This window comes from Acomys russatus, chromosome 12, assembly GCF_903995435.1.
Source record: "Acomys russatus chromosome 12, mAcoRus1.1, whole genome shotgun sequence".
Lineage (NCBI taxonomy): Eukaryota > Metazoa > Chordata > Mammalia > Rodentia > Muridae > Acomys > Acomys russatus.
Window position 1 is genome coordinate 54,750,616 of NC_067148.1, and position 144,179 is coordinate 54,894,794.

The 144,179-nt window shown below is 48.2% G+C and overlaps 1 protein-coding gene across 2 annotated transcripts; it reads right to left on the reverse strand.

The window, feature by feature from the left end:
* Window positions 1-7,912: 7,912 nt before the first annotated feature.
* On the reverse strand, window positions 7,913-118,231 carry Mtcl1 (microtubule crosslinking factor 1). 2 transcript variants are annotated; one of them, XM_051154459.1, is made up of 16 exons: window positions 117,160-118,231; window positions 104,874-105,098; window positions 102,739-102,897; window positions 57,308-57,367; window positions 50,929-52,230; window positions 49,702-49,857; window positions 42,490-42,612; window positions 39,069-39,299; window positions 37,436-37,600; window positions 29,073-29,240; window positions 24,547-24,801; window positions 18,771-19,052; window positions 16,918-16,949; window positions 13,369-14,881; window positions 11,092-11,148; window positions 8,704-8,845 (listed from the first exon to the last, which is right to left on the reverse strand). In XM_051154459.1, the coding sequence occupies exons 1-15, from the start codon at window positions 118,186-118,188 to the stop codon at window positions 11,110-11,112; spliced, it is 5,739 nt and encodes a 1,912-aa protein (XP_051010416.1). In that variant the 5' UTR covers window positions 118,189-118,231; the 3' UTR covers window positions 8,704-8,845; window positions 11,092-11,109. The 2 variants fall into 2 exon arrangements, with proteins under 2 accessions (XP_051010415.1, XP_051010416.1); XM_051154458.1 differs by lacking the exons at window positions 11,092-11,148; window positions 42,490-42,612 and having other exon boundaries at window positions 7,913-8,845.
* Between the last annotated feature and the right edge of the window lie 25,948 nt (window positions 118,232-144,179).

Consider the following 144,179-nt stretch of genomic DNA (forward strand, 5'->3'; position numbering starts at 1 on the left):
TGTAGATATGATTTTTATTAGCACTTCCCTGAGAGCCTTGACAGCTTGTCCATGGAGTGCAGCTCACATGGTCCCAGAAGCGGACTGTGGGTGTGGCTGCCTGGGTCCCTAGCTTCCACTGGCAGTAGACTGGAGGAAGTAACGTCATCACAGCCTGACTGATGTGGGCATTCTCATGGGACTCCATAAAAAGTAACCGCTTCCACACAAAGTCAGACCAAGCTGTGGCCAGGAGGTAGTAAGAGAGTCCCAGCCACCTTAATATATGGCAGGGTCCCAGTGTCACCGTAATGATCTTCATATCCTGATTTCTTTCTTTCTTTCTTCCTTCCTTCCTTTCTTTCTTTCTTAACGCAGAGCTAACTACTATGATGTTGCTCTTTATTTTTTTAATTTATTTTAAGATTTATTATTTATTTGTTATCATTGTAGACAGTGCTCTGCCTGCACATACACCTACTGGACAGAAGAAGGCATCAGATCTCATTACAGATGGTTGTGAGCCACCATGTGGTGGCTGGGAATTGAACTTAGGACCTCTGGAACAGCAGTCAGTACCTTAACTGCTGAGCCACCTCTCCAGCCCCATTTCCTGATTTCTTTACAGTAAAGCTTACACGGGACCATATTTGGTTAAAACAACAACAACAAAACCAACCAACCAACCAACAAAACCCAAAAACTTGTCTAACAGTAAAAAACAGTTGACAATAATTTTGAACTTATCTTGGACAAATCCCAGAGAAGTATGAGACTTTTTTTCTTTCTTCCCTCTTCCTTCCTGCCTGGAGAAGGCTTCTGTAATCTTCAAGACTCTTGCCAAACAGTGTGAGGTCTTCCTCAGTCTGAAGCAGTCCCCTCAGATGTTCATGCTGCGCTTGCCTGCACTCTTACAGCACTCATCATGTCCTGCTTCTTACCTAATGCTTTATTTAAGCAATGTACACAGTTCTCAGTGTGATGCTTACTGTTTAACCAGCATCACTTCGCCCAACCCTGTGACCTGCCCATGAGGTGACCGCTGCTATTTCTACTTAGAACACGAGATGCTCAGCCCCAGAGGAGCAGGTACTTTCCCTAAAGTGGTTGAGGAGATAACATGGAGGCTGGAGCAGACCCAGATAGTTGGATTCTCTTGACTGGGTCAGGAGCCTTGGGGTAAGAGGGAGGCCGTCATGAGCTTAGTATTCCCAAAGGCCTGGGTCAGGGCTTGGCATCAGGAAGGGCTGTTAAGTGAATGAACCTGCTGATGTACTGTGGTGGCCAATATTGGTTGTCCAGATGACTCTATAGGGAATTAACTAAAACCCAAGCAACTGGACATGCAAGCAAGGGATTTTCTTGATTTATTTGGGTGGGCAAGACCCACCCTAGATGTGGGCCACACTTTCTCATACAGCCCGCATAAAAGGACACGGGAGGAGGAAGTGTTTGCTTTTTGCCTGCTCGCCCTCACTCTCCTGCTTCTTTAGAACTAATCCTCCAGGATTCCAATATAGACTGAAGACTAACAATCTTCCAGGAATCCTCCAAGACTCCAGCTCCAGATTGGAACAACTGAGACATCCAGTCTTGTGGGCTGATCAACTCCTGCATTCCAGCCTTTCTACTGGGCAACAGCTTTGTTGCGTTACCTGGATCAGTCTTAAGCCACACAAATATACATATATACACACACACACACACACATATGTATATAAATATGAATGAATGTATATATACATCTATTCATTCATTTATTCATTCATTCTGTTCCTTAGAGGACCCTGACTAATCTATGAACCATCACCTGGTCAGCCTGCCCCACATCTCACTGTGTTTGATGCCATACAGACTCATTTCACAGATTACTTTAATCTCATTGGGGTTATTTGGGAACATACACTAAGTGAAATGACATAAAAATAGTGTGTTAGGTGAGATAAACCTTTATCTTAATCAATGTAAGATGGTGTTTGTAAGGGACAGAGATAGGCTGGGGTTGGCTTGTGAACCTGGAGACACTGATGGATGTAAATTCATTCCAGGGTCACTGTGGGAATTCTGGGATTTGTGTGTTTTTCTGGGGCCTTGCTGAGGGATTAGTAGCCTGCTGGGAAACCAGGGAGCTTTGGTCTTTGCAATGGGACAGGCTGTCCCAATCCCACGGGAACTGGACTAGGGAAATAGGTCAGGATCCCTGCATTGCCATTTCATTCACGTTGTGCTGTGCAGCCCTGACAACTGGGCCACTGTAGCCGTCTCCAACCAGTTCTGCATCCAGGGACCTCAACTATCCCCTTACAGAGCATTGTTTTAAAACAGACAGACAGACAGACACTTACTTTGGCTAAATTACAAATGTCCAGTGATTGCTTACAACTGCCTAACCTTGAAGAAACTCAGCACAGAAGTCCCGGGAACCCAGCTGCATGTGCTTGCACCTTGAGGGAGGGACTTAGAGAAGAGCAAGATTCTTAGCTGCACGCCTAGGAGGGAGCAGAAGAATAAATAAGGGCTTTTACCTGAACAACCAGGGGTGGCTTCTGGGTCCCTAGTCAGTGTGTGGGTTCTCTGCAGCAGACCCCACTGCCCTGTTCTTTTGTGAGTCTGACTTGCAATTTCAGAAACCCTGCCCAAGCCGCCCTGAGTGCCTCCCTGCCTCAGCACCACAACCTTAGAGCTGGAACCCTCCACCTCTTCTTCCTCTGATGTTTACAGCTGGGGTGGGGGGGGGGGGGGGGGGTGGGCTGCACACACATCTAGAACTCTTTTGCTTATTACCTGCCAATGCCTTTGTTTTCTTATCTAGAAAACCCAAACCCTTCCCCGTGGACCCCAGGTCTCCCCCCACCCCCAATTTCTCCTCTGTCCTTCTCCAGGGCCCTTTACGAGTCCCTCTAGCCACAGTGCCCTTCTTCACGTCTGCAAACATGCGGTGCCCATCCTGCCTCACCCTGGTGACTTTTAAAAGCTCTTCCCTGCATAGAGAGGGCATTCTGCTGTTTAGAGCACCCCCACTCCCACACCTACCCCCATCTCCACTCCCCCATCCCCCCACCCACACTGCACCCTCACCCCTACCCCGCATCCCACCCAAATGGCACCTGGGGAACTCGCTTAGTCATGTAGCCAGGTCCCCACAACAAAATTAATTTATGCTTTTTCCTTTTGTAAGAAGAGACTTGATCTTCTTTCCTAAAGTCTAAAGCGTGGAGAGTAAGTAGTTTCCTTTGAAACTCAGAGAAGACTGAGAAAACAACTCACTTGCTTTCAGAGCCTTGTTGGTCACTGGTCTAAGACGTCACTTAAGGCGACAATAAAGTGGCCAAGCCCTGCCAGTTTGGTGAAGGAGGTTTTTTGCTTATTTTGTATTTGTATTTGAAGATCGCTTTCCTTGTCTAGCTCAAAACTGTCCGAACCACTGATTCCTTCTGTCGGCTTATAAGAAACGTTGGGTGAATGACCTTTGACATCAGTGGGCCAAAAGCTCCACCCTTGAGGTCACGCTTATGTGCCATCTCCTGAACATCCACCCTTACCCTAAGAAGTGTCATTAAGTTTATGCACACTGATTTCTTTACGTCCCTTACCTCCATCCCTGACCCCTCCCACCCCAGACCACCTATTTCTGCACTAGAACCAGGGAAGGCAGAGTTAAGCCCAACAACTTTGCTGCCTGCTTGGCTGCCTCATGCACAGACTGGCTTTGAGGACTCGCATAATAAGTGGCAGGCAGAATGGGCTGCATTTGGTAACAGCTGCTCTCTATGCCAAGCAAACTTTCCTGGCTGCTCCGACTCACCAGAACAAAGGCTCAGTAAGAGTGAGGAGCTAATCTGTCTCTGCTGCTTATAACTCTGCACACGGTGTCTTGCATACAGTAGGTACAATTGCAAACCTAAATCCCGACGCTATCCCAGCAAAGCATGCATTATTGCTGTTTCAACTGAGCCTTAGAGAAATGGCCCGATGCTGCATGTGTCAGAACTAGGAGTTGGCCCCAGGTCGTCAGCTCTCAGTGCCTATGGATTCTGGGACCCCCTACCATTTTAAATATGTAGTGTCTTCAAATTTATTCAAACAGTTTGCCTAACGCAAATCTCTGTGAGTATGAGGCCAGCCTGGTCTACAAAACAAGTCCAGGACAGCCAAAGCTACACAGAGAAATCCTGACTTGGAAAATCAAAACCAAATAACTCCAAACAGCTTGCGTATGACTCAGCCTATGCTCCTGTTATACAAGACTCTGATACACACTGTGTTCAGAGAGAAAGAGAGAGAGAGAGAGACAGAGAAGGGGGGGGAGGGAGAGAGGGGGGAGGGAGAGAGAGGGAGAGAGAGAGAGAGAGAGAGAGAGAGAGAGAGAGAGAGAGAGAGAGAGAGAGACACAAAGAGAGAGGCTGAAAGGCCAGTATGTAATCAAAGAAAATCACGACAAATATAATTATGGGGTCTCTTGCAACAGGGAAGTTTAAAGACTCATCGTGCCTGCTTCCCAGCACTCACTGCCAGTCCTCACCTTTGGAGGGAATGCTCCAGCCTGTTTAAAGGTAACCAGAGGCTTTCTTTTGTTTCAAAAATAGACACACGCCACCAACTACTAAACGGACACAAAAAATTCAGTGTATTATTATCCAGCCATGAAAATGAATGAAGTCAACCTGTCGGTGATGGCTCACGCCTTTAATCCCAGCACTTTGGAGACAGCGGCAGATGGATCTCTGAGAGGCACGGCTACCAAGCAAACCCTGCCTTGGAAAACCAAAAGCCAACATCAAACAAACAGAACGAAGTGAAATGTACCTTTTAAAATGGTTTAAATGCCAAGTGTGGTGGCACATACTTTTAGTCCCAGCACTTGAGAGGTAGAGGCAGAAAGATCTCAGTGAGTTCGAGGACAGCCTGGTCTACAGATTAAGTTCCAGGACAGCCAGGGCTATATAGTGACCCTGTCTCAAAACAAACAAACAAAAACAAAGAAACAAAAAACAAAAGAGCATTTAAATGGTAAAATTTATATGACATATACTTTACACAACTTTTAAAAAAATATTAGAAAATACAACAGGCAGTCCTACTTTCCAGGTGCTTTTTGAAAACATGAGTAGGAGCAAATACTCCTGTTTGAAAAGTCTACAGTTCCAATACTCGATATTAAGGCTAGAGTGACAATGTTGTGTTGGGACTTTTGCTAAAACAATTGGAGCTTAGAGCCAGATGTGGTGGCACACGCCTGTGGTCTCAGCTCTGGGGAGGCCAAGGCAGGAGGACTGGGTTCAGGACCAGGCTGGGCTACATGGCGAGATGTCCTCAAAAGACCCAGAGGGTAAAAGAGAGTACAGTTCAGGAGCTCTGGCCGCCAAAGGAGGTACCGTGTGAGCTTGGAACGCTGACTTGCTTGACACAGTGACGTTCACTATGCATAGCAAAACCATTTAATAAAAATGTAAGAAGTATCTGAAAGTAAAGGAAAATAATGAAAATTATGTGCACAGATATAAAAACTAGATGCATAATACGGAAAACCTTAACATAGCATGTTACCTCCTGGAACAAAAACTGTGGTCTGAGCGTGCACCTCCTTTGCCGGTAGCTTGCTGAGGTTGCCTGCTGCCATCTCCCATTGGGAAGGCCATGCTGGGGCGGGAGGGGGCGGTGACTCTTGATTCCTGGCTCTCAGGAATCTGCCACATCTTTCTTTAGGACACGAGAGCAGCTGGTGCGTGAATGGCGGCTGGCAGAGATGCTTCTCTGGGGCCCTTCCCTGAAGACAGCTGCTCTGCCTTCAGCGGACCCCAAACCCACAGAACCGCCGCAGCATCCATCTGGACGGACCAGAGGAAAATGATTTCATCCTACTGCCCTGCCTTTTAAAGCCTGAGTGGCTCCATAATAGACCTAAGTATTTGGAAGTTCCAGATGGCTTTGTTCGTGGTAGCTCTGCAGCCAGCCAGCTGCCTGATGGGACTGTTCTTATTAAAGCCTCTCATATGGCTCCCTTATTTGCACTGAAGAGAGAGGGGCCTGGGAAGTTTACCTCATCCAACCAAGTGGCAAGATCCTGCTGACCAGAACTTGTCCCCGCAACTCTGGGGTGTCCTGTAGCAACAAAGCCCATGAAACCTCCCAGGAACCCTCTTCGCTCTATTCCAACAGCATTCAGACTCCTTTGCTAGGTCAGCCTGTCACCATGGTCGGCAAGCAGGCTTTGGAATAACACTGTGATGTGACTTATTCCAGTGCAGTAAGGAGCGTCAGGTTTTTTTTTTTTTTGACCGTCTTGGCGAGAGCCTCTTTCTCTAGATGCCCTAACTAACAGAAGTGCTGGGGGAACCATCAGCACCAATACTTGGGATGCTTCTCTGAGAATAAAGACCGAGTGCGCCCAGCTGGAGACAGCCGTCCTGCCTCCTGCTGTGAGGCTCCCCTCCCTTCCTGCTGGCTCCATAAGAAGGAACACTGGGGTGCACCTGTCAGGGTGTCTCTTCCTGTCTCCTAGGCTGGAGATTAAGCCCAAGGCTTCAAACATGGTAGGACTACTCTCCCATGGAGCCATACCCTGTCTCCAAGAAAACACTGACTTTCCCACACATTCTTCCTGACTGTATCTAGTGTGGTTATGTGAAATGATGCTTATTTTCTGCATTGGAAAGGTTTTATTGTGGTAAAGTGTGCCAAAACTTTACTGTGCTGGCTCTTCTAAGTGTTAATTCAGTGGCATCGAATGTATCCTCACTGTTGGGCAACCATTTTCACTACCCACCTCCGGGACCTTCTCTTCATCCTAAATGGAAATTCTGCCGCCGTTTCATCCTGGCTCCCTTCTCTTCCTGACTTCAACCCCGAGTCACCACTACTCTAATTTGCCTCTGTGAATGACTGTTAGCAAATATCACGAGTGGAAATCATACAGTGACCAGCTCATCTCATTTACTAGGTGCACGGAAGAGTGCACCAGTGTCCCTCTTTCTCCATGCTGGCCAATATTCCACTGTGTGTATGCATACTGCTTTTCCACTCACTTGTGGGTGAGCATGGATGCTATTTCTGGTTTTGCCTGCTATACATGCTGCTGTGAAAAGCAGTATAGAGGTAGGTTATCTGTGAGTCTTACTTCAAGTTAGAAGCTTTGTGCATCCACCATGGGAATACCTGGTTATACAAAAACTGCGATGGATAAAGGCCTGTTAGGCTGTCTTGCACGGTGCCTGCACCACTTAGTTTCTCCACTGACAGGGCACCAGGGCTCCAATTACCCCATCTTTTCATTAGCACTTGCCTTTTGAAACTATTTAAGGAGGAACTGTATAATCCTGGGAAAAGGCCTTAAGACCTCATCTTTATAAGAAGAACTCTTGAGTTAATGAAACATCAAAGCCAGAAGCTTTGGTCTTTTTAAATAGTTCTGTGATCTTCAGCAGTATCTTCATGACTCTGCCCTCATACCACCCCCAACACCAAAATGCTGGGCTGCATATCTGTAGTGACAAGGACACCCAGAGCTGTGAACTACTCTTCTTTCTGGCTGTGTGCAGACCCCGGGGATATGTGGCCAGTACCTTCCTTTGCATGCCCGTTCCCTGCACTCTGCCAGCTCCAGGAAACTCAGTGAAACTTTTTCCATTTATTGCTGAGGAAGACGAGGGGGAGGAAGGAGCCAGCGAACTGTGACACCAAGACCTTGCTGCCTCCTTATAAGGACTTTATTTCTATTTATCATAGTCTCAGACAGACTCCGAGGCACCATCATTTGTCTCAATTTGGCATCCTCATTTTTTTTTTGTAGTGCTTTTCCTTAAACAAGAAAACATTGAGTGAGCTTTGCACACTGCCAGTTAATGTTTTAACAATAATTTAAAAATGGTGCCATTGTCTCACTGGTACAGGGGGGACCGACGGCAACAGCGCAGTACAAGGAATTTCACAAGTGACAGTGGACCAGACCGACACACACGTGGGTGAGGGCAGGGACAGAGCGGTATATGTACAGGCGCCCGAGGACGTGCGGCCAGGCCGAGCGCGAGATGGGTCATACAGCGATTGTTAAGTCCACTGAGGGGCTCCGTACCTTTCCAGAAACGGTAAACTGCATCCTTCTGGATTACAGACTCTCTTGTCTTCTGGCCTCGTGGCCTTTTCACTACAAAAAGTTCACTGAGTTAGACAGTCTGAAGCATTAAAAAGAGTCCTAAAAAAATCAACACTGGACAAAATAAATTTTAACTTAGAACACGCAGAACTCAATATGGAGCAACCGAAGCAAAACGGAACAGTGCAAATTTAACAGAGACAATCGGGGCTGAGAACAAGCGTTTGGGATCTCTTTAAATGTACATTTTAAAACTCTTAAATCTATTTATACCTTATTTACCTTTGTTTGTTTGTCTGTTTAATATATTGTGTGTAAAAAAAGATGGAGACAAAAATAGTTTTCTGAGCTATGAAAAAATTATTACAGGCACGTTTACTGTTTCATTCCCGAAACATCTCAGTGTACCAGGGTGACCATCCAGCAGCTGTGTGTTTTTAGAACACACATCCTTTGACCTTGAGAAAGCTACATCTCTCCTTGGGGGGCAGAGGTTGGTGGGTAGTGATGGTCAGGGTTATGCCAATTAAAGGGGATTATTCCGGTGACACTCCATGCAAGCTTGCATCATGTCCCTCACAGGTGTGGCTTCTCCTCTGGCGGATCCTCCTCACGGTGTTCTTCCAGCGACACTGGGGGGTCTCCGGGTGACTGAGACTGTGAGGCAGTGGGAGAAGGCGGGGCCCAACGGGATGGAAGGCGGCGGTTTGCTGGTCTCTCTGGCCTGGAGAAGCAGGGCTCTAGGGATGGCGCGAGCGCAGAACAAGGTAGTTCCTTCAGAGCCGAGAAAGGGAGACAGCATTACTCAGACCAGCAAGTGTCATGTGGGCAGTGGCCCCCAACATACTTCAAATGCGCTACAGTCAAATGGGACGGACCGAGAGGCGTCATGCATGGAGAGTAACTTAAAATGACCAGTAAAACAGTCCACATGAATGATTAATGATGTGACGTGACCTATTACACTGGGACAAAAATACAGCAGCACAGTGACATGGTGTGCTGGTAAGGCATCTCCAGAACTGGGCTGGAACACAGAGAAGATGAGGTAGCAACTTTGTCCCAGTCCCATCCTTGAGCCTCTTGAAAGACTCCCTTCATCTACTGAGCTGGTCTGGCAGGATCTCAGTCTACTGAGGTCCACAGAGACCTAGGGCTGCGTGCGGCTGTATTAGCGACGAGATTCAAACGGAACTCCACCACTGTTTATTCCAAGCTGACTGGCAGTAGGCTAAACAAACTCCCACAGTGTAGGGAGGGGAAAAAAACGTTGCAGACAGAAATCCTAATTGAGGTCTAGTTTTCTTTAATGACTCGTCACCTTGGCAGAAGTCTTACAAGCTGGAACTACACTGCACTTGTGCCTTTCAGCCCCTGTAGCGTTCTGAGGGCTGAGCATGTGACACACAACATTGGGCCGCCGTGATGCAAACTGTCTGTAGCTGTTTGCCCGTTTAGAAGGAAAGCTGTGTCACATGCAGTGTGAACCGTGGATGACACACAAAGCTCGAGGTGGTGTGCTACTGCGGTGAAAGGCACGAGGAGGGCATCATGGGATAAGGCCCCACACGGAGTCAAGAGGTGAGCTAGAAGAGCGAGATGTGAACACACAATGAAAGACCCAGAATGAAGAGATGGTAACAGTGGGGATGGAGGAGCAGATGCTGTGTCCAGCGAGCAGGAGCTGGCTCTTGGGAGAAGATGAAACATGACAGATGAAGCTTGGAGCTGGGCAGTGAGGATGGCATGGCCTGAGGGCAGCAAGGGACCCACTGGCTTCTGCAAGAGCCATGGAGGAGTGAGGCCGTCTTTCCCTTATCCCTGAGGGGCCAGGAGAAAAGCAACGTTAACACTGCGAGCATCCCATCGGATGTCTCTTTTTGATAGGTATCTTACCTGACCTAGGAGGAACCTCCCCGGACCATCTATGCCTATGATTATCATGAGAGCCAAGATGCGCCTTCGGCTACCATGAAAGTGCAAACGAAGTCGAGGTGCTGCTGTATCTGCGTCTCATTACCTCACCTCATGGTGCCAGAAGGAGGGCGGGCGTGGCCTGCAAAGTCCATGTCCCTGTTCCCACTACTGTAAGAATGAGCACGGGCATGCATGCTGCATGTTGGGGTGCCTGCGGCTACAGGTCTATCCGGCTCCTCTTCACACGGAGGCTCACAGGAACAAGCTTTCCTCAGGAGCCATCAAGCCCTCCTCACTAGCATCGGTTTGTGTACGAGAAAACACACAGCCACAGTATCAAGGAAATTAACGTTTCCCTCAGTAAGCGCACACAAAGCAACGCTGTCCTCAGCCAGAAGCCAGAGAGGGGGCTGTGTGGAAATGACTATTCCTCCCACTCCAGGGGGACCCATCTTTTATCTGATGGTAGCTATGTCTCCCCCTAAGACAGGTGGATTAAGAAGACAACTACAACTCTGACTCAGCCCAAAGGGTTCAGGCTCTGATGGCCATGCCCAGAGTTCTCAAGAGACTGGCAACAGGGACATCTCTGTTATTAACTTAGCTAATCCTTATTAAGAACTTACTTTTTCACCAATAGACTCACTTGGAAGGACAAGAGACATTTGGGTTCATTCTTCCTGGTGTGATTGGTGGGGGGTGGGGCGTGGGGAGAGAAGGCTCAGCACATTGTGTATGCTGTACACCAGCACACAGCAACACATACATGCAACTGAACCACCAATGAGCTGTGGTGGGGTGAGTCTAAAGCCAACAGAGGCTGGGCCTAAAGACTCTCACAGGCAAGACCTGAGACGTGCCTGAGATGGTCCCTTCTGGCTAATGTTTCTCTTCTTCTTGAACTGCAAACTGTATGAGGAGGAACTTTAGCAGAATCTACACACCCCAGAGGCACGCAAGGCTAGGTATCTGAGCTCAGCGTCTGTCCCTGAGGGTGAGAGTGGATCTCCACAGATGATGATGAATGCCAGGTGCCAGCCGTGAACACAGCAGCTACACACACAACTCTTGGGACAGGTGGAAGGGTGGAAGAAGGCACTTACAGTGTGAGGCAGGCAGGGCTAGAGTCCCCATGGGGCAGTTAGTAAGACAGTTTGGTTCTGGACAGACAGACAGAGAAAGAAGAGAAAAACAAGTTGGTTGGAAAGTTTGTTTCTGACAGAACAGTACAAGCACAGTCCCTGCTCCGAGATGGCCTCTGGGAGGGAACAGTGGCCCCTGTATTCAATCAGAGGCATGCCTGGTGGGAGGAGGCCATGGCTCTCAGCTCACAGAACCATCTTCTGTCATGTGTCACCAGATTGAAGAAGGAAGCAGAACCAAGGAGGGGTAGCGGCCTCCCAGCTCTCTGACAACACTTCATGGCGACGGCACGGCTGCTTATGTAGTTGGCTTTGTTCTGATCATCACGATCTAGCGCTGCCCGTGCTCAACCGCCCCCTCCAGGGGACAGCTAGCTCAGCAAGGGAAGGATGCCACCTGACGTCAGATCATCCTCCTCTCAGCACAGCCTTAGTGCCAAGCTTCAAGAGAGGCCAGAGTCACTTGAGGGGTGAGAGGGAAGCAAGGTGGAAACATTTCCCGTCCCTCACGCGTTGAGATCGAAGTACCAAGGCCACATAGGGAGCTTGGCATGGGCTAGGAAGATACCAGCGACTCTGTGCATCTGGGCGTGAAGCCAGACCCATCACAAATTCACCAAGAAATGAGACTTGGTTCCCAATGGGCCTATTATGTGGGGGTCAATCCAAACAGGAATGACCCTCCTGGCATCCAGAACAGGCAGTTTTGTGTGAAAGGGGCAGAGCCACACACTGAAATGCCGCCCATGAGTCCCCCTGTGAGTTCTTGGGTCCTGAAGTGGCTTGTGCTCCTGTTGTGGCACATTGTGACACTCAGCTTGTTTGGTGCCAACAAGGGAGGGGGTGAGGGGGAACCTACACACATGCTTCCCAGATGACAAGGGCAGCGCTGCAGTGACCTGAAGTGACAGGCTAGGTTTCACACTGCAGGGCTTTGACTCAACCATTAAACCATGTCCGTTGTGCTATCTGGTTGCTCTAAGCATTCACTGTCAAGAATACAAGTTTTTAGTCCCTCAAATTGACTTCTCTAGTCTCTAATACAAGTAGAACCTGGTTTGAACTGTATGTTGAGGGCTGGACTCAGAGGGCTGGACCACTGGGAACCTAATGATTTCTCCCCTGTGAGCAGTTTGAGGCAAGTGGCAAAGGAAATACATCCTCCTCCTCCTCGTGTCACCCAGGAAGCCAGGGTTGCTGACATGCAAGGAAGCGGTGAGTGGCCTGGAAGCACCTGCTGTCTCCTGCCCCCGCCCTCGCTGTCCACGGGCTGGGCTTGGACTGGGCTCGCATACATGTGCACATCCAGGCTCCCAGGACTTGCAGTCACGTGATGACTTCCTGGACAGACCTGCTCCATCAGCTCTGTACTGACAGTGAGGTATAAATCCCCACTGCTCTCACCACGCTCATCGGGTCGCTTCATTTTGCCATGGATATACGACTTTCCCTCTATTGAGACAGGCTCTCATTGTGTAGCCTTGGATGGCCTAGAACTCAAAGAGATGTACTTGCCTCTGCCTCCCGAGTGCTAGGATTAAAGGTGTGCCTGTGGGGTTCCTGATTTGCTTGTGGTTCTTGTTTCCAGTGCAAGGATGCACGTAGGCAAACATATCAGAAGGGAATTCAGTGCTGACAGATTTGTGTCACCACTCGCCACGTTCTGTTAGGGCACAGTTTAGACCTTATCTATTACCCGATACCAACGCAGAAGGGTGGTTTATCAGATGACAAGCCGCTGATCTATACTGAGGCAGACCGAGAACCCAAAAGCTATGTTTCCAATAAACGAATTTGTGCCCATGTGCTCCAAAAGCACTGTAACATGCACCTCATGCAGCTGCACATAAGGAGCTGCAGCATGTAGCAGTCTTGACAGACAGATGTGCACGAGCGCGCGTGCAAACACACGCACGCACGCACGCACACAGTTTCCACCCACTCAGTTTTCACACTTGCACCAAGCCCCACACCAAATCCTGGATCAAGAAAAAACAGCCATCCAGACCAGGGGACATGAACCAGACCCAGACCCAGACGCATCCTCATGATTTTGAGGGCAGATAAAGTAAACTTTCTTACAAGTCGCTTGGGGTTTGTCTTTCAGTTGGTTCCATTGTACTCTACAAGGACTCCTGGAATCAGCACCCAGGACCCACCCTAGGACCCACCCCAGGCTTCCTATGCTAGACAGCCTAAAGCAGAGCTAGCGAAGCCGGGAACAGCTACCCAGCTTACCTCCATGGATCCTGGCTCAGCCGGCACTGCTTCTCCGGTGTGGCTGTCGCTGGTGAAACCTGAGGAGCTGTGGGCGGCTTGCTTCCTCTCCTCCTTTAAGGCATGCTCCAACAACTTTTTGTTGAGGATCCGGGCCACATTCTCAGTGAGTGTGTAGCCAGGGGGTGCAGATAAGTCCTGCCTCACTGGTGTGCTCTCTCCCCCGTCCTCCCTGCACATCTCTGAGCCCACTCCCAGGGGACTGGGCGACCTTCCTCGGGAACAAGCGCCTGTTTCCTGGCCTGGACCCAGCTCTTGTCGAGGCTCTGCCGAGCGAGACCGGCTCCCAGCCCTCAACCCCACGGGACTGTGGTCGATGATGCTGAAGAGGCTGGAGAGGCCATCGTTGATGGTGGTGTGCACAGGGCTCTCCCGTGTGGTGGTGGAGCGGGCCCAGGCCGACTCGCTGAACCCTTTCTGGGTTGTGCCTGGTGAGGTCCTGCTATTTGGCTGGTCAGCTTTTGAGAGGGGCTTTCTCTGAAGTTTTGGGGAACCGTACTTTGGGGAACAGCAGGTGCGCTCAAACTTGGCTTGCACCTTCTCGATGGCAGGGGCCACCTGTCTGCTCCTAAGGCTTCGGGAAGGAGAAGACACAGGTGTAGTGCCACCTCCAGCTTTTGGTGTGAGACACTTGTGGGGGCTGCTGGTGGCACCGCTGGCACGGAGGGTCTCAGTCTGCAGGCCCACGCTGATTGTCTGAATGGTCTGTGTCCCTGATGTCCTGGACCCATTGGTCTGGCAGGCCATATCCCTGACTTGTGGCTCAGCGGGACCAGAGCAGATGGCATTCCTGACAGAGAAGGCCACCTCCTTCATGTCATCACTCATGTTCTTAGACATATCTAAACTGTTCAGGGGGGCAAATCCCAGGGAGGGGCAAACAGGTCTGTCGAGGGGTCGGAGAGACCCCTCTACATAGTCTCGGAGGTGTCTGGGTGGGGTGCAAGGCCACCTGTTAAGTATGGGTTCTGGATGACCTCCCTTGGCATCTGCCAGGTTCCCTCTTGCTCTGCTCATAGGAAAGTGGCCCTCGGGGTCCACCCGGCTCCTGCCCTCGCCACCTGACACTAGACTGTCAACCCGGCGAATGGCAGGTGGGCTGTGTAGTACATGCACCCCAGACTGCTCAGTAAGGACGTGGCTCCGCAGTGGCTGCTTCTGGCAGTGCTCTGGGCTGGTCATGGTGTCTGTGGTCATGGTGACACTTGTGGTCAGGTACCAGGAGGAGTCAGGGAAAGGCTCCGTGGTGGCTTCATGCCCTACCCGCCCCACCTCGGTCCTGTCGGCCCCAGCCCTGGGAGATGTGTAGTCCCAGTTTTTGCTGTTGAACTCCTCGATGTACTTCAGGTCATCAGGAGACAGGGGTGGCGTGACATCCTCCTTGCTGCTGGTAGATGGTGGCCCCTTCTCAGGCAGGAATGGGGAGACGTCCATCAGACGCTGGAATTCAGACATACAGGACACAGACACAGCCCTGGGGAAAGATGGAGAACAGGTGTCAGCTCCTGGGCTAAACATGGAGGAAGCTGCCTCTACTTGACTCTTAACACTCGGAGCAGCACTTGATATACTTTGAGCGGCTGATATATTCACTGCTTTGTTGTCCACTGTAGGAGCGAGAAGCTCCCTTAGATACATGAAAACAGGAAAGGGGGAGACAGGCAAGACAAAGCAATAACTGGACATGGGCAGCCAATGCGCATGAGTGTGGGTGTGGATTCCTCAGAGGTAGCATTTTAACTTCTCGCGTTTCAATCTGACATAAGTTTCTTGAATGCTTCCCATCTGCTCATCCGTCACCACAGAGTTGGTGGGGCGGAATACTGGACAAGTCAGGAGGTGCCGCGTTTTCATGCAGCTTGTCTACCCACCGAGGCAAACAGATGTTCAGAGGCTGGCGGGGACTGGACGTACCCACCAACTCAGGTGACAGCACCTCTGTAGCCTGGAAGTCCAGCTGCACCTCAAGTGGGAGGCGAGGTGGCTACCAACTTAGCATCCCACTAGTAGTTTCCTCACTGTGACGGACAGACCATAGCACAGGCTCTAGCTCAGCACTAGCCATCCCAGAGGAGATCCCAGACCTAGTGCACAGACCACTCCTCTACAGAACCTGTTAACAGCAGTTGGAGCTCTGCCGGGAGTAAGTCTGTACTGTACGCTGTGGTGGCTTCGCATAACCACCAGTGGAGGCCACGGTGGGGCTTTGTGCCTCTGAGGTTAGCTGGATAAAGGAGCACAGAGATGAGAAAGAATGGGGGGAGCGCGGGCTTAGAAACGGCCATGTTGATGAAACAGCAGGACTTGGGATGCGCGGAGAACATCCAAGTGCTTCCTGATGCACGAGGTACCACAGGACCCACTGTATAGTTAGAGGTAGGGCAGGGCCCATCACACAGTCAGAACTCAGACAGCACATGGCCAGGAGAGCGCTCAGCACATTTGTGCTTTTCTATTGGACTTTTTGATACTACTTAAAAGTTATAACTGTCATGCTGACTATTTTTGAAATCATTAGACACGAATAAGATTTTTAAAAACACAGTTATAGGGGCGGGCATAAGAAAAAAAAAAAACAGTTATAGTGCAAAAAAGAAGCAGAAAGGTGGGAGACCTGGCCTATCAGAAGCAAATGGCTGAATGATGCTAAGAAGGGGGCAAAGCAGTTGGAGTGACAAGTGAACTGTGCGGGGTTCTCAGTCTCAGACTCCAGGTGCCTTCCTGTGTGCTCACACATGTAAACAGCACAAAGAAAGTAAACAGAAGCTTCGAGAAACTCTGAGGCTCCCCTGTTTATGGATGAGGCAACTGAGGCTCAAAGGACTTAAGCCTCAGACCCTTGGGGACAGATCAGGAAGAGGCACGTGTAAACTCCTTCCAGAGCCCAGGGTCACAAGTGCACTTTGCATCGCCTGGGGGAAGACCTGAGAAGGGCAGATCCATGCCCAGGAGATATCAGTCGGCTGTGTGGACAACAGATGGCACAGGCTGCAAAGGAGATGGTCACTTACAGCATCCAGCTTCCTGGGGAAATAAAGGCGGGGGGGAGCTGAAAGTGTCAAACTGCTGGAGAGATAGCATGTGATGGAAACAAGATGCATCCATTTACAGAGGGAAGAACAGGCAAAGCCAGAGGGCAGGCTGGCAAGCAGGAGGCTCGTGTGTGGCTAACGTGAGGGTAGCGGCTCCAGTGTCTTTCCTGTGGGGATTAAAGCAGGAAAGGGCTAAGGCGACAAGCCCCCTATTGGCGTGTAATTAAGGCCTCATAGATGGAGAACTTTTCTGAATGTCACGAGAACAAAGTTTCCCACGGTCCATTTTATAACTGGGCTTTCCAAGCACTTCTTTGGACATAGCACGCAGAGTTCTTATCATAAACATATAAGCAGTGTTGCGTGGCCTTTTTGTTGCTAAAACTGAAACCCAGTATATCTACGAAATGAATAATTTAAAAGCAACTACCTATGGCTAAGGCGAAAGATTTCAAATTTAGCAATCAGTTTCACTTACCTTTGAAGATTTCCCTTGGGACTTTCTTCTTCCTGAAAAACAAAAACAAACAAACAAACAAAAACAGGTATTTGTGGGAATCAGTCAGTTTTGGCTTCCTAGGGATCCTGTCTGCACTGAAGTGCCTTGTTCTGCTCTGGTCCCTTAAGATGTGGTTTGAAATGCTCCCTGAGGCCAAGTGCTAAGCCACTGCCCTGAGCCCTTGGAAGTCTAACAGTAAAAGCATCATCTGTAGCATCGTGGGAGGGGAGGAACCCAGGGAGGGAGGGGCTTGCCTGAGCGAGAAAAGTGGACCACAAAGCTTGCTGGGTAAATGGTTCTCCTGCATTCCCGCGGAGACTACCCCTGAATGGGATTCAAAGCTGGCACATGCAGCTGGCAACCCTGAGTAGGTCTAAGTCTGAGCACGTTGGGGCAGGAGTAGAGGCCAACAGAGTGAGTAGAGAGTCCTCCGATCCAAATCTGGCCATGGAGGTTGGGGGTGGCAGCCTTGGGCCCAGGACTCCTGCTTGCTTTTAAACATTCTTAGGATCCAAAGCAGAATAACAGAGTAACAGCGACTCCCCTTAAGAGCAGAGAGAAAGAGCTATGCTGGCAAGCAATAGCGTGAACGAAGAGGTTGTGTGTCTATTGAGAAAAGACTTGAGTATTGACCTGGTCTGGAAGAAACAGTCACTTGGCAGTAATGAAACAGTCAGCCTGAAGGGCATCCTTCCTCGCAGGCAGCGTGACTGATTCTGCCACCAGATTTTGTGCCCTCGCTCCTATGAAGCTGGACCACAGAGACTGCCTCAGATCTGTGGGCAGGGCGGACCTTCTGCCAAGACATTCTCCTGACCTGAGACACAGCTGAGAGGAGGGCATTTGACGTCACTGCTGTGACTGGTGTACACGGCAGAGCATCCCTTAGTCCAAAAATTGGTAATACTTCAACCTTCAAAAACTTCACACAGGAAATATACATATTGAATAAAATTTACTCTCAGGCCACGTGCGCAAGTTATATATGAAACTGAAATGGTTTCTGTGTTTAAATGGAGTCTTACCTCCAAGATACCTAACTATGTATAAACACCCCAAACTCTGTAGGCCCTGGGAAGCTGAAGCTCTATGGTCTCAGCATTTTGAGTCAGGGACATCCGAGTCATACAGCGTCCCCATATTTCAACACTATCTGAGGCAAGCCCTTATGAGAATGAAATATTTGAAAGAACAGCATCCAGTTCAGCCACTGTTAGCTGGTTCACACAGAATGATTCCTGCATTAGTGTTGTGCCCGCCCCCAGTTTTATTCAGACAGGGTCTCAGCACCCCACACTAGTTTTTAAAATGAAGTTTTAAAAAACATCACCGGGGGGTGGGGAGTGGGGAAGAGTGATATTTTGCCACAGTGGTGGCTCTCTTAATTCACTCATTTGGCAATCTGATGGATGTGTTTCCTTTTTGCCCAGAATAACATATTTATAGTGGTTGCCAATTAGTGATATCTACTAAACATTAAGAAAATTCTTAGTACAGAATTATTTCCAGGCCATTAGCTATCTAGAATCAGAAAGCTGTATTCGAGTTTCAAGGAAAGCTGAAAATAGACATGCATTTCCTCTCTTGTACTTTGTTTAACTACCCGTGTTCTTCAGAGCTTTCATGGGACCCAGGACCCTAGTCCAGCATTTTAGCAGTAGGATCAGGTCCACCAAACAAAACCGTCACATAACCATTGGCAAGAGGTCATTTGGGTCAGTGCAAGGTTGTCTGGGGAGCTTGCCGGGAGGGGACTCTACCAGACACTGGCTGCATCTAATGATGGCTCCCCCCCTGCCACTAGGAACTTCAGGGGACAAACTCAGGCTGACCTCGGCAAGGCAGTTCCTGAGAGGTGGCGGATCCTCCTCTGGTTCGTCATCCAGCGACAGTGTGTCTAAGTACAGGTTCTCGCTGGCTGAGCACCTGTCGGACTCCTTCAGTTTGGAGAGCGGCCGGTCTTCAAAGGGGATGGAGTCGGCGTCTGCACAGGGCCACATGGACACAGGTCGGGGTGCACGGAGGCCTCCTTGGTGTGCAAAAGGGCGGGCCTCGTCTTCTTTCTGACTGCAGAGGAAACTGCCGCTTCTCCGGGGGCTGTTCTGTTTCTGTAACTGAGAGTGAGCAATGGAATGGTCAGCCTCCCTCCGCAGTGTGACAACGTTCCATAGCACCGTGGTGTCTTCTGTTGAGGCGCCTGTGTCTATATGAAAAGACTTGGCTGGAAGCAAACGTTCTCACGGCTCTGACCTCATTCAAACTGTCCCACAATATCAGAAATGCTTTCTAAAGAAAAGCACATTTTACCAGGACTACAGACTCTACATTTACCATACAAGGCTTCCTAATGTGAATAGTTCTGTTTTGAGGGGTCTTTTTTGTTGTTTTCTTCATTTTTGTTTTAGTCATATAATTTGTTTATCAATTATTGTGCTCATAAAAAGTTAAACTTAGTTAAAGTTTTGTTTTCAAGACAGGGCTTATCTGTGTAGCCTTGGCTGTTCTGGACTTGACTGTAGACCAGGCTGGCCTCGAACTCACAAAGATACACCAGCCTCTGTCTCCCTTAGTACTCCATTACAGGCGTGTACCAGATCTGGCTGACTTGTATGTATCCTGAGTGATTGACCATATCTCCTGAGTGATTGACCTGGATTATAGCCACATGGTGCTAATGACTTTAACTGTTTGAGGAAGGTTAAAATTTAGCTATAAAGACAACTAAAGATCTGGCACACTAGTTGGCCTGGCTTGGTAAACTGACGCATTAACAGGCAAACACAGATCACTTAGGGTGAGAAGATAGGAGATGAGGAGCTGGGGGTAAAGCCTGTGAGAGAGCATGTGCCTGGCAGTGCAAGGCCCTAGTCAAGTTCCCAGCACTTCAGACGGCAAGGCTGGAGCTGCGAGTGTGTGCAGGCGTAATCTCCCAGCTGTTGCTCAGTTCAATGGAGCTGTGTGAAAGGCGAGCTGGCACTGGGGCCTGGCATGTACAGCTCACTGCGCAGGTAAGCACCTTTCTTCCAGGGGAGGATCTTGCGGGGGGCGGGGGGTAGTTTATCAGAGAGCTATGATCGATGGCAGAGGACCAATGGGACATCCCAGGGGTGTGGCTCATGAACTTTCTTCCTCACTCTCGCTTTCTCTCTAAACACGATAGAAAGTGCAATTGAGGCCTGGAGCTATTTCCACCCAGGACTTTCCAATGAGATCTTTACTGGGTGATAAGTGCACTCTTTCCTATTGACTATTCTCTTGAATAAGTAAATTATCTGACAATCAAAGCGGCATTTGGGTTTCACTGGAAGGAGTAGCCAACTAAAGATTCGCAGTCTTCAAGTGCTGAGATGGTGGAAGAAATTTTCCAAAAATCCCTCAAGCCAGACAGATGGTTTTCAAAAGGAACTTTACAAGCTGTGTTTCCACAAGCCGGCTTGAGCCTACATCTGCGAGCTAGCAGAGTGTGGCTCATGAGCTGTCAGGAGGACGAAGAATGGGAGAAAAGGACCCTCTACTCATTTTTCCTAATTTTGAAGGTGACAGAAAGGTCTGAACATTATTGTTAGCCTAAGAAACATGGGGTGCCTGCAGCAAAATCTTCGACACCAATCTCCAGCAGGCTCACTGTTAAATTAGGAATGAACAGATCACTGCAGGTTTGAGCTTGGCCCCCTCTGCTCTCTCCTCCCCCGCCCTGACGACACATTTCTTCACAGTTTCCTTAATGATGCTAAATGCTTTACTTTATAAAAATTAAAAAAAAAAAAAAAAAAAAAAAAAATATATATATATATATATATATATATATATATATATATAAAAGCTTTTTTATTATATTCCTCTAACGCATGTCAGCGTGGTTGAATTTCAACACATGATCATCTCCCAAGTTATTTTGGGCAAAGAATTAAAATGCAAGAATCACACTGGAAGCTGCAAATGTGCACCGAGGGTGTGTGTGAAGGGACAACTAAAGAGGAGGGCTACGAACAAACGCGTTCTCACGCAGTGAAGTGGGGTTTCAAAAATAAACCTGGGCAGCCAGCAGCAGTTTGCACTGCAACTGCTAAGTGTTAGGTTTCCTTAAAAAAAAAAAAAAAAAAAAAAAAAAAAGCTGGAGCAGCTAGAGCTGGCAGTCCTGCTGCAGAGATGCCGATGTGCTGCTGTAATGGTGTCCATAGCAGATAGGGTTCCCCAGGGCCGCACCCCTACTGTACTTACCATTTTGCGGCAGCACAGACACTTGATGCAAAGAGAAAACTTAGAGTGTTTGTATTTCAGACAATCGAGCACAACAAAATCTCAAAGAGTGTCACCTTACAACTGAGGGAAAAGAAAAATGTTGCCCTGCGAACACTTTTTAGAGGCTGGGCCGGCTGTTCAGGTTCTGAAGGCAGCTAGCTGGCCTACGAAAGCTGACTGGAAGGAGTCTACGTGGTGCACAACTGGGCCTTTTTAGTTCTCAAAGTTCACATTTCGAGACACTGGGCTTGTGAAGTGAGAGGTGATCGATCCTATGGAGAAACCCACAAAAGCTAACTACCCCCAAATCAAACGTGGGTTGGGATGAGAGTTCTCGCGCTGCGTGACCTGAGCCACATTCCCACAGGCATTCATCATGCAAACTGCCTCACGTGGCACGGAAATTATGCAGGACTGTAAGGACACTGGACAGGTACGAAGCAAATGTTTTGGAAGTGGAAAATGGATTTGGTGCTACTTCTTTGACTGTCCGGATCAAGTTATCACAGCCAAGGTTACACGGCTTCCAGGGGAGTCAAATATCAAGTGGACGCTGTGAGGAATATACAGTTCCACTTCTTGCTCATCCATGGAATGTGCAGCTGGACATTAAACCAGCGAGCAACTGGGTGAGTGATGACACCCGTGCGCGTTCCCACTTGTGCACATATCCCCATGGGCACCTGAGCCAACCTCTTTCGGATAATGCTTGCAGCTACTGCCTTAGTTTTTCACGTGCGACAGTGAGGTTATAAAACCCTTTTAAGATGCTCAGTACTTAAGTGGAAACTAGACCTATTTCTGAGAGCCATGTTTGCATGTATGCAGAGTCCTTTCAGCATGGATCGATTTGATGAGCAGGGAAATCCTGCATAGATGCTAGGGTCAACAGCACAGAGGTGAGGGCCAGGTGGACGCCTGAAATGCGACACCGAGGACGTGGAATTCAAAGTGCAGGTCTTGGTTCTTGTTATTATTCCCCAAAATAGTCTCAAAGTGAGGTGACAGCTCAGCCCTGGGTCACTGCGGAAACTGAGTCCCATCAGATGGGTCTGACCAAGATTTTCCTTGCTAGATTATTCCTCATTCTCCAAAGAAAAACAAAAGTGTCAGATACCTGCCTAACTTACAGCAAGTATGACTTTCAAACTAAAGAAGTCCAGGGCGGGGTCAAGAGGCAACACTGACTAGGCAAAGGGGATCCCCTAAAGGCCCATGACAGAGAACACGATGTCCTCCCTGGGGTGTGGCAGGGACACTCAAGGTGAGCAATCCAAAGCAGTGGCCAAGAATAGATGTCCGTAGTACCAGGCTGCCATGGGTTATCTGTTGTTTCCTGGGAGATGCGTCACTGCCTCTTGGAGGGAGGAGAAAGCTTCATGCAACCCAGGTCCCAGGAAGCACAAAGTTAGAAGATTCACTAAACATCTTCCCTGAGGTTATAGAAATAGGAACAGTTGTGGAAGAAGGAGACACCGGTTGGCTGAGCTGACTGAGATTTATGCTGCAGAGATGTAGCCCTCACAAAGCATCGTGCTGCAGAGGGCTTTCCATAAGGTGTCCCTGTAAGTAACCCCTCATCCATGGTCCTGTAAGTACCCCCAGTGAGCTCAATGATTCACTAAACTGGATTTGGGCAGAATCGTTCTCTGGTCTGTAGTCAAAACTCCATCTGGGGCAGAGACATCTGCTCAAGTCTCCTAAGAAAAAGTCAAATTGGGTGTGATAAATCAGTGATCATTTTATAAGAAGACACGCTACTGCTAGCTCTGGATTTCTGCCTCAAGGCAGACCCACTCAACGGAGCACACAGATGCCAGGCACAATCTGGCAGATTCTTCCCAGTGCTGCAATCCCAAACCAAACAGGAAATGATGACTCTCCTCTCGGTAGTATGTGGAGAATTTTGAAATGGAGCCATATCAAATATTAGCAATGTGACTCATTGGTGATCAAACCCAGAAGAGCCTCTGCTCCTTCTGTCTGTAGTGTGCTGCCTTCCTTTCTACTGATCCTAAGTCAAAGGCTCTCGGTCTTTTCCCAGTCACTTAGCCCCTCCCTATGCAAACTTAAAACTTGAATTCACCACTGCGGTTCAACCTTAGCACGGACACCGCGCCATACACACAGGTAGAGGAGCAGACCTCCCAACAGGCTCTCTACGAATGCAGGAAGTGTGGGTATTTGTAATGCTGCAGTGATGCCCTTTATCCCAGTTACTGTTACGAACTAACTGATACTTCCTGAGGTTTTGTGCATTTGTGAGAGCGATGGGTTGGATGGGTTGAAAGAAGCATGGTATCTGTGGATTGAAAATCTAGCCAGGGAGGAATTAAAAAACCTCTTCTCAGTGTGATATGAACAACTGGATTTGCACATCACGGGGCCTGCTGCAGCCATGTAAACCAGGCCAATATGGAGAATGGTTATCCAGGCGGCAGGAAAACAACTCCCTCCATACTCCCCACACCCATCTGAGTTTGTTTATCGGAGGATGATGAGCTACCAGATACCTCCCTTGATTCTGGTCCTATCTAATCACAGCTCAGCAACTGCTCAAAACAGACACCATCACCAGGAAACAACGGCTTCTAACTCAATTTGCTAATTATGTCGCTAAGGGTAACAATTCCACTCCGGCTGCAGCCATCACTGTGACCACATCTTCCTAAGTGTTAGTTTATTCTGGGGCACAACTCAATGAAGACAAGCCAAAATAACCTCCTCTTTCAAGTTTCATCTTCAAATACCTTTAGAGGGTCACTTCCCAGACCCTGCATGTCACCTGCAAACTGTACAATGAAAGACGTGTGTGATGTTAGGGTGTGATGACCAACCTTAACTGTCAACTTCATCGGATTGAGAAGTACCTGACCTGGGTGTGTCTGCGATAGCCTTTCAATTAATGACATCCCGGGGCTCTGACCTAATAAACAAGTTAGTTCCTAGGTGAATTCTCAGCTGATGGCATTACTGGGAGGTGGTAGAAGAGGTGGGGTCTAGCTGGATGAGGTAGGTCCCTGGGTTGTGTCCTTGCAGCTACAGCTTTCCCAGCCCTTCTGTATCGCTCCGTGTTTCCTGTCCACCATGAGATGAAGCATCTTCTCCACCAGCCACCATGAACTTTCCAAACACACAACACTAAGCAACCATGGACTGACCCAAAGCTAACCACACCCTTTAAATTGTTCTCATGGGTCTTCCAGTCTCAGCTACACAAAAGTAACACATAAGTAGCACAGGAAGCCTAGCAACTCTCGATGCCCTCACAGACTGCAGGTGACAACGGCAATCTCCCGGGTGCTCCTGGATCCTGGGGCTGTGCGCTATCTGTACACGGCACTACGGTGGCTGCGGCTCGCCTACCTGCTCCACCCGCCACAGGAGCTCCTCCTTCTGTCGCCCCCACTCCTGCCGCTCGCTGTCCAGACGCTCGAGCAGCTCCACCTTCTCCCGGTTCCAGCTCTTCTCGCGGTGACGGATCTGCCAGCGCAGGTCCATGACCAGGCCGTGGCTGTCAGCCAGGAGCTTCTGGTGTGCCTCTCTCTCCTTCTTCAGGGCCCCTTTGCCCTCAGCAGAGGAGTCAAGCTCTCCCAAGCTCTTCTCAGTCTTCTCCTCCAGCTGCCAAGAAGAAAAGACATAGGAGCACCCTTCCTGGGAGTCGAGCATTGGAGGGAGAGAGAAAGCTCAGTGTGTGTACACATGATCCTGGGGTGGGAAGGACGCTGTGGGGAAACAACACAAATTTCTTTTCTTTCTTTCCTTTTTTTGTTTGTTTGTTTGTTTGTTTTGAGACAGGGTTTCTCTGTAGCCCTAGCTGTCCTGAAACCCACACTGTAGAGCAGGCTAGTCTTGAACTCACAAAGATCCACCTGACTCCAGAGTGCTGGGATTAAAGGTGTGCGCCACCACTACCCTGCTACAATTTTCATTTTTAAAGGCAGAAATATGAAAAAATTTAAAAGATTTATTTACTATGTACACAGTGCTTTGCCTGCATAAACACCTGCATGCCAGAAGAGGGCATTAGATCACATTATAGATGGTTGTAAGCTACCATGTGGTTGTTGGGAATTGAACTCAGGACCTCTGGAGGAGTAGACAGCGCTCTGACCTACTGAGCCATCTCTCCAGCCCCCAGAAATAAGAATATTGAAATGAAAAATCTCCTTCTTAGCCCCATCTCCCAGTCTAAGTTTCTCTGTCTTCCATCTCTACATCTACAGCCCCTGGCCCAATATTCTTGGTCCCTATCTGAGATAATAATAGAACCCAGTATTCTTTAATAAGTGCTTGTCAAATATCTGGCGGTAAAATATAGAAAGCAAACAAAATATACTTTACCTCTGATACAGTAAAACTGGTAGAAACAGAGTGAAAAGATGCATGCCCAGAGGCAACAGCACTAGGACATCCATGTAGGCCTTCCTTCCCCTGGGTACCCATGAAGCATCCTGGTCCCTAGAACCATTGGTCACTGCACATGACGCTTAAGGATCACACAAGAAACACCAGAAGCTTTGCAAGTCAAATAATGACGGGTACCTCTAAATGTGCTGACTGGTTCCTGTCAACTCGGCACAAGCCTAAACAGATCTGGGAAGAGGAAGTCTTCTCTTTTCTTTCTTTCTTTCTTTCTTTCTTTTTCTTTCTTTTGGTTTTTCAAGACTCTCTGTGTAGCCTTGGCTGTCCTGGACTCACTTTGTAGACCAGGCTGGCCTTGAACTCACAGCGATCCACCTGCCTCTGCCTACCGAGTGCTGGGATTAAAAGCGTACGCCAGCCACCATACCCGGCTCAAGAGGAAGTCTTAATTAGGAAAATGCCTCCATAAGACTGGCCTGTAGGCAAGTCTGCGTGGAATTGTCTTGATTGTTGATTAATGGGGGAGGGCCCAACCTGTAGGTGGGTGGTGCTGTCCCTGGGCTGGTGCTCCTGCATGCTTTACGAAAGCAGACTGAGGGAGCCAGGAAGCAGCATCTTCCATGGCTGCTGCTTCAGCTCCAGCCTCCAGATTCGTGCCTTGAGTTTCCGCCATGACTCCCCTCAGTGACATGGCAGTGATGTGAAGTGTAGGCTGGAATGAACTTCTTCCTCCCCAAGTAGCTTTTTTGGTCGTGGTGGTTTATCAGAGAAGTAGAAGCCTAACTAAGACAGTAAAATTCTACATTTCTTTGTGTGTGTGTGTGTGTGTGTGTGTGTGTGAGTGTGTGATTTATTTTTTTATTTATTTTTTATTAATTTATTCTTGTTACATCTCAATGGTTATCCCATCCCTTGTATCCTCCCATTCTTCCCTCCCTCCCATTTTCCCATTATTCCCCTCCCCTATGACTGTTCCTGAGGGGGATTACCTCCCCCTGTATATTCTCATAGGGTATCAAGTCTCTTCTTGGTAACTTGCTGTCCTTCCTCTGAGTGCCACCAGGTCTCCCCCTCCAGGGGACATGGTCAAATGTGAGGCACCATAGTACGTGAGAAAGTCATATCACACTCTCCACTCAACTGTGGAGAATATTCTGAAGGAAAATTCTACATTTCAATACCGAAGGAGAAACCCTTTCTAACGCAGAAATAAAAACACACAGTAAAACCAGAAACAACCCTTGCCAGCAGACCTGCCCTCTCATACAGACAGACAGACAGACAGACAGACAGACAGACGAGGGTCTTCAAATAGAAGGGATATGGACCAGTCCTTTGAACTATGTGAAAATGCACAATGGAAGTAGCAGATATGAATAAAAAGCTCATTCCCTCCCTTACACATCCCTTACACATCCCTTACTGTCTACAGCAGGACCATTCCCTCCCTGTAACTATCCCTTACACATCCCTTACTGTCTACAGCAGGACCATTTTCTATGCAGAGAGCCAGCTGTGTGCCAGGGCAGCTCGGATTTACTCGGCAGAATAAAGAAGCAGCCGCGGCCCTCAACATGGCGGGCAAGTGCTTTTATTTTGAAATTGATTCCAGTTTGTTACCAAACTGGGATCCCCCTGCCTCAGCTTTCCTCTAGGTATGCGCACACAAAGTCCAGATAAATGAAAACTGTCTCATCTGTTGCTGGATACTCCGTGTTTAGAGCTAGACTAAGTTTGGGAGAAAACAAAACAAAACAAAACGAAAATGAAAACAAAATAGAGATTTGAGCTCCACTGAGGATATCTTGGGTTTTTGTTTTCCTTCTAAGCAGAAGAGGCTCAAACGGGGCTCACAACAACTCAAACAGCGTGAGCTGCTGATCTCACTGATCTGGGCTCCGTATGTTGGAGAAACGCTCTAAACGGTTGGGGCTGAAGAGGAATGCTCTGTGGAAGCACCTGGCCTCTAAACTTCAGGTCCCAGCTTTTTCCTGACATGGAGACCCTCTTCTCCCCTGAGGCTTTATTTGGAGCAAGCACACCGGTGGATCTTAGGCTCCCCTCAAGCCGAGGTGCAAAGTCTGACCGTGGCTCGCATCCTTCTATCTACACAGATCCCTAGCACCTGAGATACATTCTAGCTCCTGGAAGAGCATCCTTGCACATGTCTCCCGGTGGCTCAGGACTGCATCAGCTCATATACTTGGCCTGGAAGCCTCTGTTCCTTTCTCCACACAGACTATGAGCCTCAAACCTGAGTCTGGAGCAGGTGAAACTGTGGACTCTGATGGCAGCGGGGGCTGCACAGGATTAGTGGCTGTACAGGTGAACTTAGAGGTACTTAAGTTCATGTGACAAAACAGGTGAACTTGAGGAGTACCTGGGGCCAGTGGTAACAGGCAAACTTCAGGGGTATTAGGAATACCTGGAGGTCATGTGGCCTAACAGTGAACTTGGGGAGTCCTAGGTGAGCTGTTTTCTTTGAATTGGCAGGGCCTTTTCATCTTTCATCACAATTGAACTTATCTATTTACAAGATAGCTCCTTTTTATGGAATTTTTCCCTTCATGCCTGAGCCAATTCATATAAAATTTTAATTACTTTTTATACTTTGCCTTACAACTAAAAAGACTAGAAAACAAACGAGCAACAACGCACAGACCCCTGTTCCTGCCTATGACCTGAGAGCACCCTGGAGCAGCTGACGCTGTGTGGGAGACACCCAGAGAAGCTCGCTCAGCAAAGACTGCTTCCTACAGGCTGAGCCACACCCTATGGGCTGTGCTGTAAGTCCTCTCTGCAGGTGGGGCTCACAGGCTCTTCCCATCCTAACACGAACTCAGATTTGATGCAAGCTATCCTTCCTGGGCCTCAGCTCCCTTGGTATAAAAAGGAAATTGTACTTGACAAGGTTTCTAAGCCATGGGTGGACGCTATTTCCAATATCCTGAAAATTCTACAGGGCAGCAACATGTCATCTTTTTCAGAGGTCACACAACCACAGTCTGAAGACGGGGTGGCGATGCACATTCGTCTCAGCACTTGGAAGACAGAGAGGCAGGTGACTGACTCTCTGTGAGGCTAGCCTGGTCTACTAGGCAAGTTCCAGTCCAGCCAGGGCTACACAATGAGACCCTGTCTCAGAAAGGGGGGTGGGGTAAGGGGGTCTGCTCTGGCTCTTTGTGGTCCAGAATAGTCAGCTCTTCCTGGTGGTGGTGACAACTTCATGGTGCCAGACCTTCAGTGGGCCTTCTCCACAGCCTTGCTTAGCATGGAAGGGGCAAAGGACACAACAAAAACGCTACAGGAGAAGGCATATTTCAATTTCACCCCTGGGAAGGAGACTACTGTGAACAGGGCGTGGTGAGGCACTTCACAGTCAGCCTCGGGGCCCGCTCTCCCTGCCGCTGCACCAGGGTTGCTGAGAAGGACCCACATGTGCCTCTTTCCCACCCATCCCGGCAAGGGTAGAGGGGAACAGACACAGTGTTCAGGAGGGAGGTGGCCTGGGGGGGGGGGGCGGGTACCTGTTCCAGGCGGCCCTTGAGCACAGCCCACTCCACATCCCAGGCAGCCTTGTCGCTGGCATACTGCTGCTGCAGACGCAGCCGGGCATGCTCGTCTTCCCGCAGCTCGGAACGGAAGTCCTCCAGCAGGGCTTTGAGGGCTCTGAACAGCTGCTGATTTCCCACCACCTGTGGGAGCAGAGCCAGGTTAGACTACCTTGTCTCCGCAGGGTCCCTGAGGAAGGCACAGGTGATGTGACCTACGATCGCTGAATAATGGCAGGATGGTCCTGCCCTGGTCAGAGACCACCTGAGGCCAAGGCCCTGAGCAGCTGTGTTCAGAGGCTGGACCGTGTGGTGGTGCTGTAGGCACCTGCAGCACAGGTGCTCTGAACCCCAAAGGCTAGAATCTGAAGCCAGGCTGTCGCGATGCTCTGTGAGACTTCACAACCAGGGCTCTGAGTTGGGCTGCTATGACACACCATCACTCCATTGCCAGCTATTGAACTAGAAGTAGTCGCTGAGGGCCTAGTGGCTCTCAGGGACACAGGGCGGCTGCTCTTTTGACTCATGCTAAGAGGCTGCAAGTAAGACAAGCAAGGCGGGGCGGGAGGGGAGCTTCTGGGAGTTCCCGATTGAAGCTGGAGGTGAAATTTGCAGTTTACTCACACAAGATTTACTGATCCAAGACTGAACTATTACCTTGTTACTACCAGGCTTTCCAGACCCTGCCCAGCCTTTGAAGCACACTTTAAAACTCTGATTTGCTTTAGTGTGTGTTGGTGTGGGCATTATATCACAAAGTCTGGCACATTGCACCATAAGCCCAGCACTGGGGAGGCTAAGACAGGAGGATTGCAAGTTCCAGGCCAGCCTGGGCTACACAGTGAGAGTCTGTGAAGAGGAGAAAGGAAAATGAATGAGGGGAAAGCCTCTCTGAATTGATACCCTAAGTTAATTATAGTTCTTTGGTAATATGAGCAGCCATGAACCCAGTTAGGCAAAAGGCACTGAGTTTATAAATTATTGATTGGATGTTCTCAGGGTGTTCTTGGTTGTGTTTACTCAGGAAAGCATGGGGAACTAAGCACTAAATCCTGCCTCGTACCTCAGGACATTGGAGCCCGAGGCTCATACAGAAGCTCTGTGTGGTGGTTTGAATAGGGACAGCCCCCATAGACTCATGTGTTTGAATGCTTGTCCACAGCGAGTGGCACTATTAGGAGGTGTGGCCTTGTTGAAGGAAGTGTGTCACTGTGGGGGCGGGCTTTTAAGTCTTATATGGTCAAGCTATGCCTAGTGTGGCACACAGTCTCTCCCTGAGGCCTTAGGAGCAAGACATAGAACTCTCACCACCTCCAGCACCATGTCTGCCCGCACACCTCCGTGGTTCCCACCATGATGATAATGGACTAAACCCTTGAAACTATAAGCCAGCCCCAATGAAATGTTTTCCTTTATTAAGAGTTGCCTTGGCCGTGGTGTCACTTCACAGCAATAAAACCCTAAGCAGAGCCTGGGGTGCTGCTGTGACAGGTTTTTGTTTGCAGTAATGTGGACTTTGGGATTTTCCATTAGGAAAGCCATGGAATGCTTTCAATGGGCCTTAATGGGCATCTATTGGGAGCCCGGGAGACAGTGGTGCTCAGGGTGATTTGAGCTGTGGGGCTCAAGAGGCCTCAGAGGGGAAGAAGTTTGGTTATGTGACCGCTTTTTGCCCTGAGTCTGCCTGAGGCTAAAGTGAGGAGATTTAGATTAATTGCACGGGCAGAGGAGATCTCAAAACAGCCTGGCATAGACTCTGCCCTGTGTCTCACTCTTGTGAAGAACACTTTGATGAAACTAATGAGCAAGCTTAGCCTGGGAAAATACAAAATATATGGTTCAAGGATTAAAGGGGCAGGGAAGGAGAATGGAGTTAAACCCTGTGTCCAAGGAGATAACCATATTAAAAGGAATTAAGGGACTGATGACCTCGGGGCAAGATCCTACCAGTTAAGCTTCCATCTTGTGAAAAGGAATTAAAGAGAACTTTAGGTACAGGCGTGTTGGCACACGCCTTTCATCCCAGCACTTGGGAGGCACAGGCAGGCAGATCTCTGAGTTCAAGGTCAGCCTGGTCTACAGAGTAAGATTCAGGACAGTCATGGCTACCCAGAGAAATGCTATCTCAAATCAAATGTGTGTGTAAAATAACCATAATAATTTTGATCTAATCTTGGGGGTAGTCAGCCATACTGTTTACGTGGAAGAGAAAGCAGTGAACCATGTAAAAACTTTCTTGCACGGACTCAAGTTTCCCATGAACCCCACGTCAGATAAAGGCTCTGCCTGTGATGGCTCAGCCTCTGTACCACGACTACTAACAGCATTAGAATCTGAGCTTTACAGCCTTTTTGCAGATTGAAATTTTACTTTCCCTGGAAGCAAAGCTGGTGCTTTTTAGCATTAGCAGATACTGAATCCAATAAAATTAAGCCTTGATGTTTCTGTGCACATTTGGGTCCAAGTCATCAACATTAACAGCCTATGATCCCAGGGCAGTACTCGTTACACAGAATGAGCTCCGAAACTGCTCCGGGGTGAAGGCTGCCAATGAGAACAAGCAAGCTCAGAGAGACAAGGTGACAGCCACTTATTATACTCACCTAGGAGCCCCGTGTGGGGTGGCAGGAAGCCAAGGCAGCCTCCGCCATGAACACACAACATCCATGTCAACATAGTTCTCCTCAATGGTTGTGATGCACACACACAAATCCAGTAATGATAGTCTCTACTACTCACAATTTTTAATTTATGTGTATGTGTGTTTAGCCCACATACTTGTCAATGAATCACATGCATAGTTAACAGGTGGTTGTGAGCCACCATGTGGATACTGGGACTCGAACCTGAGTCCTCTAGAAGAGCAGGTAGTGCTCTTAACCACCAAGCCATCTCTCCAGCCACTGTTACCATTTCTTATGGGCTAGGATATGTGCTAACTTACTCATCCATATGACCTTATATTTCCTATCAATCTTAATGCCACTTTTTAAAAGTATTTATTTGTTTATTATTATGTATACAGTACTCTATCTGCATTCACACGTACAGACCAGAAGAGGGCATCAGTTCACATTATAGATAGTTGTGAGCCACCATGTGGTTGCTGGGAATTGAACTCAGGACCTTTGGAAGAGCAGTCAATGCTCTTAACCTCTGAGCCATCTCTCCACCCCACTTGATGCTTTTTAGAGGAAAAACTAAAGCTTGGAGCAAACAGCTATGCCAAGCCCCACTCTCTAGACAATAACTTAGGGTCCCCATCCAACAAGGACAGACAACCCAAGCCAGAAACACAACTTCACATTACACTGTGCCCAGTTTCATTTGTGGAAAGCCATCCTACCCTTGAGACAATGTCATCCTCTTTCTCGGGTCTTTCCAGATGCCTCTTGCTGGGTTAGGGTTTCAGGGTAAAAAGATCATTCAAAGCAAGGTAAGAGGCAAAAGCGAGGGTCTGTGGGTTCAAGGCTATTCCGGGATACTTAGTGAAGACTCTGGTTCATACAGTTTCTTGATCCACAAAGACACAGGGCTGTTTGAACGTTTCATGCCAGAGCCCAACACATTCCAGTCCAGGTGAGTTGTAACCCAAACAAAACTAAATAAAACAAAAACACGCACGACTTTCCAATCTCTTCAGACTGGATGGCTGATACCAATGGCTTTACCATTCCCTGTTCCTTTAAGGCCAGTCCTTCACAACTCATCCCTCTTGGGTGGGGCGCTTTCAAATCCAAAACTGAAGTCTGTGCTCATGGGTCACGCTTTAGGGCAAGTTCGAGGTTGGCCTTCAGGCACCCAGACTGCCTTGCAAGCCTGTGGTACCATGCACAGCAGGAGTGTGGCTAAGGTGATATACCAAGATACTTGTGACGCAATGGCAGCTCTCAGACTCAGAGGCTTCTGGGACCATGCATCACGTGGCACTGTAACTGTGTGAAGAGGGAAACCTTCATCAGCCCTGCTGGGCTTAATCAAAAGGTGAACGGAATACGCTGACCAGCCACTGTGGGGTGAACTCACAAAACGACAGTCACAAAACAGAGGTGGTGGCCTCTGTCTCCTATTTATTTCCGCTATTCCGATAGGCAGTGAGTTCCGCGATGTGGAGGGAGCTGTCCTGATTGCCTGACCCACGCATGGCTGGTTTCTAGTTGACAAGGAGGAGAAGGGAACTTATGTGGCGTTAAATAAAAGCAAACAAATCAGTTCCAGGCACTCCTTGTCTGTTGGCAGGAAACCCAAACAAGACCTTAAAATGATAGATCCAAATATCAGCGACATTTTCCTAAATAAGCCTTTTGTCACTCCTGCCTTCATTGTTACACTGAGATTAAACTCAGCATTCTTTTCTGGAACCATTATCTTCCTGATGGTAAAAAGAGGGTGAGACACAGAAGCCTTGAAAGCATAAGCCTTAGTGGGAGCTTCTAGGAATGATAGTCTCATTGCCTTCTGGCTGGGAATGTCCTAGGGGCCCATGGCCAGGAGGGCTCTCTGCCTACAGTCTAAGAGTCCCCTCAAGAATAGACTGGCAGGGGGCGATTAAGAAGAACATGCTTAGCAGATAACTAATAAATCAGTATGTATAACCTGAGTTGGGAAGTCAAGGCAAGTCAGGCGACACAGAACCATGGTTCCCCTTGTGGAAGGGCACGTTAGAAACTACTGAGTGTGGTGCATTCTGGGAGGGAGGCTGTGGGTGTTGAGAGAGTCCTTTTACAAAGTAAGTACCTTAGGTACCTGTGAATCTTTACCTGTGTGTACAGTTTCCAGAGACAATAGCAGCAAAGACCAACATGTGTGATCATGTGCTCTGGTCTGGCTCCTATCGAAGCTGCAGGGTCTAAAGAATAAACCAGGCATAGTATACAAAGGCAAAACATAAATACTATCTAAGCTCAAGAGGGGAGCTTTTTCTTTTTATGTATTTATTATTTTTTGGAGGCAAGGTTTCTCTGTGTAGCCTTGGCTGTCCTAGACTCGCTTTGTAGACCAGTCTGGCCTCAAACTCACAGCAATCTGCCTGCCTCTGCCTTCCTGAGTGCTGAGATTAAAGGCATGAGCCGCCATGCCCAGTGAGGGGAGCTTTTTAAAGAATTAACTTTTTGGAGAGAGCAGAGACTGAATCCAGGGCCCTGTGCACTCGAGATAAGTGCCCTACCACTTAATTTCACTGGCAGCCTGTCATTGAAGTTTGTTTTTTAATAATTGATCTATTTTATTTTATGTGCACTGGTGTTTTGCCTGCATGTACCTCTGTGAGACTGGCTCAGATCCGCCAGAACTGGAGTTACAGACAGTTGTGAGCTGCCATGTGAGTGCTGGGAACTGAACCCGGATCCTCTGGAGGAGCAGACAGTGCTCTTAACCACTGAGCCATCTCTCCAGCCCTCATTCATTTTTTTTTTTTTTGAGAAGATTTTGCTATGTAGCTCAGGTTGGCCTCTGACTTGAAACCTTCCTGCCTCAGCCTCCTGTGCACTGAAACCATAGGTACATATGACCGCAGCCAGCAAGAAAAAAGAACAGAGTGGCGGCTCATGGCTCTGATGTGCTATTTTCATCGAGCAGAAGTACTCTTCCCAGACATTTCTTTATCTTGGGAAAAACAAACGAACAGAGGGGCAGCACGGACAGAGAGAAAGCAAGGCTTCAAACGGTAGTGCTAGCCAAAGCAGATTAGCGGACCGGAAGGCCAGCTTCGGGGCAGCCCCTTCAGGCTTTAACACTGCAGCTGGACCGGGATGAAAGGCTCTGGCAGCCGGGTGAATGAAGTTTTAGTGATCAGTGTGAAATCACATTCTTAAGCTTTTCCTGAGAATCTTATGTTAGGCTCTCTACATGCACGGTGCATGTGTCATTTCTCTGAACGTCAGAGTAACTTTCCTTTACTTAATTATTCTGATGCCAGAAAAAAACGAGCTCCTTTCTCTCTAGCCATCCAAGCCACCCTTTGTTTTGCCCTGTCACCACAGGGAGGCAATTCTGGCAACACGAATCACCTGCATTTCAGAGATTACTAAGAAGTACAAAATACATAAACAGCCAAAGGATGCTGGCCTCGGATGGCAGCGGGGCAGCTGGCAGCAAAAAGCTGCCTTTCCCTGCTTCCAGCTTCAGCTTGTCCCAGCAGCAAGGAAAACGAAAGTGCGCACTGTGCTTAAGAGCAAGGTCCTGGATTGTGTGACTAAGGACTGCGCAGCAGGGAGCACTGGCATGGCCAAATGTTTGCCAGCCTGATGGATTTTGCTTCTGACCTGTACTCAATGTTGACTGGAAACATGCAATATTTTTTTTTAAAACTTCTCTGCACATGATAATTGCAGCAAAACAACAAATCCAAGGCTGGGGCCTGAGAAATTTTGTTGCTTGCTCATTTATCCTGGAGAAAGCCGTTTGGCTATGTTCCCCGGGGCTACTGAGGTTCCCAGGGCTTTGAAGGGGCCAGGGTTCTTCACAGAAGCTTTAGAACACATGTAGTGGCTCTCGCGTCCCAGCTGCCTGGTTACTAACCTCGCCACTCCCTGAGAGGCACAGCTCCTTAGCGGAGAATGCTCACTCTCCGTGGAGCAGCTGTTGCGTCCCGTACAGTAGAGCTCATTAATCTCCTGTCCTCATGTGTGTGTGCGCGGCACATTAATCTGACACACATTTGCTTTCACTACTGCAGGCTGGTGCATTCAGTTGAGAGGCAGGCCTGATTCTGACATGCGCACTACCCCACCCGCCCATCATCCTGAAAGCACGCTGTGTGCCGTGGAAACTCACATGTCTGCCCTACTTCTAACAGTAACCGCAGAAGGCAAGGGGAGAGGAACGCTCAAACACACTGATGGGCAGTTCTGGCTGAGTGACTTTACATTATTTCTCACCCCAAGGGTAATAGATTCCATGATGGTTTACACCAGATGTGTTACACCTCTTCCCTTTTCCAGAGCGTTTGGATGCACTCCTGGAAGATGCCCACTGCATTGTAGTCTTAGCACTGGCAGCTTTCTGGGTTGATTGGAGGCACAGACACTTCAGGTGACTGACAATACCTCTTTTCAAAACAATAAAATGCCTACATCGAAAGCTTTATTCATAATTTGTAACATTCTGGTTTCTAACTAGATTGCTGCTGGAAAACTTATTCCATGACCTCAAACCGCCCCAGGGACTGTGCAGCTCTGACGCACTTCCTGATGACTGTGAGGAAAGGCTCCTTTGAAGGTTATTATCTCCGTCCTGAGTCACACTGCTTGGGGGGGGTGGGGGGATGAAGGTGGGTGGGGTACAGACAACTGTTCTGATGTGTGTATGAAGAAAAAGTGTTGGGAGAGATGCTAAATATCCTCTTGGCCTGTGCTCCAAATAGCACTAAAGTCCTGGTCACAGCCATCTCCCACTTGACCCACACAACTGGGCGGAGAGGACAGGTGAGAATAAAGCAACAGCCGCCAAGAGCGCTGCAAGAGGAATCCAGAATGCCTGGGGCTGGAAGGCTGGGCTGTGCCCAGTGCCCAAACCTGCACCCTTAACCCGGCAAGCAGGCAGCCAGGGTGGCAACTCCAGGCTCTCTGTTGGGACCCTCTGAGAAACCAAGGAGTCTCAGAAAGTACTCAGATCTCTCAGGACCTCAAGTCTCCAAATGAAACACTTCCTTATAGGAATGCAAAATAAATAAACAAAAGCAATAGCGTTTATGTGGGTTTTTAGGATTTCTGTCGGTGGTACTAAGCGACACTAAACATCTAGTAACACCTAATCCCCACCCTTCTGCATACTGTGACTTTTCCCAAGTATCATTATGTATTTCCATTTGGGTGTGTAGGTTTTAAGTGGCCAAGGAGAAACTCGGAAATGCTCCATGCATGCTGGGAAACTGAACAAATACTTCTTTATTTTTCCTCATAAACTATGTTACCAATGCAGTGCTGTTGACAATGGCTCCTCAGCTAAACACTAAGCAGAACATCCTGCAAGGTTGCTAACTTGCACGATAAAAATCAGTTATTCTCTCTTCTTGAAGTCTGTTTGTTGAATTTCTTCCTTCTGAGAGCAATGCTCTGGATCCAAGCAGGCACAAGCTCCATAGGCCTGGTCTTACTACGGTCCTAAGCTATGGGTTAACCCAATGAATAGATGAGCTGGCACCAGAGTGACTTCTGGTAACATTCCAGGCCCCGCCCCCTGTGCCCTCCTACACTCCCTAACACCTACAGGTGGACAGAGTCAGTCAGGACTTTTCTGCAGCCAGGAGCATCAGCATTTGGAGTAAAGTGACAGATACCCAGCTCAGGAGTCACCCCTCCTCCGTGAACAGAATGTTGGGCTCAGGGCTAGGCACCCACCTGCCTGTTGAGTGGTCCCCCATCTGCAGGCTGCAGCCGTGATCCATGCTCGCTGATCTGTACCGGGGAGTGTGGGTCAGAATCCTCTAGGTCGGCTCCATCTGTCTGGTGACCCCCCTGGACTCCAAGCTCAGCAAGCCCGGGAGCACTGTCTGGATGGTCGCTCTGAAACCAACAGACACAATGATCAGAATTTCACCTGTGTTCTTTTGTGCTACAGACTGACTTTCCGCCTGTGACAGAGTAGCCAAGACTAGCCTTAAGCTCTTGGTCTCACAAGAGCCTCCTCACACTAGAACGCTGTGTGTGGCCCGACAGTGTTACTGCTCACCTTGCAGGCGACCAGTCTTTCCCCCTGAAAGGCTCATTTCACCTATTTGCACTTCATTCCTTTAAGCAGCACAGGGCAGGTACTTTTTTATTAGAAAAGATTAATGAAAATGTTTTCATTTCTTTTTGTAAATCACAACTGCTTATAGTGGCAGTTTTACAAGTGGTGGGAGGAGGAATTTCAGTGTATTGATCAATAAGAAATCTCACAGCCATAGGGTAGCTGAAGATGACAATGTGCACTGTCCACTGGAGTTAGAAGAAGACAAAAGGCTAGAGCAGCTCAAAGGGTTCTGAGCCTTCACCATGCGGGAGCTGCTAAGGAAGTAGTTTGTGTGGCTGCCCAGAAAGCAAGACTTGGGCATGGGACCCGCAGAGCCACAGGGGGACTCACTCAGGCAGTATGAAGTTGGTCAGTGCCAAGTATGGTGGCTCATACCTGTAGTCTCAGCAACTAGGAGGCTGAGGTATAAGAATCTTGAGTTCGAGGCCAGCCTAGGCCATACACAAAGATCCTGTTTCAGAAACAAAAACCAAAGGGGCAGAATGGATGGTTCAGAGGCTAGGAGCTGCTCTTGCACCGAGGGACCTGCGTTTGTTCCTAGTACCCACATGGTGACTCGAATTCATCCATAATGCCAGTTTCAGAGGGATCCAACACCGACTTCTGGGTGCTGCAGGCACCAGGAATACACATGGAGCATAGACATACATGCAGGCAAGATGTTTGTATACCAAGCATACAAACAAAAACTAAACAGAAAGCAACAAGCCCTGCTCTCTAAATCAAGAACTGAGACATAATAGGCAAACATACACAAATGTCCGAGGTGACAAAACGACCCGTGTGAGGCTCAGGTGGAATCCTTACAAAGCTGGCGGCATGGGCTTCAGCATGTGAGAATGGGCAGGGAACATTGTGAGCCTGGATGAGCCTGAGAAGACCGAGGGGTGATGGCTTTAAAGATTTACATCCACCCACAACGAAGGGTATGTGAGAACAAAACTGATACAGAGTGGAATTCAAGATGGTGGGGGAAGAGGGGAAGCTGCATCGAGATGGCGGGGGAGGGGGAGCCACACTCTCTCAGATCCAAGTCCAAGCACAGACTCAGCTCATTTCCCTGCAGGCCTAGATGCCTAGGCAGGCCACTCTGTTTCTGTGGCTTGGCTTGCTACAGAAAGATAAATAAAAACAAGAGGACACAGCGGGTGAGACAGTGGTGTGCGGGTACAGGGGTGTGTGGAGAATAAAACAGATGCAAACGAAGTGGCCGGCACGGGTGGGGGAGGCAGGCGCTACCTCCGCGAAGTCCTCTCCTCCGTCCTCCATCCGCTTCCCTTGTCGCCAGTGCTTCAGCAGCCACCTGAGCTTGACGTAGAAGAGGAAGATGTTCTGCTTCAAGGAGCGCAGTTCCTGCTGCAGCAGGTTCTTCTCGTCACTCCAGGTCCGCTTGTGGAGGGTGTTCTGCAAGGCCAGGCTGTGCATCTCCAGCTCTTTCCACCGCAGAGCATAGAGGTGGTCTTCCTCCATCTTGAACAGAATGGAAGAGGAGGAGGAGAAGCTGTGAAAAGCAGCCGGTCTGGGGCGCCATCCACACCCAACCAAGCTTCTCTACGGCAGCCTACCGTCCGATCTTGACGGCGCACACGGGATGTGAAACAGAGGAATCCTTGTAAGTTTAGGGCAACTTAAGGGCCTGATGTACAAGACCTCATGAATTTTTGTGACCTAGAAGCAAGTGCTGCCTCAGAGAGAGGCACTGCAACCTCCGCCACCATCAGCAGCTCAGTGCTTCATTGAAATCTCAACATTCCCCGTCAGGAAAACTTGCACGCATGGCTTGCGACTGACTCAGATGTCCCTTAAGAAGACCCTACTTCCCCTGCTTGGCACACAGGGTTCATGACAATGGCAGAAGATGACAAATCTTCCTGAGGTTTCTGGCTTCTCTCAAGCCCTAATGGAGAATACTGAGACAATGGGAAAACCAGGGCAGTTGGGCGAGAAGAACCTCTTCCTGTGAGTGTGGGACCCAACTGCATACACCAGTAAGCAAATGTGATAACCCGTTTCCATACTTTAGGCTTAGGGTGCCTACTAAATGTCTCCATTCTCTATTAAGTTCCTGAGCTTTTTCTTTTTTAAGACGGGGTCTCACTATATCCCCAGACTACCCACCTACTCCTCGGTTAAAAACAAATCTCTTGCCTCACCCTCCAAAGTAGCTGGAACCACAGCCATACGCCACCACACCTTGCTAGGTCCTTTTTTAAAAAATAGCTAGCTATATGGAGCTCTTCCAAACAGGAAGCAATTACTGTGTCAGTGCTAAGCAAAGTGGTGCAAATAAAATCTTGTTTATCTAAAGGCTCAAGGATAACCTTCATTGTAGTGAAAGTGACCCTGGAAAGCAACAGCTCCTGAAGCAGACCAACAGGAGGGTTACACGACAGCCCTATCGCTAGATCCCAACAGCTCCAGAGCCAGCCCACATGCGAGTTACAACAGCAACCCTACTGCTGCCTTTTGACTCAATACACAGAGCAAAAGCCAAGGAAGTGGGGTTCCCGCCCCCATAAACCACTAGATTAATTCTCAAGAACCATTTGATTATAACGATGGCTGTCCGGTGAAGACAGCAGTATGGCCCATGTGCTCCATGAGGGTCGGTACCTTCTGAGAAGGCCCACTTGGCTGTGCAGTGTGGCTGCACTGGCTACTGTCATAACACCCGCTCTACGTTGGATTTCAAGCCACCAGTTTAGTCACCAGTGCTGAGTCCTCAGAGTTGCAATGTTGGTTATCCCCATAAGGACATGACAGCATGGAGTGAACAACAGCCTGGTGGACTGGAGACCCAGCGCTGCGTCTCCTCACTGCTGCCCCAACACCACCAAGTACTTCCATGACGCTGTGGAAAGATGCCAAGACTCAGGGCCTCTGAGTGCTCCCTGGGTCCTCAGCAGCACCCTGTCCAGACTCAGGGCCTCTGAGTGCTCCCTGGGTCCTCAGCAGCACCCTGTCCAGACTCAGGGCCTCTGAGTGCTCCCTGGGTCCTCAGCAGCACCCTGTCCAGACTCAGGGCCTCTGAGTGCTCCCTGGGTCCCCAGCAGCACCCTGTCCAGACCGTGGGGACCTGGGGACCTCCGTCCCTCCATACTTCTCTGTCTACTTTCTTTGTTCCAGTCCATTAGGGGCCTCTAGAGCACAGAGCTTGGCCTTCTGACCTCTGGAGACACTGAGAGAAAACATCCTTTCCCTTCTCAACAAGCTGAAAGACACCGCCTCCTTCTTTGAAGTCTTTTCAGCACACTCCTTTGTTGTAAGCCCAAATGCTGTGCACACCAGGGACTCTGCCACTGTGTCATTAGCATCTCCAGGGACAGCCTCGCCTTTCAACCCATTTTTCAGAGCAATGCAAATGCCTGTGTGCATGAACATGCATGTGTTTGTATGTGCACCACATTGGGGAGGGGGGGGTGACAGCGTAGATTTCTCTCATATGTAATTTTTTTTCTCCTTGGTAACAATATGTGAAATTCACCTCTACAGAAAGCATCTGGAAAGGAGTGTGCAGCTGCAGAAAACACAGCGAGAGCGTGGCATTCACTTCTGCCCTTTGTAAGCTGCAAGGTATGGCCAACGCTCCCTTAATCAGCCTGTGACCCATTTAGAGCCTCTTGGCCTCAGTCACCAAGGTATAAGCCTACAGCACACATTCCTGGCCAAAACAAATTCTTGGATATAGCAAATGACTCATTTGCGTAACACGTGTCTAGGGCATCAAGGTATATCATCCAACTGCTCTGCCTTGTCTCCGTTTGAAGCTACAGCGGTCCTTCCAAGAGCAAGCGTAAGGGGGGAAGATCCGCCACTCTGCATCTAGATAGCTGCTCACAACTTAATTAGATGCGCAGTGGCAGGGCAGCATCCTTGGAGGCCCAGGGCAGGAGTACCTGGATCCGGAAGTCCCTCAGTGGATAAAGGATAATTAGCCGGTAACACACAATTTTTAAAATAACTACAAGTTAATTAGGCCATAGCTCAATTAGTGGCAGGTTTTCTTGTAGACAACAGTTTAGGGTGAGTTGATGTTTCTACTGGACAACTCTCCCTTCACAGTGACAGATGCCCTTACTGCCTGATTCCATTAAAGCCTCTGTCCGTGTTAGTTTACTGTCACAGCAGCAAAGTTCAACCAGATCTGAAGTTCCCTGAAACTATGCTTTGCTTTCTGTGGTTTGTTCTTTGTCGGCCAATCACGGTCCAAAGATATTAAACAGGAAACCCTCAGGTAGCTAATTAATTCATCCATCTCGAATACTGTCTATTGGAGTGCATTGTTGTAATGGCTTCTTTTGGATTAGAAATCGCTGTCCCTCTCCACTGTGCCTGATCTGCAAGTTAAGCAGTACAGGAATAGACAGCACACGAGATGTGTGCTTCTCTCTGTGATTTCAAGGCATCTACGGAATGTTCTAGAATGGCCTCCCTGCCGATTAGGAGAGGCAACTGCAAAGTGTTCTGTAGTGTGGACAGTCTTCTTTGGTGCATCTGAGAGGGAGCCTCCCAACCCAGTGACCTGTCTGTAGGCTTAGCGCTCTTGGCACCTGCAATCAGCAGACAGTGCTACTTTAAAATGCACCATGGCGCTGCTCCAGAGGGGCTCGCTTTGCCAGTGCTCAGAGCAGGCGTGCTGGAATCCTCACAAGGAATTTACCTTCCGGATCTTGTTTGTGTACGTCTCTGTCTCCTCCTGATGCAGTCTGGCCGCCTGCGCGAGCTGACCCTGTAGCTCTTCTACGGACACACTCTGCTCAGGTAAAGTGGGGGCGCCCCTGAGCTGATCGGCAGGATAAAGCAAAGGTTTAGTGGAAGCGACAACTCTGCCTCACGTGATGACACAGGACACACATCTGTGACACACAACGGGGGAGACACAGCACAGGGGCTGCAGCAGTGGAGTGACCAGGCAACGTCCCCTGGGGTTTCTCAAAGGGAGGCTTCTGCTGCTCTGAGCCCCGTGGCTAGCTGAACTGCTCTGTATGACTAAGCAGGTAAGCAGGAACCTCTAACCACAACCACCATAAACCAGACTGAGAAAACAAAACAAAAACTCTTGAGCATGCAAGAAGGCTCTCTGCCACCACAACGGCTTCTTGTGGCTTGAACCATTCAAATGGAAGGACTTGGTGACGGCACCTTAATCCCCCAGGGCCGCCATCGCACAGCCAGCCTCCTAGGAGCACTTCTTTGAGCCATCTGGGGCCTTCCAAGGCTGCATAACTAATCCGTCCTCCTGCTCGCTTATTGGAGATTTTCCTACCCCACCAAGGGCGCCTTCCTGTAATCCCATGGCACAGGGTGGTTGCAGGGAGCTCCTTCCAGGGCAATGTCACACTATGTCCAGGAACCACACGGATCTATTAGCACTCACTACATTCCACCTAGGGATAGGTCAAGGAGTCTACACTATTATCCTTATTGATAAAGCTTACACTTTATGGCCAAATGGCTGTGAGAGAGATGAGTCGTTACGTTTCAAAGATTGTTTCACTAAAATTGGAGGCGCCATTAAAATTTAAGCAAAACGTTTACCCATCAAGTTTGTGCTACCTAAAGGAAGATTTAAAAAAAAAAGGGGGGGCGGGTTCTCTTTGCAGCTCCTGGCTGTCCTCGAACTCTGCATGTATTCCAGGGTGGCCTCGAACTTACAGAGATCCTCCTGCCCCTACCCTCGCCCCTGGGATTAAAGAAATGTGCTATTACTCCTGGCTGGGTAGATGATTTTTGAAACTGGGAAGTAGAGTGGATTATTGTAATAAAGACACGTCATCTCACTGGCTCTTTCTGCCCGCCTTTAACTAATTTCTACTTCCCACTAAGGACTTGGCTCTTCTAGATGCTGCCGTTACTTGGCTTGGGTGATGACCACACCTCCAGGACAGAAAATACAGAACTCAAAAGGGCAGAGCCCCTCTTCTTTTAATACACTTAGAGGCAGAGACAGCTGGACACTGTGGGTTTGGCAACTTTGCAGTAAAACCACTGAGCACCGAGAGATTCAAACTCACAGGCTTTAATTCCAGCACTTGGGAGGCAGAGGCAGTTAGAAGCCATTCTTCCTGGCCTACATAGTGAGTTCCAGGACAGCCAGAGTTCCACAGGGAGACGCTGTCTCCAAAAACAGAAGCTGGGGTGCAGCTCACTGGTAGGGCACTTGCTGAGCCTGTGTGAGGCCCTAGCCTCTCCAACATTAGACCCTTAAGTTTCACCCAACTTCATGAAACTCAAGAACAGGGGCCCTGAGATGTCCCTCTGGTTTGTGAATTGTTGGGCACTGCTGTGGATTCTCTTTGAATTTATCACAATGACTAAGTGTAATTATTTTGAAAATGTGTGCCTGTCTGGAGCAGTGCTCGACACACTTACTGTTTATTGTTCATGTAATAATCTTATTTGTCATCTGAAGATCTCAGAGTTGAATCCCTGTGTTTGCCTACTTGTGCTCTTTCATTTTTATTATTATTTTTACTATTTTGAAGTTTAGTTTTTTTATAAATAAAAATTCTTTGCCAGTTTCATATATGTATACAATGTATTTTTCACATATTCACCTCCTATATAATCAACTCAGTTTTCCTCTTCCTCCCTCTCCTTCTCCTCCCTCTTTCTTCTCCTCATTCTCTCCCCCCTCCCCCACCTCCCGACAGACAGGGTTTCTCTGTGTAGCTCTGCCTGTCCTGGAACTCATTCACCACTAACTCAGAGACCCTCTTGCCTGCTGGGATTAAAGGCGTGTGCCACCACAGCCCCGGTAATCCACTTAGTGCGTGGCTGAAGGGCTATTTGCCTGCTCTAACTTGGTGGGCATTTTTAAACCGTGTGTTTGACCTCTGCACTGTGAGCTCACTGCCAATGGTCTTGCAGATCCCATGGATATCAGCGTGAGTATGATCACAAGGTAAGTTGACATCGTTTTTGCCAAAGGCAGCATTATGGACATAACCCTTGGGGACCCTTAGAGCACACTGGTAACATAAGTTCAAGTCTTTATTCTGAGTAAGGTTTCTGGGTAAGCTACGGCTCCTTTTCCTCTCAGCCCCACAGCCTGAGCTGGTAGACAGGTTCCTGCTGCCCCACTTCTGCCTACCCAACCTGCAGGCAAATGTTTCTCTTGCTCGGTGATGTTGTCTCCCGCCAGTGGTTGGCCCAGTGCCTTGTACCCTGTTCCCTTGGAGCTACTGAAGCCAATGTCACCACCTCTGGCAACTGCCACCCAAAGGCACATGTCTAGGTGACTATTGCTCTGTCCACTGTGGGATGAGTTCCAAAAACCAGAAGAGGTGTGACAATTCATATTCAAAAGGAAGTATGGTGTGTGTATGTGTGTGTGTGTGTGTGTGTGTAAAGTTTATGTGTATATTTACATGTATACCTGTGTGAATTTATGTGCACCTGTGTATGCAGGTGTCTGCAGAGGGCAACGGGAACCAAACCCTCGGGAAGAGCAGCAAAGCGCTCTTCACCCTTTATCATCTCTCCAGCCACGACATTTTATATTTTACGCAGTGTGGCTGGGTACTTAACTATGCTGGGCACCACACACAGCCCTGGGGTCAGAGCGGGGATCTGCAGCCCGGGCATTTTCTATACCTTATTTCAGGAGGCCTGGGTGCTGGCTGCTGTCTTCACTTCCCAGTTACACGTTAAGAGATTCGAAATGCGGACACCCTCTAGGTTTCAGTGCACTAGATACTAGCTGACGTTGTCTTATTAGGCAAAACATTCTAATTAAGTTCATTGTTAAGAAAAGCACATAATACAATACACTGGGAACCATACCCAAGACTACATACGAAATTCATTTATGTTTCATATGCACTTTACACCCATAGTCTGATGGTAGTCTTACACAGTATTTTTTAATAATTCTGTGTGCGATGCTGCACGCGGTATACAGCTTTCTGTTTATGAGTTATGTGGATACTCAAAAGCTTCAGACTTTGGGGCACTTCAGGTTTCAGTTCAGATACTCTCAATCTTTTATGTTCCTTTAGTTTTAATCTTAATAAATATTTTACGTGTTATAAGGAGATAAGCTCATTCTTCAGCACATCTGACTGACAGCACGCCTCTGGGATTGAGCCACACTTGTGCAGGGTCACAGGGCAGTCCTTGGGGTCATCTGAGGGTCCTCACCTGGGGCACCAGGTTTATTACAGGGCAGCATTGTCTGTCTGTGCAGACCGTGCGCACTCAGAATCCTGCGTTCTCGAGCTCCCTTTTCATGCAAGGCTCCTTTCGCTAGTGGCACACTAGAACACTTGTGTGGTCACTCCAATGTTACAAGGAACAAAATACAAACATACTGTGCCAGCAACTCCTCCTAGAATGATTGTGCTGCCACAGAACTGCAAACAATCACATACACTTAGGGGACACTTTAACACAACACACAAATTTCCTGTAGAAAAATTAGCAATTTTTTGTTATCACCAACCCCCCCCCCAAGGTTTGAATTTAAAAAAAACAAAAACAAAAAAACCCTTCCTCTGCTCACTCACTTCTTTTTGGTCATAAGAACAAGTGAATGCATCCTGAATTCTCTATGAAACTGGGTTTATTGGAGCAAATATCAGCTGCGTGCGCCTTGGTGTCGGGACGCCCCTTCCGCTGTGTCAGCCTTCTGAAGCCCACAACTCAGGGCCCTTCCCCACCAGAGGCTGCGCCTCACACTCATCCACATGGCTAATGTTTGACCAGCTCCAGACACAGCGGCTTGTCAATTAGTCCAAGGCTCCGGGACAACGGGCAAAAGGAGCATGGCTTTCGCTGAGATCCCTCTTCTGCCCCAGCAACTCTACAACCACTCGAGGGCTGTGACTTCATCTCTGGAGAATTCCCACTTTGTCATGGCTGCTTTTTCCACCGCTTCCTTCAAACTCAGTATATGCACAAACACTTGGCGTAAACCCCACATGGTTTTCCTGGGACTGGTATTTCACAGCTGAGACATGAGGGACCACAGATGCTGTGTGCTTCAGTGATTAAAGGATCGAAGGGAGGAGCTAGTAAGAAGAGCCCTTTGAGATCCTGACACAGAAACTCAATCCTCTGGGCGACGGCTTGGTTTCATTTATATATGAAACCCGACCAGTGCCCATGCTTGGCCACTTCTCACTCGGGACTATTTTTAAGGCGCCTTGCACATTCCATATGAAATGACCTATACAATTCTTGCTCTTAAAATAAGTGAATCTCTTGGCAGATTTAATGGGAGGCGCAGGGGGCAAAGCCAAGCAGGAGTCCGGGGCACAGCGGGAGCCTGCTGCCAGTAGATACTGAGATGGACGAACAGGCAGCAGCAGGAACGTCCATCCTCCTAACCCTGGTTTGTTTTGAGCTGTCAGTTTCTGTGCATTAGTGAGGTTGCAGATGTGGGTGGGGTTTTGACTTCTTTTTTAGAGAACACTGGCTCAGGGACACATGACACCTGCTTGCTGCCCTACTAAGTGACACCTTTCCGCTGCCCTACTAAGAGTGGACTTTCCCTTTTCCTACTTGCTGTAGACAACATGGCCACCGGTGTTAGTAGCTGTAATAATAGCTTAATCCCAGGGGGGGAAAAATGCATCTACCAAAGCAGCAACTTGCCCTCTCTCTTCCAGCCTGAACAGCAGCACTCCAAAGGAGGCTCACACGAGGAGGCTCTTACCCATCATCTCCCACCCCTTCCCTTTGAGAACTTAGGACCACGAGCTAAAGAAGGCTTATACACGGATGCACGCTGGCTCGAGGACAAACTCGGTGGGTATGTAAAGGGCAACGCAAGACAGGGCGGCTGCCAGCGGGACACATCCCAGCCGCACGCCAGGCCTCACACCCTGGACCGTTGTCTACACTAGGGCTAGGATATGCATGGCTCGATGGTAGAGTAGTTGCATGGACAAGGCCCTGGGTTCATCCCCAGCATAACGAAAAAGAAGTGGTCACATTTGCTTTATCATTCCTCTCCCCACGCCAACCCCTTTACCCCCACCCAAAGCCTGGAGTCTGTGGGAGTCCTCAATACACCTCTGTCGTCAAGATGCCCTGCTACCTCCGTGCTGCCTCTGTGACCGGCAGGAATTGAGGAATATCTTCAGTGGGAGGCCTTTCTTGCTCCTTGGAATTCCCATGTACAGTCTTTTAGCATAATGTAATACTGCAACCAGAAAGGCTTTGGCACACCAAGCCTGGGTGGGGCCCTACCCGGGATGACACGGTCTAACTAAACGGGAAAGTGCAGCAGGACCAGCTAACTAAACTTTTAAAAGTAGAAGTGCTTACACACTGAACCCTTTTTCTATTCCATGTGAAATGCCTCTGTGAATAAAAACATCAGAATGAAGGATGTGAGGTTCTCACCCCTTCTAAGAAAACATGCTCCTTTGACCTCGTTCTCTTGGGTCTCCTCACTTCCCCCCATAAAAGGAGCTTGAGACAATGACGGTGCTGTGGTAAGGTAGCTGGCTGCCGAATGGCAGCGGCTGGAAATCAAGCTGTGCAGTGTGTAGGCTCTGGGCTGCCTGGCCCTGCTGCCGCAGAACACTGGGGCGGGCAGAGAAAACTGTTCTGGACTCAATTCCGTTACCAAGTGGCTTGAGGGGGATGGAGAGGAGGGACTTGGGGGTCACTTCTCTTCAAAGGCCTCGGTTTTGTCATTCATTGAACAAGAGAGTTAAGGTTAAAGATGAGATTTTTCCTCTGGGCTCTCTGAGCAGTTGGTGAGACGTTGACTCCCAGATTTGCTCATCTACTTTCCTCGGAGATCCACGACCGTGGAGATCGACGACTGTCCTTCTGTATTTGACTTAACGCAGTTTTCTCTCCACAACCCCGCGGCTGGTTTCTGAAGCCTGTGAGGCCTGTGTGCATGCAGTACTTTGCCATCACTTCAGCACCAACAAGACCCAGCAGGTGTCCAGCTGGTGAAAAGCTGAGGCTTACGGACCTTCCTTAGCCATGCCATGCTAGAATAACCAGCCTCCTAAGATGGGGCATACAACTCTCAAATAGGAAGAGACCTCTACCAAGTGCGGCCCAGCTATGGTTTTCACCCAAAGACCAGGGAGTGACCTGGAACATTCTACCCCTTGCTCTTAGTTCCTCTAATGCTGTCCACAGCCTGTGGTACCTGGAGAGGCAATCGTCCATTCACACCTTAAAGAATCACCTAAGATTCACCACCTGTAAGCCAGGAGGCGAGCAGAGCAGTAAAGTGCTCTGACCCACTTCATAGATGAGAAAGCGATACAGAGCCTTGCTCAGGGGACCAGGCTGGTGACACACCCCTCGGCTAGAACCCTGGGGCGCACACCGTCCTCCACAGGAATAGATTAGCGGCGCTACATTCGCTGAAGGCTGGGCAAAGTGTCTTCCTGAAGGCGAGTCACCCAAGAGCCATTCGAAAAGTGTGAGCTTGAGCCTATCCGAGCAACTACCAACCTTCTCCGATGGAGACCCTGTGTGCGGTACAGGCTGACGAGGGTGTTTCTTGTCAAAGTCCTAAGGCACTACACCTCTTGACATCCATGAGGGGATGAGCAAGCACCTCTAGTATGTGGCCACTCTGTTAGACTTCAGTCATAGAAGTGCGGAACATCTAACTGTCATTTAAAGCGCACACACCTAACTCTGTCCAAAGACTGCACTGGGGGAACCTCACAGGCAAGGTACAGATGCTTAGGCCCACTCTCTGAACCTTGAGAGAGCATACGGTGACTCCATTTGCTTCAGGTTAAGTCGGCGCCAGTGTACGCTCTGTTTTTTGGTAACAGGAGCTTCCTGTCACAGGCCTGAGGGTCCAGGGTTAAGTCCCTCAGGGCATGGATCACCTTCTCAGGGAAGGGCGGTTGAAGACCAGCAGTGAGCCCGGCAGCTCACTTACCTCTAGGTTGAAACAGCTCTGGCCTCCCAGCCTGTGGCTCCCGGAATCCCCATCAGCACGCTGGTGCAGCTCCCGAGAAGCCTGGAGGCGCAGGCCCTCTCGCTCGTCCCCACGATCCTGACTGAGCTGCCACTCCAGCTGGTCCCTCAGTTTGGACTGTTAGGTGCATGAAGGGGGTTTAATTGTTTTGCTTTTAATTTTCAAATGAGACACAAAAGACAAAAGGGGTAGGTAAGAAGTGGAGGGGGTGGAGGGTAAGAAACGAAGTGGGTAGACAATGGGGGGGGGGAACACTACTACATGAGAAAAGTGTGAATGAAAAATTAAAAAAAAAAAATCAATGTAAACACTTAAGGGAGTGAAGAGAAAAAATCAAAAGGAGCAGAGGATGAGCTAACGTGAGAAGCTGAGTGGTGGAGGGGGCCGCTACGCGTGACACTGGCTATAGGACACATGCAATGGGGACACAGGCACACTACCCATGAAGGACGGGAGGAAGAGGCTCTGCCTTCCTTACTTGTGGGTTGAGCAGTCAAAGCTACAGTCCGGAATAGCAGCTGGGCCGTGCACCCAGGGCGAAGCTCCCCTTGGCCCTCACCCTGGGCGGCGAGGGCGGGTGGCAGGAGCGAGTGAGTGGCAGCAGGCTTTTCCATCAAAACCAGCCTTCTCCTCTCCCCCATCCTGGCTTATCTTCCAGAGGGAGAAGGTGTGCCTGGGATACCTGAGGGTCCTCAGAACTGCACTTGTCTCTCTGCTGCTAAGCCAGAGGGAGTGGGGCGCTTGTTACTGAGTCTGCTAAGTGTCCCGAACGCGACCGGGAGTTGGTATTTTTGTCTTAAGCTCCTCATAGCTTCTTCACCGGGGTGGCTGGTTGGTTGAGACACCAAGAAAGGAGCAATGGAAGGCTGCTTCGGTCCCTAGCACCTCCACTGGGCTTGGCCTTGTCATGAAAAGCCCTCTAAACCACAAATAGTGGCGCACTTAAAATAAAACCGGAGAACAGGGAATAGGACAAGGAAGTAAAGGAACTTACAAAACAAACAAACAAACAAAAAAAAGAGAAACCAACCAAGAGAGAGGATTTGGTTGACGCCGAGGCTTTAGTACAATGCAGGTCTGAAATTAAAACCAAGCAGCCGTGAGCAGTGCGAGCCCCAGAGCAGCAATGCCAGCGAGGAGGAGGAAGAACGAGACGGAGCAGGAAGGCCAAGCTGGGAGCCCCCTTACCTGCAAGTCTGGGCCCAGCTCCTTCCCCAGGGTCCCGATGGGGGAGTCCCGGGACACGGAAGTCACAGTGGACAGAAAGCTGGATGACTCTGTGAGTTGGGATAAGGGCGACAGCCCATCCACAATCCGGGTCATCTGCTCCAGGAAGGCCTGCAACTCTTTCCTGAAAGCCTTCATCCTCACGTTGATGGTCTCCAACAAGTAGGGCTCACTCGGGCTACCCTCACCTTGGCCTTGGATGCCAGGCGAGGCTGATTCACCACCCCTTGGGCCTGAATCATGGATGAAGCCGTCTGTGTCGGCGATGAGGCGCTCCACGGTCCGCTCAAGCCTCTGGGCCTCGTGTTTTATGATCACCAGGCACTCGGCATCCTCCCGGACCCTGAGCAGCTCTGCCGGGCACGGCTCGCTGGCCTCCGAAGGCTTCCCGCTCCCAAAGCCTGAGGTCTTCTCGAATACGTCCTCGGAGTCGCTCTCTCCACCAACAGGGCCTTCGCGCTTTGGCTGAGGCAGGCGGTGGCCCTCCTCGCCGTCGCTTTCTTTCTTGCCTGCGTCGCTATCGGCGTCGCTGTCTCGGGGGCTCGGGGCACGTAGGCCCAGATGTGCGGCGAGGTCACACCGCTGGGCATTGGACAGCAGCAGCCGGTTCTCATACTGCAGCTTCAACACTTTCCCACTTAGCTCATCGATCTGTACCTTGGCTGACTGCAGCTCCTCTTGTAGAGGAACACCGGCCCCGGGGCCCTTAGACGCACCGTCCCCACGCCGCCCTGACTCCTGGTGAGGCTCGAACTTGAACTTGCTCAGCTCGTGGGTCAGCTGCCGATTGTGGTCTTCGATCTCTGATATGGATCTCCTCAGCAGCTCAGCTTCCTCCTCCACGAACTGCAGGTGCCGGCGGAGCTCCGCGGAGGACTCCACGTTGTCTCCGAAGGGTGAGGTAGGAATGCTTGGCACGTGGTCCCTGCCTGTCCCCTGCTCATGCTGAGCCCGCATGTCCTCCATCTCTGCCTTGAGGCCACGGTTTTCCACCTCCAGTTCCACGATCTTGCGGCCCAAGATGCTGGCTTCTTCCTCCACCAGCTTTAGCCGCAGCTTCAGCTCCGCCTCCCTGGTGCTGGGGGGCCCACCAGCCTCCCCTGTCGGGAGGGGACTGTCCACATCACCATAGAGGGACTTATACTTCTGCAGTTCCTGCTCCAACTCGTCCTTCTCCCGCCCCAACTTGGCCATCTTTTTACGCATCAGGGAGGCTTCCTCTTTGGCAAACTGAAGCTGGCACTTCAAATCCGCACTGTCATCCTGCCAGGCAAGAACAGCCCAAGGGAAGGTTATCTGAAGATACTAGATGTGTGTTTTCACGATCCCCTTACCCCTCATCCCCCAACACGCATGCACGCACGCCCGCACGCACGCCACCCAATTCTTCCTGTTGGTGCCGCTGGCTTATGGAGAGAAAGAAGCCACGACAAAGCAGCGCTGAGCCCGGCAGCCTTTGCAGGTGGGCCCTGAAATGACCCACAGTCTGTTGCTTTGTCAAGAAGCTTAACAGTTAGCTTTGCTGGGGGGCGGGAACCATGCACAGTGAAACCATCACATGAGCTACAGATGAAGGAGAAAGTCAAGTGAGATGGATGATCCATCAGTAACACGGTGGCCCGGTGGCCCGTGGCGACTTTGTGGATCCAACCTAGCTCATCGTCAGCCTGTGGCCACCATAAACTCCTCACACGTCTGATTATCCAGAAGGTTCCACCGGGACAGCGAGGTTGAAGAGCTCCAGGTTAGATCCTAGGGTTTCCACTGACTGGCTGAGGTACATGAGACAGAATAATTCATCTTCCCTGTGGGCACAGCTTCTTCCTCAAGACTCCCAAGAGAACATGAGGCCAGAACAAGGCAACAGTGGACATCAAGGAGGGCCCACATATGAACACACAGTGATACCAAGCACGGTTTCGCTACTGCAAGCAAAGACACCTGGGCTCCTTGCCATGCAAGAGCCACTTTAGAGCCTTTTGTCCCGGGCCTCTGTTTTAATTGCTGTGACATGGCAGGAAATTAAACACAAAGACCAAAGAAAGAAGCTAAGTGTTTGAAAATCTGAGAAGTGGTTCTCGGCAGAATACCAGAGAATCCAGAGGGGTTCTGAGGCAGGAACTGCTACTCATGGCCCTACTGACTTGCAGAGGTTAAGAAAGTCAAGTACCGCTGGACGTGGTGGCACGCACCTGTAATCCCAGCACTCGGGAGGCAGAGGCAAGCAGATCTCTGTGAGTTCGAGGGCAGCCTGGTGTACAAAGTGAGTCCAGGACAGCCAGCGCTACACAGAGAAACCCTGTCTCAAAAAACAAACAAACAAACAAATAAATAAGTAAATAAACGTCAACTACCTTTTCGGCCTTCAAGCGATCTATACTACCTTGGCTTAGGAAGTTGTTTTATTCTGTGTTCAGTACATAGGAACAGTGAATTTCACAAAGCAGTCATGTTTGACTGACGAGGTCAGGGGTGATGCCCACAAAGGCTTCCATCGCATGATGGAAATACTGACACCAGCTCTGAGACTTGCTGAACTGCTGCTGTCCAGTCTGCCAACCACATGACAGAACCAGTCAGCCTCCCATGCGCGGCTGGCTACTTGTGTTCCCATTGTCCGGGAGGATAGATTAAGTGCTTGCGCTCAGAGAACTGTAGCTACTCTCTACCACACCCGGGCAGCCCTAACTCATCTGACGGTGAGATCCAGGAACTGCTTCCTTGGTGCTATCCGGCTTCTGCCTTGCCCACGTCTCCCTGACCACAAACTATGGAGGGAGAGCTGGGTGACCTGGAAGCCTCACAAGAAACCGACAACTGAACTGCTGAAAGCATGATCTACAAAGTGTCCCCTGTGAGTGACAGACTCCCATCACTGTCCCCTGGGACCTCTTCCCCAACACACACCCTTTGTCACTGTGGAGAGTGATCTATACATGTCACCATCTTCAAGTTCTGAGAATTTTCACATTAAGGATTAGTTTTGGTTAGGTAGACCAAAAAGAGGTTCCATGAGTAACTTGAAGCAAGGCTACCAGCCCTAGTTCTTTTCTTGTTTTATTTTGTTTTGTTTTTTCATGACAGGGTTTCTCAGTGTAGCCCTAGCTATCTTAGAGCTCACTATATAGACCAACCTGGCCTAGAACTTACAGAGATCCACCTGTTTCTGCCTCTTGAGAGCTGAGGCTAAAGTCATGTGCCACCATGTCTGGCTACTCTTTTTAACCACTAGCAAAATGGGTTCATAGATTGTGGGACTGCTATTTCTTCCTCAGATAGGACTTGATGCAAATAGTAAGGGCACGGTGTGCTCGAGCCTGGCACTAGCAGAACCATGCCTGCTCCATCGCCTGTTCAGTCACACATTCCTCCCTCCTTCAACCCCTCATTGTCTGTTGAACGTCTGAGGAAGAGTAGCCGCGATTGGCATACATTCTTAAACAGCCGTGATTTTTCAGAACATTCTAGAACAATGAAAATAATTCTCCTGGCTTCCTGTTAGGCGAAGATGTGCACAGAATCCATGCATACTGACAGCTCTCTGCCATTCATAGGAAGAAAAGGAGTCTAAGGGAAGCTACAATACTTATCAGTGAGGACCAACTGTAAGTACTGAATTCACTTGGGGGCTAAATGCAGGAGGAACTGGGAGAGAGAAGGGCTTCAGTCTGTCCTTAAATGGGTGACCAGAATGTCACCCACATTGCCTAAATGACTTCATTGCTACTGCTGAGGCAGACAAATCCTTTAGCAGAGACTACTGACGAGACTGTCGCTGAACCACAGACATCCATCCTCGGCTGGCCTCTAGCCTGAGACTCCAGAGGGCCGGACCCAGAGAAGCGTGGGGCCACCTGCTGTAACCTGTGTGAGGCCTTGGTTGTCACTGAGGGCAGACAGCGTCCTTCTCGGCTCAGTAAGCAATTGTCTTAAAACAGGAACATAGATGGGGACTCGGGGCGATCTCTCCTGGGGGCCAAGGTGAACTAAGTGATGGGGGAGAGGCACCTGGGCAAGCTCTGAGAAGGAAGCTCCTAAGTGTTTGGCATCACCTGCTTATGTGCAGAGAACATCCCACAAAGCCCTACAGTCACCCCAACCCTCGCACTTCCTCCATCCACCACCTCCTACAGGGTCATCATCTCCCTAAGCCTAAACTAAGAACAGTCACAGCAGCGATTCCACAAACTGGCCAAATGACTGGTCCAATCTGCAGGCCGTCTGCAGGTCAGTGTCCAAGCTGAAGGCTCATCATCTTCCGGTCTTCTTTTCCTTGAAAAAAGAAACTACACGAAGAGCAGGCACTCCGACGCATGATGACGCATGCTGTCATTCCTACCGACACCCATGCACACTACGTGGCCCGCCACCAACACTAAAGCAGGGAGGGGGACGGGGAGAGAGACTTTGAGAAGCCAGGAAATGGAGGAAGTAGGGGAAGGAGACCACATCTGATGTCACCGCAGCTGAAGCAGGACCCACTACTCCGTGAGGTCCATGTGAGAGAGGGGTCCCTTCTACCCAAGGGAAGCTGAGCTCGGCCTGTTCTGAGGAAGGACGCACACCTCACAAGACAGGTTCGACTCAAAGAGCTGGCAGCTGTGTTATCGACTTGTAATCAAAGACTTCTCGAAACACTGCTGCCAAGACTCTGGGGGTAGGGGGGGAATCTAGGTTGAATCCTGAACTTGGGAGTGTCAAGCTTGAGTTCCAAGAGCCCGTGGATAGTTCCAGACACAGTGTGAGAGCACAAGGGCAAACCCATCTTTCCAGCGGGAACTACTTCAAGTATGGGCAGAAGATAGGAGCGCGGCGTGGGGGTCAGACAGGCGGGACCAGCACCATCACCAGCGAGGCTGGAAAGGCTTGTCAAGCAACAGAGATATATCACTGCTGGTATATATTCTTTGGCTTGCAAGTCGGCCATCTAGCCAGCACCCCAGCAGCCAACTGCCCGTGTGCCTACCTTGCGCCTCGGTGCCAGTTTCCTTTGGGTTTTGGTGGCCGACCTGCAGTTCCCAGGGCGTTCCAGTCCACCATTCTGCTGAACAGAAACTCCTTTCTCAATCACCCTGTGGGCTCTGTGGGGCAACCCCACACGGCACGGGTTGCTTTTACATACCCAGGAATCTACCGCGCGCGCGTGTGTGTGTGTGTGTGTGTGTGTGTGTGTGTGTGTGTGTGTGTGTAACTGCACGTTGAGGGAAGAGCTCTTCGCTGGGCAGGAGACAGGGAACTAGGACATATTCTAAACCCTGGATACTAGAGACACCTGGCAGTGGGGTGCCTTCAATTTCCCTGTGATCAGTGGATTCAAAAATGAGATTTAGGGGAACTAGTGGGAAGAGAAATTAGTCTTGTGTTGTGTCCTCAATTGACACGGAACTTCTGGAGGATGCAGGATCCAGCATGTGTTAGTTTGAGTAAGTCGTTCCCCACGGTCTACTGCATTTAAATGCCTGGTCCCTAACTGGTGACACTGCTTGGTGAGGATGAGGAGGTGTGTCGCCTTGCTGGAAGGCCTACATCGCTGGGGACTGAAGGCCTCCAGTCATGCCAAGTCTTGTTCTCTGCTTCCTGCCTGCAGCTCAAGACGTGAGCCCTCAGCTTGCGGCTCCAGCAGCCACGCCTGCCTACTGCCTTGATGGTGACGGACTCTTACCTTCCAGAACTGTCAGCCCAAATAAACTCTTCCTTCCAGAAGTTGCCTTAAGTGTGCTGCTCATCGCAGCACGAGAAAAGTAACGCATGCTCAGGGCAATCATGAAGAGGAGGCTTCCAGGGGCGGGGTGCACACAGGCCCGAGAAGCCCTCCAGTTACCCTGACTCACTGCGCCTCTAATTACCACTTGCTGCTTAGCGTCTCCTGAAATGATAAACCAGTAACACCTTTGTTCTCCTCAAACACCTGCTACTAAAAGTAATCTTAAAAAGAGAAAAGGAATCCAGAAAGGCAACTTCAAAAAAGCTAGAGAGCCTGGAAGGACACATCCGCTGTATGCAAAAGAGGGCTGAACTCTCCCAGTTTTTCCTGCTAGAATGTTCTGCTTTCCAGTGAGCTGATATAAAGCACTGTTCGCCTACGCATTTAAAGCACACACATTCACAAAACAACGGCTTATAAATGACCTAGCCATCCAGCGGCCGCATTAGTTCACTGTGTGGATGACTGTGAAAGCCACAACACTTTCTGGCAGCTAGGAGGGCAGCCAGACCTCTGGACTATGCTTCCTATAGTGTCACATAAAGCCAGTCTGTTCTCTTTCCTAAAGAGCCAGCAGGTTATTAGAGCAAGAGCTCCTTGTTAGGAGTAGAACTTGGGGGTGAAACCTCAGCTTACCTGGTTAACGGTTTTCTTCTCTTTGTATATTTCCCGGCTGCCTCTTCTCTTCAGAGAGCTCTGAAAAAGATGACACAAGTAATAATCTGTTACTGAGGGGTCACATACGACAGTTGGAACTTGTTACTACTGGTGGAGCTACCTCATAACTCCTGAGAAAAAGCAAACAAACAAAAAACAAGAACAAACATCAAAACAAAAATCTGCAGCTCAGTCGGCATTTAAATGAGTTTGTACCTTTGGCAAGTCTCTGACTGCTAAGATATTTTATATTTTAACTACTGTATCTGAGGGTGCCTCCCTCAGTTCCTCTGTTTAATGCAAAAAGAGGGTGGCTTGGACGAACCAACAGTAAGAGAAGGCAAGAAGGCAAGTGCAGGAAGTTTCAGAAACAGATACAAAGTAGATCCTAAGTTGGCTTATTCCCTAATTACACTTTTTAAAAAGCTACTGTTAAAATTAATTCTTGTATTCCGAATGGACAGATTTTTTAAATGGCAGGTTCTTTAATTTATGGAGAAAACTACTTAGCTTGCAATATTATTGACAACCTGACACCATTAAAGGTACGTCTTAAGGGTCTCCTCCTGCTCCCAATTTATTCTTACAAAGTGGCCTTGGCTGTGTCCCTCACTGGGTTATACACCTGCCTAGATTCAGTATAGTCACCTCTCAGTCACTGGACAGGACCTGTTTCTGTATCCCGCAGACACCAAACTCCACGGGTGCCTAAATAAGATGCTGTAACGTTTGCATATAACCCAGGAACATCCTTCCATATACCCCGAATCATCTTTAGATTACTCACAATGCCTAATATAATGCAAATACTATAAACACTACTGTACTATATTGTTTGGGTGGCAGTAAGAAAAGGCCTCGTGTGTTCTATACACTTATGCAATCTTTTTTTCAAATATTTCCAACGTATGGTTGGTTGACTGTGTGGATGCAGAGCTCCAGGAAATACATCCGGTTAGGGCCAGCTAGTGACGCTGTAGGAGACCTTAGCCTCAACAAACTGCATGCATGTATGAAACACAAATGTAACTGAGAGGATCCAGGGGCACCTGGAACAGACAGACAGGGATCTGGGATGGCTCTAAGATAAACCATGAGTGGGGATGGGATAGACTGGAGGGAGAGCAGCGTCCCTGAGGAGCTGGAATCTCATGGTCTGAGGAGGTTCCATTAGTCGTTCTAAGGAAAGCTGGAGCGAGCAATTGGGCGCCAGGCAGGGGTGAAGGGGGGCGGGTATGGGCGGGCGGGGCGGGGAGGAGGATAAATGACCCAGCTGGCCAGCATCTGCATCCCTCAGACCATTAGATTCTCCTGATACCTCTCTCCTGGGTTCTCTTGGCCTGTCTTGAAGTCAGCCTTGTCCCTGTGCAGCTCCATCTCTTTGTTCCAGAGTCACTGTGTTCATCACATGTCACCTTAGGAAGTGCCCTGAGTTCAGTAGCTCATCCCAGTTCCCACTTGGTGCCTCTCCCGAGTGCCAGGCCACCGTGTTTACCGTAGAGATTTTAGATTGAAAATGGCAAGTCTAGCTATCTCTAAGAGGCTAGAGACCCGGGAGGAACGTTAGCCGAGACCAGCAAAGGCATCACAGAGGCATCGCGGAGGCTAGCAGAGCAGGCTGAGGCACTGTCTGTAAATGCCAGCTAGAGTTGATTTTTGTTCCCTTTTCTAGTTTTGAAACTAGATTGAAAAAGAAATGTCCTTGTATTAGAGGTGTAATCCAGGAGAGTGGCTGAAGGAATACAATGCTGGTGAACATTAAGGTGAAGGAATCACAGTCATTTATTCCTCCCTTTAATGGCTTTTTGCGGTGCCCCACTTTACCTACTGTATATGTCATTGTTTGAAAATAACAAAAGGCTAAGGATACTACAAGACGGTTGTGTGCTCAGTGTATGTAAGACCCTGGGTTAGTCCAGTATCTTAAAAAAAAAAAAAAAAAAATAGGAGAAAAGGCTAGGAAATTAAAATGTATACTCAAAGAAGAACAGCAAAAAGGGGAGGAGGTGCTCTAAACTCTTAGGCAGTTTTAGTTACTCAGCAATTTTTGGGGGTTCACCCCACAAACTGCTGGTATTTTAATGAGCTTGGTCCTTCAAGTATTACATACACATGTGAGGTTGGAAGGATGGAAGAAACTGGCCAGGTACCTCAGTATTACTGCAGATCTCAAGGCAGAGAGAGGCAGGCCACAGTGCTAACTGAACAGTGAGTGATAACTGCTGCCAGCAAAGGTGAGTCTGGTCCAATATGGAGTACCAGCGATCTCTACGGAAGGGCCCCTGGGAGTCTATGGGGCATGTTTTATGCCCAGCTGATTCCTGAGCATGACCCAGTAATCCAAGTGTCTTCTAAGTACAGTGAAAAGAAAGGGTAAGTGTGGGAGCACAGTAAGTGGAAGGCAGGACAGGGTAGCCCCTTTCAGTCTGGTCAACTGCCAGCAAACCCACTCTGCATTATAATTTAAAAAGCAAAGTTTGTGAATTCCAACTGAATCCACCTAAGGCCTTTGCGGTTTTGTGCATACTCAATACAAAATCATGCCATCATTTGGGCTTCTTTTCCTAATTAATGTATTTATTGGAGGATTTGCATACCATGGCACATATGTGGAGGTCAGAGAACCACCTGTGGGAGTCAGTTCTCTCGTTGCCACCATGTGGGCTCCAGGGCTTGAACTCAGGCCATCAACCTTGACAGCAAGCCACCGTGCCGGCTGAAGCATCTTGCCAGCTCAACTGTCTGGACTTTGATATCAATTACCAAGACTTTCTATTTAAGTCCATTTCTTTCAAGCAATTTCAAAAAAACTGGCAAGGTGGTTGCCAAAGTGTTTCAGAGGCAGGCTAAAGTTTAAAATGTGAATTGTTAGTAAGTGGAATCAAATAAAAATGAGGACACTGTAAAATGAGCCGTGTGGGGAGTTGGGTGCAGAGGCAGGCTGATGGCTCCAGAAGCCTGCAGACTTTAATTATTTAGAAAGCTTTTTTTTTTTTTAAATTTTCGGCACACAGAAAGAACATCAGACTGAGACAAAAGGGTGCTCTGGCTTCTTTTCTGTTGGTATGGTAAAATACGCTGACAAAAAGAAAGGGTTCTTGGTCTCTCTGTGTAGCCTTGGCTGGCTTGGACCCTGCCAGGCTCTGTAGACCAAGCTAGCCTTGCCTGCCACTGCCGTCCTGAGTGCTTCGACTCCAGGCATGCGCATGTGCCACCACACCTGGCTCACTTCAGCTCTTAATCCCAGATTATAGCCCATCACTGTGGGAAAGTCAAGACAGGAACCTCAAACACCTGCAGTCAATAAAACAAACACTCACTAGTTATAAGTCATGCAGAAACTTACCTAAAAACAATCCTGCTATACATAGGATTTTCCCTTCTATTAGAGATTAAGGCGAATTTGCATAGTAATGAGGCACATTTATTTACTTTTACATAATGAACGGCAAGACTGGATATTTGGTTGCACGGGATGTAAAGCATCTTCAACATTTTTCATAGTTAATCAATATTTTGATTTTGTGATTGTCAATGCTAAGAACACCACTTGGCATGAATATGTAGTTAAAAAAAAAGAAAGAAAAGAGAAAAAGAAAAACAGAAGTGTATTTAGGGCCATTTCAGAAATAGTTGGAAACTGTAGCCTAACTCTAAAGCAAATTCACCAAAAAGAAAACTTTTTATAAAACTTAAATCAGCAACTTAAACAATCAGTCTTCAAAATCAAACATTCTAACACAATATAATCCAAAGTTACACTGGTATGAATTTATATGCTGAGGAATGAGGTGAGAAAACATTAAATTTTTTTACTTCCGTAACTAAACCATTATGTTTCTTAGGAGCCAAAAGTTCTTTATTTTCAGTAAAAACACTGAAATTCGTAACACAACTTGATCCAAGGTGTCTGAGATGGCGCCCTTTGACGTCAGGTTGTGGGATAGCACAGTGACCGTGCTCACGGTAGGTGTTCAGCACCGAGGCTGCGGAGTTCATGAAGTGTGTGCTACCGAGCCTGGGACATTTTGTTACAGCGGCCCAAAGTAACACAGCTGAATGAGAGAGGGAGGAGAGACAGGGAGGGGAAGAATTACAGTGGGGCACTGACTACAACACTGTAAAGTCAAGTGATGTGGGCACCCTCAAAAGAACAGCAGCTTAGAAATCTCTCGCTCTGTTGTAAGAGCAGCCGCCCAAGGCTCACAGAGTCTCGGTCTCCCAGATTTTGGCTCTTTCTCCTTACTTTTATTTTCTGAGCCCCTGACTGGCAAGTTTTCTCATTCCCAAACTGTCTTGCCTTCCTTTAGCCAAAGAGCCCAAGGGACTATTCTAGGAATGGCTGCATGCCGCCGATCTCAAGGTGCCTTGTGCACAGCTATGAAGGTGACTTCTTGGCATTCTGGAGGATTCTGAAAGATCGCAGCCACAGACAGCACGCACCCTTATTTGGAAAAGTCAGTCAGAAAACTGTCACCAGCAGGTAAAAATACCACAAAGTCAATGAGGGAAATTATAAGAAGACACAATGGGCGGAAGAAATATATAGTAATAGAAGCTGATTCCCGCTGGCCAAACCTGAAGAGGTGAAAGGGACAGAGCAGGGCAACAGCCTTGTGTCAAAACCCACATGGCCCAAGAGCGGACAGAGCCCCCCTGCCCCGTAAGTACACCCAACCTGTAGAATGCAATTGACCCCTGCCCCCGGGAACTCAGTGATGAAAGTGCCAGGGCAGAACACACACAGCCTGATGCCTCCTGATGCTGTGGTGTACCAGGCACACACGTGGTGCACAGACATGCATGCAGGCCAAACACTCATAAAGGAAATCACGTCTTTTACAAATTAATTAAAAATTAAAATTCCAACAGTTATCTGTTAATGAGTAGTCGAATCATGAGTGACTACAGACTTTCACAAATTCCATTTTAAGAAATCTGAATTAATTGATGCTCTCTGAGGCACAACGGGATTATGTCCTGATAGAAAATATTCTACTTCAAAAAAAAATTCCTTAATACATTTTCTCTACCAAATGGCAAAGCTGAGCCTGACAGCACACGGAGGGTGCTGGTGCTTGCCGCTGACTGCGAGCTGCTGTAGTACCTTGCATCAAAAATCATCGGCCCAGGAACATATCAGAAGCCAGAACTCCAAGAGCAGCTTCTACTGAGTGCAAAGCTGATGAATTCTAAGTCACAGCACCCTCAGTCGAGGATGATATATATTATTCTTTCAAATCAGAAAAGTCTTCTGTTTTAATGATAATGGAATCAAACAATCAACATCCTAATTAACGAGCCTTTGTCTTCCCACCTACCAGGGATGGGTAGGACCAAGGGACCCCAAGCCTCACACCATGCAATATAAACAGGAAATTAAATGGAGGATGAACTCCCAGGCTCGACTACCTAGCTCTGTGTGGCTGGGACTCCCCATGCACATCTTTGCCGAGGGCAACCCGGGGTCTAATGGTCACTTGGGGCTGGTACACGGAATTCCGAGTCTCTGATTGACTTCCCAGGCTCGGAGCTTCCTATCCGGAGGCTCTCCTAGTAGACAGACCAAGTGCAGCGTCCATCTGACTTACTGACCCGAATCTGCCTAAGATCCCTGTTATCTGGAGTCACAGCCTGGTTCCACTAATCAGCCACCACGCTGCTCAAACACTGGCCTGGCTGGCACCCATGCAGAAAAGCCATTCCAGCTCTATGGGTAAATCTGTAGCACTTCCTGTTCCAGGGCAGTGGCTGCCTAGGTCTTTTCTTCCAAGCATCAACTCAGGCACACCCCAAATGATGTGTGACAGCTGGGGGTGGGGAGAGCTTGGCCCGTAGCTTTATAATTCTCTCTGCTCTCCATTTGCTTCCACGCGTCCTGAGAAGCATGAGTGATTTAATTAGGCTAAGGCAGTAAGTGGGCTACAGGGGAGGGGCAGGATGTGTGAGAGGCCCCCAGAGGCCCCTGGGCAGCTCTGACACCTCAGAAGGGCTAGCCAGCCCTCGGGAGGCTTAGGAACAAGCCTGATCCCAGTGAAAGGAAGCCTGGGAGCAGCAGGCCTTCAATAACCATAGCTGCCCTCGGCTCTGAGGATGGGCAGAGGGCAGAGCCAGCCCTGCTTGTCCACGGCTGTCTTGATCATGCCTTGATGAGGAAGGTGGTTTGCTCTGGGAGTGGCGTTCTCCCGAGGCACACAAACAACATAAGCTTTATGTGGTGAGAATCAAAGAAGGCAGTGTCATCGTCTCCAGGGCCGGGTGCCTTTCTTTAAGTGAATGTTCCAGGTAAGCGGCTTGACAGTGCAAACCACGAACGTTTCTGCTATTATATTTATGAGGAAGAATAAATATCTCACAACTTGAAAGCATGCTCAGTTGCCAGACCAAATGTCTCCAAGGCAGCCCCTCGACATCCAGTCAAGAAGGCCGCGATTTGAGCCACCATTTCCTGCTGGACCCCCACTTGGGGGTACCCAAGGCACCAGCCTCTGATGAGATGACCTCACAAAGGAGCCCAGAAAGCATGCTTCTAGCAGCCCGGCAGCATCAGGTAGCTGCAACAGCCGGGGCCTTGCTCAGGCTACAACAAGGTGGACCAACTCACAAGACAGAAACCGCACAGACCGGGACAGAAGCAGGCGCCCACTGAAACGTGTCTCCACAGGGGCAGATCTACCTGTTCCATGCACAGCCTTATTTGGGGCCTTCTAAATGACATCAAATCTATAGGCAGCTCTTCCACTGCTGTGGTGAGGCCATGGCCAAGGCAACTTATAGAAGAGTGCATTGGGGCTACCGCCCTTGATCGCCAGGACAGGAAGCACAGGCAGGCATGGCGATGGAGCAGTAGCTGAGAGCTGGTACCTTGAGGCAACAACCCAAGTCAGTCAGAGGGAACTAACTGGGAAAAAGTATAGACTTTTGAAACCTCAAAGCACACCTCAGTAACACACCTCCTCTGACGAGGCCACACCCCCTAATCCTTCACAAACATTTCCATCACTGGGGACTAAGTATTCAAACACATGAGCCTATGGGGTCCTTCTCATTCAAACCACCACAGCTGCGACGGGAATTTCCTTATTTATAATTGGGGCTAACAGTAATGACTGGCTTTGTGGGTGGGGGCACACACCTTTAATCCCAGCACAGTGGAGGCAGAGGCAGGGGAATCACTGTAAGTTCAAGGCTATCCTGATCTATGTAGTGAGTTCCAGGACAGCCAGGGGTACAGACTGTGTCAAAAAACAGAAACAGAAACAATAGCAATGGCCGCCTTGGAGACAGGGTTCCTGTGGGGAGGAAGTGGAGCCATGTGCTTAGTAAGTGACAGCTACCACAAGCAAAACCTAGGCTAAAGCAATCATGCCCTTTCTAGGTTAAAATTTTAAGTGCTAGTTGCCAGGCAGTGGTAGTGCACGCCTTTAATCTCAGCGCTTGGGAGGCAGAGGTAGGTGGATCTCTGAGTCCTGAGGCCAGCCTGGAGCAGAGCAAGTTCTAGGATTGCCAGGACTATACAGAGAAACCTTGTCTCAATAAATAAATAAATAAGAAAGAAAGAAAGAAAGAAAGAAGAAAAGACAAAGAAAAAGAGGGAAAAAGAAAAATTGAAGAGATATATTTTTTTTTTAAAGCACAGAAAAGAGCATGAGTCACCCTAGCCCTCCTCTCTAGGAGAAACTTGATGTTCAGAAAAGTGTTTTCCATCCTGCGTGGGAATGTATACTTGGAAGATAAAACTTCAACTCTGCGGGTTTCTGGATGATTCCAAGCCCAAGCAGTACCTCACAGTTCACACAACATCTTCCCGGTGAACGTCTTACTGTTACTTCCTGCTCATACTCAGAGGAGAGATTTTAGCATTAAAACTCTCCCACACGAGCAAGGTATTGCTTCCATCATGGAGGGAGGTAAGTAGCCCACAGCTGGCTTGATGCTGCTGAGTACAGGCGAGAGCCGTCACAAGCAACGATTTCACATGCCACTTACAGGCTACGTCAAACCCTTAGTACGTAAGTAGCAACAATGCTCTCTCCCCACTGTCCACCCTAAGTACCAGAGGGGAGTCTCCTGAGAAGGCTGACGCTGTCCAGACTAATCAGCTTTGTGAGGATTCAAGTCTGGGGTGGCCTCATTGGAGAGCCCCAGGTGGCCTGCCTTGCGTCTGCTCCACATAGCTCTCCCATGGCTCTGCCTCTCTCTTCGGCATTTTAACCAACTCCTTTCTTTCCAACCCCCTGATCATTTCCTAGTTTCTACCTTTTCTTTTCTTCTTCTTCTTTTTTTAATAATTTATTTATTTATTTTTGTTTTATGTGCATTTGTGTTTTGCCTGCATGTATGTCTGTGGAAGTCAGATACTGGAGTTACAGACAGTTGTAAGTTGCCATAGGGTGCTGGGAATTGAACCCCGGTCCTCTGGAAGAGCAGTCAGTGATCTTAACCTCTGAGCCATCTCTCCAGCCCCCGACCTTTTCCTTTCCAAAACTGAAAATCCAACAGAAGCTGCCCCTTCACGCAGTAGGAGCATCTCCTGTTTTGTTGTAGATAAGAGAACTGAGAATGAATGGGCTATGTGTTAGCACTCCAGAGCAGAGGATTTCTTTGTGTAGCCATCAAGTCTCTTCAGGCCACAGAACATACAGATTTCGTAGGTACCCCAAAAACAATTACGGAGAAACCGAAACACAAGCAGACAGGAGCATAATGCAGAAGGCGCAGGGACTACTTTCCACTCTCCATTCTCTCGTGTTGTCTCTGTAGATCCTAGATCCTGTGCTTTCCTGTCACCTGTGGGTGACCCTTATTTCCCCACGGCCGCCATCGTTAATGCTCAATTCTCCATCTCTTTGGGGCCCCAGGAGCCTGCGATCTAATCTCAAGGACACGTGTCTCCTGTCACCACTGATTTTTCTCCCTCTTCCCCCCACATGTGTCCCCTCAGCCATATTATCCTTTCCTCCTTCTCCCCTCCCACAGCCTAAGGAGGACTCTGTCATCTGGACTATTTCTAGAGAGGCTCCACATGATGGCATCGCCTTGGCGAGGCTCTCGTCTATCCATCCTGTGGTATTTAATAGCACGATGGTTTGGGAAGCCACGGTGATACCTCTACCCACATGTACGTGCACATGCCAGGAGTCCTGACATCCTGTTTCATCACTCTCCATTTTATTCCCCTGAGACAGGGTCTCTCACTGAAGCTGACAGCCAGCAAGGCCCAGTGACACTCTGTCTCTGTTCCCTACAGTACTGGGGCTGCGGGCCCACGTGATCACGCCCAGCGTATTACATAGGTGCTAGGGATTTGAACTTGGGTCCTACTGCCTTCTTTCTGCTCCCTCTTTCCCAGTGTTCGCTGAGCCATGGAAGGAAGGTCTGCATCTCATACTCGGGGCCGAGCACTCATCCATCATTTACTCTCAGCACCATAAGCAGTCCTGAGTCTTCTGAATTCACTGTCATCCTCTGCTCCCCCATCTACACCTACGGTATTGCTTGCTACTTCTCTGGCTGAGGTGCACCTTCTGCGCTGCACAGCCCTTGTAGGGACGTGGGCATTGTCACCTATGGGCAATGTGCAACCCAATGCCGTATGCCCGTTCTGCTAGTCACCAATGTGTCCTTCCACGTTCTCTCTCAATTCTCAACCCATAGAAACATTCTTTTAAAACATGCATTGGAGTTTTGCTTCCATATATGTATACATGAGGGTGTCAGATCACCCAGAACTGGAGTTACAGACAGTTGTGAGCTGCCACGTGGACGCTGGGAACTGAACCAGGATACTCTGGAAGATCAGCCAGTGCTCTTAACCACTGAGCCACCTCTATGTTTTTTGTTTTTTGAAATAGGGTTTCTCTGTGTAGACTTGGCTGTCCTGGACTCTCTTTGTAGACCAGGCTGGCCTTGACCTCACAGCGATCCGCCTGCCTCTGCCTCCCTGAATGCTGGGATTACAGACATGTGCCACTGCACCCGCTATAAAAACTTTTTAGAGCACTGATTATTGGGATTGTTGGGATTGTTTCAATCACACTGTTGACAGCGGGCAAACAGTGAGTATATCCGAAGTATCTGTCAAGAGATGGGTGATGCCCAAATGTAGCTCAGGCCTACAGTGGACGGAGAGAAGAAAGCAATTCTGAGATGTGTATTAACTTTGAAAACACCACGTTAAGTGAAATAAACAATACAGAAACACAGACAAACACTGTATGAGCCCACTAGTGTACTACACCTGGAATATGAAAATTCACAGAGCAGAGCAGCGAGCAGGGTCACCAATGGAGGGCGGTGGACCAAGGGATTTAACTAAGTACTGCTGAGAGGTGCAGAACACCTCTCTGGGATGGTGAAAATGTTCAGGAGATTGTAGTGACAGCTGCCCAACACTGGGAGACCTCCGCTGAATTAAGAGTTAAAGTGACAACTTTGTGTCCATTTTCTATAATACAAAAAAAGTTACATCCAGGTTAGTCTATTTCAAGAGTCTGAAAGGCACGCACACAACTCCCCTATGGGTGCCACAGCTGACTTTGGGTGTCATGATGGACCCTCAGGATTTACTGCCTGTCCGCTGGAGAAAGCTATACATTCCGCTTTCTCTCCTTTTATGGCCACACGGCTAAGATTAGCCAGCTCTGTTTTCAATCTGTAAAATACACACTCAAGCGGACTCATGCTGTTTATAAACGTTGTGAAGGCAGCTTTTAAACAGACCAAAGCTTTAGGGGAGGGTTTCTCTGATGGCCTTTAAAAAAAAAAAATAGTAATGTACTTTTTATAATTTGTATCTCCTTGCACCTCCTAATACTTCAAGTCTGTCTACTCTGGTAACTACTGTGGATATGGTTTCTTTCTAAACAAATCATTTCTCCTCTATTCATGAAAAGGTATTCCTAAAATTTACTAAAAAAAAAGAAAAAAAATACTAGTGGAAGAAATACTTCATGGAGTTCTCTTAAGATTTGTTGGAGGCACAGGTTTTACATTACAGAAAACACTTTCTGGCGAGTCTTATAATGTTGTCTTACAGGTATACATGCATTTACTTGCACATGCATGCACACACACACGCACACGCAACACTGTCTCATGGAAATACGGGAAGAAGAAAGTGGCAGGCACAGAAGCAGAGTTGGAAAGCCTAGAAGTAAGAAAACAGGGATCTAAAATGGGGGAAAGTGTGAGTCGCGCCTTCTCTTCCTAGCACATCTCTAATGTGTGCTCCCCTTAACCCCTGAATTAACTGAGATTGTTTGATTTTACGTGGCTCTCAGGAAAAGATCAGATGACAGTACCAAGGGCTGTGGTTTCTCGTGTCCAGTCACTTACTCCATCAGAGCCACACACTTCAGAGTCGAAACACCTCCTGACAACAGGAGGCAGACAGTAGACACAGAGAGCAGCTGCTGCCCCACAGCTGCACTGGACCTGGTCCCTTGGAAGCCCAGGTCTCCCGCAACCCCTCACAGGCGGGAACTCCAGGGACGGACAAGGCCTTGGAAGACCGCTACCTCTGTGCTGACAGCACTCTAGATCGGGATGAGCAGGTGAGGTCAGCCTGCATCCCACAAGGGTATATGACTGTATGATGCTGTGACTTGGATATTTGGGGGGACTCCAAGGAGGGCAAGATGGGGCTATGCACTCCTTACAGCGCAGCAACAGCTCCGCCCTAGAGGCCCCAAGGCCCTAAGACTGCATACTCTGTGAATCCCTGGAGAGACCTAGAATCCCAAGCCAGGCACTTTCCTGTCAGTCGCTCTTGTGTGCCAGTCTTATATTCCACCTCCTGAGCTCCAGTCAGCACAGGACAACGTCTAATGTTTCCTGAGATACGGGTAGAAACAGAAAGCCTGTTTTCACAACAATCAGCCATTCATGACCATTGCACTTTTTCTAGAAATGCGTGCCAATTACAAGCCTTTCCAAAGGTCCCCTGCTAGGGCAGGCAGCTCGCCCTCAAATAAGGGCCTCATTATGGCACTCTGCCTTTTGAAATGTTTTCTTCTCCTGAGGCAGTCGTGCTACTGATAACAAATGAAAGCTCTTCAGTTGTTCTAAGGGAAGGTTTTCAGAGTGCCTTTTGGGGAAGCGCTCTCTCGCCCTGATTCAATGGTGGAGGGAAAGTTCTAGTATACGGTCCTGGCTATATACAGGCAATGTAAGCAGCGCTTCAACTGCAAAAAGCCAGAGTTCCAGCTCAAACTCTCTGAAATCTGTGGGATTCCTTCCGGGCGCCTCCTTAATGCGACTCTGCCATACGGCTAGAAACCTGCCCAGTGCTTAGAACAGGATGCATTGAGCCTGAGGAAAGATGCTGATTGACAGCGCTGCAACACTGAGTTCTGCTTTGAGCACAGCGTTAACTTGTGGACACCCAGCAGCTAGGCTCCTGCAAATGATCTCAATGGACAATTTAAAAACGGGTAACAGTTGTCTACTCTCCCCAACATCCCAATGCTCACCGGCTTCTCTCCCTTTTCCCTCGTAGTCCATGGCAGTGAAAGAAGGCTGCCCCAGACGCTAGGGAGTTTTCACAAGGTTAGTGTAGTCTATTCTCCTCAACTCTAGTTTGAAAACCTGTTGTCTGGTTCCCCCAGTGTCAGCAAAGCCTACAGACCTTTGTTATCTACTGTCTGATCACAGACACCGGATGACCTAAACATGCATTAGCATGGGCAGGGTCTCAGGAAGCCTCAGCAGAACCAAAGGCCATAGCTTTATGCCAACCACATTTGTATAGATTTACCAAGTCGTATGACTTAAAACACCAGACACACGGTCTACCCGAAAGATTTACCCACTGTCTTCAGATCACCCCCAAATCCCCCAGCTGAAGGAACACTCTATAAATTATCTACAGAACAAGAAAACGCGGGATTATTTTTCCTGGGGAAATATAAGGTGAGCCATTCCTGTTGGGTAAGTGGGGAAAAAAACAAAAACAAAACCTCGCAGTGGTACCCCTCGCCATGCTGAGAAGGGACGCCTACGGCAAGCTTTGTGAGACACTGCCACAAACTTTCACCAAAGGCAGGTTGGCCGCTTTTATCTTCTACGTATGGAAAGCCAGCAGGCTGGGCAAGCTGGCCTTTCAAACCCCTGTAGTCAAACTCACATTTCGGAAGTCAGTTGAGGGAAGATTCATCTCAGTCAACAGAATGAGCATGGCTTATCACCACAGCGAAACAGCATCGCCTTTCAAGACTTAGAAAATTCAATCGGGCCATCCCCTCAGAAGAGACCGGAAAACCCTCAGAGACACAGCCGGCCTCTTCTGCTGTCCATGCTGCTGGAAACACTCCTGTGTGTTTGCGCTGGATTAGAGTCTGCAGAAAGACCCAGGCCATGCAGAGACTTAACACTCCTTCCTGTCCCAGGCCCTCTCTGCAGTATCCAGACTTCCTCAAGACTTCCGACCCAGGGTCAGTGGGCAGAAATAGTCTCTCCTTGCCTCTCCACAGATCTCCTGCCTCCAGCTACTTCTTCTACTTTTGCATTCTTTTCTAGTCCCGTATTTCGGGGCCTTTCCCCTGAGAAGAGCCCTTCAGGACACGGGCCATCAATGCAAAGTCAGCGTTAGTTACTATGGAGATAGATACAGACTCAGCAGAGACACCTGAACCTTCCCTTTGAAAACAGTAGAAAATAAAGACCACCGCTAGAGAAGGCTATGGCAGACTAGACTCCTGGACGTCTGAGGGCAAAGGTTAGAAAGTTTGCCAAGGGGGTCTGTGGTACCCCATAGCAATTAGAATATTCTTTTTCCAAAATGCTTAGGATCTGAAGTATATGAACACTTCATATTCAGGGCTGTTCCCTTCTCCCAGATATTTGAATATTAGCATGTATAAAATGAAATATCTTGAAGGACCAAAATCTGAATACAAAATTCATGTATGCATTACACACATAGGCTGAAGGTGTATTTACAGGCCATTTTAAACATAATTTTGAACACAAAATAGGTTCGGGCATGGAATTTTCCATTTGTGCTCAAAAAGGTTTGAACTGCATTGGAGCATTTTTAACTTTCGCATTAAGAGTGCCTGCCCACTCTTTCAGAAAGACCGCTGGACTTGCTCGTTCTTTCTTTCTTTCTTTCTTTCTTTCTTTCTTTCTTTCTTTCTTCCTGTTTTTAGTGGCATTTGTAGAATACAGGTTAACTTGTCCTTGTTTCTCAGGCTCCCTAAGACCTCTACTGGAAGGCGTGGCGGCTGGTTACTCCATGGTGCGGATTCCGTTCTTCACTGTAACTGGGGAGTCAGCAGTGCTCCTTTGTGCCCTGTTAACGTTAAATCATTAGAGCACTGGACACTAGACAATTACATCCATTAGAAATGGGTGAAAGCCAGCCACCTTCGTGTGTAGAAAGGGTCTCTGAGGTATGAACACATCCACTGAATATTTAAGACTTTAAGAAGATACTCAGGTCGGGCGTGGTGGCACACGTCTTTAATCCCAGCACTCAGGAGGCAGAGGCAGGCAGATTGCTGTGAGTTTGAGGCCACCCTGGTCTACAAAACAGTCCAAGGACAGCCAAGGCTACACAGAGAAACCTTGCCTCGGAAGGAGGAGGAGGAGGAGGAGGAGGAGGAGGAGGAGGAGGAGGAGGAGGAGGAGGAGGAGAAGAAACTCAGACTGTCTGACCATGCCACAGATGTTAAAAGCTAACAACACCTATATGCTGGAGAAGCAGAGTATCACTGTCTAGCATGACAGAGGCCCTCTTAATTTTGTTCCCCTTCCTCCCTTGCAAAGGATCCAAATAGTTTCCTTCTCTTGGACAAGTTTGCTTCTATCCCTCAGTATTGGTGAAAATCCACCTGCACACGAACTTGAACCCACCGCCTTGGGCAGGTGCCATACGCCACCACAATCTCCAGGAAAGCCAAAACCCCCTCAAGAGACCCCACCCCAGTATTGTATGCCAAAGCACAGGCACCCACTATGCGGAGAAAGCTGCCATCCCACTGTGTGCATGGTAATCCTTAGTCTTCATGTTAACCCAACCCAGGATAGTTGTGTGAAAGCTGTGCGCCATAACTCGCCGTGCAGCATCCAGCAGCACGTCCTGTTCTGTGCAGGAGCGTGTGCTCCCAAGGAGGATGAGGGTTTGCCTTTAGATGGGCGGTTTAGACATTAAAAATAGTTGTAATCTGTCACAAATGGGTCAAGTTAACCTGGAGCCCCGAGGGATGTTCTGGAAGATCAGGGCTGCACTGGTTCAGGATGATTTTTCTGGGACAAGGTCAGTTGCAGGGAAAGCAAGCAGGAGGAATGTGCATGTCCTTGACGTGTTCCTGGAAGAAGGGACAGCTGCCCCTACTATCAGACTTTCATAAAGCAAACATGTCGGAAAGAGGCTTCCAGAAGAGAGAGTCAAAGAGTAAACACTAGCAGCTTGTATCGGTGTGGCCATTTTCATCTCAAATGTACCAACAGCCAGCAAATCCAAAGACTGACTGCAAGCTTGGCATCCAGATGTCTGGGTTCTAGAACCTCCTTGTCTGTTACTTGTGTGATTTCCAACAAGCCCTTTGGTGGAATGAAGAGATTTATGAAGCTGCCCCCCTAACCCCAGACTGGGGCTGAGAAGCAATCATAGCACCGGTGCCTTTGGCAGGCCAAACAGTTAATGTGGCTACGCCTGCCCTGCGTGACTAACCACCCCGCCCCCTGAAGGCCCCCCCCCCCCCCCCCCGCAGCAGTGAAGGGCTGGGCAGCTCACACCAGGGGGCCCCTTTGATGCTGGACTGCAGACTGCATCAAAGAGAAAGGAGTTTAGAGAGACTTTCAGATGTGCTCCACCTGTAAACCCTCCCTGTAAATGCCAAGCCTGAACAGCTCCCTTCCCACAAATACTCCCGGGCTTCACCTCAGAGAGCCAAAGATGACATGGAAACAGACAACAGGAGAAAACCCAAGGCAGAGAAGTGGGGAAGGTAACGTCAGGTATACATCCTCCTGGGATCCTAGGTGGGTGTGGTTACAGAGGCACAGAAAGGTGAAAATGTGTGATGTGACACGATCCCCATAGGAATCCCTAGGCTGGTTCCTTGTTCTCAGGTTACAAAGACCAGGCCAAGGGCTGAATCATCTACGGCTTCCAAACTCACAACAGCTCTGAGAACTCACATTAGCATTGCTTTAAAAAGATGATTGATTGGAAGCAGGTACAAGTGTCAGCAATGGTAATAGTTGGAAATAAAATCAACAAACTTTAGAAACTAAAAAAACAAAAACAAAATACGCTGGGCAGTGGTAGCCCATCCCTGTAATCCAAGCCCTCTGGAGGCAGAGGCAAGTGAATCTCTATGAGTTTGAGGCCAGCCTGGTCTGCAAATTGAGTTCCGTAAGAGCCAAGGCTACACAGAGAAATCCTGTCTCGAAAACAAACAAACAAATTTAAAAACCATTGCCAGATAATATGCTGTGAGAGGGCTTTGAATAAGTCACAACTCACAAGTCGCCCCCAGATGTTCTTATATTGAACGGCACTGTCTGTGCAGGGCTCACGTGCTCTGCTGTGTGTGCCATGAACCCAGGGCTATGGCCATCTTTACATGGACCATTTCTCGGGAATGTTTACATAAGCCTAGAAAGAGGGAGCTATGCATCGTCCCTTTGCAAAGGACAGGCTGAGTCAGCTGAGACACCAGCCCTCTACAGATAGCATCCACCAGGGCCCACCAGGCCACGCTTCCTGGATGTGGAATACAGGGGCAGCTTCCCTGGGGTCACCTGAGGGATAAAATCCTTTGTCCCCAGCCCAAAAGTCTTATGTCTTCTTTTGCATCCTGAGAAATACAGCAAGTTCACTTTAAGGCTTCAATTAGGCTAAAAATCTCTAATTCCAACTGCCAATAACTTTATTTTAAATAATAACTCCTTCCATTTTTTTTTTTTTTAAATGGCTTTAGGGGCTATAGTTAGTTGTTAAGCCTGCACACGGCTCTAGGGTTTGGTTCTGTTCCCAACACTTGTGGGTGGGTGGGTGGCTCACAAGTGCCTGTAACTCCAGCTGCAGGGGCTCTCACACTAGTCTGGCCTCCACAGGCATATATACATGTGGCATATATGTATACATACATACATACATACATACACACATGTAAATAAAAATAATGAAAACAAATCTCTGAAAAAGTTTGGCCTTTACAATTGAACCAAAGAAAAATAACTGGGTTAGAAAAGAAAGGAAAACAAACAAAAAACCGCAGGCTCTTAAATGGGATTAGTCCAGAACCTGACATTTTTTTAAACGACTGCCCTTTTATGAAGACCATCCTTCCCAAGTTGTGCCCCTGAAACCCAATTACAAGCGTGCGTAGTGACGTCTGTCTGAAACACACATTCTCGGCCAGGAAACCCCACTGACTGCTTACACATTTGGGCTATTCATCCAACTCTCACTCTTGAGGCTTCCTGGGCTTCTGTTGAAGTCAGTAGTAAAAGTTGGAATTGGGGCTGGAGCTCAGGCCCTGATTTTAGCTGCGGGCCACCCTCTCTTTCCCGAAGCACAGAAGAAGCGTGCTAGAAACGCTGAGGTGGCTGTCTGCCCAGCACTGTGCTTATGCCTCCCTACGGTAACCTCTGAGCCTCTCCACGTTTTCAGAGAAGGCTGCACACCCAGTGTTGGTGCCAGCATGTGCTGATGATGGATCTTATTCAATATCCTTTCCAGCTCTGTCTGTGACCGCATTTTCAGGGTCATTCTCCTGGGATTAGCAATTGAGATGTTAGCAAGGAAATTCTGTTCAATGGTTACTACAAGAACCTTGGAAGCACTGTAAGTGCCTGCAAAATAAAAATTACATTTAGTTTTTTTTTTAAATGTGCCATCATATTGTCCCGGCGTCTATAGATGTGCAGCATAGGACGTGAGTCTGGTGCCTGTGGAGGCCAGAGGGGGCCTTGGAGCCTTTGGAACTGGAGTTACAGGCAGGTGCAAGCCACCATGTGGGTACTGGAGACCCGGGTCCTCTTAAGTGCTCTGAACCACAGAGACACCTCTGCAGCCCCCGACCATGGGTGCCTTCCTCGGAGACAGAGAGCTAACCTAGTCCTCTCTTAGGCTTTTCTTTCTCTGAGACAAATAGTTAGGCCAGCCCTTTCTCACCCTTTCCTCCAAACCAACACAGAGACAATTCACAACTGCTAAAGACAACTATAAAACTTAGACATTACACTGGAAACGGATCCGTTCTCTCAGTCCACATGCAACCAGCGTGCAGAAACTAAAATACCAAGTAAGCAAACTTCTCAAGATCACCATTCAAGTGTCCAGGTGATTGGTTTTTTGTAACTAGCCATGAGATGTACTCATCTTATTGTTTAATTTGCACACCAACTGTTTAATGCTCTCGCTTAGCACATGTGACAATGCTTTTAAAAAATCTTGCTCCATAGTCACTCTGTCGCCTTCACCAGCTCACTTCTCCCCAGACTGATGCCCTCTGCTTCTGCCCCCAGGATGCTGCAGAGCAGTTGGTGAGCTCCACTGCCCCCTCCCCTTGCCTTCAGCTTAGGCACTTGTGAACAGCCTCCACTCAAAGCGCTACCGTGCTCACTTTTCCTCCAGTTCCTGGTCCGAGTGGATCTTAAACACTATGCCCAGGTCAGTGAGCTCCATGAGCTGCCTGCCCAGCTCTGGGTATTTCTATTTTAACCTAGTCTTTCATGATGAACGACAACTCCTACCGGCAACGCGAGCGTGTGCCCTGGCACGGTGCACGGTGCCAATGTTACTTCAACCACATAATGCAGTTTTGCTCATAAGCCTGGTTCTGCACTGAGTCACTGGGGTTCTAATTTTGACAGGGTTCATTTCAGGCTTCCTCCGTGGTAGAAAGGCGTAACGCCAGGGCCCAAGAACACAGCACGGGTATCAAACACAGCATCCCAATTTAAAAAGAGAATGTAGCTGAGAGGTCAGGGTTCTATTCTGGAAAATTTTACATAGCCACTCTTTAGCATGGCCCAGAACAGTAGTGCTAGTGTTAGTTACATCCTCAGAGGCGAGGATGAGCTATCACGTTACACCCCTGGGTGTGGCCGCTGGAAGAGGCATATTTAACATCCGCGCCTATAAAATTTGAAGCATAGAACCTATTCCTTGGCACAATTCCCTTCCGGGGCCTTTTATGATAGAACCCACACGAGCTATGTCCAAACATGTCAAAAGCCTTTTTAAACATTTAAGCAAAAGTGTAGAGTAGCATCTAAGCCTTTTTTTGCCCCCCTGTGTAAACTTTCTTCTGCACGAAATCCAGACAGGCACAGACCCAGTAGTGATGGAGAGATAGTCACAGAATGATGGACGAGTGTGGTCACATGCCTGTGCCCTAGAGCATCTTCAGGGCACATGAGGGCAGTGGTGACCTGGCACAATGACCTGGCCACAAGGCACCCTGCAGCTGTAATAGTGTCTGCCCCACCCCAGGGCTACACTGCTCACTAGCAACTTTCTCAACACATAAACAGAGAACTCCACAGGCCTTGGCCTGACAGAGCCAGTGGGCACCTCTCACGACTCCTGCAGGGAACTTGTTTTATGTGCAAGTCACTTTACTGCACTCTAAGACCAGCCCCCAAAAGTCAGATGGGCCGCTGCAGCATGTTAAAAGTATGTTGATTAATAACCTTGTAGGTCCAGGAAAACATTTAAGAGCCACTTCTGGATGCAGGCACGTGGGGTCGGAGCATGTGACCTCAAGAGCACACAGTGGTCAATCCTTCCTCCCTGCTCCCCATCTGATGTAAAGATGGACACTTCCTGCTTTTGCACATCCAGCCAGGGAGGTGACAGCTACTGTCTTGGTACTAGATAACCGGCTGTCTTTGAGAAGCTAGGGACACCGAGAAAGCAGTGGGTACAGCTTTAAGAAGGCAGTCTTGGCTCTGGGTTCTTTCCAGCACTCTTTGTTCGCACAGCCACACAGGAGACATAAAATGTCATTGTCACCAAGCTAACACTGGCTTTACTATCCCACACCATGGAGTTACAGGAGCAAATTTCTATCGTTGCATCACTCAGAGCAAAGCTTTAGCTCACAGACACAGAGCAACAGTCTCAGAAGGGGGCCACTGGCATCTCTACTTTGCAGCTACAGATGCTTAAAAGCTCGGTTCATCGAGCCACTTGTCCACAGCCACCTCGCTGCTAAGTAACAGGCCAGCACTTGTGTCTAAATAATGCCAAGCTCATGCTCTGGGCACTGGGCACTGTGGAAGGTGCTCTGAGTGGAGGTGCTGTTTTCCGGGTGTCTAACAGGCAGCCATGCCCTCCACGGCATCTCCTGACTGTGGAAGCCTGCCATTGTCAGAAACACCGTTGCGTAGGTTGCTTCCTTCCTACATAGGTCTTGCTATAGCATCCTAAACAGCTCTCTCTCCATTCTGTCCCAGTGTCCACTCTCTTCCAAAATACAAAGACTGAGCCATGCTCCACCCTAAAACCCTGCTGGAGCCCACTGCTTCCAAATGCCTCAGCCAACCCAAGCAGGGCGTGAGACCCACAGGGCTTGGCCTTGGCCTGCACAGCCTCCCTTAAGGTCACCTGTGACGTTTCTGCATCCTGCATCCCTTTGCTACAGTGACACTGCTTTACAGCCCTAGGTCAGAAGGCTCTTTCTGAACGTAGGCCTCTCCAAACCTGATGTAACAGTATTACTGAGACCCAAGGCAGCTGGCTGATCCAGAAGCCCCGTGGCGCATCAGGCTTTCTGTCCACTCATCCATGACATCATGCAATGAGTGAGGAGATGCTTCTCAAGGAACCCCAGGAGCTGAGAATGCTGCCTAGTAGCTGAAAGCTGCTAAACAAACACAGTTAAGTGTCGAACGGGGGTCATCTGGGGCAAGTCCAGGGTCTCTCTTTGTAACAGAACTAAAAGCTGGAATGACGTGTGTCACTTGTAGGACAGCATTGCCAGCTGCCGGTGCCATCAAAGGACCTCATTTGTCCTTATATGTTAAAACTGCTCGAGAAGATTTAACTCTTGGGTGACAGTGAGGATCCCAGAGGCAGCCATGAGAGCTTGGTGGAGGATGGGAGGATGCTGAGGAAGGCCTGCTTTACCGACCGCGCAGCCTCCTTCACCAAAAGCTCCCCTTGGTCAATCTACCAACATTTTGAAAGACAGGGGAAAGCCTCCTGAACTAGTGTAAAAAGTAATTCTGAAGAACACATAAACATGCCAGTAACTCCTCTCCCTCCCTTCGGTCCCCCAACACACACACACACACACACACACACACACACACACACACACACACACACACACACACACACACCTTGCACTTTCTCTTCAATCAGACTCTTCAGGCACTGCGGAAATGGCTTGGTGGGTAAATGTGCTTACCTCTAGGTCTGACAACACAAGTTCAAGGCCCAGAACACATGTGGTAGGAGAGAACTGACCCCCCCCGCCTGCTCCCAGGTTTTGCCTTCTGACCTCCACACGTGCACCATGGCACATAAGTAAACAAATAAATAAAAACAGTTAAATGTGACTTTTGTTTTTCTGGTTGTCTGAATTTCCATTCTTCCTTCGTTATAAATCTATTAGCTATTTTTGTTTTCTTAGCTATAACTATTGGCTTCTTTAAGTCTGCTGGGACTTTTTTGTTTAATATTTTCTCCAAATAGGGATTGGTAAATTACCTCACTGTCAACAAAAAAAAAAAGGGAGGGAGGGCAAATGTTTTCCTAAACTGAAGCAGACATGTTTACTATTGAAAGAATGCTTTTTGGCCAACCTCCTTTGTGCAGAGCTTACTGGAGGGGAGGCCCTGAGGCAGAATTCTGCTACACAACCACCAAAGTAGTGAGGTCTTGGGAGTCTTAGCTCCATGGAGGCAGAGAGAAGGGAGAGACAAGGTGACACCAGGACTCTTGGTGTGGCGGCTGACTGGGGTGCCTGGTCATCTTCTGAGGAGGCGTGGCCGAGGTTAGGCCTGAAGACGCAGAGGAGGATCAGAGGAGGATCGATGGCCTTCGCAGCACAACTCAGGCTTGACAAAAGGATCATTCAACGCCACAAACCCGACTGGGGTCAGGGGCACTATAGCACAGAGCCCATATCAAAAGGCAGAAATAATAGAGGCCCCTAGCGTGTTGCTCGGGCTGTCTACTGTTGGGGAGAGGCATGAGAGGGGGGCAGGGCAAAAGTCGCTGCAAACAAAGTGCCACCAAAAGGAAGGAGCAGTCAGATAGGAACAGACAACACAGGCCACTGATTCTGTGCTTGTTGCGTGCTGGGTCTCAGATCAGGTCCCATGAGGGCACGGGCTGGTGCACAGTTTAATGTCTCTGCCCTACTGCAGTGTCGTGAGTGGGCCTGTGACCCTGTGACCTGTGAGGAAGATATTGTTCAAGTCCTTACTCCGACAGCACTGATTGTAACCTTGTTCAGGAAAAGGGGTCCCAACGGTGCAATCAAGTTAGGATGGCGCTCTGCTGGAGGTTGGTGAACTCAGTCCACCGTGGCTGAGATCCTCAGACACAAAGGGAAGAGAGACGCACACTTGGAGGTTATGCAACACCGTGGGCACACAGAGAGAAAGGCTGAGATTCAGTAGAGGCCGACACTGGAGCGATGCAGCTATGGTAGGAATGACCAGGATGGCTGGCACTAACAGAAGCAAAGAAAAGCATAAACTCTGCTGTACAGCCTTCAGTGAGCACGGCCCAGCCGCCACCTTGACTTCAGGCTCCTAATCCCCAGGACTATTGTCTGGTTTTAAAGGCCACCAGTTTGTAGTTTGTTGTCCCAGTAGCCGGAAAGTCACAGAGCCGGCACCGTGAAGCAGGTAGCGCCTGAGGAGCACGCTAGGGAAGGTGTCAACAGTCCAAAAGCTGACTGTCCTCTCAGATTTCCATCGGGAAGGCCAGGCCAATGTGGGACACTAAAATGAATGGGTGCTGTGATCCAAAGCAGGCTCTGGCAACAAGGCCAGGGTGAGGAGAGAGACGGGGGCTGGCCCCTGCAGGATCTCCTGCTTGGTCTTCAACTGGTTGCCCTGTTCCCAGAAGAAAAGGGGTCCCTATAGATTTAACCAGCAGTAAGAGGAGGCCCTACTAGAGTAACTTGGACCTGTCCCTTTGCGGCCAGGGTCCTTCTATTTAGCTGCTGTCTGTCAGTTATATTGGGCCAGAGGCTGAAGGTGATGCTCCAATGTTATAGAGAATTTTGGGTGACTGTTCAAGGCAGCAAACTGTCTCTGTCATCTTCTCATTTGGGAAGCTGCTAACCTGCACTCCATGTCTACTCAGATAATTAATTTTATTCCTTCTCAAGTCTCTGATGGGGTTGAAGACCAGATAGTTTAGTTTTACAATTAAGTTTAGTTATTTAGGGGCTAAGGTGTTTTTTAGGTCTAGATAGAGGTTTTAAGTTGATAATGATGAGATATGATAGATATTGATTTACATTCAGAATTTTACATGCATCAAGATAGGAAAGATGTTTTCTTCAAGGCTGCCAAATGCAAATAGCCAAAACACTAAGATTGTAACATTTATATAATTCCTGATTGTTGCATGGTTCTTCTTTCTGTAAGTAGTTTATTGTATATATGTGTAAAAACACAAATTTATATGTAAAAAATTATTTAATAAAAAAATGTTAGGAGGCAGAGGCAGGCGGATCTCTGTGAGTTCAAGACCAGCCTAGTCTACAAAGTGAGTCCAGGGCAGCCAAGGCTACACAGAGAAACCTTGTCTCCAAAAACAAAACAACAACAACAAAAAAATTAAACTTGCCGGACGGTGGTGGTACACGCCTTTAATCTCAGCACTCGGGAGGCAGAGGCAGGTGGATTGATGTGAGTTCAAGTCCAGCCTGGTCTACAAAGTGAGTTCCGGACAGCCAAGGCTACACAGTGAAACCCTGTCTTGAAACCCCCCCAAAAAAATATGTTTAAAAAAAAGAGAGAATACCTGCCTCCACTGCTGTGAGCGTGTACCATTGCTTTTTGCTCAGCTTTTGCATTTACACAAAACTACACTTAAAGTCACTAAACATCAGAGGTTGCCTATAAGAGTCCTAAAGAGGTCAGCCCAACTTAAAAAAAAAAAAAAAAAAAGTCCCACTGTTTGTATACCTAACCCTTAGTAATTCATTTATTTAGCAAATTGCCTAGAAAGCGGATCATCCATACAGGAGAAATAGACAGGCATTCTGCTCAGACTGATAAAGCCTATTTGATTCAAGAAGCTAATTGCGTGAGTCAAACATTCAATTGCATTAGGATATAGTCTTGATCTTGCAGCATATAGCATAAGGATGAAGCTCATAAGTTTAAGCACAATGTAATTTTTTTTTTTTGTAAAGTAGACAAACCTTAAGCTTATAGCTTGATAATCTTTTTTTCTGAGACAGGGTTTCTCTGTGTAGCCCTGGCTGTCCTGGACTCACTTTGTAGAACAAGCTGGCCTCGAACTCACAGCAATCCATCTGTCTCTGCCTCCCAAGTGCTGGGATTAAAAGCGTGCACCACCATGCCTGGCAGCACAATGTAATTTAAAAATCTATTCTTTAAGATTTATTTATTTATGTATATGAGTGTTCTGTCTTTCTGTATATCTACATGACAGAAAAGGACATCAGATCCCATTATAGATGCCCCATGGTCATGAGGTACCATGTGGCTGCTGGGAATTGAACTCAGGACCCCTGGAAGAACAACCAGTGCTCTTAACCATTGAGCCATCTCTCCAGCCCCTGAGTCTCTAGTCTTAAAAAGTGTCATGGAATGGTGGAAAAGGGCACCAACTGACAGAACACAATTCTCAGCATGTGTAAGTGACATACGTAATGCCTTGACTGTGGTCATAAGGATATCCCAATTAAGAAAAATAAAAGGATTGGACATGGTAGCACATGTCCTGCAGAATCATGTGGATCTCTATGAGTTCCAGGCCAGCCAAGGCTATAGTGAGACCCAAAACTCACCAAAAAAACACCAACTATAAACACAACAAGACACAAACACATGGCAGGGCGCTCTGGTCAGAAGCCAACTGAAGGAGAACGCAAGGTGAGATCACAAGCATGGTCTCAGCAAAAGCAAAAATTAAAGTCTAGAAGTCGCCACTGTGAAAAATTATCTGCCATTACCTAAGAAAACAGTGCATATAAACAACTCGACTGGACATTTCTCCAAAGATGAGTAAATGGTCAATAAACACAAACATCAGTAGACACCAACAAAGTATGAGACCTTCACAGTCACAAAACTGGCTACCATTCAAAATGAAAGAAAATAAGCCAGGTGAGAAAGTACACGCCTTTAATCCCAGCACTCAGGAAACAGAGGCAGGGGGATCTCTGAGTTCAAGGCCACCCTGGTCTACATAGATAGCCACAGCCCAGGGCTGTCTCAAAAACCAGTGAAACAATATCAGTAAAGGTTTAAGCAGGATGTTGGAGAAATTAGCACCGTGGTTCGCCACTGGTCACAATGTGAAATGGTACAGCCACTGTGGAAAATATCATGTATGTCCTCCAAACTTTAAAAGCAAAGCTGCCGTAAAATCCAGCAGTTCCACCCCTAGACAGACAGACAACAGGATCAGAAGTGGGGCTCCCTCGCCCACTCTTGCTCATAGTATGATAGACGTAGGGGCAATTCTTGTGTCCATCAACTAACAGGCACACAAAAATGTGCCATAATCACCAATGAGTCGTCATTAGTCCCTGAAAAGAGTGGTAACACTGATCCACGGGGCCACGTCACACGACTGCCCATAGAGAACACTACGCCGAGCAGAATAAGCTAATAAACCCCCAGGCGGAGCACCTGCTGCGCATCTGCACATGTGACGGTACAATCCCAAGCATTTTCAAAAGCAGCAGCAAACCTTCAGGTGATGGAAGTCTACCACAAAAGATACCTGCGCGCTATGACTGCGTAGCTTTGCCTACTCAAAAATAAACAATATATGCAAGCTGCATGAACGGAAGACTTTATGAATTATTATGGGCTCCCCCTGCGCTTGCTATTCTTTGTTCCACGGTTTGTTTGAAAAAGCAAAGGATTCAACTGTGCTAAATGGCATTTGTGTGGCTATCTGACGTTTGCTTTCCAAAAGTCAACATATAGGGTGGGACAGTGATAACGGGGAGGGATAGACAAGCAAGACCGGAACTCTGACAGTAGCTGGGCATGGCTGCAGGTCCTTGCACGTTCACTGTGCTGTTCTCTCCAATGGTGTACAAATTTGAAAATTTCCATGACTAAAATAAAAAAAAAATAGAATAAAATCCAGTGAACTTCCACTTGTGTAAACTACTCCTACCTCTCTAACTGTGACCCTGAGAAGGTTGGGGGCAGGGGTCTTTCGGTGGCATCAGCCCCTAGGGATGAGCTGGCTCACTGGTTCAGTAGCAGGGATTCTGAGCTACTTCAGAACTCCCAGGTAACCATGGCAACTCTGGAGAGGTCAAGGGAAGCCGGACTTCCCAGAAGGCCCCACACTGCTTAGCAGCTTCCCTGTGACCTCACATCCTCTGAGCAAGCTCACCTGCCGGAGCAGGCCCAACTCAGAGCTCCACCAAGCCAAGAGCGCACAACCCTGGCTTCTAGCTGCCCCAAGCCAGCTTGTTTCCAAAGCCATTTAAGTCTCCATTAACTTGATTTGATGAGTTCCTGGACGGCCACCAAGTGCTCTGAGAAATAAAGCCTCAAACAGCAAGCACATCATAATTTAAGCACAGCCATTACTGGTCCCTGCGTCTGTGTAGCTTTGGCAGCACAGTAAATCACTTCTGTTTTTGTCTGTTCCCCTCGCATCCTGCCTGCTTTCTGTGTGCATTGCTTGGTGTTCAGTTGCGGTTTCTCTGCAGCTGTTTTTCCATATACTTTCTTTACCCAACGACCTTTTACCTGGTTGCATAATCTGCTGTTGCGATCCATACTGGTCTAGTTCCTTCTGTGAGTGAAGCTAACAGTAACCCACCCTTTAAACACCTGGAGTGCTAACAATGGAATCAAAGGTACTTGCTATATTCTAAGTAATTTCTTTCAAGTTAGGAAAGCAGAGGATGAACCAGAGGACACTGATGAATGGCTGAAATCAGTGTCCTCATTAATTCTCCCTGGAAGGTTGGGAAGGGGACAGCCAGACACAATTACTATGGGTTAATTAACACCACTGTAATTAGCCAGGGTCTTGGAGACCACACCTCTGACTTCATCAGACAACCCCAAACTCCCTTACTCATCCACATCAAATTCTCTGCTAAAACCACATCAAAAAAAAGCACATCAAACTGTGCTGCACACTGGACACCCTCCTGGGGCTTAAGAAATGCTTGGCCCTGCTGCCTAGTTCTGTAAAAGCAGAGTTTAGGGTTGTTCCCGGAAATGATTCAATCAATGGTGAGAAACCCTAAGAGGAAAAGACAACAACAAGAAAACAAACAAACAAACAAACTGGTTTCAGGTTCCCTTAGAATGCAATGAACAGAAGAGCAAGTACAAAAGGCATTAAGAACAAAAGGGACCACAGTGCCTGCCCTGAGCCACCCCGCTTCCTGCAACTCTGCTACTTCCTAAATCAATTATCCAAGATTCCCCGCTCCTTAATCTCCCTGGGCCCTCGGGTATCTGACTGATAGGGGTGATAAAACAATTGATCAGCAGCCAGCTTGCCTCAGAGGGTTGTTAAGTGCAAATAAAGCCAATACTGGGCCATTATCTCACTCTCAAGGAGTTCTCCCAGCTTAAGCTGATTCTCCAGAGCTGAGCACATTGAGAAAAGCTACACCTAGAGTTTAAAGTTCCCAGCACACAGGAACGACAGCATTTAAGGAGAGGGAATGCTAACTGTTCCACTATGGAAAAGCATCAAAGAATACTATCCTCCATAAATACATATAAAATATTATGGCAATTTTTAAAAAGAATGCAAGACTAGAAGCTCATACATCTCAAAGTTTGAAAAATAATTTTTAAAATGTTCTGTTTTTTAAAAAAGAAGAAGACAACGACTGGAAACTGGTGTGGGGGCACATGCCTTCAATCCCAGCACTGAGGCGACAGAGGCAAGAGGGTCTCAGTCTGGAGTCGAGCCTAGTTCTACACAGAGTTCCAGGACAGCCAGGGCTACAGAGCTACATAGTGAGGCCCTGTCAGGGGAGGCCGGGAGTCAACAACTGGATTTTAGTTAGTAGGACCCAAAATATACAAATGTGGGTTAAAAGTATACCATATAGTTAAAAGTTGTTGGGTTTTTTCCCCCCAATTTATTTATTTATTTATTAGGTATACAGTGTTTTGCCTTTATGTAGGCCTCCAGGCCAGAAGAGGGCACCAGATCTCATAGATGGTTGTGAGTCACCATGTGGTTGCTGGGTATGGAACTCAGGATGTTTGGAAGGGCAGTCAGTGTTCTTAACCTCTCAGCCATCTCTCCGGCCTGCTACTTAGTTGTTTTTGTTTTTTATAATTTATTTTTAGGGGGCTGGAGAGATGGCTCAGAGGTTAAGAGCACTGGCTGTTCCTCCAAATGTCCAAAGTTCAATTCCCAGCAAACACATGGTGGCTCACAACCATCTACAATGAGATCTGGTGTCCTCTTCTGGAGAGCAAGCACACATGCAGGCAGAATACTGTATAAATAATAAATAAAATCTTAAAAAAAAAAAAAAAAAAGATTTGGGGCTGGAGAGATGGCTCAGTGATTAAGAGCACAGTCTGCTCTTCCAAAGGTCATGAGTTCAATTCCCAGCAACCACATGGTGGCTCACAACCATCTGTAATGTGATCTGATGTCCTCCTCTGCCTGCAGATGTACATGGAGGCAGAGCACTGTATACATAATAGTAAATAAATAAATCTTTTTAAAAAAGATTTATTTTTAGAGTGTATGCATGTATATGCAAGCATGTATATATGTGTGTGTGTATCTGTGCATATGCGTGCAAGCATGCGTGTGTGCGTGCGCAGGTGAGCACAAGGCAAAGCAGGTCACAGTGGGTGTCAGATCCCCTGGAGTTGGAGTAAAAGGCATTTGTGGGGCACCTGGTATGGATGTTGGAAATCCATTTTGGCTGCTATGGAAGAGAAGCGAGTGAGCACCTTTAGCCAAAGCGCCTCTCCAGCGCCTCCAAACCCCGCCGAAGGAGACAATGTCCATTTTATAGGGAGACAGCATTGTTTTAAGTGCCATGAAAAAGAAGCGTGACTCCAGAGAGATCTTAGGGTGGCCCTTTGTACTGGCATACAGACTCCCTTCTGAGCCCAGGCCTGGAAAACAGGGCTCCACAAGGCCTTTTGTTCCCGTGACCTTGGCTACTCCTGAGCCACAGTCCACAGGGGGATACAGTCAGGTCATCCCAGCAACACAGTGACAGATGCCTGAACTCTCAGGAGCACCCACAGCCACGCTTGTTGCCCATACAGTTTAATTTGTAAACTGGACACACTAAGAAATTCAGAACAGTAAAACAACAGGTTGGACGCGGTGGCACACCAAGTCCCAGCACTTGGGAGCCAGAAGCATGTGGATGTGTCTCTCTGAGTTCAAAGCCAGCCTGGTCCACACAGTGAGTTCCAGGACAACCAGGTCTACACAGAGGCTCTGTCTAAGCTTAACTCCCTGGCCCATGTCCTTTATTACATGTCCAGACGGAGCCTTAATGCATGAACTCAGAAAAACCCTTTTGTGAACACTGGCTGTTCTACCATCTGGTTTGTAAAATAAAGGTCAGCCCCAGCATCTTGTATGTGAACATTGTGGTTCCAGAACCTCAGGTTCTCAGGAAAGAGAACAAGAGTCCAGCATGACCCCCTCAGCGTTGCACGGCCATCACACCTGCCTCCAGCCTTTTAAAAAACAAAAAAAAAACAATGTCCTAATTTTTTTTTTTTAATTTTGAGATCTGTGAATCTTGCTTTCTTTTTTCTTTTCTTTTCTTTCTTTTCCTCCTCCTCCTCCTCCTCCTCCTCCTCCTCCTCCTTTTTCTTCTTCTTCTTCATTTTATTTATTTATTTTTGGGGTTTTTTGAGGCTGGGTTTCTCTGTATGTAGCCCTGGCTGTCCTGGAACCCGCTTTGTAGACCAGGCTGGCCTCCAACTCAGACTCTACTGCCTCTTTCACCCACGTGCTAAGATTAAAGGCATGCACCACCACCACTGGCTGCATTCATTCTTTTTTTATTAAATTGCCATAATATTTGCACATATTTATGGAGTATAGGATGATTTAGTGTGTTTCCACAATGGTACAGTCGGCATTCCCTCTCCTTAAATACTGTCATTTCCATGTGCTGAGATCTTCACAGTCTTAGGCCCAGCTCTCACTATGCTCAGCTCTGGAGAATGAGCTTGGAGAACTCCTTGGGCCCAGTACTGGCTTTATTTGCACTTCACAGGAGCGTTCTGTGTCCCGTGTGCTCTCAGGTTGCTACCTCAGGAAGTATTCAGGTGTGAAATTCATTACGGTTTACACAAGGGAACCACAATGCATGCACACCAAGCCTCACTTATTTCACAGTGCACACTCACGCACGAACACCTCTGAGATCAGTCATGGTGCACGCTCACGGACAAACACACCTGAGACCAGTCATGACCAATGGCTGGTCATGGTCTCACTGGCTGCAGGTGTGGTTTTAATGACAGACTTTCTCATCTCTGTCCATGTCAGTGACAAATGCTTTGTCCCCAGAAGTAGCTATTGCCGGCTGTTTGTGTGACGTGGGCTATTTAATGTCCAATAGAACTGTAGGAGTCTTCATCTTCCTCTCTTTATCTTGGACACATGTAGCTCTAACACAGATCAGTAGACAGCTGTACACATGCCAAACATATACCCACATGGTTTCTGTGAGTCTCTCTTTAGGAGAGAGAAAGACATTTTGATTATTAAAAAGTTTCTTGGTCCACCCCACTAGATTCACTGCTATTCACCGAGTACGGACCTCTTGGCCAAGGTTGTGTGTCCTGGGAGTGAGATCCTACTTGCCCTGGGGTTCAATTTTCTGACCAATTTGGGTGAACATGCCCCACCCAAATCACTGGGTTGCCCAGAGGAGAACAAAGACAGGCGCTTAGATCACTGTGAGCCACACCCAGTGGCTCAGGGAGCTTTCGGCTGGCAGTGGCAGCTCTGGCCCTCCCACCTCCGCTGGAGTTCCCAGAAATGTGCCCAGGGAGAGGCCACCTCAGCTGTCAGCATCCTTAACTCTTCCCGGTGCAAGAAATGCACTCTGCTGCCCTAATCTCATGGCCCTTCCCCCCGCCCTTCAAAAGATGGGAGTCTCTCGGGCTAATCACTGCGACCCACATCTTTAATCCCAGCACTGAGGAGGCAGAGGCAGGTGGATCGGTGTGAGTTCGAGGCCAGCCTGGGATACAGAGTGAGTCCCAGGACAGCCAGGGATACACAGAGAGACTCCGACTTGAAAAACCATAGAGAGAGTTAGACCTGCTGGCTATCCTCAGATTTACTATGTACCTGGCCTGATGGGATGCCTTAAAGGAGGAAGGCAGAGGGGGCAGCTCCTCACTGACCACCTTGTGACAGGTCCCAGGACTGTCACATTCCACCTGATATGACAGGACCACATGCCACCAGAGGATCTATCTACTCCAGGAGGGAAAGGCAGAAAAGAGTTGAAAACCAAGATGGTGGCGAGGGGAGTCAGTTTCCGATGAACTTCAGACACAGGTCACCTTCCTGCACTCTAGAAGCTGGCCTCTGATTTGTAATTAATGGTGAGAGAGTGACAGTGTGTTATTGTCCTTTACAGCTTCTGAAGTCATAAAACTATAAGCCCAAGACTGCACTTAGTGACTCACTGACTACATACTGCAGCTACGATGTCTAGGCTCCACTTTGATACAAAGAGGTCATCTGTCCAAACAAGGCACTCCTAATAAGGCCTCAACCTTGTAAAGCACCAGACTGGGGGTGTTTTATCCTTCTTGACTCTAAGCAGGCACTCCCCCCCCCCATGTGGGACACACCTGAACTACAAAGGGGGCGATGTACACTGTTGTTGAACATAGACGGACCTGAAGGCATTATGAAAGCCACGGGTGCCTGGTCACACCTCAGAGGACCCTGAGTTATTGCCTGGGTGTTATTGCCAGGAGTCTGCAAAGACAGCCAGGGTTTCTGATATGCAACCAGGGCCAAATAGCACAGGGCCAGAGGAGTGAATCCTTCAAAGACATTTTACTCTTTCCCCACCTGAGAAACCCAGGCTACAAAAAGGAACTTGCTCCAGGAAGTCCCTCTGGGTGGCACCACAATCCTCCTACAAAGCTCCAGGTATCACCTTGATTATTTCACGGGCAACCTTGCAAGGCTTTGCGAAAAGTGAACGGAGTGTCTGCTACTTGCTGCTCATCTGGCTGATTTTAAAAAACCAACCGAAAGCCGAGCGTGGTAGTACATGCCTTTAATCCCAGCACTCGAGAAGCAGGGGCAGGTGAATCATTATGAGCTCGAGGCCAGCCTAGTCTGCAAAACGAGTCTAGGACAGCCAAGGCTATACAGAGAGACCCTGTCTTGAAAGGGGAAAAAAAAAAAAAAAAAAAAAACCCGAACAAACAAAACCGCAGGCCCGCCCCTGAGAAAATGCACAATTATCAATTATTAATCTTCAGATTCTAGAAAAGAGCTGAGGTACAAGATGTGAGACCAGATGCAAGCCTGAAAGGAAGAACATGGCTTTAAGGTGCAAAAACGAGGCCTCTCCGGCCACTTCTGTCATGTTCCCACAGTCAGGTCGAACAAGCTCTTCCAGAGGGAAAAACCCAGAAACCCCTGCTGATGCCTCAGTTAATACACTTGGACAACAACTTGGCTTTTGCATGCACCTGCCTGAGTCAACGGCTCTCAACAGGGGGCAAGCTGACCCCCAACCCTGCTCCAACACACTGAGTATTATTTGAAGACAATCTTGCCGGCCCCATACTTGGAGCTGTAGCAGTGCTGATGGCACTAGAGACGCAGTTAGGTGACTGGCATCTCATGGAAGCCCCTACCACAAAGAAGTCCTATCCAAAATGCCATGCATTCAGAGGCTGAGCAAGCCTGATCTAAGCAAATAACTCAAAATGGATACCTCCTACAACCACACTCCCTCACACACACCACACCATGATGTTTCCGTGCGGCGCCATGACACGTGGGCATCAATGCTTGGGTGCTCACAGAACAGCATTTGTTTACAAATAAGCCCAATCAACCCTTGACAAAATGCATATATCCAGATCCCTTAACACAGACAGGGGATGGTTGGTGTGCCTTCAGAATTTCAAAGCTGAATAGCTTAGCCACATCCCCACGGTGACTCAGGTTCACTGGGAAGAATGTCCCTTCCTACTCTCCACCCACAGGAATGCCGGTGGGCGTGGGTTGCAGTGCTGTCCTGTCACTCAACGTGTGTTAGAACGGGATCCTGTGGCATACGGGTACACCTCTACCTATTCGCATGTTTCTTATATTTTAATTAATCCATGGAAGATTTTTCAGCAATTAGTTTATATTTCTCTCATGCAGGAGAAAACTATGACACTATCCATATGAATAAATACTCAACAAATCACCAAGAAGCTGGTCTCTGCCCACCACCATAGCCAAGGTTATCTGGCAGTCCCCTAGAGGAGTCCCCCACCACCAAACACGCTTCTCGACTCTGTTAGTCCCCTCCCTCCCACTCCTCCCACTGGAAGGGATGAAACCAAATGCCATGGGGGAACTTCCCACAAGCACCCCAGCTGCTTAGAATTAAATGATAAACACAAATAGGTGTTTAATAAGTGGACACTGTTCTGCCTGGGCAGCCAGCTCACACTAGCACCCAGAGATGAACAGCAGCCGGACACTGACGCCAACCGTCTGATGAGTAGTACCCCCACATTTCCCACATCCCCTGAGCCTAGTGAAACGGCTGCGGGCCGCAAGGAAGTACAAGCAAGCCCTCATCCCTACACAGATTCCTTCATTAACACAATGAACCAAGTTGTACAAATTAAGAAGGAAGAAAAGTGCTGTCCTTTCTCGGAAGCTCCTCTCCAGGTCAGAAAGTAGGTGCACTGAGACAGGTTCTCACTGTGTAGTCCTGGCTGGCCTGGAACTCTAGCATATAGACCAGACTGTCCTCCAATTCACAGATCTGCCTGCCTGTCTCCCTAGTGCTGGGATTGAAGTGTGCATGACCACGCCTGGTTTGTTTTAATTAGTCTTTTTTTTTTTTTTCAAGACAGGGTCTCTCTGTGTAGCCTTGGCTGTCTTGGACTAACTTTGCAGACCAGGCTGGCCTCAAACTCAGTGATCCACCTGCCTGCCTCTGCCTCCTGAGTGCTGGGATTACAGGCATGCACTACCATGCCCAGCTTTTTTCTATGTTTTGGTTTTTTGGGTTTTTTTTCTTGCAGGTTCCATTCTGATGGATAACACACTGAAGCATTGCCTTCTGTTATCAAAAATTCTCATTAAAAGGGGGATGAGGGCTGGAAAGGAGAAAGTGGCTAGGGATCCCTTGAATCCTGGGAAAGACTGCAAACCTCACTGATGCCCTGAGGCAGCCAATCCAAAGACACTGCTGTCGCCTCGAGCAGCCACCTGGGTGAGGCGAGGCTCCACCAGCTCCCGGGCCAACTGGCATTGCCTGACCCCAGTGGAGCATGACTGAAATATTCAGGAGCCTGACAAACAGAAAGAGCTCTGCTTACCACTGACCAAACATGAAGCTTTTGTGATTCATAGGCCTCGTCAAAAAAGTGGGCTTAACCTACAGTAGAGTTCCTGGCTCGCACTGACTGTCCTAGGCTAATAATTTACAGAAGCAGAAATCCCTTATAAAGAGATTTTTAAATAATGGCACGGCAAGCCAGGCACTGGTGGACATGTCTTTAGTCTCAGCACTCAGGAGGCAGAGACAAGAGGATCTCTATATTTTCTAGGCCAGCCTGGTCTATAAATCAAGAGTTTCAGGACAGCCATTACATAGAGAAACCCCGTTTAAAAAAAAAAAGAGAGAGAGAACAAATAAACAAAAATTATAATAATGACATGGCTGTTTCTTGAGCCAAAGTGACAAGTTTTTAATGGTTACCTGACAGGCAGGAGAGGGAAACAAGTATATACCACAAGGCAAAAAAAAAAAAAAAAAAAAAAAAAAAAAAAAAATCCCAGGAGGGGTCAGATCTTAGCTGCCTACACAACATAGCTAGAAAACAACTCACTACGGAAGAATCAAGCTTGCATGGTTTCTTAGAAAACCAGGAAACAGCCACACAAACATATGCAGACAATTTGTTGTTTGTTCGTTTGTTTTCTGAGAATGCAGCTTGCAGTGTCTTCTTCCTCCCCCATGGTGCTACCCTGGGCTTTAGGGAGTCCCAGAAGGCTTTCTTACAAAGGAATGGTTGATCACATCACTGGCTATTGATAATAATTTGACCTTTACTTATCGTTTTGCCCCCCAAAGTTAGAGATGGCACATAGCCCCACATGATAAGTGTCTTAGTCAGGGTTTCTACTGCTGTGATAAAACACCATGAATAAAAAAAAAGCCGGGGAGGGAAGCGTTTATCTGACTTACACTCCCAGATTGCTGTTCACCAGGAACTCACACAGGGCAGGAACCTGGAGGCAGATGCAGAGGCTAGGGCTTGCTCCTCATGGCTTGCTCAGCTGCTTTCTTTTGTTGTTGTTGTTGTTTTTTGGTTTTTTGAGACAGGGTCTCTCTGTGTAGCCTTGGCTGTCCTGGACTTGCTTTATAGACCAGGCTGGCCTCAAACTCACAGTGATCCGCCTGCCTCTGCCTCTTGAGTATTTTCTTATAGAACCCAAGAGAGCTGGGTGTGGTGGTGAATGCCTTTAATCCCAGCACTCTGGAGGCAGAGGCAGGTAGATCGATGTGGGTTCAAGGCCAGCCTGGTCTACAAAGAGAGTTCTAGGACAGCCAGGGCTACACAGAGAAACCCTGTCTCAAAACACCCCTCCCCCCCAAAAAAATACAATAATCATATAATGGTTTCATTATATGGTAACAACTGTTGAAAGGAGTCTGGAATATTACAGAAAGCTTCTATAAGGAGCTGGTGTTTCCAGGAGAATTTTAAGGAAGGTGCAAGGCTGCTGGTAGAGGGGTGGTCAGGAACAGAAGGCACAATCCAAGGCCCTGAGGTGCAACCAGTGGAGCAAGGTTCATACTCCTGTGACAGGGAGAGCCCTCCCTCTTTCCTCACCCTGTACTGTCCTCATTACATGAAACAGTCTTTCTAACGACAAATAAAAGTTAATTATACAGACAAGTGTCAATGGGTCACAGGGAGGGATAGCGTCCTTTCTCCAACACCTGAGGATAGACCAGAGCTGCCTATTGCATACCCCGCCTTGACGCTGGTTCCAGAGGCCTCGCCTGGAGTTCTGACCCTACTGTTCAACCTCTAGCTACAGTGAAGATGTTCAAGGGAGCTATGGAGGAGGAAGGTTGGGCTCAAGGGAGTACCCCCTTCCCCTTGGCTGCAGATGACTGGAGACCATTCAGAGCACCCAGACCTGGGCTTCCTTGCTTTGCCCTGGGAGGGTAGGCCCAAGTCCCTAGGAACCCTTCAGGCTTAGATGCTCAACAGATCTGACACTGTAAAAGTCCCACAAAGGCCAACGTACTAACAATCTGTTTTGGAGCCGGTGGTGCTTCTGGAAAATGCTGGAACCTTCCAAAGGTGGAAAGTCACGATGGTACACCCTTGAAGAGGACCTTAGAATATCGGTCTGTGCCTCTGCCTCTCTTTTTCTCAACCACCATGAGATAAACAGCTTCGTGCCAGCCCGCGCTCCTCTACGAGTTTTCACTTCAGCACAGGCCACAAGGACCATGGGTTGAGATCTCTACATCTAAGAATCAAGGTAACTCTTTCTTCCTGTAAGCCAATTATCTCAAGTTTTGCTTTTTTTTTTGTTTTTTTTTTTTTTTCAGAATTGGAGAACACAGACAGATGACCATCCCTTAGGTCGTGGTGCAGACCTTGCACACAGACGAGGCACAACTCACACAGACGAGACACACACTCAGAGTTTGTGCTAACCTCGGCCTTCCCCAGTCTCCTCTCCGGCACGCTCTCTTTATTGTAAGAAAAACCAAACAAGGTGTTAGCAAAATCTTTAACAACCAAACTCAATGAACTAACATAACCTGAGAAACCGGAACATTCCAAATACCTGAGCGGGCCAAACACCTTTCCTCCTGAATCTCTGCCATAGTCCCTGTGCAAAATCAAATAGCCCAGCATGCACACAGCACAGGGGCCGGCTGAGCCACCCCAGGAGGGTACCGGGGCTGTCGCAGGTCAGTTCCTGGCCTCAGAGGCTTTGATACCAATCTGCCTCTAGCGAACTTACAGCTCCTGGACTGAGGGTACACACTCTTCCAGCCAGCCAACGACAGCTTAAGCATGCAAAAATATTTATGCCGTGTCTTTCTGTGGCTGGTGCCTGTTAAAATTCTCTGTGAGTCTCTGAACTCTGCATTTCCCAACTGGGAACATCTGCCCTGTTGTCTGGATAAAAATATAGAAAGGGCTCAAGAGGAGCAGTGGGAAAGGTGGTTTCTCTGCAGGCCCCAGACACTGTACACACGCACATAAAAGACAGACATACACACACACACACACACACACACACACACACACACACACAGAGAGAGAGAGAGAGACGAGACAGATAGGTAAATACACACACACACACACACAAAGGAGAAAGACAGACAGACACCAGAGGCCGCCTCTTCTCAAGTTCCTATATTAGGGAAAAAGCTTAACCAGACACCATTTATTCCTTTTCCTCCCTCTCTCCAACCCACTTTATTCCATTATTAACTTAACAGGACACACAACTGGCATATCACTTAAGTTACCAGATTTCTCCCCCTTCCTATATTTTAGCTGGAGCGTCCCCGCCATCCACTCCCACACACAGGCGCACACAAAGGCATACCGAGACTCGGGGAAGGAAACCAGAGGCCACTTTATTCCTTCACAGCTGGCCTGAGTGAGCGCAGAGTGCCTGCATTTGGACTTACTACTTTCTGATCCGGGGGGACGGTGATCTGACCCAAGACAACCGGTGACCTACGGAGTAGCCCAGGGAAAACTTTATCACCTCTGCTTGCGAGGGGAACTGTAAGCTCTAGAAACACCAGTGGTGATATTGCACTGTAGTGGAAGGGTAATAGCTGTTTGTTATTTCTGCATTACCTACACCTCCAGACCTCCCAGCCATCAGACAGTCTGAAAATAACAGCACATAAACAAAGTCCTAGCTTGGAAGACTAGACATCCAAGGACAGACAGAGAGTAGACGCTATGACACAGCACAAGCAGGAGGACCAAGCTGAAGAGGGTGGGGGCTGAGTGTGGCAGGGACGAGAGGGAGGTGGCATGCAGACCCAGAGCCAGGTGCTGAGGAGAGACAAGACCACCACTTGAAGCTCCGGAAGTTGCTACTCAGGGAATGTCCACTGAGCCCCATAGTTACATGCCATTTAGCCAACACAGTGTGTCAAGCTACTGTGACCCTTTTTCCCAACGTGTAGCCAAAATGTTCAATAAAACACAATAAACAAAAATTTCTATTTAGCTGAACTTGGGCGGTGGGGAAGACAAGATTTGTCTAGTGTCAAAAATGAGTAAGGGGTTGAAACCCAGCAGTTAGCACAAGAATGTGTATTAGGGGAGTATGGCAACGGTAGACTTCCTAGGCCCTCAGAGAGAGGGGGGGCAACAATAGATTTCCTAGGCCCTCAGAGAGGTGGGGGAGGCAACGTAGGCTTCCTAGGCCCTCGGGGGGGGGGGGCAACAATAGATTTCCTAGGCCCTCAGAAAGGGAGGGGAGGCAATGGTAGACTTCCTAGGCCCTCAGAGAGAGGGGGGAGGCAACGGTAGACTTCCTAGGCCCTCAGAAGGGGGGGCAACAGTAGACTTCCTAGGCCCTCAGAGAGGGGGGGCAACAGTAGACTTCCTAGGCCCTCAGAGGGGGGGGGAGACAACAGTAGACTTCCTAGGCCCTCAGAGAGGGGGGGAGGCAACAGTAGACTTCCTAGGCCCTGGGGGGGGGGGAACAGTAGACTTTCTAGGCCCTGAGGGGGGGGCATGGTGCGCTGAGGGAATTCGAACACAAAGGGAAAACTGGAAAATCCGTTGGGGAGGAGAGTGAGGTCCTTACTCAGGAGCCTGGAATGGAAAAGAATCTCTTCAGGCGCAAAGACGATCAAGGCGTAAACTGCACGCAGCTTGGATGGGCAGATTGACACATGCCACCCTAACACATGCCAGACATGAAGATCTATCTCTGATTAATAGCGAGGCTATGATGGCGACAATGCTACTGCTAGGGACACTCACTTATATCAACACAGAGAAGCCAGAGTCGGCGCCCAGCCGGATGCTCCACCATTACTAACTAGAAGTCACAGTACTGCAAGGTACAGAGGAGAAAAGGAAACGTCGATATCACACAGCCATAGACCCTGAGACCTACAACAGCAGCCTGCCTGCAGGAGGTGCTGGTGTGGCAGTGGCACAAAGGTTGCAGACGTAACCAAGCATTGTTGGATTGGACTGAAGACCTAAGACTGCTAAGGTGGCCAAGGACCTGAGGCAAGTGAAGATAGGTCATGAGCCTAAGCGGCCTAGAGGAAAACCTAACAATAATATTCTGCTAAAGGAGCGTAGCAGTAAAATGACTCCTAATGATAATCACTATACCCATAAAGCAGGGCATCACTCAATGCTCATCAGAGAAGTTTCTTCTTACAGTAGATGGGAATAAACAGAGATCCACAAACAGACAATGTAGAGACAGTGAGAGATTTTGGAGCCCGCAATTCTAAACGGGATATCTTCATCAACTCTCTCATCTCAGATCTCAGGGATCTATTCAGCAGCAGCAGAAAGACTGTAGGAGGCACACACTAAACTAAGGTGATAATAATAGTGGGGGTGGAGGGGAGTTGGTTAGCTCTTCAGGGATAATAATTTTAAATGTAAATTAAACATGCACATGAAATACCTGAGTCAAATTTTTTTGTTTGTTTGGTTTTGGTTTTGGTTTTGGTTTTTGAGACAGGGTTTCTCTGTGTAGCCTTGGCTGTCCTGGACTCACTTTGTAGACCAGGCTGGCCTCGAACTCACAGCGATCTGCCTGCCTCTGCCTCCCGAGTGCTGGAATTAAAGGCGTGCACCACCACGTCCGGCTCTGAGTCAAATTATTAACAGAAACAGAATGTATAGTGTCCCAACTAAGAGAGAAAACATGAGAATTAAAAAATTCAAAGAAAAGCCAACATTTATAAAAAGAAAGAAACAAACAAACGAAAAAATGCATTAAAAACAAACAACGTAAGATTCGATTGAAATAAAATGACACATCTATTAATAGCCACAATGACATAAATGGATTAAATTCCTTGGTTCAATAGTACTTCTCAGATGTCATTTCAAAAAATATGGTTATATTCTAGTTCATAAAAATAACCTAATCACAGAAAACCAGAATCTAAAAGAACCACAGAAAACCTATCCCAGGCAAATGCATTTACTAGAGATGAGAAAATGAGAAAAGTTGAAACTTTATAGCAAAAGTTAGTAAAATAGGATAAAGAAGTCATTGCCACCAGCCAGTCTACAAAGTAAGTCCAGGGTAGCAATGACTATAAGAGAAACCTTGTCTAAAAAAAAAAAAAAAGCACTGCCAAATGATGAGAATAATTTATCACAAAATGTCCTAAATCTATTTGCTTTTTTGGTGGTTGGTTGGTTGGTTTTGGAAACATCTTTCTCTGTATAGCCCTGATTGTAAACCAGGCTGACCTTGAACTTGGAGATCGGCCTGCCTCTGCCTCCCAAGTGCTGGAATCACATGAAAATCTCCATCTAGACTTGGGGTATCTAACCACCCGTTTAGCTAGCACTGACCCAGCACGGACATCACACCCAGGCAGGGAAGGCGGCCTACGGAAGCCCGCAGCTTCAATTAAATAAGACACATAAGGCCATTTGTTTGAACTCAGCTCCTACAGTCCAGCTAATGTCCCACACACCACACTCCAGGAGACTGAACCTTCAAATCCACAAGCAATGAGACAAACCCACCTACTGCGGTGACAACGCCCTCTGCATGTCCCCTCACAGGACACTATGAGGCTTCTCTTTCCCTGTTCATGTTCTACAAACCCACTGTTCTGCTCCGGTCCAGTGGGAGGTCTCATCCTGTTTTATGAAACGGAAACCATCCCAAATCTCAGAATCACAATTACAGACCGAAAGGATCTGATGTTCAGTTTGTCTTTTAGCATTCCTTTTCCACAGCAAAGCTTCCCTGGGATGACATATTTCTGTCCTTTGGAATTGCCAACCGATTTATGCCTAGTATATAACTGTATTCAAAAGGCTGGTGGAGGACTTACTGTAGAATAAAAAAAACAAGAGCCAGGCGGTGCTGGCGCATGACTTTAATCCCAGCACTCTGGAAGCAGGGGCAGGCGGATCACTCTGAGTTTGAGGCCAGCCTGGTCTACAAAGTGAGCCCAGGATAGCCATGTCTGTTACACAGAGGAAAAGAAAGAAAGAAAGAAAGACAGACAGACAAACAGACATAAGGGCAGCCGTCTTTGAAAAGGAGAAGCTAAGCTGCATTTACACACTTTTCGCTTCTGAGATGCCGTGCCAGAGTTGAGAAGAAACAACACTGGGGAGTCCGGGAGAGCAACTGCTTGAACTCTGCACCAGGCCAAAGAGGAGAGAGTCAAGGCTTCCTCAGGCAGGGCAACAGGAACAAGCAAGCCTTGGAAGCGAGCGGGAGACCGAGCCAAGTAGCTCAGCCATTTTGCCTTCCTGCCTTTCAGTGGGGAAAGTGAGTTTCCCATGACACATCTGTTTTCATCTAAAGAGGACAAGAAGGGAAAGTCAGTCCTTCATCATTCTCTTGACAACCTTTTCCCAGTGCGGAGTCTGCATCCTGGGTGGGGGAAGGACAGGGACAGAAAGAGTGAGGGCCAGATAGTACTGGTCCCCCTGTGTCATCCCAAAAGGTCAACCCACTGAGAGCCCAGGCAAGTTTGTTTAAGACTTAAAGGGACCTTGTCAGATCTCTGGGAAGTAAAGGAGAAAAAGCCTAGAAACCGTGCATACTTTATAACGCACACAGTCAGCCCACATCACACTTTATAACACACACAGTCAGCCCACATCACACTTTATAACGCACACAGTCAGCCCACATCACACTTTATAACACACACAGTCGGCCCACATCACACTTTATAACGCACACAGTCGGCCCACATCACACTTTATAACACACACAGTCAGCCCACATCACACTTTATAACGCACACAGTCGGTCCACATCACACTTTATAACGCACACAGTCGGCCCACATCACACTTTAGAACACACACAGTCAGCCCACATCACACTTTATAACACACACACAGTCAGCCCACATCACACTTTATAACATACACAGTCGGTCCACATCACACTTTATAACGCACACAGTCGGTCCACATCATACTTTATAACACACATAATCGGCCCACATCATCGGCCAACAAGTTAATAAGTATGATAGAAAAAAAGAAACCTTTTTGACAGAGGTTGAGATTCACGTAGCATAAAACCAACCATTTCAAGACTATCTGGTTCCAAAACATACCCAAGGCAATTCCAAACCCTTAGACAGCTGGCCCTTTCCACCCATAAACTACCAGAAATTCATCTAATGAATAAGATTTTGGAGAGCCAATTATCAGTGAAAGAGCAGAACAGAATCCAAAGCTGGTGGCAAATCACTGAAGATGGGCAAGAGGGGCAGTGACTGTTGCCACCAAAAGCCCCGGGGAACTTCAGGATGCCAGGACAGGCAGAGGAGGCTTATAGTAATGGACCGGTTTGGTAACATCTAACAGGCCCCTGAATTATGAAACCCAAAGAGCTTTTCTGAAGGAGTGTGCACAGCAGGGCTACTTGGGTCCTCTGAGGCCTGGCGGCTCCACACAGGACTCTGATGTTCAGGAGCAGGAAAAGCCCTTGCATTTTTAGGTTGTCATTCACCATTTACACAGTGTCAGAGGTGAACAACAAAGAGAAAACTTACCAGAGCTGAAGCCAACTGTGCATTTAGCTTAAAAAACAAAAACAAAAAAACAAAAAAAAAACCAAAAACAAAAACAAAAAAAACCAAAAAACCATCTGCAGAGACAACAGCTGGCGTGTCCCAGTAATCTCTCTTCAACCACCTCGCAACCCCACACGCCCTGGCTCCAATATCTCCATCTCTCCCTGTGTCCAGCACCCTCTGCCAGGGTCAAACTCTCCCCTATGTTATACAACCCCTCAAAAGTTTGAGATAAAAATACCCTCCCACCAGACTGGCTGCAACTCCAGCCCCACCCCAACTGAGCAATCCCTCTGCATCATTTTAACCCACAGGGAAAGGCTGGTCCCTCCACTCCTTCCATCTACCTGTGCCAGCATCAGGCTCCGAGACGACCCCCTGCTTCCTCCCAGCCTTGCTTTTAACGTCAAAAGCAACAGCGATCATTTCTTCCTCCCAAAGGATCCCAAGTCTTACACAAAAATCCATTTAAACATATGAAGACTCTTCCCTTGCTTAAAATATGTAGTCAGTCATCTACACCATGTGTTCCACCAACCAGGGGCATAATGGAGTATAATATATTCCACACACATACACAAAAAACCTGCTGTCAACCTTATTACACAGACTAGATTTTTTTATAATTAATCCCTAAGCAACATAACCACTATTTATATAGTGAGTATATTGTACTAGACATTATGAATAGTGCAGAAGTGATTTAAAGTATGTCAAAGTGTCAAAATACTATACATTTTATGTAAGAGACTTGAACGTCTATGGACTTCAATTTCTGTGGGGCTTCTGGAACCTCTTGGTATTACTATATATGTAAGTATTATTTATGTATGCATGCACATGTGCTATATGAATGTATACAATTACAACATGTTTAGTTACATACTAATACCAAAACGTTTTTCAAGATCAATCTCGTAAAATAGACTCCTGAGTTATTTTCCGTGCACACAGATAGGGCCTGACCTGTGAAACACAGAGCAGTTTTGGAAAACATAAACCAAAGGAAAAGCAGACCATGAAAGGTGCCCGAGACAGTGAACCAAGCAACAGATTCACGCATGGAGACCAAACAACCCTCCCTAGCCCCCCGGAGCCTGAATGTGCTCCCAGCAGCTGGCTCGGTGTTATCTGTGTTGGTTCCCTCACTCAGCATGTGTCAGGCACAAGGATCCTACAGAGAGCCAAGCAGGCGAGCCCCTGCCCCTGTTCAATGGAGCACACATTACAGAGGAACATAAGCGGAAAAACGGGACTCATGAGAGATAACAGATAGTATGTTCTGAGCCAGTATGGCCATGGGCAAAGGTGGTGGGGACACAGGAGGTGGCGGCATCGCTGCTTTGAAGTGACCTGTGTTCTGCTACACAAACTTGGGCACCCTGAGGGAGGGTAGTGCACACCTGAACCAGCCTTCCTCAGGACTTCTTCATCGGTAGGCAGAGTGTTTTCCAAGAACAGACTCAGTTTCAATGTTACCGCAAAGTCGAAAAGAAAAGTCAAGCCAGGATTTACATTGCTATATGCAAATGAAATGCTTTTTCTAGACCACTTTGCTAGAATAATCATTCTGTAGCTTAGAAAACATCTACGGCTATATATAGATGTCTATGTTTGACTCATATTGGCTGAATGATACATAGATATGTGTGTGCAAGTGAGCATGTGTGTGTAGCACATATCTGTTTACAGAGGGCTTCTTTGCTGTTGTTTTGAGACAGGGTCTAACTATGTATGTAGGCTTGGGGGGCCAGGAGCTGGCTATGTAGACCAGGCTGGCCTTGAACTCGTAAGAGATCTGCCCATCTCAGCCTCCTGAGTACTGAGGCTAAAAGGCGTGAGCCATCAAGCCCAGGCATTACCGAGTTTTGATGGACAAACAAAATATACCCCCTCCCCCCAGTTCACTAGGAAAGATTCCGGGTTGGGGGAGGGGAGTGGCTGTTTAATTCTGTACTCTAGCAATAATAACCCTGCACACTGAAGGGACTGGTAGCCCACTCGTTTGAACAGAAATGACAACATATGAATTTAGACTAGAGTTCCAAGGCCTTCTCTGTAAAAGGCCAGGTAGCACATATTTCAGGCTTTGCAAGCAAGCAATCGGCACTCTGTGTCCCACAATCTTCTTTGCATCTGTGTGTTCATGTGGCCTGTTTTCTGTTTGTCTCCCAGCCCAAAAATGAGGTGTGGGGAGTCCCTAATTCCTAAGAGGCCAGTCAAAGTCCTGTCCCCTCGCCTCTGCCTTACCTCTCTCAGTTTCTCCAGTTCACTCTGGAGGGCCTGTCGGGATATCTCCACCTCAATCATCTGCTGCCGGAGTGTGTCATTGTCGTCCTCGGCCTTGGCGCGCTTCTCCTCCACCGTCTCCAGTTCGTGGTGTAACCTCACGGACACGTCTTTGGCTACCTGCGTTGGACACGCGGGGATCATCTCAGGACATGACATCTGGGGGCGGGGGGCGCTAAGGGAATAGTCAGACCCCCTCAGAGGCAGAATCATTAAGTAGTGTAGTTGTAGCAAGAATGCAGGAAATATGTGACAGACCTATATTTAACAGACACGTTGAGCATCTCTGATCCAAAATTCCAACATCTGAGATGCACCAAAATCTGAGCCATTTTCAGACCCCAAACACTTTGAATAAAGAATACTGTCTTTGCCGGGCATGGTGGCGCATGCCTTTAATCCCAGCACTCGGGGAAGCAGAGGTAGGTGGATGACTGTGAGTTCAAGGCCAGGCTGGTCTACAAGAGTGAGTCGAGGACAATCAAGATAACACAGAGAAACCTTGTCTCAAAAAGACAAATACTGTCTTAGCTAGTGTCTTTATTGCTATGATAAAACACCATGACCAAAAACAACTTGGGGAGGAAAAGGTTTATTTCACTTCTAGTTCCAAATCACAGGGCAGAAACTCAAGGCAGAGACCTGGAGGCAGGAGCTGATGTAGAGGCACAGAGAGTGCTGTTTATTGACTTGTTCCCATGGGTTGCCAGTCTTTTTTCTTTTCTTTTCTTTCTTTCTTTTTTTGCGGTGTGTGTGTGTGTGTGTGTGTGTGTGTGTGTATGTGGTTTTTTCAAGACAGCATTTCTCTGTGTAGCCTTGGCCTTGGCTGTCCTGGATTCACTGTATAGACCAGGCTGGCCTTGAACTCACAAAGATCCGCCTGCCTCCCGAGTGCTGGGATTAGAGGGGTGCACCACCAAGCCTGGCTCAGTCTGCTTTCTTAATACCATGCAGGGCCACCTGCTTAGGGATGGCACCACCCACAATGGCTGGGCTCTCCTCATCAACATCAGTCAAATGTCCTACAGACCCATCCTCATCCTATGGAAGTCTTTTCTCAACTGAGAATCCCTCTTTCTCGGAGGTATCTATCTTGTGTCAAGCTAAGAAAAAAATATGGAGCACAGATACGCGATAAATAATTTAACCCAGAAACTACATTATGAAGGAGAACATGGCTTTCACGGTGACAAAGCCTGCGCAGGGCTGCCTCCTCACAGAGCATCATCAGAATGCCAATCTTCCTGGCACTCACATGCTTCCGGGCAAACAATGTTTAAACTAGAACCAATAAAAAAGTGAAAATTCTGTATGGAGTGATTGGTCCATATAGTCAAGTTTTTAAAGATGGCTTCTGTGGCTCCAGTGTGGTTAAAACCTTGCAATGTTCACAGCAATTAGACTTTTACTTCTTTTTTAAATTGTTATTTACTTTACTTTTATGTGCATGGGTGTTTGGCCTGCATGTTTTGCATGTAGTGCCCACGGAGGCCGGGAGAGAGTGCCAGATGCCCCAGCACTGAAGTTATAGATGGTCGAAAGCCACCGTGCAGGTGCTGGGAACAGAACCTAGGTCCTCTGCCAAAGCAGCCAGTGCTCGGGACTGCTGAGCCTTCCCTCCAGCCCAAAGTTCCTTTACTTTCTAACAGTCAATGAGGAAAGACTGTGAGAAAACTATAACCCACCCTCTTGGCCTGGAGTACACGCTGTATAATCCACTTCTAGATCAGTGACTGAACAATAAGACCATGACAGCTCTGCGGTCCACAAAGTAAGCAAGGGTGGGGAAGAGTCTGGGATTCCTCCTCGGCCCCTTCAACCAGTGGCTCTCATTCTCTCTGGCTCTCTTTTAAGATTTATTTATTTTTATGTGTAGAGGTATTTTGCCGACATTCATTTCTGGTGCCCACTGAGACCAGAAGAGGGCATCATTACATCATGGAAACTGACTTACAGATGGGTTGTAAGCTGCCCTGTGGATGCTGGGAATGGGACCCAGGACCTCTCCAAGAGCAGTAAGGAAAAAAGTGCTGTGTGGGCACCTGGAGTTACGGTCTCAGGCTCCTAGGAATCGGGTGCTGAGAGACCTCACTCACCTTCAAGTCCTGCTCCAGGCTTCGGATAAGTTCCCCATCCACCTGCCCTGTTTCTGCCACTTTCAGGCTTTTCTGCTCGGCCTTCCTGAGTCGGTACTGCAGGATCCTGCAGTTCTTGTTGGCCCGATCCAGCTCTCTCCGGAGCTCCTGCAGCTGGTAACCGTCCTCTTCCAGGTAGCTGTCCCTCATCTCTTCCATCTCTGCACGGAGCTCATCCAGCTCGTCCTAGGAATGCAGACAGGGAAGGTGAGCCAGACTCTAACAGGGGAGAGCTAGAAGGAGGCAGCTCCCCCACCACCACCAGCTCACCCCACTCCAGTCGGTACACAAAATGCCATGGCTCAAGGCCATACACGACAAAACAGCAAGGGACCACTGGAGATTGTCACAAGAGACGATAACACGTCACCAAGTATGCGACTCCTCACAGCTTCTATTTCCTTACATATCCAAAACTGTAATCCGCTCTGCAGACAACTATGCCTTCAGACTCAAACCAAAGGCACAGTTTAGGGACTAAGATGGACGAGACAGACCTTCCTCTCCACTGGACATGTTAGTAGGGCAATAACTGTTGACTGCCTGGAATTACAGCCAGCAAGCATCTCTAAAGCTGTTTCATGATACAAATGTCAACACCAAATGATTCCGATTGGAAACACGTTCCATTATTTCAAATACACAGAGTTTGTCTGGGTGTTTTTGCAGTCCCCTATCCCGCATTTCCCATACCTCCCCCTTTTACTATAAGGACGGGCACTGCACTTTATGAATACAAGAACATTACATAAAATTATAGCGTCCCGCCAGGTGGTGGGGGCGCACGCCTGTAATCCCAGCACTCGGGAGGCAGAGGCAGGTGGATCTCTGTGAGTTCGAGGCCAGCCTGGGTCTATAAAGTGAGTCCAGGACAGCCAAGGCTACACAGAGAAACCCTGTCTCAGGAAAAAAAAAAAATTATAGAGTCCACTGTTCCACACTGGGCACTGGCCTCAGGCCCTTTCAGAGATCAGCATGAATATCAAAACGAAATCAAACTAAGTTTCCCATGCCTCCAAACAAAACTGTGTTGTGATGTGACCTTCTGAAGAGTCGGCAGAGAGCCAGTTGCAATGCCATGGTAACAAGCTCCACCCCTATCCCCCACCCCCACCTCCCAACCCCGAGCTTTAATCTTTACAGGGAGGAGAGTAACCTGAGGTGACCTGATAGCGAATATGCTATTTTTTATGCCTCTGCCTCCTTAGTCCTGACTCCCGGGGAGAGAAAGCAACTTTGAAGCCCTCGGTCTGCTCTTTGCTCCCTGTTTCGGCTTTCTCCAGGCTTTCGCAATCCGTAAGATCAGCCTCAGCCCAAGGAACTATGAACAGCGGTGTGCTTGATTCCAGAACTGCAGATAAAACCATTTCCTAGACTGAGGTGTCGCCCCCCCCCCCAGCTCCGTCCCACCCTCCAGCCCACACTCCAGGAAGCATTATTATCACCTCAGTGGGTGGCTCCCCTCCCTGGATCCCAAACCCATTCTGATTCAGGTTTCCTCTGCCCAAATCCCCAAGCAATAAGCAAATCCTTCCAGGGCTCTTAGCTTCCCAGCAGGCCTCCAAATCCTTCCACCTGCAGGGTTATCCTTTAGTATGTAAATCAGATGACTCCACCCACTACAAAACCCTTCAGGACTTCTTCTCAGAGTCCTTCCCACCACTTCCTCAGGGCTCCTCAGGGCCTGCAGACCCAAAAAGTGTAAATACAATGGGGTTAGGACCCCCTGACTAGCCCCGGGGCGTACAGCTTTCCCTCCCTCTTTCCCTCTCTATCTCTGTCTCTCTCTCTCTTCCCCATCTTCTATTACCCACTTAGTATTATTTGTATTTTTGTTTTCATGTTTTTCAACCTACCCTTAAAGCACACTTTGAAAACCTGAAACCTTGTCTTCTGGCTTTCAAAAATATTTGTCTGGGGCCCCTCAAAAATATTTGTAGAGTGCTGGCCATGATGGCACACGCCTTTAATCCCAGCACTCCAGAGGCAGAGCCAGGTGGATCGCTGTGAGTTCGAGGCCAGCCTAGTCTACAAAGCAAGTCCCGGGCAGGCAAACATAACACAGAAAAACCCTGTCGGGAGGGGGCGGGTGTAAAATGAATATGGAGGAATATCCACAATGCTACAAAAGACCAAATCATGGAAACAATGGAACTCAAACTTAATTATAGCATTTTGTTGTTTTGCTTCAATGTTACAGTCTAATTAAGAAAAACCTGAGCCTGGCGTGGTGGCTCACACCTGTAATCCCAGCACTCAGAAGGCAGAGGCAGACGGATCGCTGTGAGTTCAAGGCCAGCCTGGTTTACAAAGGGAGTCCAGGAATAGTGAAGGCTACACAGAAAAACCCTGTCTCGAAAAACTGAAAGAGAGAGAGAGACAGAGAGACAGAGAGAGAGAGAGAAAGCCACCCCAAACAGTAAACTTAGCTGCAGAAAACAGAACATAAATCAGATTTTTTGAGAACGAGCTATTCAGCTATTCAAGGAGAACAGTAAGGAAAGTACTCTAGACATGTTCACAACTTGTTTAATAATTGGTGATTCAGATGTCTACAGAGTGAGAATGCTCAGTTCCTATGTATTTTGTTCTATTAGTGCTGAGGCCCAAGGAAAATAAACGCGCACCCACACTTGAACACCCTGAACAGCTCTCTGTCGCCTGCTGTTCACCTTGTTCTGGGGTTCCTGGGGTTCCCAATACCCTTCCTAATCCTGATGATTTGTTCTTCAAGCGGGGCATTTGTTTACAATAAAAACAAATTTTCCAAACAAGATTAGACTCTGTGATGTCTCTTTTTTCCTTTATCTTCCCTTCCTAGGTTTGGAGATAGGGGTTGGAAAGAAAGAAGTGAGGCTGAGCATGGTGGCGCATGCCTTTAATCCCAGGGTCTCTCTGGGTAGCCTTGGCTGTCCTGGACTCGCTTTGTAGACCAGGCCGGCCTCGAACTCACAGCAATCCACCTGCCTCTATCTCCCAAGCGCTGGGATTAAAGGCGTGTGCCACCACGCCTGGCTTTATATTTCTACTCTAATGTGTGGCATTGTATCCAAACAACTCAATTCTAATACAAGGTTTACTTTCAGTGCTTTGAAAGTGCTATTGCAGGCTGTTTAGGATAAGTAAGTTATACAAGTTGTTAGTTGATCAAATCATGGTCATATCAATTTCTAGTCCATTTTTATCACAACAATATACATCCTAGGTGTAACAGATAGAGATGATTCTATAGAAAGATAAGGTAGGATAGTTAGTTAAGGTCTTCACAAACCTCAGAGACCTACAGAATATGGTACTTAAAGATATTATTTTATTATTATATTATTATTATCATCATCATCATCATCATCATTATCATTATTTTAAAGATTCATTAACAATGACACAGGTTAACTTCTGGCAATACCCAGCCTACTTCAAAGAAGATGAGCATCAAAGAACCTCCTTATGGAATTGACTTCAAATGTGGCAAGCGAGCCACTGGGCAAAATGTTCTCATTTCTGCCACAGACAAAATTCTGCCTAAAAATCGACAAGTTTGAATGCAGGCAGAATTGATGGCCAAACTCTACCAAGACAGGGTAAGCAAGTCCTCAATATGTCTGTCAGATATATTGGGCCAGATGGCTGAAGATGATGCTCCGGTGTTACAGAGTTTTGGGTGACTGTTCAGGCAGCAAACTGTCTCTGTCATCGTCTCATTTGGGAAGCTGCCAACCTGCACTCCCTGCATACTCAGGTAATCAATTTCATTCCTTCTGAAGTCTCTGATGGGGATGAAGACCAGACAGTGTAGTTTTACAATTAAGCTTAGATGGTTAGGGGTTAAGATGTTTTTAGGTCTGGATAGGCGTTTTAATTTAATAATGATATGATAGATATTGATTTACATTCAGTATTTTAGACACACCAAGATAGGAAAGATGTTTTTTTCAAGGCTGCCGAATACAAATAGCCACAACACTGTGACTGTAATATTTACATGATTCCTTATTGTTTCATGTTCTCCTTGTTGCAGGTAGTTTATTGTATATGTGTGTAATGATATAAATATATATGTAAAAAATATTTCATTAAAAAAAAAAGAACAAATTATTCGATATCTGTACCCCAGCTTGATAAGACCCCGAATGGAAATAAATATCCCTAAAATGAGATTATCATGGATAAAGATGAATTAAAGGAAATAGTAGTGGGTACAATTGGTGGAAGACAGCCCTCCAACTTCAGCTTCTCACCATGGTCTTAGAAAACGGACATGGGAGGCCATCCCCCTATCCCAACCTGCAGCTGGTCCGCTAGCCAGCCAATCTACCCAAACTGATGAGTTCCAGCTTCTACAGGCGCATGCATGCATGTGTATGCCTGCCTGAGCACACACATGCAGCACGCACACACACACACACACACACACACACACACACACACACACACACGAAGCAAACTTCACTCACTTTCTAATGGTCAAATAAAAATCTCACCCTCTCACAGAATGTTCTATGTTAATGTTGAAAATACCACTATAAATCTAAACTATTCTGCCGAGAGTGTGGCCCATATCTTTAATCCTAGCACTCAGGAATCAGAGGTAGATGGATCTCTGTGAGTTCCAGGCCAAAAAATAAATAAACCCAAGACATTAATACGTGGAATTACCTGTAACGTTCTTTAAAACAGGGGTATAAGTAAGAAGATAGAAGACACAGTTCTCAGACAGATATAAATATATTCCCTGGTTTTCACATATTACAACAGAGGAACCTCATCCACCCTACTGCTGGCTAAGCTAGAGAGGTAAGTAAATAACCATTACCAGCTAAAAACAGTTTTAGATGTGCCTTCACCTCTGTCCATGAAAGTTCCTGAAAAGAAGCTGTGTCTGGGTATGAACAAAAAGCTCCTTGAAAGCCGGGTGTGGTGGCGCACGCCTTTAATCCCAGCACTCGGGAGGCAGAGGCAGGCGGATCGCTGTGAGTTCGAGGCCAGCCTGGTCTACAAAGCGAGTCCATGATGGTCAAGGCTACACAGAGAAACCCTGTCTCGAAAAACAAAAAAAACAAAAACAAAAAAAAAAAGCTCCTTGAAGGAGTCTGCCTGCAGAGTCTGATAGACAGATGGGAATTCCGGTCCTGGAGAGAGATTAGAACCTTGTGAATTCAGAGGCTAATTAATTACTTTACCTTGGGCTAGCAGTAGCCTTCTGGAACCCCCATTAAACCTCATAATAATAAATAAAAACCTCCTGAAAGCTATTAACTTAGCGGAACACTGGCTTCCAGGAAATCAAGATCTTAAGCATCTTGGGCCTATAGACAAATGCCTCCCATCTGGCTGTCCCCGCCTCTCTGGTGTACCCACCAATTCGTCATGAAGTTGCCTTGACATGTGACTTAAATGTTCTGAAAAGCTGTAAAAAAAAAAAAACCCTGTAAAAGTGCTTTCACATTGGAACACAGAATCTGGGGTAACCTACATCTGTGCTCCTGAACCACGATCACTCAAAATGGCTCCAGAATAAACTGCTTCATATTCCCTCAAAGATGAACGTGGTGGTCTTTATGTCGACACCTCCTAATCACTGAACAGGCCATGTGTAAACAGATAGCTTTATTTTGGACACAAATAATCACCAACATTATTCGTAGAACTGAAAAGAAACTAGAAAAAGACCAGAATTATTTTTATTCAACCACTGCTTTCATAACCCCATATTTTACACAGACTTCTGGAACAGAGGTTTCCTATATTGTGCACTAACCCTAAAATTGCTAACCCTAAAATCAGCCTCCACTTTTAGATACAAAGAAACCAAACTGAGGGCAGAGCCTGTAATCTATCCAGGCTCTCACAGCTAATAAAGGAAGCCAGACTGCAAACATGGCTGTCTGCTACCACAGACACTCAACCTTCTAGTAAGTGCAAAAGAGCAACAAATTAGCTGTTGCAAGCAGGGCAGGTGAAGCCATAGCAAACCTGCAATTGCACTTTTTCTCCGCGCCCCCCCCCCCCCACCAGGTATTGTTTCTCTGTGTAACCTTGGCTGTCCTGTACTCTCTTTGTAGACCAAGCTGGCCACAAACTCACATCCACCTGCTCCTGCCTCCCAGAGTGCTGGGATTAAGGGCATGCACGATCATGTCCAGCGCAATTGTACTTTTAAAAGCCCAACATCCGTGTAAAACTAAGAAAAGTCGCCTAGCAATTAGAGCCTGAGAGTGGATGGCCAGCATCCACATCCACGAGAGCAACTGGTACTCAAGAAAACACTACAGCAGCCAGTGAAGAGGTTTCAAAAACCAGGAACCTGGCTGGGCCTCGTGGTGCACGCCTTTAATCCCAGCATTTGGGAGGCAGAGGCAGGCGGATCTCTGTGAGTTCGAGGCCAGCCTGGTCTACAAAGAGAGTCTAGGACAGCCAAGGCTACACAGAGAAACCCTGTCTTGAAAACAAAACAAAACAAACAAACCAGGAACCTGAGAGTTCAAATGCCTTCCTGCCACAGCAGGTCTGCTTCAAAGATAAACTGAGGCTGGCGTTTGAACATTCCCCATGGCCTGGAAAAACGTGATCTTCAGGTCTAGTGAAAGTCAGTTACCACAGAGGCAAATGAATAATCTTGTATGTTGGTGGCAGCAACATGGCTTGAAGCACAGAGGTACTGTTATTTGGACTGAGGTCATGGTGGCTTGTGATTTTCTAACTAACACTCATTATCTTAACTTACTGAGGACAGGCTAAACTTTGGAAGACAGTTTGTTCCTGAACCTTAAAGGCGTCTGCCGTCCTTTAAAAAATGTAAGAAAAGCAAACAAAGCAGAACATGCAGTGTTCCTGGTAGATATAATCTCAATATAGTTAGTCAAGTGAAAATGCTGAGGTCTCCTCCACACAAATTTCTTTATTTCTTTTTGAAATTTACTTAGCTGAGCAGTGGTGGTGCACACCTGTAATCCCAGCACTTGCAGCTGGATCGCTGTGACTTCCAGGCCAGCCTGGTGTACAGAACACATTGCAGGACAGCCAAGGGCTACTCAGAGAAACTTTGTCTCAAAAAACAAAACAAAAAGATTTACTATTTTTGTCTTGCTTTTGTTTTTTGAGACAGGGTTTCTCTGTGTGTGTATCCTTGGCTGTCCTAGGCTCACTTTGTAGATCAAGCTGGCTTAGAACTCACAGCAATCCACCTGCCTCTGCCTCCTGAGTGCTGGATTTAAAGGGGTGTGCCACCATGCCTGGCATTTACGTGTACCTGCCTGCATGAGTTTATGTGAGCCGTGTGTGTGCAGTTACCTTCAGAACAGAAGCTATGGTGAGCTGCCTGATGTGGGTGCTGGAAATGGAACCCAAATACTGTCACACACGGGAATGATAACAGACATTAAATTTAATAAACACCAAATACAAAGAATTATGAGTGTCACCTATGCAGGTGACTAAAACAACAATTTTGTCCATAAAAACCAAACCCAGCATTTCTTGGTATAATTAACCAGAACCCTAGATCATACTAACAATTATATTCGAATCTCCATCTCTCTTAATCAAAGATTAATGGCATATATGTGTGAAATGCCATAATGAAATCCTTCCATCACTTTGTAGGTGAACTTAAAAAGCTCAAGACATCTACATGGGCATTAATAGTTCCTTGTAAACAGACCCTGTGGGAACACAAACAGTCCGTTAGTTACTGTTGCAATACTCTTCTCTTCTGGGAGTTTAAGGCAGAACCTGCTGTCTTTTGTCATATAGAAATAATCCGCCTCATTTCCTCTGGGACAATGGAAATGTTCTGTGCAGAGGACCAGCTGTAGCTGAGCAGGCCCAGGGACTGCTACTATTGTTTACCAAGTGACAGTCCAGCCGGCAGCTGAGTGGCTACTGTCCTGGACCACAGCATCTTGCCACCTAGGCTTAGCATACTGGTGTTTCAAGGCTGAATAAAGAATGCCTATGGGAGGAGGGGGCGGCAAGATGGGGGGAGGAGCTAAGGAAAACTCCATGTAAACACCCAAGACACAGAAAAAGAAGGTGAGGAGAGGAGAAGGGAGGAGGAATGGCTCCCCAGAGGCTAAGATGGTGCTTCTTGCCCACCACTCCACCCTCAGGTCATGCAGAGCACCTGGCAGCCAAATGGAATAGAACATGTCAGCCTGAAACTAAAGATCTCACCAAACCTCAAGGGCTGGAGGTGTTCTCAGTGTGGCCTGTCTTTTTAATACACGTGACAAGGCCTCAATCCCTGAAACCTAAAGCATCAATAATCCCTCTTAAGAAATCGCTCCAAAACCGGAAGTGGTGGCCCACGCCTTTTAATCCCAGCACGCCTTTTAATCCCAGCACTCGGGAGGCAGAGGCAGGCAGATTGCTGTGTGTTTGAGGCCAGCCTGATCTACAAAGTGAGTCCAGGACAGCCAAGGCTACACAGAGAAACCCTGTCTCGAAAAATGAAAGAAAAAAGAAGAAGAAAAAGGAGAAGAAGGAAAGAAATAAAGAGAGAGTGAAAGAAAGAAAATAACAGTGAGACAGCTGAGCAGAAAGAAACAGTCCTTCCAAGCTAGGCGTGGTGGCGCAGGCCTTTAATCCCAGCACTCGGGAGGCAGAGGCAGGCAGATCGCTATGAGTTCAAGGCCAGCCTGGTCAACAAAGTGAGTCCAGGACAGCCAAGGCTACACAGAGAAACCCTGTCTCGGAAAAGAAAGAAAGAAAGAAAGAAACAGCCCTTCCTACCAGAACACTGTGCCACCATGCAGGACATCAGGATGGGGTGTCCACTGTCCGGGGGCCAGACTGTGAGCACACCACAGTAAAAAGGTAAGACTGCTTAAGAGCGGCTTCAAGCCCAGCCAATGAACGTAGAAACGGAGGGCATAATTAATTTGTTGACAATGAGCAGCCCTGCTTGTCTGACTGTCCCAGAGAACTCAAGCAAAACGCCAGGCAGGGAGGAACTGAGCTGTCAGATCATTTTTTTTTCTTGTGGAAGTCAGCCCTCAGCACTAAGAAACTTGCCCGGATCTGTCTGAGAAAGACCCAAAGGCAATGGATACCTAGGCTTGTCTTAATTTCTGAGTATTATCTGTGAGCTCATCAGAGGTCAAAGGACACCCGCCGTGCGGTTCTGCTTGTATTTTCATGCAGAAGCCAGCCTCCTGGACTGGGGCATTTATGCTTTTTTCATCTAATTACCCAGTGCCCTTTGATGAAGGACCAGACATAGGGTTAGGGATGACTCCACATGCTCCATGCAGCAGAAGAGAAAGAATGCCAATCCAAGAAATGTCAACCTTATTTTCCTATTCCAGACTTCTTTTGGTCAACTGTGGAAGTTCTGCACTGGGATGGCAACGGCGCTCTCTCTCTCTCTCTCTGTCTGTCTGTCTGTCTGTCTGTCTGTCTCTCTCTCTCTCTCTCTCTCTCTCTCTCTCTCTCGCTCTCTGGAATCACATAAGACCCTCCAGAATGTATAGACGTAAAATCTTTGTACCAAAGTTCTTATTGGCGGACACTGGTACGGAGAGATGCTGCGTTCCAATCATCTCTGGAGTTCTGTGCAACAAGAGCACACACTTCTCTACCACAGGAGGGGGGTGGGCAGGTACCCTAGTGCAACATCAATAAGCAAAAGGCAAAATTAAGTTTGTAGCATGAACATTTTGCCTACCATGTACCAAAAAAAAAAAGGAATGACTATGGTCCACACTTCTTCCGGTTTGCAGAGACACAGTCTAAGCCAATTTCTAACCAATTGGGCAGACTCGCTGACCTGTGGGAGTGTCCCTTAGGGTTGTTAATCTTTTGAAAGTTGCACTACTATAAAACAGACTTCTGGAGGAGCCGGCCCATGCGTGGCATACATACTCAGACAATTACTCTGGCTTCCTGCTCTCCTTCAGATCCCCTGTAACCAATTCTCTCTCCTGCTGTCCAAAGAAAGGCTCAGCAAACAGATGGCCAGGACACTTTCTCCCCGGGGAAGCAGCAACTGAATATTTCTTGTAAATCAAACGTTACCAGTGGGGTTTCATTTTTGTTTGGTTGGGGTTTTTTTTTTTGGGGGGGGGGGTGTTTTTTGAGACAGGGTTTCTCTATGTAGCCTTGGCTGCCCTGGACTCGATTTGTAGACCAGTCTGGCTTTGAACTCACAGAGATCCACCTGCCTCTGCCTCTGGCTCTGTTGGGATTAAAGCGTAGCCACCGTGGGATTTCTATGGCCCTTCAAACACAGACCAGTGAGAGATAATTCATTATGAGCCTTTCACCTGAGAAGAAAACAGAGGTAAAGGAGCTAAGAGGCAGTGAATGATGTACATTGTCCATGCAGGCTTACACAGGGCAAAGAGAAAGGAGCACCACTTTTGGGGGAGGGGGTTAAAGTAACCCTGGGCAATATTTAGCATCCTGCCTGAGGAACTCAAGATGTGATAAAAATTAACAGGTTTGGGAGGTGTAGGGCAGTAGCACAGATCCTCCTCAGAGTGCTTGGTCCCTGTTCTACACCTAGCATGATAGGATGTGGAGGATGTTGGCCAAATCCATGTTCCATGTTATGAAGGGCCAACGAGGTGTCAAATACACTGTATCAGATTCCAGTGTCAGACAGCTGGTAAGTTCATTCACTGGGGATCTACCCATGTGTTTAAACCAAGTACGTAGGCAAGGCAAATACGCAGTTATCCAAGAATTAACTTAGAAATGGCGTCTGTGTAAGTTGCTTCCTCTGAGATCAAGGGTGCGGGGACAAACACGCTTTCTTAAAAAAACAACAACAACAACTCCATTTTCTGTTGCTCAGTTGGATTCCTGCGATCGGAACTACTGCAGGTCACAGGCCATGGGTTAAGCTTACAGCTGGGGCTGCAAGAGCAAGGTTCCCATTTCCCAGGCTGCAGGACCCCGCATTCACCAGGCAGCTGCATAGTGAGTGCTGCTGGCAGGAGAGCCACACACCACGTAGCTGCCTTTTCTGTCCACACCTTTGAAATGCTCCCTGCTATCTATTACATAAGACCAAGGGACAAAGCAAATGCACTATCAGAGGCCTCCCCTAGCGCTCTGTTCTCGCTTCAGCTGGCCTTGCTTTGAAGAAGATAACCTAACTGCTGGACTCAAAAGTAACTTCTGACAAATGGTATGTGTTCAGAGGACCCACAGTTACGGCGTTAATTCCAGCTTGAACTGTACATCACATTACCCATCACCTTTAAAACCTGAACCTCCCCCCCCCCCCCAGCCACAACACGGGGCCTCAGGCAGGCAGGTTCACCACCTGCTCACAGGACAGCTCAAATTACATAACCCGCTGGATGAACCGTGGCCCCTGGCCTTGTGAGGGATCCAGTCAACAAGATCTTGACAGATTTACCTTCCTGGAGTTATTTGCTAGCCAGAGGATTACAACAAATTAGGTCACTTTCACTACCATGCCCCTTGGTTTTCTCTTACCGAATCACCTCAACTGTCTTTACAACACTGTCTAAACATTCTGCTCCGCAGGCCCGCCCTGTAGAAGGAACATGGAGCCGATTATCCATCCCAGCGCTAACAAGATAAGACCACTGGCAGCAGGCCCCATTGGAGAACACTCAGGCGTAGGGGAGGCTGCAGTTCCTTCGAAAGAGCTGTGTCCTCTCCTGACACCTCTTTTGAAAACCTAATCGTAGTCACTTACAAAAGGCCGCACACAAAGAAACACTGCTGTCCCTGAACACAGGCCACAAAGTTCATGGCACTTTTTTTGGGTTTTAATTTTGTTTCTCACTAATGACCAGCCCGTCTCCACTTTGCCCCAAAGCCACGGAGAAAACAGAAAAGAGCCTGAACTCTTAGGAGGACCTGCGGATTAAGTCTGGCACCTGAAAAATCACACTGCACACACGGGCACGTGTAGAGTCACAGCTGGGCATCTAGATAAGCCTCCTCAACAGGTGACAGTGCAGGGATCAATGTATTCAAAACGATTTATAGCCACCCAAAAAGCATCAGCAGAGACAGGCCAAGACTTCTGAAAACACTAAGAGCAAAGGGGAAAAAAATACAAACAACAACAACAAAACAGACCTACAGGTCCTGTCACAAGTTTGGGATTTAGTTACCAGAAGAAGCTAGTGGATTTGGGTAGCAGTGAGGTGCAGAGAAGGGGTAAGGAGTTAATGAGGCCACCAGGAGATGGGCTCGCCGAACCCCAGGGAAGCCAGAGGATCTAGAATCGGCCTCAGAGACACCTGCCACCCCAGCGGCCGCTCACCTTGAGGTAGTCGTTCTCCGAGCGCAGTTCCTCCATCTCCCTCAGCAGCTCCTCTTCCTCAGCCACCACCAACAGCCGAGGCTGTTCGCCCAAGCTAGGCTCCTTGAGGGTCCCGAGAATCGTCCGCTCCGGTGGCACTCGGCCCTCAACATCCTCCTGAGAAAAGGGTCCCAGGGACCCTGAGGAGACCCCGCCTGGGCTACTTCGGCCCCCGAGACAGGCACCAGCAACAGGGGGCGCCGTGAGCAGCGCAGGGGGCTCAGGGCTGCCCGGCGGCGGCACACGGGGTCCCGAGATTGGTGTGGGTGCTCCGCGCATGGGTTCCCGGTCACTGGAGCCAGTGCCGGACTCCGCATCGCTGCTGGCGGCGGGCAGCAGGCGCTGCTCATCAGACAAGGGTTCGGAGGCACAGTCGGAGAGATCCGAGCTGCTGTCGGTGTGGCTGACACGCGAGCCGGCCACCGAGGTCACAGAGAGGGTCACGGCGGGGACCCGAGCAGCCGGTGCCGAGGGTCCGACAGTGCGAGCTGGAGGCGTCCCGGGGCTCCGCTTGGGTTTTCGGCCCTTCGCGACCGCAGGCGGCAGCTCGGCCCCAGCCGACCTCCCGACCCGGGACAGTGGCTCCGCGGGCCCGGCGCGCGCAGCCCTCCTAGTCCCCGGGGCGGCCTTGGCGCCACCAGCCGCCCTGGCTCCGGCGCCCGGCGGCGGCTTGTCCTTCGCGCCCGGGACTACGCCGCTGCGTCGGGAGAGGCGACCGGGTGCGGCCGGGGGCCCGGGCGACGGCGGCGCCTTCCCAGCGAGGCTGGGCGAGCGGGGGGCGGCGGGAGTCGGGGCACGGCCCGCAGAGGAGGTGGCCGTGGCGGGCCGCGTGTGCAGGTCCTTGAGGAAGGGTCTGGCGGGCGAAGGTGCGCGGTGAAGCCGCCTCCTCTCCGCCAGCGGGTGCAGGTGGTGGTGGCGGTGATGCTGGCCGGCTGGCTGCGGCTTGGTGTCCGGGGCGCCGCCGCCCGCGGGGCCGTTCAGAGTCTCCATGGCCCGGGCGGCGGCCGCGATCCGCAGCTCAGGCGGCAGATGCTCCGGGCGGCGGCGGCGGCGGCGGTGTGCAGCCTCTCCGCGCGCCCGGTCATCACTGACCCCCTGCCCCGCCCGGCGTGCGCCCAGCGCTCCCGCCGTCCCCCTCCCCCGCACTCAGCCGACCCGGGGGAGTTTCTCCCCTGGCTCAGGTCCACGGCGCGCCGGTTCTCCTGGCACAGCCGCCGCGGCCGCTCGCATCCCCTGCACCGTGCCTTCAGAGCTCTGAGGCTGCCTCCGTGGCCTCACACAAAAACACTTGTCTGGTGGCGCGCGCGGGGCTCCCGCGGTCCGCTCCCCGCCCACTGCCAGTCCGCAGGGATCAGTAGCCACCGCTTCTACCCGGCGGCTCAGGCGGAGAGGAGCAGCACGCGCGTACCCCTCCGTCCAGAGCCGGGCGCGCTCGCCCCGCCTACTGCCAGCCGGCCGAGGAGAGGGCGGGGCGGGCAGGAGGGCGGGGCTAGAGCTCCGGGGGCTCAGAGCCTTCCTGCCCACGAGCCATCGCCGCCTAGGACCACTTTTTGCCTTTCCCTGTACTGGGGCTACCAGCCAGTGTTGGCTAAGGAAGGGAAGAAGCCAGGATGACAGGAGGGAAGAGGGCGGGCATCGGGCACTTGGGGACACTGAAGGTGCGGGGTGTGTGGCGGGCTTCTCTGCATGCCAGCTTTCTTTCCGTTCGTCCCAGCCCCCTCTATCCGACTCCTGCCTCCCTCTTCGTTTTGCTCCCCAGTGCTTCTTTAACGCTCACTGGTACCGGATGCAGCGTCAAGGCCCGCACAGCGCTCCACAGTTGGCACCCCCAAGTGGCCTGGGCAGCTCCGAGAGGGAGGAGCCGCTGTAGAAATAGGAGAAGCAGCTCGCCAAGCTTGAGGTCTGAAAGGGAGCTGACATTTATAGTTACAGCGGCCTTGAGCCAGTCGCTGCTGCTACACGCTTTATCGTACTGGTAACAGTCCCGAATTGGAAATCCTGTCTTTAGAATGAGACACCAGAGCGGGGAGGTGAAGCCGCTTGTCTGAACTTCCGTGGCTGAGCCGGCATTCAAACCTAGGTCATCAGGACTCTCAGCCGGATGCGTTCGCCTTAGAGCACCAAGGAGCCAAAGTACAGGTTCCCTTCTGTGGGCAAAGCACTTGACCATTTTGAGTCTCGGATTTCTTCCTCACCCATAGAATCAGAGAAAACCGCACCTGGATGAATTCTGATTAAATGAGCAAATAGCAGAGCGCACCTGTCGACTGTGAAGTGCTTTTTGACAGATGCTAAGTGTGGTTTATGTCCCAGGCTTTGGAGGTGGGACAATAGATGGCCCAAGGACAAGCCTAAATTGTCCTCTATCTAGCCTTGGCATTTTGGGAAGCAAGGGTAGACAAGATGGTGCCAGGGAGAAGCCTGTGTTTTTCTGAAGGATGCTCCTCTGTGTTAACAGCACAGTGTAAGGGGGGCAGGGCTTACACCTAAGGCTGGACAGACTTGGGAATGTAAAAGGAAAATTGTACTCTGTAATCAGAATGACCCGACTTAGCCAGAACGTCCGAAGGTGCAGGAGAAACTGAATTTTTTTGTTTTTGTTTTTTGTTTGTTTGTTTGTTTTGAGGGGGTACAAATCAGGAAAGCTATTCTCGCAGAAGATAACACGTCTTGTTGGGGCTTGACCTCAGCCCCTAGTGAAACCCCGCTCTGCTGCACTTACAGGCCTGGACTTTGTGAAGCACTTTTCTGGAAATATCCTGAAAGTGAAACACACCAAATGTAAGCCATAATCCGACTCCTCTGAGCCGTGTCCCTTGAAGAGCTTGGAGGGAAAAGATACTACTAGTAGATTGTGGGTCAGGGAAGAGACTAGTGGCCGACGGTCACGCTTGACTAACCATGTCCACTAGAGGGCGCTCCAGCGTCCCCTTTCTGTACCAAAGTGGTGACCTAGAACTCCCACACCCTCACATTCCTAAAGAATTACGTCCAGGACTCTTAAGCACAGCATGTCACCTCTTCAGACTATACACAGCCAAGCAAAAAGTCCACCCAAAAGTGTTTCGGTAAGTCTTCCGAAAACTTACCCAACTTCCTGTTCCTTTAAAGAGGAACCTCCTTATCAGCTCCTCCAGGTACTACTGCACCTAGCCTCAGGTGTTAGGTATTGCTTTATTTCCCTGTTTTCTGTGAGTTAAGGAGCTTAAAGAGAGAGACACATGCCTGTTGGGTTGGTGGATGGCTCACTGGAAAAGAGTGCTTGCAGTGCAAGCACGTGGACTTGAGTTCCAATCCCTGGCATCCTGGTAAAAAGCAGAGCATGCCTGTGCACTGCGGGGGCGGGGGGGAGGAGAGGGGAGACTGAATTGGAGCTCACAGGCCAGCCACCCTAGTGGAAACAAATAATGCTCCTGGGTCTCCAGAGAGTAAAGTGGAGAGAGAGAGAGAAGACAACTGGGCCACCATGCTTGTGCATCCTGGGATGCACACTATACATACAATAATACACCTTACACTCCTGCACAACCACTTGCAGGCATATGATTGTGCATACTCCAACCTCCCCCCTCCCACGCCCACGCATGCATACGCATATGCACACACCCACTTATACCACAGTTCTGCCGCCTAGGGCAAGATGTTTGAAAGTCAACTGTGACTCCCAAAGAGATTTTTGTTGTTGTAGTTGTTGTTAAATCAAATTAGACTAAAGATTGATGGTTTATAATGTAAATGAAACATAGATTCCTTATTCATAGAACAACAAAACAAGTTGTGCTTGTGCCTGCTCCGTCCCTTTGCCTGCAGATGTAGCCCCCTCACCTGATGTGAAGAAGCAGCCAGCCTCCTCCATCTTAGGCATGAGAGCCATCATATAGTAAAGACAAACTTGGCCCGTTTATGTTTATGATTAAATCTGTTTCTCAAGGATTGGGCTATGCCCCACCTGTAGGCTTAACTACAAATGGTTCTGTACTGCTTGTTCCAGGAACGGCAACCTTGTCTTTTTTTTTTTTTTTTTTCCCAAAAAGCTATTGTAACCATCTTTCATCTTTGTTTCTGAAGGTTGTTATGACTACCTTATGACCACCTTGCAGTCGTTTCTTGTTTCAGGAGGGTGTTATGACTAGCCTGTCATGTTTATATGCTGCTCCTGCAGCCCTGCCTATTTTGCTTGCCAAATCCCCCATTTGGATTCACTCTGGCCCTAAGCTATAAAAACTTCGTCTTCCTGACATGCACGCCGACCTGTTGAACCCTGCCTGAGAGGAAGGAAGCCCGTATACACAAATAAAAAAGCTTGCTCTAATTAACTTGGCTGTGGTGATTTGGGTTGCTGGCCTTTCTCTGATCTTTGGGGTTAGCAGAAAGTGACCAGCACAGGCTTCTGCAATTGCTGCCTGGGTTTGGGCACAGTAGTGCTGTGTGAGAAGGTTGGGGTGGTCCAGGAAGAGAGAAAGCATCATAGCCCTCTCTTCTCGGCTTCATGTGGCCTTTCCAGCAGTGGCCAGGCTTCCTCGTGCAGTGGCATCCTGAGGATCTAGCTGTCCCAGGGTGATCTGCAACTTCTAGTAGCTTTTCACCCTCCCATCACCTGACAGCCGAAGGAGACTGTGTCTCTTGCTTCACACACACCCCCCCACCCCCCACACCCCCAACTCCCCCACACCCCGCCCGGCTTTGGTTGTGGATCCCTTCAACATCTCTGTGACCGGATTCTGTGTATGGGAACCCTGTTGTATTTGTAGTATCCACCCCAGGGGACAACTTTTCTGATTCTGCAGAGACTTACATGAAAGTCTTTGAAATAATACACTTAGCGCTGTTTATAGCTGTATTGTCACCTCCTTGTCAAAGAGCAGTGTGATGTGGAGCCTTTTGATGTGGACTTGACCTACATTTCCTTTGTCCTGCCCCCTTTCTGCCCCCACCCCATGCCTTCCCCTGCCCTCCTCCATCTTAGTCCTTCCCCTCCTCTCCCCCACCCTGCCTCCTGCCCTCCCTTTCTTCCTCCTCCCCACCCCCTTTTCTTCCTCGTTTTGCCCAGGCTAGCCTCACTCCCGTGCTCATGGAATCTTCCTGTTCCAGCTTTCCAAGTTAGCTGGGACCTCAGCATGTCCTTCCTTCCTCCTTGAGAGTTTCAAATGAGTCAGTGCTGCCCAAGGGATTGGAGTTGCCACTGTAACACAACTGCATTTGTCTGCATGTTAACAGTGGCTTCCAATTAAGGAGCACTTTGCTATATAGTTTCTGCTCTGCTTATACATGAATTTTATTTAGTAAAAATACTCAATTTATTATGAGTTGCTCTTTTCTTTTTATTATCACCATTACAACACTATAGAACTTGTTGATGATTGTGTGTTTGTGTGAGTGTCCGTGAGTGTGTGTTCTTTTTACTTGGGAGTGTCTCTTTAAGGCATGCCCCTCCCTCAAGGCAATGTGCATTCTAATCTTCTTGGGATTCTCCCACCCCACCCCACCCCCACATCTCCGAGGCTGGCTCTCTCTATTACATAGCCCTGGCTGACCCAGAGCTCTCTATGTAAACCGGTCGAGTTGACCTCAAACTCAGAGGTCTGCCTGCCTCAGCCTCTGCCTCTGACCTCCAGTGCTGGAGTTAAAGGCATGTCCCACCATGCCAGGTCCAGGTTTTTAAAGTAGATATTTAGAGTTGTACACATACAATGCTTCCATTTCATGTAAAGAACATTTCCTACAACCGGGGGTGGTGGCACACACCTTTAATCCCAGCACTCTGGAGGCAGAGGAAAGGCTAGCCTGGTCTACAGAATGAGTCTAGGACAGCTAGGGCTGTTACACAGAGAAACCCTGTCTTGAAAAACCTAAAAAAGCCGGGCGTGGTGGCGCATGCCTTTAATCCCAGCACTCAGGAGGCAGAGGCAGGCAAATCGCTGTGAGTTCCAGGCCAGCCTGGTCTACAAAGTGAGTCCAGGACAGTCAAGGCTACACAGAGAAACCCTGTCTCAAAAAAAAAAAAAAAAAAAAAAAAAACCACTAAAACAGGAAAGAAGAAAAGAAAAAGAACATTTCTAAGAGGGGGAGGAAACCAAAGGCTCTCAGCCTGGCAGGATTGAAAACCACAGCCTTTTGCCCACACGGAAATGAGCCAACAGGGAGGGTGCCCCCTGGTGATCGATGTTGTGAGGACAGCCTCTCCCCTACCGTGCATATGAAAGAATTTCAAGCCGGGCGTGGTGGCACACGCCTTTAATCCCAGCACTCGGGAGGCAGAGGCAGGCGGATCGCTGTGAGTTCGAGGCCAGCCTGGTCTACAAAGTGAGTCCAGGATGGCCAAGGCTACACAGAGAAACCCTGCCTCGAAAAACCAAAAAAAAAAAAAAAAAAAAAAGAAAGAAAGAATTTCAGAGTCAGCCGCCTGGCCGGGGAGAGAGGGGAGGGAGTAAGTCGGGATGGGAGTGGTACCTTGTGTGACTTGGAATACCTTCTAGGTGATCCTAAGAGCCTCTTCTCATCAAAGGCTAAAGAACTCCCTTAGACAAGCTTCTGCATGTTTGCCAATCTTGGAATTAACATTTTGGACTCCTTTCCTCTGGCAACATAAGTGCTTTTTTTTTTTTTTTTAATTATATTTAAACACTGTTCTGGGATTCTGAGCTTGGTGTACAGAGAAAACATGTTCTTAAATAAAGAAAAGTAACTCAAACTCCCTGTGCTCCCTGGTCAGCCTTGTGTGCAGCTATGTTGTCAGTCTTTTGATTTAGAGCATTGCAGTTTTCACTGTGCACTCCAGGCTGCCTTTTGCCTGCTTCTGCTGTAATTAGCCATGTCTTATTTCTATTTCTACAGAGTTACTGGCCCTTTGAAATAGGAAAAAATGTGAAGGCTGGGGATGCAGTTCAAGGGTGACACCTTGACCTAGCATGCATGAGATCTTGAGTCCCAGCTCCAATACCACAAAAATAAATAAATAAATAAAAAGAAATGGAGAGGATACCATACCAGTGACCATTTCTCTCATTTATTTGTTGTAAAATATATGAGCCAAGTATGGTGGCACATGCCTTTAATCCCAGCACTCAGGAGGCAGAGGCAGGTGGATCACTGTGAGTTCGAGGCCAGCCTGGTCTACAAAGCGAGTCCAGGATAGTCAAGACTACACAGAGAAACCCTGTCTCAAAACAAACAAACAAACAAAAAGAGATGGTATGAATTCTAGGTGTGAACAATTATTTGTCCACAAAATAGCTCAGTCTTGCTCCTAGAGTCCCCACCTACATAATTAAGACTCTGGAACTTTAATAACTTTCTAATATCCCTCCCAGATTTATGAATCTAAAGGTTGAGACGAACTTGCAAGTGCTAATTATCAATATGGGATTATCCCCTGTAACTCGTAGGTCACCCTGTTCATTCCCAGACCAATCAGACTAGAAGATGGTAAGCGGGGCTGCGGTGAGTGCTCACTGCTCTTCCAGATGCTCTTCCAGAGCGCCTGCGGTCCACTCCTGCCACCCAAGGCCGAGACTTGTGAGCATTGTAAATCCAACTCCAGGGGATCCGGCTCCTCCTCCTCCCCCTCCTCCTCTGTCTCCTCCTCCTTCCCCTCCTCTCTCTCTCCCCCTCCTCCCCCTCCTGACTGCCTCAAACACATGACATATAGACTTGCACAAAAGACATATGCATGCCCATAAATAAAAATTTAAAAAGTACAATGAAAGATGATTGTAGTGGATGACTAATATAGTGAAGGAAATAAATATGATGGAATATATTTATTGAGCACTAACCATGTTTTATGAAATAGAGGTAGGGTACAGCAGCTGAGATAGGGTCTCATTATGTATTCAGTTTGGCCTTACATTTGCCATCCTCCTGCCTCCTCAGTACTGGGGTTACAGTTATATACCAACACACTCAGCTTTTAGCTTTAGAATAAATCTGCATTTAAATATCATCCCTTAGAATTTGGAAGCAGAGGGCCGGCACAGTAGCACACGCCTTTAACCCCAGCACTCGAGAGGCAGAGGCAGGAGGATCACTGTGAGTTCCAGGCCAGCCTGGTCTACAAAGTGAGTCCAGGACAGCCAAGGATACACAGAAAAACCCTGTCTCAAAACAAACAAACAAACAATAAATAAATAAATAATAAACAACAACAAAAAGAGAATGAATAACGTTCCAGGTGGTGGTCGCTCATGCCTTTAGTTCTAGCACTTGGGAGGCAGAGATGGGCAGATCTCTGAGCTCAACGTCAGCCTGGTCTGTAGAGCGTGTTCCAAGACAGCCAAGGTGACAAAGAGAAACCCTGTCTCAAAACAAAACAAAACAAAAAGAACGACTAACACTGTATAACGTAAGATTCATGATCTTGTTTTGTTTTTTATCCAGCACTGTCCCAGAGTGGCCCTTTGTGATATTGAGACTCTGCCCTAGTTTCTATTAGATGAAACACAGGGCTTGAAGGGTCAGAAGGTTCCTGGGGTCTTACAGGGACTAGGTGACAGCGGAGACCAGCTCTGGATGCCAATGGCAGCTTTTCTCTCTTCCTAATATCTTCTGTCTTATGAGACCACCCCAAAGACAGGTACCATACTTTATTTTTTTTTTCCATCCTTGCACCTCTTAATGTCTATATGAAATTTAACGTCTTGGGTATGTGATGAGTAGTCTTCCAGCGAATGAGTTTATAAGCGAGTGGCTGAGCTACTTCCTTCCTGCCTTCCATCCCAGCTCTACTGGAAAAAGTTAAACAACGTGATGGGAGACATCCTTACCTTGAGGGATGGGCGTGAATCATGCAGTGAGCGGCCACACAGCTGCCCAGGCCAGGCCTGTCATCCCTGTATTTACGGAGTCAGAAATGCTCCATGGTCTGGATGAGAGATGAGGTTCAGGCTATAACTGGAAGATGCCAGGCATGGGGGTCCCCAAAACACAGGGGGGGCATGTGAGGACAGCAAACAGTCCTGAAAAATCCCTTTCTGCTTCCAAATTCTTTTTTTTCTTTTTGGTTTTTTAAGACAGGGTTTCTTTGTGTAGCCTTGGCTGTCCTGAACTAACTTTGTAGACAAGGTTGGCCTGGAACTCAGTGATCCACCTGCCTCTGCCTCTTGAGTGCTGGGATTAAAGGCGTGCACCATCACGCCTTTATTTATTTATATGAGTGTTCTATTTGCATGTATGGCTACATGACAGGAAAAAGCATCAAATAGAAGAGGGCATCAGATCTCATTATAGATGTTTGTGAGCCACCATGTGGTTGCTGAGAATTGAACTCAGAACCTCTGGAAGAGCAGCCAGTGCTCTTAACCGTTGAGCCACATTTCAGCCCATTATTCATTCCTAAATATACAAACACAAATATTTAGCTCATGTGTCAGGATCATAAATATTACAGTCCATATTTTGGATCTTTTACATTTGCTGTGGAGCTTTTTTGTTTGTTTGTTTGTTTGTTTGTTTTGTTTTTTCGAGACAGGGTTTCTCTGTGTAGCCTTGGCTGTCCTGGAGACCAGGCTGGCCTCGAACTCACAGTGATGCAAGATCTGCCTGCCTCTGGCTCCCAAGTGCTGGGATCACACCTGGCTCGTCTGTTGTTGTTGTTGCTGTTGATTTTTGGTTTTTGTTTTGTTTTGTTCTAATCCAGAACAGTGGAGACATTGTCCCCAAATGAACTCAACGGTTTTATTTTGCTTTGTGATATTCACATGTCCTTCTGACACTCTCTTTCGTCAGCCTCATGGAATGAACGGAGGAACTCCGGATGGGCTGGCCCTATCTCTCCCTTCAAGCCAGTATTTGCAACCCAAGGAGCTTGTTAATCCAAGGCAGCAACACAAGTAGCAGAGCCTCTGACAGGATCCCATGTTCCTTGGCGCTCACAGCTCTGTTTACTCATCTGTATGCTCTGGTCATTTCTGGTTCCAAGGAGGAGCTTGCAGCGCCTCTGCTGGTACTCAGCCATTGCTGTGACACCCTTCTTTTGTAATTAGCTGGCATCTCACTGAGCTCTAGGCCTCTCTGGTCCACTGGAATGCGGTGCTCAGGGGTCCTAGGGCACAGTGTGAAAATAAAACCGTAAAGGAGAGCAGACACAAATCCTGTGCAGCCTGTCTTACTTTGCTTACCCATACGCTCCATTCTCCCTTGGGACTGTACTGAGAAAAATCACAGGTTCAGAGATAGATGTACTAAGAACTTGAGGTTTAATGTAACCGTAGGACAGTGGGATAACTAGGCCTAGAGTGTAAATATAGCCCTCAAAGGCTCCCGGTGGAGGCTTGATGCTCAGTCCACACCAGTGTTCTGTGGAGTGGTGATGAGGCTTAGATGACAGCATAGTGACTTTATGAGAAGCCTTGAGAGCCAAGGTAGCATTCTGTGCCTCTCACCACGTGATGTCATCTATCACGTTACAAAGCACCGGTGCCTGTGCCAAACAGACGTCTTTATAAGTTATCTGGTCTCAGGCTCTGACATAGCAAATAGAAGGAACAAGACTTTTGGGAGCTGGAGAGATGACTCAGTGTTTGAGATCACTGGCTGCTCTTCCAGAGGATCTGGGTTCAATTCCCAGCCCCTCACAACTGTCTGCAACTCCAGTTCTAGGGGACCTGGCACCCTCACACAGCTATACATGCAGATAAAAAACAATGCATATGAAATAATAGCAATAAATCATTAAAAGAACAAGTGAAAGCCAGGTGTGGTGCCACATACCTTTAATCCCAGCACTCTGGAGGCAGAAGCAGGTGGATCACTGCGAGTTCAAGGCCAGCCTGGTCTACAAAGTGAGTACAGGGCAGCCAGGGCTACACAGAGAAACCCTGTCTCAAGAAAGAAAAAAAAAACCCAAATGAAATGATAGGTTATATTTTAGGTGAGGGGCTTTTTCTTTTCTTTTCTTTTTTTCTTTTTGGTTTTTCGAGACAAGGGTTCTCTGCATAGCCTTGGCTGTCCTGGACTAACTTTGTAGACCAGGCTGGCCTCAAATTTACAGCGATCTGCCTGCCTCTGCTTCCCGACTGCTGGGATTAAAGGCATGCGCCACTACTGCCCAGCTGAGAGGCTTTTTCTAATCACTTGCTCTTGCCCCCAAATAAATAAGACAGAGACTTCTAAGATTTATTAATAAGCTTTAGGCACCACAACTGGGCAGAGGTTCATTTCCACTAATCCTCTTCCTACTTCCCAGCTACATGCCTCAAGTTACTTGCCATGTCTGTCCTGTCTGGGCTGTTCCTGCTCCATCAGGTCAGCTCTTAAGCACCATGCCCTTTCTCTGCCTCCTCTTCTTTCTTTTCTCCTCCCTGAGACCCCCAGGTCAGGAACAGACAGACAGACGGTCTACATACTCTCCTCTCTCTCCTCCCTGATACTCCCAGGTCAGGAACAGACAGTCTACCTACTCTCCTCTCTCGCCCAGCAATAGGCTAATAGTCTGTCAGCAGCTTTGTTTTGTTTTGTTTTTGTTTTTTGAGACAGGGTCTCTCTGTGTAGCCCTGGCTGTCCTGGACTCGCTTTGTAGACCAGGCTGGCCTCGAACTTATAGCGATCTGCCTGCCTCTGCCTCCCTAGTGCTGGGATTAAAGGCGTGCGCCACCACGCCTGGGATTTTATACTATTTTTTAGTAAGTAGTTATTCTCCCAATAGAACTGGATTGCCGTGTGAGCCCAGGGGAAGCAGCAACTGCTCGCATTCCCTGAAGCGTCAGTCTACCTACACATAGTTTCTCTGGGTCTCTGTCTAAGCCCCTGGCATGGGGACCATTTCGAATGGCTGGTCACAAAAATGCTATAAGCTGCTTCCAATTAATTTGAACCAAGAAGACTGTGGGAAACTGGCTAGGGGCTGTGATTAAGTGGCACAGGCAGCCTGTGAACTCAGACATATAGAGGTGGTGTCCGTGTTCTGCACAACTCTGTCTTGTCTCCTCACATGTATGCTTTGTCCATGCCCATGAGACTATGAGGCAGCCAGCCATCAGACTGCCACAAGCCGTCAGACTGCCACAGGTCTCAGCTAGGTGCAGTGATCTGGCTTCACAAGCTGCACAGAGGAGCTGGTGAGGAACTGAGGGGGGAAACTGATGCTACCAGGGAGATGACGCCCAGAGATGTCTGGTTCCTTTCTTCAGGAGAAGGTTCATGCTAAGTTCTGCAACCAGGAGCGGTCCTAGGATTGGCCTGCGTAGGAAAGAGGGCGGGTGCGTTGATCAAGGTCCTGCCCTCCACTTGGGAAGGATTGAGTTCTGTGTGAGTTGAAAAGGCATGGAAGCCATTTTCCACCTTCAACGCTGAATAGGACTGTGGGATATGGAGCCACGGCATCCATATGGTGATCCACAGGAAGGCTGGTCGCAAAATGACCAGGCCCTTCAGTGCTGAGAGAAGGTGGCTTAAGAGGCTCATGAAGGGAGGGGGGGCAGTTGGATTCCCTGAGATGCTGGAAAAACCAAAGACAGTAGCTCCCACGAGAATACCCCTGTGATTTCCAGCTTCCACTCAGCAGCGCTTCTGTACCATTACGCCCCTTGAGGAGATCCATAAAGGACAGAAGTCAGAGATCAGCTCTGTCCTCGGGTGGTGCTTATACACCGTTTGTGAGCAAGAAGCTCGGATGTTGAGGGAGGCAGTGTGATTGGACCAAATGCTCATTCAATGAGAAGCCTCAGGAAAGCCCTTGCTCGCTCGTAGTGATAACATCAGAGATGCAAATATCATGTCACCAGAGCTCATGATATCTCCGATGAGCATGTGCCTGATAGCTTAGTTTACTGACTCCCATATTTAAGCACTTTCGGGCCCTGTCCCCTGTAATATTTTTCCCACATTGATGAGCGGAGTAGTCACAACCCTGTCTTTGCTCTGTCTGTTTTGCCTTGTCGTGCCAAGGAGGATCAAATCTGCGGCTTGGTGCATGCTGGGATATGTCCCATCCCTGCTTGTGTTTGGACGGGATTGAGCGAGGTCTCTCTGTGACTGGCTCTAAGGTATCTCTTGCGCTACACTGCTGCAGCCTGCTCTCAATTCTGTTCTACACATTGCTCCATTTCCTGCCACACAACGCCTTGCAGGCTGAACCATGTCCTGGGTGACTCCATTTTGTAAAGCAGCAGTTGGCTCCCTTTGAGTGAAAATGTGAAGGAACAGTCTGACTCTATGCATGTAGACTCCACCACTTGCTGCCTCTGCAGTGCTGGGATTGCAGGCTTGTGCCACAGGGCTAGGAGCTTTTTACATAAGCTCTCTTAAAGGCGCTGGGTAACAGCCCACACTGACTTTCCTGTTAGAGCATGCTCAGTCAGCATAAAGCACTGAGGGGAAAATGCCTAACCAAAATCCGTGATGCTGAATGGAAGTTTCCATATTTATCCTGTCCAAACAACTTAAGCAAAGCTATACAAATTTCAGGATAAATTTGGAAACCGCACTGCCAGTTGCTGAGAATTTTTTTCGAATAAAGAAGAAAAAAATATATTTTTGCCATGTATGAACGTAACTACTCCGTTCCAGATACATCAGCCTGATGTGCGCATTTAAAATTTTAAATTAAGGGGAAACTAGACAATATTAATCACTATGAGACACACTGTACGTTTCAAATGAAAGAAAGAGGAGGAAAAAGACATGTGTGTTTTTCTAAGCACAATGCTAATACCACTTTTACTGCTATTTTGACAGTTGTGTGTGGGATGGAATGTAAGTACTCTGATAGCAGTAAATCTGATCAGTAACTTCCTAGAATATTAATTTACAACCTATACAACGTCTTTTTTTTTTTTTTTTTTCAAATTTAAGAAACGCAGCCTCTAAGGGCACCACATTCCTGTAATCCCCTCACTTTACAGGCAAAGGCACAATGATCTCTGTGAGCTTGAGGCCAGCCTGGTCCACATAGCAAATTCTAGGTCAGCCAGTGCTATATAGTGAGACTGTGTCTACAAAAGAAAAGCAACACAGTCTTTTGTATATAATAATGGAAACCAAACAGCAAATGTTCTTTACCAACTTAAAAATTAGGACACTGGGGCGTGAGGGCCGGACTTGGGAGGAGAGGAGAGAGGGGACTGGGATCAGGCTGTAAAATGATTAAATAGTTACAAAAAAAAATTTTTTTTTTTTTTCTGAGACAGTATTTCTCTGTGTAGCCTTGGCTGTCCTGGACTCCCTTTGTAGACCAGGCTGGCTTTGAACTTTCTGCAATCCACCTGCCTCTGCCTCCCGAGTGCTGGGATTAAAGGTGTGCACCACCATGCCTGGCATAACAAGCATTCTTAAAAAAAAAAAAGAACATGCAGGGCTGAGAGTATAGCTCTGTGACAGAACACTTTCTTATAAGGTGTGAGTTCTTAGGATCAGTCCCAGCACCTCAAATAGCGCCGAGGCTGGGGAGTGGACTCAGTGGGTGAGAGGACTTGCTGTGTTAGGATCTGCTGGTGAACCCCTTCAAATAAAGAGATGAGCCTGCCTTGCCCTTGATGGTCGGACCCTATTGCTGAAAACACAACACACTTCAGTTGCAGGATGGAGAAGACAGGCAAGAACCTGACCTCCCTGCTGGCTTGTTTTCATAGTGCTGGGATGTGAAGGGCAGGCCACTGGGGGAGGAGAAAACCACCAATGGTCTTACCCAGTGATGAACGCAGCATCTACCACACCAACCTGTCAGGCACGAAGTGCCCACAGGGACAACAATAGCAGGGAGGCTATGGGAGTTTGGGCTACCCAACCACCGTTGGGCTGGAACCAAAGCCCGCTCCTCTGGAGGGAAAGTGTACCTAGTACTGTAAATCTGCTCAAAAGTCCGTGGCTTGGGATGCATAGACTCTAAGAGGGACCCTGCTAATGTTACCCTGCTAACCGGACATGCTCCAAGCTGCCTTCTAAACGCTGACCTTTGTACACATAGATTAGTTCTCGCCGCAACCTTGGCTAGAAAGGTTTTCTCTGCAGCGCGTCAGAAGCGCTTAATCAGTCGGAGTCCTGTGAATAAACCTGTGTTCAGCTCTAAATGGGATCTCTTCCTCTCTCTCTCTCTCTCTCTCTCTCTCTCTCTCTCTCTCTCTCTCTCTCTCTCTCTCTCTCTCTCTGAGAACACCCAACCTTAATTCTTGTGAGTCAAGACCTTCTAATGTCGGGCGGAACAGACTGACCTCAGCTCTCAACCTGCTTCAGCTGACTTTGCCAGGCACGAGGAGAGCTGGTCTGGGCAAGCAGTAACTTAACTTCCGTCTGTGGCTTAGGTAGTTGCCCTTCTGATAACTATTTTGGTGATAGTAGTAATAAAAAACCCCGAAGCTGTTAGAAGAATTAAGAGATACCGGGCTAAGACTGGTGGCACACGCCCTTAATCCCAGCGCTTGGGAGGTGAACACATGGGTGGATCTCTGTGAGTCTGAGAGCAGCCTGGTCTACATAATGATTTCCAGGCTAGCCGGGGCTATCTAAAAACAAAAACATCCACCAAATGAATGAGATATTGCATATAAAATCATTAGCAACGCTCAAAACACAGAACAAATTCCTGGTGGCCCTGTGACCCCTTTGGGCAGGTCACTGAGCCTCCCTGGGTTTCGGGTTTCTTTTTCCCAACAGCCTAGACCGATTACAGAGCATCATAATTAGCGCACACAGCAGCCTGGTTCTGCAGCTCAGCTGCTCTCCAAATTAACCTGTTTATATGTTATCCTAGGTCCCCGAGCCCAGCAGGCTCCATCATTAGGAAAACAGCGCCTCTCTCATGTTGACATTTCTCATTTCCTCAGCAAGCTGTGTTCACTGAGAACGCAAGGGTACACAAACTGCCCAACAGGACCAACGAAGGGCACTTTCTCCCTGTCCTCAGGGATGACCTCAGAAGTGACCTTACATGTGACTGTGAGGTGACCTTCCTGGAAGAAGTGTGTGCTGACAAGGGGAAGACTGGGGGTGCCTTTCTGGTAGAATGAGCTACCACAAGCAGCCTCCATAGACTTTACACTGAAAGAGTTTTGGGGTGTGTGTGTGTGTCTGTGTGTGTGTGTGTGTGTACACCCTGCATGCTAGGCCTGTGCTCTGTCCCTGAACTACTACACTCCCAACCTAAAAGGGTTTAATGTACATGAAATTAGAGCAGCAATAAGGGCCTATTAAAAGAGAACTCCTGGTCCACAGCTTAGTCTGCAGCCGGCGGAGACCTATCATCCCACTTGTGTGGGTCAGTCTCCGGGCCAAGGCTCCCGCCCTCAGGAAGGAGGCTGGCTAAAGAGCAAGGTGGATAATTACCCCTTTGATGAGACACTGTACATTTTATTCCCAGAATTCCCACCCCTACAAGCTGCCCTGAGGTTGCAATGAGGCTCCTTAGCGCCACTCTTTCTTTTTCTTTTTTTCTGTAGACCAGGCTGGCCCTGAACTCACAGCGATCCTGCCTGCCTCTGCCTCCTGTGTGACGGAATTAAAGGTGTGCACCACCACGCCCGGCTCTAGTTTTGGTTTTTCTTCTCTTTTCCATTCTCCTCTGGGCAGCTCCAGAAATTTATAGTTTGTCTACCCTGGGGGTTTTCTCTTTCTCCTCTTCCTCTTCTTCCTCCTTTTTAAAAAAGATTTATCTATTATTTATACTGTGTTCTGCCTGCATGTAACACCCACATGTCAGAAGAGGGCACCAGATTTCATTATAGATGGTTGTGAGCCACATGTATTTGCTGGGAATTGAACTCATGACCTTTGGAAGAGCAACCACTGCTCTTAACCTCTGAGCCATCTCTCCAGCCCTGAGGGCTTTCTCCTAAATGTACTAAATTGTTTCTGAGCTTCCATTTGAGACTATTCTTAAATCTTAAGAAGGGATCCCAGTTTCCCTGATAAATGTCCTTTGACACTACCACTCCCCCAATTCCTGGGAACAAAATCACCACCAAGATGTGTGTTTATATGTGGATGTGGATGTGTGTGTGTTTGTGTGTGTGTGATCCACTTTGCCACCCAGACATGCAAAGTCCTAGCTGAGTCATTCAGCAAATACATGCTACCACACACAGCATGGCATGGCTTTGGACCTCAGTTAGCCAACCTGTAAGCAAGGCTCCCTATTAAGGAATGTCTAGAGACAGAGAAGTCAGTGTACTCTTGACAATGGTAAGGAAGGCTGGCGAGGACCAATCTGGAAGTCAGGTGATGGCTTTTGGCTTCTCCTAAGGTGTGATCCTGCAATCATCACATCTTCTTTCCTCGTTAAAAGAAAGACATTGATATCTCTTAGCCTTTGTGAAGTTTTGAAGTCTCCTGTTGGGAACATTGTCCCGAGCTTACTTGTGTCTGTGGGGAGACTTGTTGAAAACTACAAGCAAATTGAAATCTTGCTGACTTGCTTGGACATGTTGCCTCTGAAGACAACTGTCATTCGCCTTCTCACTAGCTTCCTCCTGAGTGGGAAGGCCCGGCTGGTCAGCAGCTTGTGGTTAGCATGGAGACAGGGTAGGCAGCGACATTTTCCGCTCCCTGAACAAAACACTGCAGTCTGACATGTAGAAACAATAAACAAATGAACTTTTCTTTGGGTCTCTGTCTAAACTTCCTTTGTCATAATTTTTTGTTTTGTTTTGTTTTGTTGGGACAGGGTTTCTCTGTAAGGCCTTGGCTGTGCTGGTCTCACAGAGATCCGCCTGCCTCTGCCTCCCCTAGTACTGGGATCACAGGAATGTGTCACCACACCTGGCTTCATCATGATAATTTATTTATTAGAATGATGCACCTTTTAAGCAGGAAAAACACAGGCAAAAACTGTCTCCTTCACTTCCATACAACCCTTTTGTGAATGATCCTTTCTGATTTCCTGTGTTCTCAAAAATGGTATTTGCTTTTTTCTTTTGGTTTTTCAAGACAGGTGTTAGCATTGGCTGGCCTAGACTCGATTTGTAGACCAGAATGGCCTTGAACCCACAGTGATCTGCCTGCCTCTGCCTCCTGAGTGCTGGGAAAACAGGGGTTCTTAACTTGAGCTTTCCAGCATCACGTGGTACCCAGAGTGCTGCAGTAGCTCACTAACTAGACTTTCCTAATGGGTGAGTTTGGGTAAACACAAGGATTTGCATTTCTACAAAGGTCAGTAAGGCTGGCTGTGCTGTTCACAGTAAAACAACCCAAGCCAGCACTGCAGGTGGTTTCAGTGTGAGATTTAGTAGATTGCTCATCCACAGAGAAAGGCCTCTGGAAGAACAATGCAGTTTACCTTTAATAGGACATTATACAGGAAAAGAACATGGTCACTAGGTGACAGAGAACAGATGCAACCAAACAAATATGTTTGTTATAAATCAACCCTGAGCTGCTTAGCTGGGTGAGTGGGTGGGTGACAGGTTTCCTACGGTATGTCTTTTTTTTTTTTTTCTCGAGACAGGGTTTTTCTGTGTAGCCTTGGCTGTCCTGGACTCCCTTTGTAGACTAGGCTGGCTTAGAACTCACAGCGAAGCCGGGCGTGGTGGCGCACGCCTTTAATCCCAGCACTCGGGAGGCAGAGGCAGGCGGATCGCTGTGAGTTCGAGGCCAGCCTGGTCTACAAAGTGAGTCCAGGATGGCCAAGGCTACACAGAGAAACCCTGTCTCGAAAAAACAAAAAAAAAAAAAAAAAAAAAAAAAAAAAAAAAAAAAGAACTCACAGCGATCTGCCTGCCTCTGCCTCCCGAGTGATGGGATTAAAGGTGTGCGCCTCCACGCCCGGTTACAGTAAGTCTTAATCTCATTAAAGTTTATCATTAAATCTTTTTTTTGGGGGGGGGTGTAAATTTTATTTGTTTGTTTGTTTGTTTGTTTGTTTTGTTTTGTTGTTTTTGTTTTTTTTAGATAGGGTTTTTGTGTGGCTTGTTTTGTTTTTTTCTAGACAGGGTTTCTCTGGATAGCCTTGGCTGTCCTGGACTTGCTTTGTAGATCAGGGTGGCCTTGAACTCACAGAGATCTGCCTGCCTCTGCCTCCATGAGTGTGAGGATTACAGATATGCCCCAGCACACATGACTTCGATCTATTTTTTTACATCAAGAATGTTAATTTGAGATTCAGTCCCCAATACTACAAAAGCAAATGAATGAATAAGACCAGATCTTTGTTCTGGGTGTTAGTAGCACAGGTCTGTAATTCTAGCACTTGGAGGCAGGAAAACCAGGGGTAAAATAAAGGTCATTCTCCCCAGCCTAGGGGAGCCATCACCAGCTACATGAGACCCTGTCTGAAAAACAAAAAGAAGCTAAATTCTTCCCAGAAGAGCGCTGGGAGTCATAGCTCACAAATCACATTGTGTACCAGATTAGATTTAGGTTGCATCATCTTTTACTCTGGACCACAGGTCTCTTGAGTTTCTACTATTTGAAAGGCCGTTGTTCTGAGGATAAATGGAGCTCTGGCTTCTCCAGGATCAAGGCCTTTCTGGTCTCCTTAAACTGGGAGTTGCACTGTCTTCTGAACTGTCTGCCTGCCTCTGCTTCTCCCTGCAAACCGACTCTCGACACACTGACTGCTGTCATTTCTGTTGGTAGCTTTGGCCACCTTTAGTAAAGGTCTGAGCTGCAAATACATATGATGATGCCACTGTTGCTGGTTCCTTTTTCCAGTTCCTATGCCCCAAAACTCCTGGGAGAGAAAAATTGGATGGACTCAGCTTGGGCCAGTTGTCTGCCTGTGCCCCAGCCAAGGGAAGGAATAGGAGCTCAAGGCCAGCACAGGCTCCATTGAGAAGAAAGGACACCTCTGTCATACTCAGGACCACATGTGTAGGACACTGAGCACATTACACATCAAATGTGGATTTTTAAAAAATATTTATTATTATGTATACGGTGCTCTGCCTGCACATACACCTGGACACCAGAAGAGGGCACTAGATCACATTACAGATGGTTGTGAGTCACCATGTGGTTGCTGGGACTTGAACTCAGGACCTCTGGAAGAGCAGTCAGTGTTCTTAACTTCTGAGCCACCTCTCTAGCCCCCAAATGTGGATTCTTGATATGGAGGAACTGTTGAAGATAGAAACTATTCAGCTGGGCGTGGTGCTACATGCCGCATGCTGGGATTAAAGGCGTGTGCCACCATACCTGGCCAGTTAGGGTTTTTATAGCTGTGACCAAACACCATAACCAAATACCAAGTTGGAGGAAAAAGGGTATATTTGGCTTTCGCTTCTATATCATAGTCCATCATTGGAGGAAGTCAGGACAAGAGCTCAAACAGGACAGGAAGCTGGAGGCAGGAGCTGATACAGAGGCCATGGAGGGTGCTGCTTACTGGCTTGCTCCCCATGGCTTGTGCAGCCTGCTTTCCTATAGGACCCAGGACCACCAGCGCAGGGATGGCCCCTCCCACCATGGGCTGTGCCCTCCCCCATCAATCACTAATTGAGACAATGCCCTACAGCTGGATCTCATGGAGGCATTCCCTCAACTGAGGCTTCTTCCTCTCTGACGACTCCTCTGGCTTGTGTCAAGCTGACACACGCAGCCAGCCAGCACAAAGAGCAAGTTCAATTTTTGAATCACTCTGCCCCACTTCAGTACACGGTCTGTTCCTCCCACGTGTACTCTGTCCCAGTGCATCTGACATTAGCCCCTGACCACAGCTGCAGCAATGCTGGCGCACCTCCAGACTGGGAGCTCCATTAACCTTTTTGTAAACCCACCTACCACAGGCCTTTCAGTATAGTCAGAACAGTGGATGACTAGAACCCTGTGCACCCTGGCTGAACCAACCTCACTCCTGATAAGAGTAGGTTAGGGTCAGACAACATCTGGAGGACAAGAAAATCTAATCCACCATTGGATATAGGCCTAGTTAACTAACTTAGCAGGGTTCTTTGCTAAAACTGGACATACAAGGAAGCCCACAGAAGGGCCGAAAACCACCCCGGAGCCTAACTAAAGGCAGACTCTTTGGGTGCAGGCCTCTGGCTGACTAGGTCAAGAGCACACCCTCAGCAGCGGGGCCAGTCTGGACATTCCCAGGTTGCTTAGCAGGCACAGCTCACGTCTCACCTTTCTGCCTCACAGAGCAGGTGGCGTGACACATCTGAAGCTCAGGACACCAGGGAACAGCACCTGCTCTTCTTCACAGTCTGTACAAGGGTGACCATTTTATTAAAGATTCTCTTTTTACAAAAAAAAGGTGACAGAAAAATCATGGATGTGTAAGATTGTACCTTGATCCCAAGGGCCTAAAACACATCACTAGCTGGAATCGAAATGGCTGAATACATGTGTTTTGTGTCAGTCTGCCAACAAAGAAAGGTTTATGATCCCAGCAGAGATGATGGCTTTTAAGACTTTGCACATTCTTAGTGTTCTATGAGCAAACCCCCAGGGATATCAAAACGGCAGCGTGTAACCTTGCCTCCGAATAGCCCTGATTGCCTGACTAAAGACCTACACCTGGGTAGCATGGACAGTTAGGTGGAGCCAAGGTGCCTGGGCTTAGAGGACACGAGGATCATGGGAGAGAGACAAGAAAGGTAGAGGAGAAGGGGGGAGGAGGCAGAGTGGCCATGGGTTAGGGTAAACGCGTGGTTGGGAGGAGCCTCCTGTGAGGATCTGTGGAGGAAAGCAACCTAGTTGAGATGCAGGTATGTATGGGATAGTGGATGAAATACAGCCCAGCTGGGGATTATTAGAGCAATTGGCATGGGGTGTGGGGCTCTGCCCAGCTCCAGGGTATAGGCATATTAAAAGTCTAACACCTGTCTGTGTTATTGACATGGTAGCAGGTTAAATAATAACTGTTGTAGTAATGATATGTGATTAATAGTAAATGGTTACATGGAGTTGGAGTCCCTGACCATGATGGCTGGTAGAGGGCATGGCGGCAGGCAGGCAGGCATGGCAGGCAGCAGGCAGGCATGGCAGGCAGGCAGGCAGGCAGGCAGGCATGGCAGACATGGCAGGCATGGCAGGCATGGCAGGCAGCAGGCAGGCAGGCAGGCAGGCATGGCAGGCAGGCAGGCAGAGAGGCAGACAGGCATGGCAGGCAGGCAGGCAGACATGGCAGGCAGGCAGACAGGCAGACAGGCAGGCAGGCATGGCAGGCAGGCAGGCAGACAGGCATGGCAGGCAGGCATGACAGGCAGAGAGGCAGACAGACAGGCAGGCAGGCAGGCAGGGATGGCAGGCAGGCAGGGATGGCAGGCAGGCAGACAGACATGGCAGGCATGGCAGGCAGGCAGGGATGGCAGGCATCGCAGGCATGGCAGGCAGGCAGGCATGGCACTGGAACAGTAACTAAGAACTTACATCTAATCCACAAGCAGGAGGCAGAGAGAAAGCCAACTCTATCCTTTTGAGGCCTCAAAGCTTCAGTGACACACCTCCTCCAACAAAGCCACGCCTCCTAATCCTTCCCAGACAGTTCCACCAGCAGGGGACCAAGCCTTTAAGCATATATGAGTCTGTGGGGGCTGTTCTCATTCAAACCACCACTCAGTCTTTCTCCCAATCGGAACAGCCATTCTGTCATCTAGCACTTGGAGTATAGGGCATGATGGACCGCAAGCAGGACTGCTGTCTCACCTCTCTTAGAAGAAGATACTACAACAATTAGTCTTGTTTGTTTGTTTTTCTCTTCTACAATCAGACAAAACTTCATCCTGTCAAACTGAGAGTGAGAGTCTGAAGGGCTGAGCAGAGGATGTTTCTATAGAGAGGTGGATGAAGAAAGCAGAAACAAGCAGCAATAAAGGCAGGTTGGTCATTTCAAAGTTACCTCCCACCTGTTGACAGAAGGATGGGAAACTAAAAGGCTTACTTAATTTCTAGTTATTTCTTCTTCTTCTTTTGCTTTGTTTTGTTTCATTTCGTTTTATTTTTCTTTTTTCTTTTTCTTTTCTTTCTTTCTTTCTTTCTTTTTTTTCCGAGACAGGGTTTCTCTGTGTAGCCTTGGCCATCCTGGACTCACTTTGTAGACCAGGCTGGCCTCAAACTCACAGCGATCCGCCTGCCTCTGCCTCCCGAGTGCTGGGATTAAAGGCGTGCGCCACCACGCCCAGCTTCGTTTTATTTTTCAAGACAAGGTTTCTGGGTAGCTTTGGCTGTCCTGGACAAGCTTTGTAGACCAGGCTGGCCTTAAACTCACAGCCATCCTCCTGCCTCTGCCTCACTGAGTGCTGGGATTAAAGGCATGCACCACCACGTCTGGCTTCTAATTATTTCTTGCTAGAAGAAACCTGGACCAGAGGAGAGTTTAACAGTTAAGACCAACTGTTGCAGAAGACCTGGGTTTGGGTCCCAGCAGCCGGATCACATGGCTCAGAACCATCTATACATTTAGCTTTAGGGGCTCTGAAGCATCTGGTCTCCATTGCCTTCTGCACTCAGGTGCGCGCGTGCGCGCGCCCACACACACACACACACACACACACACCACTTAAAATAAAATTAGTCAGATATTAGGAGAAATTGAAACAAATGGTTTATCTCCAGGATGGGGACTATCTCCCTAATTTCTTTTCCCATTTTATAAAGAGAAAATGGCTGGTTACAGGAGGAGAGTGAATGGTTAAAATGTTTTATAAATTAAATTTTTTCTCATCCAAATGAAGTTGGGCCATTACTAATTTTAACAAGTGGTTCACAAGTCTTATTTTATATTGCCAGAGAAACTTGTGTCACTCCCATTTTTCATTTATAAGTGAGAAACTTGGGGGCTGGAGAGATGGCTCAGAGGTTAAGAACACCGACTGCTCTTCCAAACGTCCTGAGTTCAATTTGCAGCAACCACATGGTGGCTCACAACCATCTACAGTGAGATCTTGTGTCCTCTTCTGGCTTGCAAGTAGGATATTATATACATAATAAATAAAGAAATCTTAAAAAAAAAAAAAAGTGAGAAACTTCCCTCTTTTCTCCATGATATTCAAGTTGAGAACTCTGTCACTAACACATACCACATTAAAATCCTTTCCCCATTAGCTCGGCTCCAACTTCTCGGTCTTTCTTGTTTTATTTATTTATTTGTTTGTTTGTTTGTTTGTTTATGTTTTTCTAGACAGGGTTTCTCTGTGTAGCTTTGGCTGTCCTAAACTCCCTTTGTGGACCAGGCTGGTCTTGAACTCACAGCAATCTGCCTGCCTCTGCCTCCTCAGTGCTGGGATTGAAGGTGTGTGCCACCACACCTGGTTGACATTATTTTTTAAGTAGCCAACCAAGAAACACTGTGAATAATCCCAGCACTCAGGAGGCAGAGGCAGGTGGATCTCTGTGAGTTTGAAGCCAGCCTGGTCTACAAGGTGAGTCCAGGACAGCCAAGATAACATAGAGAAACCCTGTCTTGAAAAACCAAAAAAGAAAAAAAGAAAAAGAAAGAAAGAGAAACAAAAAACAAACAAATGCTTTACTGTGTGTTTGTTGAGGGTTAAGACAGTTGTATGCTGGATAGGGAGGATAAAACATGAATTCCAGGCTGGAGAGATGGCTCAGAGGTTAAGAGCACTGGCTGTTCTTCCAGAGGTCCTGAGTTCAATTCCCAACAACCACATGGTGGCTCATAGCCATCTATAATGAGATCTGGTGCCTTCTTTTGCCCGGCAGGCACACATGCAGGCAGAACATTGTATACATAATAAATAAATACATCTTTAAAAACAAACAAACAAAAAACTTGAATTCCTACAGCTGGGTAGTGGTGGTGCATGCTTTTAATCCCAGCACTCAGGAGGCAGAGGCAGTCGGATTTCTGTGAGTTCAAGGCCAGTCTGGTCTAAAGTGATTCCAGGACAGCCAGGGCTACACACAGAGAAATTCTGTCTCGGAAAACTAAAACAAAACAAAACAAAACCCTTGAATTCCTTGTCCTAAACACAAACTTTATAGTATTTGTCAGAAAAGGCTCAGTGTTTCTTACTCGCCTGCAGATCAACCCCATGTGTAAGGAAACATCTGTCAAGAGGGGGCAGAAGGATTGTAAGAGCCAGAGGACCATGACAGGAGCAGCTACAGGGCATTTAACAGCTGCTAAGAGACAGAACGAGGGTGTCTCTAGGGATGAGCCCCCACCCACAGGCTGTGTTATCTAATCTCAAGTAATGATCTCTAGGCGCAACAACACCAAGTAGACCCTGCAGTGTGTGTGTATGTGTGTGTGTGTGTGTCTGCTGCTTAGTAGCAGTGCGTCCTAGTCAAGTCACCTCTCTCTGGAGTCCCTCCCTCAGACATTGTGTGAACAGATCTGCTATTCTTACAAATTCTTTCCAAAAAGAGGTCAACCCGAACTGGGAGCAGTGACCGGAGCCTGTCATTTCAGCCCTTGGGAGATGCGGGGCCGGAGGATAAGAAGTTCAAGGTCATCCTTAGTTACTGAGTTGGAGGGGAAGGGAAGAAAAAGAAATAAATAAAGAACTATTCATATGGAAATCTAGCACAGCACACAGCTCCCTCCACAACCTCCATCGCTGACTCTGCAGTTTGCATACAGCTGTCGCCTTCCCTCTGAAGTCACTGAGCCAACTGATGCACTGGACAAAGACAGGAGAGGCTTTTGCCAGAGCTGTGGAATCAAGATTTAGCCCATCACAAATGGCGGGGACCCCCTTATTGTCCTGCTACCCTATCCTTATTTTTTAAATTTAATGAACAAAGCTGAACTGGGAGGCCAAGTCTTTGTTTTCATCTGAGCCCATCTCAAATTCAGTGCCAGGATCTATGGGACCATAATAAAAATAAAGTGGTCAAAATGTGAGGTCCTCAGTAGCAAACCACAGGGCCCCAAAAGCAAAGTCACAATCACAAAGGCATCTTAGTACAACTTTCAAAACGAAAGCTCTTATAGCCTCTTTCTTGGGGAGGAGCAGCGTGTGTGTGTGTGTGTGTGTGTGTGTGTGTGTGTGTGTGTGTGTGTGTGTGTTGTTCCTCACAGCTTAAACAGGTTCCTCACAGAGGCAGAAGTTACTGTGGCCTGGGAAGCTCAGTCACTGCATATCTGATGGGTCCCAGGGCCTCAGCTCCCTCATTCATCACGGGATCCGATTAACTTGCAGTCCTGGGAGGTTGGAGCCCAGCTGCAAGTGCAAATTAGCTAGGAAGAAAGGGTGTGGCGTCCAGTCTCTGCCTGGGTGACAGTGGGGGCTGTTTTTCCTTGCTAAAATTCACAGGGCCCGGAGAATGGGAAAATTTAATAGAGTCCCAGCGTTGAGGCAACTTGTGAACTGGCACAGGCTGACCCTCCGTTCTCATGTCGCCCACAGACACTGTGTAGCCTCCAGCTTCTTGTTCCTCGCACTGACCCACCCCACCGCCACTGTTTATTATTTACTTTGTACTAATAGGTTAAAAGGTAACAGTGCAATTTGTCTTTTCATATGTGAGTAAGGTGCTTCTGTAAAGCAATTAAAAGCTTGGTGTGTGAATGGTTATCATCTCCGTCTCTGAATGACAAATGCAAAGCATCATTTCCCAGTCTGAGTAAGCTGCTGATTTACAGTGTCCCTGTATTCATCCGTGAGCCCACGTAGTCACATCACTAATAACAAAATTTCCCTCCCTGCTTCCTTCCTTGGCAGACGATCAACATCCTTTCAGACACTCATTTACACCCTCAGGACACACCTGCCTTCAATCACATCCCGATCTACCAGGGAGATGGGCCAAGGAGTAGTTACATCACACACCAACCACCAGGCTGAGGGGCCTCGGGAGTCCCATTCGTGTGCAGTCTACACTTCCTGTTCCTGCCCCCCACCCCCCGCCAGCCTGGCTCACAAGGGTTTTTCTTGTGCTGAATTAGGATTGTTAAATAAGATCAAAATTTTAAAAACCTATAAAGTACAGCACTGGGAAGACAGAGGCAGGAGGATCTCTGTGAGTTCCAAGCTAGCCAGAACTACATAGAAAGACCCTATCTCCAAAGCCAACCAACCAACAAAATGAGTTTGAGGCCTGCTTGGTCTACAGAGAGAGTTCTAGGGCAGCCTGGGTATATGGAGAAACCCTGTCTTGAAAAATCAAAACCAGCGCACGCCTTTAATCCCAGCACTAGGGAGGCA

Bases quoted from the DNA above. Each gene is read 5' to 3' on its own strand.
- Mtcl1 (XM_051154458.1), bottom strand. From the start codon at position 118,188: ATGGAGACTCTGAACGGCCCCGCGGGCGGCGGCGCCCCGGACACCAAG. The intron at 102,898-104,873 runs GTGAGTGAGGTC...TGTCCAACGCAG, and splicing joins GCCTGGAGCAGGACTTGAAG to GTAGCCAAAGACGTGTCCGT. The intron at 8,846-13,368 runs GTAAGCTGGGTA...TCGGCTCTGAAG, and splicing joins CTGAGCCAGGATCCATGGAG to GAACTACCTTGTTCTGCGCT.